At 41.9% G+C, this 124,370-nt stretch overlaps 2 protein-coding genes across 3 annotated transcripts; both read left to right on the top strand.

Annotated features, from left to right (window-relative positions):
* Positions 1 to 15,436: 15,436 nt before the first annotated feature.
* Positions 15,437 to 21,373, top strand: lman2 (lectin, mannose-binding 2). 2 transcript variants are annotated; one of them, XM_020084957.2, is made up of 8 exons: positions 15,437 to 15,879; positions 17,704 to 17,822; positions 18,104 to 18,221; positions 18,688 to 18,770; positions 19,984 to 20,145; positions 20,307 to 20,421; positions 20,512 to 20,631; positions 20,724 to 21,373. In XM_020084957.2, exons 1-8 carry the CDS (start codon positions 15,744 to 15,746, stop codon positions 20,882 to 20,884), a joined length of 1,014 nt encoding a protein of 337 aa, XP_019940516.1. In that variant the 5' UTR covers positions 15,437 to 15,743; the 3' UTR covers positions 20,885 to 21,373. The 2 variants fall into 2 exon arrangements, with proteins under 2 accessions (XP_019940516.1, XP_069387394.1); XM_069531293.1 differs by lacking the exon at positions 18,688 to 18,770 and adding an exon at positions 18,823 to 18,902 and having other exon boundaries at positions 15,639 to 15,879.
* A 23,548-nt stretch (positions 21,374 to 44,921) lies between these two features.
* On the top strand, positions 44,922 to 118,803 carry fat2 (FAT atypical cadherin 2). The gene is made up of 29 exons (XM_069532058.1): positions 44,922 to 45,163; positions 56,619 to 59,875; positions 60,889 to 61,200; positions 65,974 to 66,032; positions 66,330 to 66,641; positions 67,901 to 68,108; positions 74,789 to 74,928; positions 75,564 to 75,631; positions 76,499 to 76,706; positions 76,793 to 77,003; positions 77,560 to 81,227; positions 81,314 to 81,710; positions 83,204 to 83,403; positions 84,215 to 84,368; positions 84,903 to 85,136; positions 87,304 to 87,693; positions 93,512 to 93,723; positions 94,665 to 94,802; positions 94,950 to 95,093; positions 98,265 to 98,462; positions 99,559 to 100,156; positions 100,286 to 100,486; positions 102,854 to 103,011; positions 107,832 to 108,285; positions 110,024 to 110,174; positions 111,896 to 112,001; positions 112,100 to 112,248; positions 112,352 to 112,632; positions 115,698 to 118,803. Exons 2-29 carry the CDS (start codon positions 56,647 to 56,649, stop codon positions 116,192 to 116,194), a joined length of 13,077 nt encoding a protein of 4,358 aa, XP_069388159.1. The 5' UTR covers positions 44,922 to 45,163; positions 56,619 to 56,646; the 3' UTR covers positions 116,195 to 118,803.
* Positions 118,804 to 124,370: the final 5,567 nt, after the last annotated feature.

Genomic DNA, 124,370 nt, shown 5'->3' with positions numbered 1-124,370 from the left:
TTGGTCTTTACATCAAGTGAAATATATTTGGCCTCAGGGAATAAGTAGAACTCTTGAAGTGTTGCTGTTAGAGAGGAAAAGAACAAGTTTAGTGAACAAAAAGAAAATGAAATAATACCAGTAGATCTACCCTCTGGGTAAAATAAATGTAAAAACAGTTTGTTGTTCAAAATCAAACCTTTTACCTTGTTCAGACAGATCTAGACACATTTTAACTACCACTGTATATTATGCAAACAAACTATTTATATTGTGCACTGGAGATATTTATCAAGTTATTATCTCGTGGGCACAAGATTTTACAAAAAGATATCCCCCTGTGAGGACTTCAGGTTATTTTCATGTCCATGCCCTATCTACTAACATGGAGGAGGCAGGGTTTTTTACCTATACTCCTGCCAGCCAACACGAGATTGTGATGATTAGGCTTCACTTTTGTGGAGCCATCATGTTGTACATCTTTAAATACAGGTGATAGGTTATCTGGTTGTCTCTCACCTCAGCATGCTTGGACAGAAACGGATGGAATTTGTAGCTGCGAAGGCAAAAAGCAAGTGTTGAGTGATGTGTGTCATAGCCCTGCGGCAGAAAAGGGAGATTGATGCGTCCACCCCAGTGTCATGGTTCCATCTATGTAACCACTGCAGAGACCCTTGACCCAGAAATCAATGCCGATCAGATAGTGGATATTAGTGGGGGGGGGTTTTCGTCGACTGTTAAAGGCTGAATAGAACTGTGGAGACCGAGAGCAGAGCGTCGCTGGGCTTGTTTGTAACTTCTTTACCTTGCAGACATATCCGTCGAACTTCCTGTCAGAGCACAGAGGGAGTTTGAGGGGTCAGATGTCAATCACTCTGCTCTCATCCGTTAAATGTCAGTTTGGTGCACGTCCTATAAATTAATATTGACTACTGAACTCGCTCTGAATGGGTCACACACAGATGATATTATGGCTGTTGTCAAGTAAAAACCTTGCACGTCCTAAATGTCAACCTTTCAGGAGGAGCGGCCTGGTTCCACCGGGGATGCTCAGGCATTTCTGACATTTCGCCCGCAGGATTTATGAGGTTTGATGAACCTGAGAGGTTGATGGCATCAAGCCGCAGAAGTAAGAGGAGGACGTGAGGAGTGGAAGGGAAGGGAGAGACAGGATGACAGATGCAGAATACAGTGAAATGATAAATGAGACGGAAAGAGACAGATGGCAGCATGAAAAGACTGAGGAGAAAGGAAGGAGAGAGGAAGGACAATGATGAGGAATATGAAGGAGGATGGAGATTCTGAAAAAGAGATTTGAAGAAGTAGCTGCACAAAAAAAGAAAAAGAAAAGGCCCATGAATAATCGTGGACAGAACCAAGTGTGACAGCCGTGAAAGTAAAAACTAAACCATTGCTCCTGTAACCACAGCCAGCAGTGATGTCACAACGTACCAACACGGCGCACTGCAGCGAGATGAGGAATCAAACCATCAGCCAAACTTTACTCTGCGTATCTAACCTTGGTGTACATTATTCTTTATTTAGTTGCTTACTAAAGTCACACCAAAGTCTGACACGTCTGTCTCTTCTTCCCTAAATTCAGCACATTTCTCCTTCTATATAAAGGGAAAAATATATGACGCACAATTACAGCAACTCCCACCGTCTGCGATTGATTTCAGTTTGAAACTTTAGCTTCTCCACTCCACAGAATTTACTGTATGTAGCAAAGTTACTGTGAGTTTCGTTTGGGTAAGACCCATCCATCAGCTCTGCGTTATCCCCACCTCTGTCAGACTCTTTAGCCCTGCTCAGCATTCATTAATAATGCTGTCAACCTCAATTCCCCTTCCAGACACAGCTCAACTAAGCCAAGTGCATTTCCACAGAATAATAACTGAGCTGTGCACTTACACTTTCCACATGGTTATGAAAGAGCACTGTGGAATTTAGTGGTGATTTGGTTCATTTCTGTCCAATGTACAAGCAAAGAAAAACTAATGATCAGAAGGTGTATCTGATATATTTAAGGTGTTCATACATGAATCAGTATTTTCAGGGCAGGGAAACATTAGCGAACATTATCATGAACATATTTTTTATGCCTCTCACGTCCCCCTTCCGAACTTTCTCTCCTGGCATGGAGAGGGAACATCTCCGCTGCTTGCAAATGCCACGATGCTTGTGTTGTAGCGATTGCACATTTGGTGTCATTGAGATAAGCAGCTCTCATTAATCAGGGGTTTGACACCAGCTCAGGAAACACAGACTCGTTTGTCCGTGTGGCAAAGGCAATTAAGAAGTAAGAACGTTTTCTATTCAGGATCCAAAGCGTAAAGCTCATCACTCGTAACTCAGCATCATCACTGATTTTATATAAACGTCAGTCTGAGGTGCCAATCATCAAACATTTCACCCAGTTTTTACATCCTTAAATAATGAGTTAAAACCAAATTTATCAGAAACGTGAACACGAACAAACAACTGACAATAACCATCTTAGAGAAACATTTAGTTGACGTGTACTTTGACTTTTTTGTTTTTCCATGTCCCATTCACTAACATTGAGGAGGCAGGATTTATGACCCGTTCAGCAGGCAGCCAGCAGGGGGCAATCTAGAGGTTTTGGCTTCGCTTTTGGGAGATAAAGTATTTACGGTCTTTGCCAGGGGCTTTGTGACGGTTATTTTATCTTAATTTATCTTAATCGATCTGAAATAAATCCTCATGAATCACCTCATTCTTCAGATTCAATTAGACTGAATTCAATTTTTGTCTCCTTGTCTTCTTAAGCCGACGGGCAGCAGTGATGTGTAGTGACCAGAGAAACCTGAGAGGTGAGATTTAAGTCGTCCTGACACCAAACATCTGCTGTACGCCAGGGTTGTTGGACAAAAGCCGAAATCCCTGGCAGGTCCAGAGTCGCTGTTCTACCAGCCGCCGCAAAACATTATTCAACTGACAGCAGGTTGAATAAAGTTCATGCACCTTCAATACATCACTTAACACTGTAGTTGTAAAGTAGCACCGGCCGTCTGCAGACGTCTGTTCATCCATCCTGCTTGTGTAGCACTGCAGCACAGGAGCCGCCCATTGAATCTTTTAACGGAGAGAGACCTCTGTTTACTTACATCTGCATGGATTTATTCAATTTTCTGCCAGCTCAGAGTCTGAGCCAGGTCAGACCTGCTTATGCTGGCTCATTACATCTTTTGCAGTTAATGAAGCGTGTCTGGTGCAGCTCAGATGCACAAAAGGCCACATACTGCATTACGTCAGTGTATTCCAGTAAGTGCTGTCGCTCCGTAACGTAAACGTCTGCTGCAGTTTAAGTCCAGCTCGGCGTTTTGATCGTCTTTACGGGCACAGGCCAGAGTCTGTGCTAGTGCAGCTGTTCTAGCCGTGTGATGTCTGAACATGTGCCACATGTCACTTTCATCCACCAGTTGTTGAGTTTTCTTCGTTATTAGTCCAACTCTGGAATATTTAGAGAGAAAACTCAGGTGTCTTTGACTTCATGATGTGAGACGTCTCTGTGGCAGCGGAGCTTTAAGACTCTGAACCTCAGACTGTTTGTTTGTGTCCTTTGTCCAGCTCTGTGGACCGTGGACATTACAAACTGGGCGGCTGCAGCTTTCATCCCTAACTGGAAGTGTTGCACAACGTACTGTCTTTCGACTTCACTGAGTCAAACACATGAAGTTCAGAGTCAGAGAGAGTGGTTGAAAATAACAGATCAACAGTTTCAGGAATAATCAAAGCGCTCGACTGACACCGCCAACAATCATAACATCAGGAACAGTCAGTAGAATTACTACTACTACTACACACATTGATAGAACTCATCATCATTCATCCTTTATTTTGTTCTATTTAATCATATAATGACAATAATTATACAGGAACGTCTCCAACATCCAAACATTAACAAACCTCTGTTTTTCCCTGTGGCCTCAACTCGACATGGAAGTGAAGTCAAACAGCAGCAGCACGATTCAGTGAGAATGTTGTTAAAAAGTTATATAATAAATTTTTTTTTAAAAACTTGAACAAACGCTTCATCAGTTCCTCCACTGCCAGAGGAATGTGGGGAGAAAGATAAGAGTCATTGCTCTTTCCATTTATCCCAAACACCACATTTTCACTGCTCACATGAATGTGGCGGGGAGAGGAAATGTGGACGGTAATGTTTCTTTTTGGACAATCTTTCTTTATTGAGGCAGCCGGAGAGATGAGGAGAATACAGAGGAGCCGTTCACACCGAGGGCACCGAGGAAAACCATCAGATTTAACACGAAACTGTCACAGCTGCAATCCTGAAATTCAACAATCAGGAGTCCCACAGATGAGTCACGTCTGTAAAGTGTTTGTGTTGTGGTCATGGCTCAGAATCAGTGATCGGTATCAGCTCGAGTCACACAAAGTTCAGCAGACTGACAGCTAGAACACCGTGTACAGGTTTGTGACGAGAAAACACCTTAGACGATAGATTAAGGATTAAAAACTGCTTAATTTGACTTTACATCAACAATTAAAAACTCTTGCTATCTGACGAGACTTTCAGTGGATGAGAAAAGTATAAAATTCATGAGGTCGGGACAAGGTGATCAGTCTCGAGAAAGAAGATTCAGTCGAGTCTGATGACCTCAACAAGATAAGATGGAAGAGATAATCATGAGATGATGAAAAAATAAATGAATCCTTTATTATTCTAGGAACTTTGCTGAGGGGAAAGTAAAATTATGAAAAAGCAATGAGTAAGTAATCATGAAATATAAACAAACATATAAATATCATCATAAGGGAAGTGTAGAAATAACAATAATATATATATATATATATATATATATATATATATATATATATATAAAACGTAAAGTGGATTGTAGATAAAAAGATATCATGTGTGTATATCATGTGCTATTTATATAGCATGTAAATATATTATACAAAATAACTATACTAACTAATTTGTCTCATTCATCTTGTGTCATATACACAATTTGTGATATGAATATGTGAATCTAATATGTTATTATACATCTATGATTTAAATTAATCTGTGTATCAGTGTCAACACTAAATGTCTTTATTTCTCTTTTTTTAATCCCTAATTTCTTTCATATTTAATTTAGTTTTTAGTTCTTGCCTTTTTGTTAAATCAGGGTTTATGGTCACTTTAATCCTGTTTCACTGGTTTTAAATGAATTGATTTAGGATCTCAAAGAATATTTTTAATCAACAACGATAATCTTTGGAGAAACACAGTGGCAGCTTTTATTTTTAGCCCTGATACATACATGCAGTCACCCATCAACCCCTTCTCTCAGTCACCCTGATGATGTTGTTTCCTTTAGTTCCTGACGATGTCACCTCCCCTCTGGGCTGAGCTGCCTCACGTAGCAGCGTGACCCACGAGGAGAAGAGAACACTGGGCCTGATCTCACAGCACGGAGCAGGAACGAGCCGCATGACAAAACGACGAGGCACAAACAAGACTGACCTCAGAGATGGAAGTGGAAATATGTCGGCTGCTTGGAGCTGCGCGGTGAACAGGTGAATTCAGGACGGAGGCACGGCTCCTTCATTATCTCAGGAGACTTCGGAAACATTTGACGCCTTGTGTGTTTTTCTTTTTGTTCTCCGAGTGATATAAGGAGATTACTCCTGCGGGACTCGTAATTTATGTGTGAATGGATCAAACTGTGGCTTTTACACCTAAAGGACTACTTCTGTGTCACTTCCACAAAACCTGTCAGCTCGAGGTGCAAGAACGTTCCTTTTCCTGAGCTGGAAAAAAAACGCAGCCAGTGAAGATTTCCATTTTAAAACAGCTCCTTAAATTTGAAATGATCTCTATTCATCTGGTTAGTATATGAGTGTATATAGGAAACAGATTCTCTGCTCTACAGTTGGTTGCTTAGTTGCAGATCATTCTTTAAGTGTTGATGTTCACGAAATCTTTATTATTTAGAAAACTGGGTTCCTAATTTAAAAGCTCGTCATAATCCGGCAAAACAATAGTGGGAGGAAGTGGAGACGTGTCGGCCATCTTTACATACAGTCTATAAAGCTGCAAAAATATGGAATCCCCTGGTGGTCCACTGCAGTATAGGTCATAAAACCTGCCTCCACAATGTTAACAGATGGGACATATGCAAAAGTTAAAATACCGTGACTCTATTCCATGAGCACTCTGCAAGATGGCGGCACCCTTATCTTAGATATTTTGGCTTCATTTTTGTGCGTCAGGAGGAAGTTTACGCTCGTCGTCCATCTTTATTTACAGTCAACAGATATGACCTGACCCCCCCCCCCCTTTGACGTGCAGACAGTTTGTATTGTGACACAGCAGCAGCATCAGTGAACTTCACTGATTAGTTCCCCTCCCTGTTTGATTCACTTTAAATACAGACTCCCGACTGCGAAAAACACTTCACATCAGACTCCTAGTGGTTGTCATAAGTAGGGCAACTGACATTTCTTTTTCATTGCAGACTCCCACTTGAGCTTGATAATTGCAGAAGGACGTTAAACTCAAAAAGCAAAGAGACGTCTTCAGTCTGCTGTGATTTAAAAAAAGAACAAAAAGACCTGTTTTATTTAGAGAAATGACATTTATCACATCTATAAAAAGCGAACAGCATCTTTGGTTGGTGAAGAGAACATGCCAGCTCACATAAAGGCTTTAGAGGAATTGTTATTCTACATGTTTCCAACTAATACACTTCCAAATTAGTTTATTCAAAGTGTTGTCCACGGCTTGAACTTGTGATCTGCTTTATTAAAGACGGGGAGACATTCTTCCTCTGGCCACACTTCTTTTCATTTAGTTCTCTCATTAAAACTGCACATTTCCTCTACCCATGCTGCACCTCTCCTCCGAGAACAAGAGGCAGAGAAAAGACCAGGGAAGATTGATTTTCAGATCAGATCTGATTCCACCTGAGCGCGGGGGGGGTTGCGCTCGGTGGCGGTTTGGAGAGCAGGTTGTGTTTTTGCAGCAGAATGAGCAGGAATGTCTTCTCTGGTAATTTCATACCTGGCAGTGTGAGGCTGAAGAAAGGGACGCACCGAGCACGGTGAAGTAAAATGATTTCGACGAAGTGAATGAAGAGAGAGAATAAAGAGAAAGAGGGGAGATAATCGACCTGATGGCCTCAATGTGTGCCTACATGAATAAGTGTGGAGAGGACACTGATGAGCGGATGTTAGAGGACACAGCAGAGACTAGCGGCTGCAAATCCCATCTTCTTCTTTTTCTCCCTGCTGCTTCACCCCTCACCCGAGTGTTGTTATGAACGTGTCCGAGTGGAAAATATCCTGCTGTGATGTTTATGTGTGAAAGGAAAACTCTGGAGAAAGTCTGGACCCAATTCTGCAAACAAACACATGAGTTCACGTCTGAAGATGTCTTATGACCGTCCAGTGTGCCAACCAGTCCCCCCCCCCACTACCCCCAATGCTTCACCAGTCCACATGGTGCTGCACCCTCAGTGGATCTGAGTCTAACTCCCTTGAAACAGCAGCTGGTTCTTCAAGGACACACTGGAGCTCACAGGTCGTCTGCAGTTATCAGCTGAATGCAGAAATTCAAAAAGCTCAACCTTTTTAAAGCCTCGTGTTATTGTTTCCTTTTCACTCGTCTTCTGAACATTTCATTTCAGGCAAACACACACAAAGGAATAATTAGTTCCCTTTTTAAATGCAGCACATCAGACATTTTTGAGAGAATAATGTTACCAAGGTGAGAGCCACCGTTAAACTGTTTGTATTCTTCACAGAGCAGCTTGAATAGAAGCTTTATGGTATTCTTACAGCAGCAGCAGCAGCAAATCCCTGGAGCAAGAGATTTATGGATTTACATGTTGGACAAATCAACACATGAGAAATTATTGTTTTATAAATGAGGTTGGTTTATGCAGCTGGCTCCAGCAGTGAAGTGCCTGGACACACACGAATGGGCTGAAAAATAAAAAGTAAAATCATAGCACAACTGAGACCTTGTGTCATTTCCCCACTCTGAGTTTAAAAGTGTAGTTTCTCTCCAAGGTCGCCCCTGGTGTCGTGTTACTGAGGCGTGTGGCGCTGCAGCGAGATGTATGGTTTAATCAGGACTTAATTAAGCACTATCTTCGTTTGGCGCACACATCCACGAGGATCGGTCGATGCGCGAGGCGAGAGGGAAAACAGATGCGAAGCGGTTACAGTCAATTAAGCAGCACTAAATGGCAATTCCACCTAAAGACATCGCCATTGGGGACCTGCCACTTTTCACTGCACGCCTCAACTGCTGCTGAAGTTTGGCTCCGACCACGAGAGGAGCCGCTCGCCAAAATCTGCACGTCGATGTGTTTTCAGTCACCGGGGGATACGAGAGGAGCTATGACCAAGCAGATGGGTGGGAAGTGATGGAATGCTTCCCTGGCTCCATCACTTTATTCAGATAACACTTGAAGCTATAGTACCTACTTATATTTTTCTCGAACTCAGGTTTATACATTGAAATTATGTTTAAGTTCTGCAAAACCTGCCCCAGATCAGCATTTACACTGATACATACAAACACACTTCCCACATGTACACACTCACACAAAAGTTATAATCCATCGCCCAGTGGCCGCCACTTTTTTTAGTGATCTCAACCCTTTCCCACGCTTAACAAGGTGGTTTTTGCTGTAGCCATGACAACAAGGCTCTCTCCCTCCGACCTTGAAAGTTAAGTTTTAAAGTAATCTCAAGATTTTACGACACCTGATTCAACCCCGATCATCACCTTCCCCAAAACCCCGTCTTGAGCCATCATATAATATAACTGATTCTTTTTAACAGTGATTTGAAAAAGTTTGATGAGAAAAGTCCTGATGAATTTTAATACCGAAAATTTAGAGAAAGTTCAGATTAATTCAGTTTTCATACATGAAGTGTGAAACTTGCTGCACAGAATCAAACAGAATAATTTTTTTTTAATTAAATAAATTAGACACGTATTATATTGAAAACAATCAAAGCCAGAATGTGGGATTTCTAAGAGTTGAACTAAAAGAGTAAAAGAGAAAAACAAACATTCAGTGACTAATAAAAACTCTCAGACAATTTTTTTTTTTTATCTCCACGACACTGAAGTGGCAATTACCTTTCATATCATTTCCTCGCTCTGCACAAATGCTTAATCCAGCGTCCCCTGTCAATCTGTATTCACACAGCTGAGAACAACAGACAGGCCACAGTATCAACTCTGACAGATGATTATTTCATATGAGCAGCGTTTTCACGCCCTGCCTCCAAACGCTGCCGCTCACAAATGACACGCATCACCGCATCATCGGAGACGTGCCGACAAAATGTGACAGAACGTGCTCTACTGCACTATGTCTCTATGTACACACAATAATATACCAAAGTTTATAGAATTATACTGGCTTTATAATACACAGTATATATATATATTTCCCTTGCAGTGATGTCAGTAAATGAGGTTTCTAACACGTGACGGATTTGAAACTGGAAGAACACAAAATATGTCGGGATGAAGAAGAGGAGTCATACACGTAGAAGACGAAGACAAGAACCCTATTATTCAAACCCCTAAACTTTGTTTTCAACTCTGTTCCATGTCCTCCGTGAAAACTTTAAGTAAACCAGTTTACTGAGTATTTCACAGTATTCGTCACAGTTGAAGAAAATGTTTTCATATTTAAAACATCTTATATTGACCAGAAGTTTCCAAATGAAGATTAAAAACTGATTGAACATCAATCTCACTCATTCCGACCCATAATTCACTCTGTCAGAGGAGATGCACCGACTGCTCTGCCAATGAACACGTCTGATTTCCAATCGACCGATCATTGTGACGGGTCAAAGACGTTAATCATTGGAGCTGCTTTCAGCAGAATTCTCTCCGAGGTCGTTCTCCCCCGTGATTCAATTAGGGTCAAAGTTGGATTTTTTTTTTTTATATGATTTTCCATCAAACCAATTGAATCTAATATCGCTGTGTTAGCTCGTCTGAAGGAGCCGAAGCTCATCTGTTGCAACATATTGTTATGAGACGACATCTCCTACTATTTATATACAGTATGTAAAACTCTTATAATGTGAAAACCAACAACATCATCATCGTTCCTTTGATTTAAAATCCTTGAATGGAAAAATAAATCTTCCTTTGACCGATAGATGGAGAAACTAATTGCCTGTTTGCGATTAATTAAGTGTTCTGAGTCATTTCTTTGAGTTGACATTGGATGATTTTGAATTTGTCAGCACTGACTTCTTATATGAATTAATTACTCATCACATTTACTGCCTCCTCCTAAATACTGTACACTCACCAGGTTCAGACCAAAGTTGATGGATTGACTGATGGATTTGATTGATTGTTTTATGCTGCCTGTAATCAGTGGATACATCTTTTTGATTTTGTAGTTTAACTGCTCTGGTCGTCAGTTTTAGATATTAGAAGAGTGCGGCATCACAGGAATTTACTTGGATTTATGTGAGGCCATCATGATGCATACGAGAAATTAAATATACCTCCAGCCTTGATGTCTGATGAGGTTCGAGTGAGCGAGGATGTTCATCTGCTGTTGGTTTAACTTCTTACTGGATTTGTCAAAGTTCTTCGATGCCTTCAAAAGCTTTTCAAACTTTCTCCCCGCTGAGGGCACGACCTCAGATTTCACTCAACACAAACAGAGAAGACATTATTTCCTGCAGAAGTTGACTAACTACTAACAGTTGATCAAGCGTCATCAGCAGAAGTCTCTCTCTCTCTCTCTCTAATCGCCTGTTATTTCTTTGTCGCTCGTCATCTGAAAACAAGGTTTCCCGCTGCTTCCTTGTTTCCCAGAATGAAGCCTGTTGCACCTCATCATGCCTCCTTCTCCCCGCTGAGGTTTGTCCTACTCAGACGAGGAGCAGAGGGTTAGAGAGCGGCGGTGCAGGGGGAGTCGTCTGAAATTTGAATATGTGATAGACACACCAAGCTGGAAACATGTTGTCGGGACGACTCCACATCAAGTCAGACTCTCACATGAGGTAAATATTTTGATGTTGTTCGTTTCATTGTGACCTTGTATGGAGAAAACATCTGAACTCAAACTACACTGTAGTTCTTCTTTACTCTTTCTCTACTCGTCTTCATTCTTCCTCTCCGTCATGTCTCCTCGATTGTTTGCAGTCATTGACGACACTGTTACACGTCCTTGTTTGTCCTTCTGCTTAAGGCCTCCCCATTCTCCGCACTCCTGACAGAGGGGTTTATGGGTATTTATTATGCCCAGCAGGATGCAGCAGCCCACCACAGAGCAATCTATCACTTCAACGCACGACTCTCTCCAAGTAGCACAACATTGTCTCCTCTCCGCAGAGCTTCCTCTTTATCACTGCACTCTCGTAGCTTTCCAGTCGTAGTGGAGATTAATAAAGTTCTCTTTGTTTCCGTGTGAGAGAGAAAACACCTGAGCAATATCCGAGATAAGAGGGGACGTTGTAACGTTTCCTCTCTTTGCTCTAAGTTTAATTTAAACATTCAAGACGAAGACACAGAGAAACACGTCACATGGTCGACATGACGGCTCCCAAACCTGCTCTCAGGAGAATCAACCCTCGTTTTAAAGATAAGACTCAGGAGCTTCAGCGTCCTTCCCACAGTGATCCCATGTATTTTATTAACAGAACAGAAACAGAATTAAATTGATATTTAAATGCAACAAAGACTCTCCTCCTAATTAATAAACTGAATACACTGGAGAAGTGTTTGGATTAATATCTTTTATGAAGCAGTAACGCACACACTCTGTTAAATAAAGCGCTTGTTAATGAGTCACAAGATAAAAACACTCACACAAAACCTTTGTGACGTCAGGAGGCTCCTTCTGAATAACTGACAGTTTGACCTTTTTATGGTGTAACACTGCAATTTACATGTGTGCTGCTGTTAGCCATCAATTGAGCACAATCTCACTGCAGCAGAGGCGTTATCGACGCTCTACGGAGGAACAGAGGCTACCGTCGACCACTGTCGAGGGAAACTGGAGAAAGGGGCATGAGGAGGAGGAGAACGTGGAAGGAGAAGGAAAAAGGATCAGTTTCCCTCAGGTAGATGTTCCAGAGTCTGTCACACGACTCAGTGAGGAAACATGTTGACCGGCCATGTAGCTCAATAACCTTTTCACTTTGTCTGCTTTTTAGGTTTCCTTTCATATTTTATGAGTTATATTCTTTTTAGTGTTTTAGAGCAGGTGAAAAATTCAATTACTATTAATTATTACTTACATGATATTTGTACCTTGTGCACTGTTGCTTTGTTTGTGTTTGTTGCACAGTGTCCCGATCTGCAGCTGCAAGACAAAAGTCACCATGGGGACAATAAATGATTTGATTTGATTTGAGGATCTGAGAGGAGAAATATCAGAGCTGCACATTGTGGAGTAAAAGTTGTGTGCAGTGCTGTCATTAGATGTGTTGGTTGTGTATTGTGCAAACTACAGACACAAAACTACAAAAGAAAACTGCTGGAGTCTGTGTCCATGTATATTTGATTTACTGTGATGAATTCAAATCCAGAGCAAGTGAATAGAGTGCGGCACATCCTGCAGTGACCTAGCTTAGCTCCAGTGTTGTGTTATCACCTTGTCCTCGGTCCTTTCATTCAGCAGCAGATTACAGCCACAGTGAGTTCAGGTCCCACTGAAGGTCAGAGTTTTTTGATGGATGCACTTGCCGATGTTGATGTTTGCTTTTATAATCAAATATGTGTTTACAGCGGAGCAGATACTGTGCTGATGGATTCTTTTTATACAGCATTGAGAAAGAATTTGCTTTCATGGGTAAATAATAAATGCAGACGATCAGAAGAAGATGTACGACTGAAGGTCACGGGTGAGGAGGTTTTGTTTGTGTTGCTGTATAAAACACACAAAGCTCCATGATTTCCAGTAAAAAGAAGAAAAAGCTTTAGACTAAAACAGATGTGAACTCCTTCTATATCCAACACACTCAACATGATGCAGACGCTGTTTCACACCTGAGAGTTGGTTCCTTTTAAACAATCAGAAAATATTAAATTGCAAAATGGATGTTGATAAAGAGGTAAGTTATACAGATGCATGTTTGTAGAACATAAATACATGTTGATTTTCTTTCTGTTATGTTCTGGATTATTTAGATGAGTCTCTATTCACAGACCAAATCCTGCATTTGAAGATTGATTGTCCCGTTTCAAAGGCTCCTTCAACCCCGTTCTTCTATTCCTGTGAGCAAGGACGAGCAGAGCAGTGAGTGTTAGCAACGCTTTTCATTCACCTCTGGTTGTCGAGTCATGACTGATAAGAACCAATCATGAAGAGAACATGGGCACCTGAAGTTTTCAAACCAAGGCTTCATCCCCATGAGTCCACAGTGTAGCTTTAAAACATATCACAGTTCCTACGTAACGCAAACATTTGGAAATGACATCGCCCACATGTGCTTCCTGATTGTGTCTGATTATAAGCATGTACATGCATGCCCAGTGTATGTAATAATAATAATAATAATAATAATAATAAATATTATTTATATAGCACTTTCTAAAAACAAAGTTTACAAAGTGTTTGACAGAAAAGCAAGAAAAGTAAATAAAAGAGAAATAACAATCAGCAGATGTGACCAGACAACCATGTTTAGGTGGTTAGTGTTGAAATCAAATGAATCAATATAGAATTAAAACACATCAGAGCAGCAATGTGACAATTAAAATAAATGAGCAAGTAAAATATAAAGTGAAGAGAAAACGATAAAAACAGTAAAAATAGCACAACATCACATGAGAGAAGTCAATAAAAATGGGTGATTGAATGAAGTGATTTAAAGGACGTCACTGACTGTGAGCCGGCGAGGAGCCTCTTCAGGTGGGTTAGATTGCAGAGGTATTATTTCTGATACCGAACTAATACGGTTGTGTGGAAAAAGATTGATTTAGTTTTAAAAAAATAACGTATGTAGCAAAAAATCCTTCAGCAGGGGTTTAAAAACTCTTTAAAATACAAATTACAGACCTCCATGTTCTCGTTCTCCCTCATCCATCCTCGATATACACACTCAACAACACAACCTCAACACAAACAGCAGTGAGTAGGTTTGTTATCTCACCCTCGCTGTAGTCTAAGTCTTTTTATAAACACACATGTGGGCTGTGTAATTATTGTCTGTGGTGTTTTATCAGCTGCACTGAACAGTGAATGCAGGTAACAGTAGGTGTTTGAATGAGATTTAAATCTGCAGCAATTATCAAACACCGGATTCACGTCACTCACAGAGAGATTTGCTCTGAAAGAAGAAATCCACTGCGACAAAAAGAGGTCATGTGCTCTTTCAGAATTAGTGATGGAATAAAACTAACAACAGGATGATGTAACAGGGAGGGTGGTGGGCAGGGCTGCAAACTAAAACTACTGAGTGTTGCATAAAGGAACGCGGCTCGGGTCAAAGAAGTGTGAGTGGACATGTGACGGTCAGTCTGTGGTTATTGACTGGATCTCAACGTGCATTGGATTAATGCACGATCGATGGATGTGTGCAGAATTATTATTATTACTCCACTCTCATATCCTCTGGGTCCAAATCAATAAGTATAATTGACAGGTCATCATAGTGACTGGGCCTGTTTCCATGTTCCATCGATGCCTTCAGGGCTCAGAGGACACACACTGACATGACCTCACTGGTGCGTCACCATGTGCGCTGTGACTGGAAGAACAACTGCAGGAATGTGGAGATAAAAATGAGCTGGATGATATTTCTTTGTTTGGTTCATCAGACTTTAGGTTTAACAATGAGCGACGCTATGCAGCATCTTAGCAGCTCACCCTGATGTCGCCCATTGGTTTGTGAGCAGGTCCAGATGCCTCCTGAAGAACACAAGTTGTACTTCTAGTACGTACAATATGTGATACGCACTAATACTGATGTATTACAGTTCCACTGTGAGGAAATGAACCAAAGCTTTTAAACCGTCCCCTCAGGTCTTCTTGATCAGTATCCCAAAAACAATCCATGTAAAGTTTGGGGAAGCAGCTTTGAGTTGCTATGCATCGAAGGTTTGGAACAAAGTCCCAACACACATCAGACAACTTCTGTTGATAGTTTTTTTTATACCTTTTGCTATATTTATGTTTTTTTTGCTATGGTGTTTTTATTCACCTCTTATTCCGTTGTATTAATGTTCATACAGCATCTTTCATACATGTATAAATGAAACACGAGCTGCAGAGGGTTTCTTCTTCTTCTCTGTTTAATCTAATTGAATAAACTGAGCAGCAGGGGGCGACACTTAAAGTCTGCTCCCTGTGATCTCCACTGTTTTTATTTTGTCTTGTGTCGACATCTAGTGGCCGATGCGTGAAAGACAAGTCGCCCCTGATTGGCTCAATTTGCGATGTGCTTCTGTCTGATTGGTTGGTAACAACTCGACCTTCTGCTAAAGTCTCCCGTGTGGAAACACGCTGCGTGTAAAACCCGTTCCCTGTTATGAACGTTGATAAAAAAAACGCGGATTGTTTTGTTTTTATTTGACCAATATTTTATTCGTTGAGCAGGTGGGACTTTAAAAACGCTCCGGGGAGACACACGTCCCTTCTGCTCCAGGAAAAAGTGTGATCAAACCCCGGAATGAAGTTGTTTTCCTCCGGAGGACAATAGAGGAGGGACGCGCTCGGCTGGATGGAGTTGGGAAGAAGCAGTTTGTTGTGAGAGTTTCTCTCCGCGGCGGTTCGAGCATCATGGGCAGTTTCAGGGGTTTTCTGAGCTCGGGTCTGGTTCTCCTGGTTCTGGAGCTGAGTCTGGTGAGCTGCGACATCACGGACGGGAACGCGGAGCATCTGAAGCGGGAGCACTCGCTGATGAAGCCGTACCAAGGTGAGCGGCTCCGGTTAACCCGTTAGCAACATGCTAACATGACGTTTGAGCAATCCGACGCCGCCTGTTAGGAGTTGACCAATACGTTATTTAACACGTTAGTGTAATTCACTAACGTATCATACGTCATTCTCACGTGATAATAACGTTTTAAATGTGACGTTAGCAAATAGGAAGAGTCATGTGACGTGAAAAGTTAGACTCCGTCATTTTAAATTTCCCTCGGAATCAATAAAGTACCCATCTATCTATCTATCTATCTATCTATCTATCTATCTATCCGTCCATCTAAGTATCTATCTGTCTGTCTGTCTGTCTGTCTGTCTATCTATCTATCTATCTATCTATCTATCTATCCGTCCATCTAAGTATCTATCTGTCTGTCTGTCTGTCTGTCTGTCTATCTATCTATCTATCTATCTATCTATATATCTATCAAGTACCTATCTATCTGTCTATCTATCTAAGTATCTATCTATCTGTCCATCTAAGTATCGATCTGTCTGTCTGTCTATCTATCTAAGTATCTATCTATCTATCTATCTATCTATCTGTCTGTCTGTCTGTCTAAGTATCTGTCTGACTGTCTGTCTGTCTCTCTATTTATATCTATGGATCTGTCTATCTATCTACAGTATATCTATATCTATCTGTTTAATATAACATCAGTAAGAGTCAGTTGTATTATGGTTCATAGGCATATTATCATTAAACCACAATCACCTTTGAAAAGTTTCTTATAATCATTGTTTTAAAAAAAAAAGATAAAATACATGAACATAAGTTAAACATGTCAGAGAAATTCAGCAGATATTTAAAAATATATTAAAACGAGGTAGACAAGAACAAACATGAAAGTACGACATAATTGAAAATAGACAATACAATAAAATACACGGAAAGTACAGATATATGTTCATAATCACACTTTTCCCTACGGACAGAATATTATGATCAACTAAGTGCAGAGACAGAGGTTCTGTGATTATTCAGTGTAAACTCTACACAAATCCGATCATGGCTGTAAGTTTAAAACAAGCTTTGAGGGTCTGCTGATAAGTTTTCATACCCTAACAAATGACAGGTGTCTAAAATAGTCTGAAATACAGTCATTGAAAATGCATTGATTGTGGGTCAATGTTTAGTTAAGGAGCTACTGATTGCAGTTTGTCACAGACTGTGGTAAAGTTTGTTGAAAGTTGCTCTGAAAGTGGTAGAATGTGAAAAGTTTCTCATTGTACTCCATCGCACTGCTGAAGTCTGGAGACGTCACCGCTCAGGTTGAGCCGTGCACCACACCCTGCGGCAGTTACGAGTGAAAACATGTGTCCTGACAAACTGTGCAAAGGGGCCTCAGCCCGTCCACAGGCCACGGACGTGTTTGTTTAAGGCGTCTGCGTAAAAGTAGAAAACAAACAGCCCTCAGCTTCACAGTTACTGATTAGAGAATAAGAAATTACAACATTAAATGTGACACAAAGTATTTAAATCAGCAGATTACTTGGAAAGTTATGAATCAGTGATTGTAATATATATTTATATATTTCTTCTATTTATCCATAGAAAGATTAACACCCATCATTCAGATTCAAACGCAAGACACAGAAATGTTTTACACTTTTATTTATCCATGAATGACTTTATATTTATTCCAAGTTGTTTCCTGTAATTTTAAAGAAAATAACGTGTAACTTCTTCATTCATGATTTTAAAGCCGTTAGACTGAAGTTAACATATTTTGGTATCATGACAACCAAGTGAAGGTGAACCTTGTGAGAACCACGAGAGTCTCGACTACAAGCATTTCACCTGTTTGTCTCACAGGTGTTGGCAGCAGCGCGAGCAGTCAGTGGGATTTCTGGGGAAGCACGTTGGTGACTGGCTCATATGTCCGACTCACCTCAGATGAGAGAAGCAAGCAGGGATCCATCTGGAACACTGTGGTGAGGATAAACTACAAACACAGACATTATCTCTCATCTACTGTCATAGATATTTTCTGGAATTATTATCGATCCCTTATCTATTATTGAATGAGGTGTCATTTATGTTGATCTGTGTGTGACATGTAAAAAAGATAATCTGAAGTAATTGTGTGGTGTGTAAATTGAATAATTACTAAACCTGTTTTAGAAATGACAGCTGTAAAGAAGAATTCTCGACAAATAATTTTGTTGCTATCTATTTACAAGCTCATTTCCTGTTTCCTGTTTCTTGTCCACAGCCCTGTTACCTGAAGGACTGGGAGATGCACGTGCAGTTTAAAGTTCATGGGTCAGGAAAAAAGAATCTCCATGGCGATGGCATCGCCATCTGGTACACGAAGGACAGACAGCATCCAGGTAGTGACGGCGTTTCATCCTCATGGTTGTTTTTGCTGAGTGTTTGCTGTTGGAAGAGTCACTCAGCTTGATCTCATTCATTATTTGTTAAAGCTTCATGCAAAAAAATGCTGATGTTTGGATTTACTCAAAATACATTTCTCATGTGTCGCTCCTCCTCTGACCAGTGAGAGTAACAGAAATAAAGCTCATCTGTATTGAACAGAGGGTGAAGAGCTCCAGCTCAGATTCAGAAATGTAAATCCAAAGATGTGTATTGGTCCAGTCCTGCTGTCATGTCCCTCTGAGAAATGCTCCGAGTGTTAAAGAACACTCGTCACTCTCGCTCCATCAGGAAGATTTTTTTTTTTCCATCATGTCTGGTCGGTCGTGTTTTATCATCTCAGCTTGCTGTTGTCAGTGCTGACCACAGAAAGTGTCTGAAGTTGTCTGCTCATGTCTCGCCTCATCTCTGCCTCCATCCTAGGCCCTGTGTTTGGAAACCAAGATCAGTTTCTTGGCCTGGCTCTTTTTTTGGATACCTTCCGCAATGACCTCCATGGAATGGATGTAAGTGTGCTGTGTGTGGCTCTAGGTGATTGACCTGCTTGTGTCTTCGCAGGGCCTGTGTTTTCCAACAATGCTCTCTTCCACGGGCTGGCCGTGTTTATAGATACTTACTCTAACGACGATGCGTCGGATGTGAGTGGTTGCTCAGGTGTTACTCATCTGTCTGTGCAGATTTTGTTTTCATCACTTTAAACAGGCATGTTCCACCTTAAAGCATGTTAACAGTGAAAACCCCACAGTATTGGTTTTGCTTTTTTTATTCTACAGCCAAATAAAAACAACACAGAACTTATGGAGCATGATCGTTATCTGGAAGAAACTGCATCGTCCTCACTTTAACTGTTGGAATTAGAGCCCGACTGGTTGGCCGATAGAATATCTGCACACATGAGCCTTTTACAGACATAAAGATATTTGATCTTATTTGTTTGTGTGAAAACATTTATTTTCCAGAATAAAAAGAAAAAATCAGAATTCAAGTTCCCTATAATTGTTTGCAGTTGTATTTTCTTTTTATTTAAAATGAAGTTTGTGGTTTCAACTATGAAATAACAGTGTTTGATAACAGCATCTTTTTAATATTTATATCAGCTGATGTATTGCCGGCATCAACCCCGTCAGTCGAGTTCTAGTCTTCATGTACATTTCTGTTTGCTCTGATAGAGCTTGTCTTGTCACAGAGCTGCTTTCACACTGTAACTGAACTTGTCATCGTGTTACTCTGTGTGAAGAGAATCTGGACGACATGATCATGTGACACCATCTTATTTAAGACTCAAGACTTAAGACTCACCAAATATGTACCTGGATTTGTTCTGTTTGTTTATTGAAACAAATACACTCAATCAAAATCTCATAGGTTTTAAACAAAGGTATAAAGTTTTTTTTTTAATTATCTCACCAGTGTGATATTTCTTTTAGTTTGCATTTTGTGTTGTTCTCAGTTGTTTCAGTAAAAAAATTACCTTTGATCCAAAACATCTGATACGTGCACTATTGAAGAATTCATCTTAAATGTTCCTGCAGTGTGAAGGCAGCTTTCTGTATATAAACCTATAAGCATGAGCAGATATGATATGAAACTTAATGTGGGTTTCCTACTTTATACACAATTTTATTTTCCATTTCACTTGTCCATCATCTTTATTTATGTATTATTCGTATGAAACAGTTTTTCAGATTTATCTGTTATTCTTTTTCTGTCTGTCTCCAGCGTTCCTTCCCGTTCATTTCAGCCATGGTGAACAATGGCTCGGTGAGTTACGACCACGGTAAAGATGGACGGTCGTCTGAGCTCGGGGGCTGCTCAGCTGAGATCAGGAACAGGGAGCACGACACGTACCTCGCCATCCGCTACTCGAATGGACGACTCACTGTACGTAAAGATGTAGCTTCTCTTTATCGAGTTCCTTTGGGTGAATTGAGCTGTGTATATATTCCTAACAGTTAATAATGATTATAAAACAATTTAGCTGAAAGCTTTCTTGTTTAAAACCTTGTCAGCGCGGTCGCTTACATCCAGTTTGTTTGCTGTAGGTGATGGTTGATGTCGATGACAAGAATGAGTGGAGGGAGTGCATTGACATCGGAGGAGTTCGTCTTCCCACTGGATATTACTTTGGTGCCTCAGCAGCCACAGGAGATCTGTCTGGTGGGTCGGACAGAAAACAGAAACGAAAAAGAGTCTTGATTTTCTTCTGTATAATTTGTTAAACAGTTAACTCTTGATGTTTTGTTCCAGATAACCATGACATCATCTCCATGAAGCTCTACCAGCTGATGGTGGAACACACACCCGAGGAGGAAAACCTGGACTGGACGAAGATCGAGCCCAGTGTGAGTCTGCTAAAGTCTCCTAAAGGTAATTAAATGACCTTCAGTTCCAATAAAAATCATTTTAAACAACTACCCACAAACCAGACGAGCAGTGAACACTTTCTTCTCCCTCTGCAGACAACATCGACGATCCTACCGGGAACTTCCGGGGCACGCCCCTCACGGGCTGGAAGGTCTTTCTGCTTCTGCTGTGCGCTCTGCTGGGGATCGTAGTGTGCGCCATGGTGGGAGCTGTGGTTTTCCAGAAGAGACAGGAGAGGAACAAGAGGTTTTACTGAGGAGGGAGGAGGGAGAGCCGCCTTGTCGCTGAGGTGTTTGTTGTGGAATGAACTGTTTCCAGATGACAGAGCACATTCAATGTGAATTCTTTTTCTAAAGATTGTACAAATGTTTATATCTTTCGAAGCACTGCGTTGAGAGTGAATTTCGCCAGCTTGTGATGTTGGTGAGACGGTGCAGAACAAGTGGCTCCTTCCATAAGTGACCCTGATCAATGCTGTTTTTTGTTTTCCATGTCTTTGTGTTTATTCATGGAAGCATCATAATAAGTTTACCGTCATTCACAACATTTGCACTCTTGAGTTTTTGCAGATTCTTTAATGATTGTGTTTTCACCTGCTCATTGATTCTTCAGCCATTCTCTGCAGTTCTCTGCTCCAAGTGTGATCCTACAAAAATTATGAAGTTTGGCATCAAGCCGTCATTTAGATTTTTATTTTGTTCTTTTTAAACATAGAGTGTAAATAAAGATGGACCACGTGTCTCCACTTCCTCCCACTTTTTAGAGACGACACCAAAACATCCCAGAAACAAACGCCGCCATCTTGCCCTCGCGTGACATTTGGAGCCAGAGTCTGCACAGTCCCAAGTCGGTCTCAGCTGTCGGTCCAAATAACTCGGTGATGCGCTGTGACGTGTTATTTTTCTGTCAGTCCAAAGGAAAAAGATTTGACTGAAGTATTGACTGATTTCCCTCTTTGTGTGGCTGTTGCTCTCATTTAGAAAATCAATTGTTGCTGATTCTGAATCGTTCGCATTTTGAAGTAAATTAGAGTTAATTGAAATGATGCACAGCACGTTCTCCAGGTGAGAAAAATTAGAAAGTAGCCGTTGAGGAAGATTGATTTTCTGTACGTACACAACTGTACTCAGTGCTTATTGATCATCATTTCTTTAATTTTGAAATGGCAGGAGAAATATAAAGAAGCAAGGCTCATCTGTCAGACCTGTAACGTCTTTGATAAAGTTTGGTTTTTCATTGGAGGCGCTCTTTGTTTTTTCCTGCTCAGTTTTTTCTCTCAGCTCCTGCTACATGCCCAGTTTTCGATGTTTTACTCCAAATTGATTAGAGCAGATGTTTGCCTCTGCCTGTTCAATCAGCTCACTGAATCGTTTGCAACCCAGGTTGACATATTTTTGAAGAAAAAATCTGTGAAACTTGAACAAGAGAATTGTTTGCTGAATGTTTTAACTATGAGTTCTTTGTAATTGCCAATTAATCCGTCAATTGATCGATAGATTGATTCCTTGTCGCGTCTCTTGAACCCTCAACGCTGCACTTTGGTTAGAAAAAGAAAAACTCCTGCCTTTCAGAAAGTTGAATCACTGCTTTAAACATAAGTCATTTAATCCATTGTCTCTGTAAAGAACAACAGTGTGACCACACGTTCTTGATAAAAACTATATTTTAACTTTGTGTTATAACATTAGATCTCTGGTTGTTATGAGTGAAGCTCTTACTGTCATTATTATTCCTTTATCTGGAATATGACGATCAGTTTGTTTTCAGTTAATCATTCTGAAATGTGATATAATTCACTTCCTCTGTGTAGTGAATAATTAGCAGCCGCTTAAAACAAACAATGTCCTGTTAGTCTCACAGAAGAAGAATCCATTAAAGTCCATGGATTGATTGTTGAAAAGCTCGTTTATCTTATCAATCTTTCATTTCTTTCTTTGGTTTTCTTCTGGCTTCCATCTGTTGTTCTCGTTTGGTTCCATCCCTACATTGTTAAATGAGGGATTTGACACTTGTTCCTTCAGAGATCATCTTTTTTTAAATCTTTTTTTATCTGGGTCAGTGTTTTGTCTCTCTGCTCTTGGAGCCTGTCTGTATTTGTCTCTGCCACATCGTGAGGTCGGTGATGAGACTTGAATCGGCTCCTCTCATCAGAAAAATGTATTAAAATGGGAAAAAGAACTGTTCGGCTGTTGAGTTGTGGTATTTTTACTGCTATACAATACTCCCAATGCATGTAAGCAGTACACAAAGGTGTGTTGAATGTTAACGACACATGTAGAAGTTTTAAACTGGATTATTTGAGGCTGAAATTAAAGAAAACTTCCCTCGACTAAACTCACCTTCCCGTATGGCGGGTAAAACATGTCGAAGCCACGCCCTCCAAAAATCACGTGGTTCACCTGCGAAACTAGCACCTGACGTGCGGTTAGCATTTCTGAAGCTAGAAGCTAACAGCATGTTAGCTCTGGAGCCTCGGGAGGATTCAGTAACTGCGGAGTTTCTCCTGCCGCCATGTTCCCGGAGGTGAGTACCATGCTAACAAGCTAACATGCTAACCACAGTTGTTTTTTCAGTTTGTTTTGTTTCCTCCTGTTTTTCCTGTTGATTTATTTTAAACTGGTTTAACTTGTGATTTCATCTCTTAACATTGTTTGAGCTCACGTTTGCTTGTTTTTAAGAGTTTCCACATTAACCTGATTTTCCACCAGATGCTTCTTCATACTTATACTTCATTACTGACGCAAACCTTCATTCATCTGAAACCTGCAGCTACTGGTTATTTTATTTATTTACATAAATCACATTAAAACAATGATTTATCATCATTCAGATGGAAAAATCACATATTTAATTTAATTTACAAGATAAATAACCCGTGAGCATTATTAAATATCTGGAATTAAAAAGTCATATTTCAGGATTCATAGATTCACCACCTGCATCTTTCTGCTCTTCAGTAAAATATGTACTTTTACTTGTGGTAACCACTAGATGGTGATATAGTTTTGATTTTCATCTTCTGCTAGAGCTGTGTGTGTGTGTGTGTGTGTCTCTGTGTGTGCGTGTGCGCTCTCATACAAGACTGATGTATTATTTCTGCTTCAAAAGCTCAAACTTGTTCTTCAGCTTTAGATCAGATTTGCGTAGGTCGGAGTTTTTCATGTATTACAACAGTCACATGGTATTTATCATCCACACTGATCCTGTCTGTACCTTAACACACACAGACACACACAGACACACACACACACACAGACACACAGAGACACTTGTGTCGCCCCTGAGCCAGTTAAAGTTTTTGTTTTTCTTAATGAGGTCACATCGGGCGTTGTATGTCAAAGGTCAGAGGTTGAAGAGATTGTTCACAGAAAAATGAAAATTGACTCATTATCTCAATGGAGGGGTGGATGAAGTGTTTGAGTCCAAAAACACTTTTGGAGTTTCAGGGGTAAACACCGCGTGCCTCCATACTGCTTCACATTCACATTCCCCCCCCCCCCCCCCCCCCCCATCACTTTCTGTATGACACTGAAAGAGTATTCAAGCACATCACTGAATTTTCATTACCCAGCATGGCTGCACAGTGTGGCAGCCCTCAGGCTCCGCAAGCTCAGACCATCAATCTGGCCAGACGTTCATTGGCTGAACAGGTATTCTAAAGAGTGTACGTGTGTGTGTGTGTGTGTGTGTGTGTGTGTGTGTGTGTGTGTGTGTGTGTGTGTGTGTGTGTGTGTGTGTGTGTGTGTGTGTGACAGAGAGAGAGGGGGGGTGGGCAGCAGTTTGAATAGTTCACAGTTTATTCTTCCACTTTCACACCTGGAAGCTGACTGACAGTGAGCTCTTCTTGCCTCTGGGTTATTGGCAAATGTCTAAGAAAGCCTCCCCACCTGGGACCGAATGACATCGTCGTCTCAGTCCAGAGGGAAGACGCTAAAATTAGAATCGTTTGCTTTACTGATAAATCGAATCCCTGTTTTTTAAGTTTTCGTAGAACAGTTGGTATTTTGTTTTTCAGATTTTCCACAGGTTATCAAATGTTCGAATTTGATGATCATCTGAATTTGAACCTACGTTTGCATATTTTGTTGACTCGTGTACTGGGACGACCCAAATGTTTGTTCACACACAGAGAAAGTGACGCTGATGCGAAAGTGCCTGAAACAACAGCTTCCACCGCTCCATCCTCTCATCTCTCCCCTTTAAGTGGTGACAGCAAATCTTCCTCTTACCGCTCCGTCATGCCGACAGCCCACTTCCTATTTTAAGGCAAGGCCATCACTGTTCGAACCCCACAGAATGCTGGGTAATTTCAATATCTACACGCTGTTATCAACCATGACAAACATGAATGGACCACTCTCTTATGTGTGTGTGCTTGTTTATCAAGTTACATCCTCAATTCTGGTTCTTGCTTCATATTTAACATGTTGAGCTGAGCATTACAACCACATTCAACTTTCTCTTAGTTTGTGTTGTGTGTACATATGGAAGAGTGAAATATTTCAAATAAAGATATATCGGCCAATACAAAAGAAAATTAAGCAACAATTCCTAAGATGTCGTTAAGAAAAAGAAATGTATTCGAGATTAGATCTTTTACAGTTACGCAAAAAACTTTTTGGGAGTCTGAATTTTTCCTCGTGTAACAAACACTGATGTGTAGCGGTCGACAATAATTTGTGTGAAAGTGTATGAGGAGGTGAATGTGAAGGAGGACGGCTCAGAGCTCCGCCAGGTTCTAAAAAGATTTAACATGACAAAGTAAAGCTTTGGAATTCATACAGATAATGTTGTTATAATTCTGTGATTAATGTGAGATCCTCCCTGCAGCTCCAGGTGATAAACTAACTGGAGTTATTAGAGTCGGTCGTGGTTCTGCATAAATCGCTTTGACAGTTTGGTCTAGGAGTGATGGCTCGGTCGTGATCTGCATCCAAACTGTCGACGTAGCTCAACATGTTTCGTTTTTTTAAACCACCGCTCGCCCAAACATCAACCAGAGGACCAGGAGGAGGAAGATAGTGTGTGTTTGTTGTGAGACCGCAGGACAATACAGACTAGTTTGTTTTCACATATTTATTCTTCCGCTCAAGTTTGTACAATTTATTTAAGTCAAGTAAGAAAACTGGTGCGAGGGAACATTTTGACCTGCCACCGTCTAGTTTCCAGAGGGAGAGAGAACCGTGTTCAACAGTTCAACATGCACTGATAGATTTAGATCAGGTTTTTTTTATAATGACTTTAATGCGGTTGCCTCATCGGACGGGTGGAGTGAGATTTTTAACTGGTTTTAAACTTTCTTCGATAATCCACTGTGGATATTCCACGTTGTTTTTGTTCCTGCAGAAATGCCGGCTGATATTTCTGATGCTTGATGGGATGTTGGGTCCTTCTCAGAACTGGCGCCTTGTGTTTCCCAGCAGTGATGCTGCTGTTGCACCGTCAGCAGACCGACCTCCAGACGCCACCTGTTGGACTGAGTCTCGCTCCGTCACCTCACGCCGTGGTTCGACTCACAAACAACTCAAACTCAGTAACATCCATTCTAAAGAAGATCTTATTAATGATTCACACAGGTTAATTTTTCGTTATTCTATTTTGAATATATATTACCACCTTCACCTAATGAGAAACTACTGATTTATCTGAAAGTTAACTTTTAATTTGTAACCAGATATCATCTCTTAAACACTTTAATTAGTCTTGATACAGCTCCTGAGCATCGTTGCCCTTTATTTCCTTCTCAACTACAAAGTCGCCTGTCACAGATCACAGACACGATAGAATTATGTTGTCTGTCACATTCACTGCTGCTCTTTGAAGTCTTTGACAAGTTTGATGAAAAGCTTTGCCAAGTTGGATCGGTTCTCTCTGCATGTCTCCAACAGCTTTGTTGTGTCCATGGGACAACAATTAAAAAATAAAAAACACGCACTGGGGAAGGAACTACACGCACACACACAAACACACACAAACACCTCCCTAATGTTAAAATACGGCTCTTATTAAGACACTGTGAAGTACTTAAGCTGGTAAAATGAGGTTTTGAGGAATTGTAAAACCTTTCTTTCATCTGTAAACCCTGCAACACTAGTATCTGCAGATTTCACTGACGTTTCTATTTGAAGAAGTACAGTATTATGTTCTTATTTCAAATTCTAAATCTTATTTTGTTTTTGTGTTTTCCTTTATTCATACTTCTGTGCAAAATATCAAGCCTCGGTTACATTTCTTTATCACATTGGTTTGATAATGAAATCATCGCAAACATTTTTAACATATATATTGGTATTACTACTAGTACTAAATGATGCTGCATGTGTCTTTAAAAAGACTTCACCTTCCTTTAGAAACACTGACACAAGTGGAGGAGTTTTCTTTGTGAGCTGAAGGTTTGAGAGCAGACGCAGTTATTTCTTAATGTTATTAGAGACGTTTTCAATTCCTCAGCAACAGCAGGTGCAGTGTTACCAGAGTGTCACGTCTGCCATCCTTGGAAAAGCTTCACAATGTGCCTCCTGAGCAGAGAGTCGAGTTGTTGGCATTCAAGCTATTGTGGGTGCCATCATGGACATTTGACGTTGTCTGAAAGGTTTTCACCTCCTGCAGAAAGCATCAGCAGCTGTTTCAGCATCAGTGCTTCGACCGTTGAGCTGAAGAAAACTTCAGAGATATAAGTGGACTGGATCGACCTTTTTTACGTGATGGCTTCCTTTGCTTATCTGAACTACACAACAAGAGGGTGTGGTGTGTGTTTTCTCTTTGGACTGGAGTAATACAGGTTATATAGTTTATATACTTAAATCCAGAACCTATTATTTCAACAGTGATTTTCTGGTGACAGATGCCTATTTCTTGGGTGGCATTAACAATAGTGTGAGGTTAAACATGTCGGTACCTGTAAGCAGCATCAAAGTCTCAATCCCTTCTTCAATTTAACTTGCTGAGTGATTGTTGATGACTTAGCATCAACTTCTGTCTTTTTTTATGACTATGATCTGACTGCTGTGTTTATTGGAAGGGTGGTAGCCTGCAGGTAGAGCTGGATATAAACCTGCATTCACATGTGGTTGAAGGCCACCTCACATAACTTCCCTCTATTTGAAACTATGGTTTTTTTGTACCCTCATGAACTTTACTCTATGCATGTGTGAGGGCAGTACAGCAGAAAGTTTTAAAGGAGAGTTAATAGTTCTAGTCCATGTCTCATTTACTAACATGGAGGAGGTGTTCACGATCAAAACCAGCTTAGAGTTTGAAACATACAAAAATAAATGGAAACAGAGCCGAAGACATTAAATGTGCACGTAAAATTTTGTAAAACAGGTCGTTAGCTATCGAAGCTGCGATATTTACAAAATAATGTGTGTGTGGCATGTACAAGTATATTTACATCACACAAATTGGATCTATATGCTGTTGCCCTCTAGAGGACAGTGCACCAACAACATTAACTCCCACACCTGCAGTAAGCAGAGTAACAGTAAATGTAGAGGTGCTCTGGACGCTAGAAACGATACGTTGGCTGAGCTCAGGAGCGCGGAGGTAGAGGTTTCATGTCCACAGTTCTGTGAAGTTAACTTCAAGTTATTCTGCGACTGTTTAACGTTGTGGAGATAAAATAGGTTTTCTCATAACGGTCTGAAATATGTCTTAAAAATAACTTGTTGGAACCCGCAGGAACCCTGAAGTGAAACTCGTCCCTAGATACATGATTCTGAAATAAGTTAGAAAGATTAATGAGTAGACAGAGGAATGTTTAGGTGGAGAGAGAGATACGTGTGTTGGACTCGCTCAGTCACGTTTAGACCCTGAAATTCAACCTGTTGCATTGTTTTTTCTCATTATAATGGAAACTTTAGAGTTTACATCAGGTTCTATACAACATGTAATCAAGTGTTAAGATTCACACCACCGTGATCCGGAGCCATGAACAGTGAATCATGGTTGTTTATATATCTCCCACAGGTTGGAATCACTTATGAGCTCATAAAACTTTTCCTGATGGAAGTCAGGCCGGTTAAAAGAAATATAAAATGTGATTTATTACATCCACAGAGGAGGTTTCCTTCTTTTTTAGTTTATCTCTCAGCTGGAAAAAGTAGTGAACCAGTTTGTGCTGAAGTTGGAGTGATGAGCTTCTTGATATTGACTTAACGATACTATCTCACCCATGTTGTTGAAGAATGGTGTCTTCCATTACAACGAGGCCCCTTCTTTGATCCAATCAGGCTTTTTTCTGTAATAGGAATAGATGCATTCACTTGTGGGTCCAATAACTCTGTAATTAATAGTTTTCTTTTCGTTTGTCAATTTTTCCCCTCGGTTTTAAAATCTTGAGATAGATTTTCTCACATTTTGAGACAAAACCTCTTATATTCGATCTTTCATGTCAGCATGTGTAAACCTGTTGTGTTGAGCTGGGTGATCTAACAGTCAACAAACTTCAAACAGTGTGATAACCATCAGAGGTTGTCCCTTTAATATCTCTGTTGTCGTAAAATTGTTTATCTTTTATTGTCGTCTGCATTATTAGAGTTTCATCAACTTGCGCTTCAAGGTAATGACATGTTTTGATTAATTAGATAGTTAATATGACAACCGTGTGGTGTTTATTTAACCTGAACAGATTCCCAGCTGATAGTCCGGAAAGAAATGAATAACTGATGCGTACAGTGATGTCAGTCTGCAATGATGAACATACAGTGATGGAGGATTTGATCTATTCTTTAACATGATGGGGCAATTATATCTCACTGCGTTGTTAAAGAAAGTGATGAACAAAATGAATGTGCACCAAAATGTGTTACCGCACAGCAACTAAAAAAAAACCCACCTCCCGTGTTTAAGTCCATTAAATCCAGATTTTATTTGGATTCACACCATATGAATATGAAATGCCAGATTTGTTTTTCATTAAGATCCATATATTATTACCCTCCCTGAAAATGTCATATCTCATAATGTCAATAACACAAATTCCCCAAAAAGTTATTCCACCAAGTGTTGTGGAAATCCATTCAGCAGTTTTTGTGTAATCTTGCTTAATAACAACCAGCGGGGGTGAAAACCACCTCTTCTGTGGAGGTAATAACACTCTTACAATGTACGATTTTCCCAAAAAATACTTTTTCCTAGTACTGCACCATGGTGAGAGGATATATCATCCCACTAGGGTTGTCTGATTTCACCATGTGGAGACCAAAGGTGTTAACTCAGGGAAAGTGAAAGGTGTGGTGATAGGAGGGGGTCCGCTAAACGACTGAGTGTGCATGTAATCCTCTCACTACATCCCAAAGTGGGTGTGTGTGTGTGCCTTCAAAGAGGGGAGTACAGAGGAGAGTGTAGAAAGAGGGTTTAAAGACAGATGAAAGTGCTGAATGAAAATGAAAGCTGTATGGTCCTGAGGCCTTTACAGTCTGTAGTTGCAATAATGATGTAATCATCATTCTGAACAAACGGGAGAAACAGTGGAAACGGTTGTGTAAATAAAGCAGATGTTCTCGTTCTCCTGTCTGAAGGCTGCGTACCTGTGATGTTTCTAAAGTCTGAGAAAGCTCGTGTCTGAACTGAACAAAGATGATCTGGCAGACTTTTTTACTCTGCTCCATTATGATTTATCATAAGATAGATAGATAGATAGATAACTTTATTCATCCCCAAAGGGAAATTAGGTAACACATCATTTTTGTTCCAAAGAGGGAACCGCTGAGTGTACGCATCATGGCTGCTTTGCATATCCTGGATTTGGTGCATTGGTTTTGCACATTCTCAGAAATATCACTATGTGCAGGAGAAGATCCTCTGCATCGTCACAACGTCATTGATTTAAAGTTCTCAGCAAACCTCTGCCGATGTCCAAACGGTCTGAGTTCGGAGGTTTGCCCGGTAGTGAAAGAATCTGTACATAGTATAAAAAACATTTTGTGCTCTTGGAAAAGCATTTTATACACCACACTGTTACTGCTAAGTAACGGGGGGATTAATCTGGATAAACATAAGAGCACTAGTAATATGTGCAGAGGAAAAATTAAGGGAAAATAAGAGCAGCTGCACAAACATGAATACGTTTACCTGTAAACATCAGCTCCAAGTATCAGATATGGGAGCTAAAGTCAAAAAATGCATTAGCATCCACTTTGTGTGGATTCTACTTCCAGCTATACTGACAGTGTACAAACTGTCATTGCTGTCTGTTGGCATCGTAACAGTAAAGTTGCACAAGTTTGTTCTCGTCTAGCAAACTGAGAGCTGGATATCATCTTATCATAAATTGTGCAATGTCTGTAATAGCCGAACCACATTGTCTCAAATAAAGGGATTTTCCCAGTCTCCTAGTTTTGATATAAATCAACATTTGTGTTGTGGCTTATCCAGAGGAACAGGGGTTCTGTCTCTGGAGGGACATTATATGTTTTTAATGCTGTGAGCAATAAACACTGAATTCACTTGTTTCAAGCAGAAATAAATAATATGAATTGAGCCAAAGTAGGAAAGTGGAAATGTGATATCGTGAACCAGCGCTTTTAACGTGGGGGGTGAAGAAGTGACAGGTGGGAGAGGGGAGACAGGTTAGAAAGAGTCATCCAAAGAAAACAGAACGGGAGAGATTTGTATGGACACAGATAGAAACCTGAGCTAGTGGAGTGGGAGAAGATCCCGAGAGCATGTGCTAAATCACTGACTTTCATCATGTCAAACAGACACCTTCCACGACTTAACAGGTTTCAACAAAACCGTCACGCCTGCAAAAAGCTGCGCTGCCAAAATACTTTCTGTCTATATTGTCCCTGAGCTGTGGGGGATCAGAACCAACTTGTCCACATCTAAGCTTTTCTCCACAGGGCATTAACAAAGAACAGCGACGCTCATTTCACTCAGAAAAGCCGTTTGTTATTGTTTGGGGAAGGTGGTAATTAGGGATTGCTGGTTGCAATGCAGATGTGTCTCTCTCTCTAAACTGTAGCTCCACCCGAAAGTGATATTTCAAGATTAAAGCTGGGAAAGTTACAAGAAAGTCAAACATCCAACCCTCCTATTTTCTAATTGGTCAAAAAAAAACACACTAACATCTGGCTTTTGTCTGCAATGAGAAACAATACATTCAGCACTTACTCCTGAGTCAAATGACTCTGGATGAATGAGCTAATTTGGCAAGAGAATCAGTTTTCTGTGCGTTCATGACATCGAACCTGATGCACTGGCAATCACCTCTGGTTGCACCCATTTAAAAAGGATTACGCAGAAACTGCTAAATAGATTTCTACAAAATTTGGTGTGAGGATGGGACGTGGGCCAAGAAAGAAGCTATTACGTTTTGGCTTATAGATCCACACAAACAGGGCTTTAGCTTTAAAATGTGTTTTTGTGCGATAAATTAGTGGCCACAAATGTGTAACGGAGATAATATGGATTGAGTTGGGAACAAACTGTTTTTATGTACCTTCAATAGTTTTATTTTCAAACTAACATGACGGGTTTTGTTCAAATTTCAGAGTCACTGTTATTAGACAAAAAGTGCTCTGTCTGCTTTGTGTCTATTATTGCCATGCTAACTGTTAGCTAAACTAAGTACTTCATCTATTAGTGGTTCTGCTAATTAAATATGCTCCTCTGTAGTTGAGCATGTTTGTGTTTTGCATTCTCTTAACGTGTGATGGTTGAATAATTTTCCTCTCAGAGGTCAAAGGTCACATCGCCTCAATGCAGAACAAACTTTTCTTGACTCTCGGATGAGTGATTGACAAGTGAGGCGGTGGAATGCTGCCGTGAGTAAAGTTTAAAAAAAAAAAAGGAATCTTTTACAATCCTTTACTTTCCACACAAAACCTTTTTTATTTGGGAGGAGGGATTTTTTGGAAATTGATTTCTCAGACTGTATCAGCTCTGACAGTATTCGGTCTTAAGTCTTATTGTATCACTACAGTACTCACAAACAAAGTACTGAAAACGTGAAGTTTCGTGACGGGGTGTAGTTAGTTCCTATAGAGACACAGTTCTTTTTTCTTCTGGTTTGATTTACTCTTTCACACAACATCATCATCAAATCAGTGTGGTGAGGAGTGATATATTCACTGAGCCCCTGGTGATTTAAGTCATTGTTCAGGGTGCTATTATAACCACATGAAAAAAAGATCTGCCGGAGACACTGAAGATGCTTTTACATCTACCATTGTGTGGTCCGGACCTATCCACCAAAGTTTAATCTGAATCGGTTTGGATCAAACTGAATCATGGTTCGGTTCGTTTGCAGAGTAAAAACACTTTTTTGATAGTTCAGACTTTCAGACCAGTTTGAAGAAGGGGAAGTGACCCAGAATCCCTGATCCTCTCTGGCAGGTTATTTCAGAGTTTAAGGCCCTGACAGCAAGGACCCTGTCTAGTTTTCATTTAAGTTGAAAACGTGTTGAAAATCGGACCTTGGTTAAAAACCTCGACCTCGGAATGACCAGACAGGAGGATCTCAGAGTGCAGCCTTGCTCATAGGGGAGGTAAAAGTTCAGAAGTGAGGAACCGGTCTGTGCTCGATCTTAAAAGTAATTAAAAACCTATTTATCATTCAGTGCTACTTGCACTCTCCAAGGTTATAATTATCTCTGATGTTCATGGAGAAAAATGTCCATAAATCCACTGATAAATCATAGAAACAGAACGTCGTCAGGACTTTTCTACACAATCGAGGCCTTCATGAGTTCATTGCAAACACAAACTGTAAGTATATAATTCAGCATATTTGCTGATTGTATATGCTGCAATCTGTGATAGAACTCATTTGATGTCTTGCTCCTCCTGATGACTTTATGTCACACTCGTCCTCAAACAGCTCTTTCTATGGAAAAAGATGTTGCTCATAGGATTTAAACTGCAAGAGGAGCACTGCAGCTGGAACTCTTACTGTGGGGGGGGAGGGGCCATGAACTCTGGAAAATGTGCAGAACATTTGGTCGGAGGTGTTTAGGTGACAGGAAATTGCTGTAGAAACTTGTTTTTGTTTACAGCACAACACAACAGCCCTTATTACCTCATCCTTATCTCTCGCATCCCTCCTCTCCCTCAACCATCCCCTCATCCTGACTCTCTCCACTCGTTCCAGATCTTCACCAACTGACCCATCATCCTTCCACCAAGTTTCATGGAAAATCCGTCCAATAGTTTTCATGTAACGCTGCAAACTATGGCTGTGTTCAGAAAAAACTGATACAGGTCGGATGCATGTGACTTTGATCGGTTACTCTAGAGCAACATTGGTCACAACACTGTGCAGACGGGAGTCACTATACAGTATATTAAAGCTAAGTATGGAAATAGAAGCATCGAGACACAGAATATATTTCAGGTTTACGTGAGTTTAAATCACATTAGGATTAGTTTGTATGAAATATGTGATATAAGATTTGATCTTTGTGTGTGCGTGCATGAAAGAGAGAAGGAATTTAAAAAGTGAGCATTGGAGGTAACATAAGACGATGATGATGATGATGATAAAGAGCAGATGAGGGAAATGTGATTTTCTATTAGAGCATGAAGCAAATCTGAAGCAGAAACTTGAAGTTCTGCCAAATCAGAATCCAAACAAACAAACGTTCTCTCCTGTCAGCGATGTGGGCAGCTCCTCAGTTAAGAACCAAAGACATTAATCACTGTTTCAATCAGACAAGCTGTTTCAGAGACACTACACACTGTTGTAGTCAACAGTCAAGTGAACTCTGATCTTCTTCTTTTGCTTTAAAATATGAAAACACTTTTAAATCCTCCCAGAAAAAAACAGAACAGAAATATCTTGTATTAAGGACTTGTTGGTATGCATCATATAAGGAGGCAGATGGTGCTGAAGCAGGAGGTACAAGACTGTGTGTGTGTGTGTGTGTGTGTGTGTGTGTGTGTGTGTGTGTGTGTGTGTGTGTGTGTGTGTGTGTGTGTGTGTGTGTGTGTGTGTGTGTGTGTGTGTGTGTGTGTGTGTGTGGAAAGGAAGAGAGCATACGCATGATATTTGGCTCTTGTGTGTATACGCACGCAAGTGTACACGTAATGGTTTGCGTGTGTGCATACACATTATGAGCATATGCTTGATATTGGGTGCGCGCGTGCGTGCGAGCATGAGCTGTATATTTCTGTGTGAGTGAGTGAACACAGCGTGTCTCAGGAAACAGGAGCAGATTCTCAGCAGATCTATTGGTTCACACACAGAGATGTTTCACAAATACACACAACACACCGTCTCTGTTCAGTCGTCCATGTGTCTCCCATGTGTCTCCCTCCTGTCCTGTTTTCCTGTCAGCTGAACACTGTCCCTCTTCTGTCCCTGGTGATGACGATTAGAATGATGATGATGATGATGATTTGATGACCCAGTACTGTTGGACGGTGGTTTTAGTGAATTTCGAAACTTTTATCAGGCCTGATAGTAAGTGCAAGGTGAAAAGTCAAAGTGGCTGAAATCACCATTCAACAGACCAATCTTTTAAATGCTGATTACATTCTGTTGCCCAGGGAGGCCCCGCTGATCTTCAAGTCATTCATTGTGCGGCACAGTGTGGTCCTCAGCTGCTTCTCTGCTCAAACACAATCTTTCTTTAAATGATTCAAACCAGACAATAGAAACGTTTTAAATCGTGCTCTCCCAGGCCCACCAGCAGTTCCTCTGTCTTTTTCCTCAAAGGCACATTTCGTGACGGTGCATTTCAAATCCACTTTCTGAGGACAGGTTCCTCCACAGAGTACATTCAAAATCATTACATTTAAAGACAATCAGAAAAAGTGTATTTTGCCGTAGTAGATGGATTTAAAATTTAAAAAAATAGATCAATTCACAGCACCCAGAGTTCAACAGAACATTTTATTAGATTATCCAGAGTTTGGTGCATGTGTGAAAAGAGCTCGCAAGTTTAACCCTAACCCTGCTCTGCTGGTCCTGCTGGTTTTAGTTAGTTCCCATTGATTTGATGATAAATTGTTTTGTGACTCACTGCTGCAGTTTTCACCCTCACAGTCTGCAAAGAGCACACTCCACTGTGTGTGTGTGTGTGTCTGTGTGTGCGTTTGTGTTTTTATGTGTGAGTGCGCACACATTTTATTGAGGGAGACGGGTAAGAGAAAAAAAAAAGAGGTTTTTGCTCAGAGTCGTAAAAATTGAATGAACTTAAAGAAAAGGAGTTAAGACGATCCAAAGTTTTTTGTTTGGGGTTTTTAGGCTCAGATGTAGCTGCAGTGTTCCTGAGTGGTGAAGCTGCTGAAAGGATTTTAACGTGTACATAAATCTGCAGAATGTTTTCACACACTGAGGGAAATTAGCTGCTTTGCTAAAAAAAAAAAAAAAAAAAAAAAAAAAAGAATTATGGTCATGTTTGTGTTTGAACCATTGAAACTGTGAGATTGGTTTATTTTATCAGCAGCAAGTCTGGATTTTAAGGTTAGAGAGGAGCGGAGAGGAGATCAGAAAACACTGGGCATGTTTTATTGTTTAATTCTGCTCTGTTGAGTTTTTATCACATGGGGAAACGTGGAATGCTTCGCTATCTCGTGCCACAGTGGATGTGTTGCTCTGGAGCAACAATGCATTTGTTCATATCACAAACTGTCAGAGTTTGGCCATCGCTTAAAAGCTTTGAGGCTGTTCTGCAGAGCTTCACTCCAATAGACTCAGCCCTCTCTGTCAACAGATGCAAAATCAGATGCAAACAAACATCTGTATGACTGTGCAGCCAAACCAGGCACCAAAACACACGCTGACAACTTTTATCATGCAAGATTAAATTCAAGATTTGGGTCTGAGCAGCCGCCTTCTGTCCTTCTAAATTACGATTATGGTTCAGACGTCTCTTGCCATATCATTGTCTAAACCCTGCTTCTAATTACAATTGTCTTGAAATTGTCACAATATAAGAGAATTAGCAACAGAACTCTGTATACCCAAGAATCGACAGAAGAACATTTTGTATTTCCAGGTGTGTGAAGTGTGTGTGTGATAAGAAAGAGAAGAGAAGCAGGGAAAAGGAAAATAACATTTCTTGACTTGTGTAGGAGCACAAGGCTGCAACAAGGACATGATAACACCTGAAAGAGCGTCTTTGTCTGAAACTGGAACAAACAGCACGAGGGAAACTGATGAACCTGCAGAGACACAAGACTGATGCCACTCGACAAGGCCTCGGCAGCCTTGAGCTAAAGAACAGACACTGGTACAGCACAGAGACACACACACACACACACACACACACACTATTATATTATTATATATACACTGTTAGTTCAGTTGGTTGTTAGTTTGCTGGTAATTTTAAAGGACACTCTCTTGTTGTGGTTCATACTTTCTAAACTGTAGGAATGATTTTTATCTTAGCGAAAACAAACTTGGTCCAACATCCATTTAAGATTCAAGATGTTTATTTTCACACTTTTTCCGAGTGCAAGTATGTGGAAAATGCTGTTAAAATGTAAGCCATTAAATAAAGTGGATATTATCTACGATAATAAGATAAAATATACTGTAATTGAATAGAATCTGTATTTCCAAACTCCAGACTCTGTGCCCCCCCCCCCCGATGGCTGAATAATGTGGAATAGAAAAGGTCTTTTGTGTAAAAGCATTGTATGAAGAACAGCTCTGTATAAATACAGTCCATTTACCAATTGTGGTGGCGAACAATGAAAGAATGACTCTTCGCGATTGTCCCAGTCCTCACCCGTACATACTGTCTCCACGAAAAAAAATCACACACCGACAAAGGCTCTCGACTTCTCCAACCTTCTCAGCTTTTATAATTTTCACCACACAAACTGCCAGAGATCAAAATGTCAGAATGTGTGGCGGCTTCAACCAGTGCAGGAGGTGACTGCCTGCAGTGTTTCCTGTACATTTCTTTATTTGTGGATATATTTGAGGATAAGATATATTTCTTATTTCCGCCACACAACCACAGCAGCAGAAGGTCTGTGGACGTACAGAGCAGCTACCTGTGAGAATATGTGTTTGAATGTTAAGTACGATACCTTCTGGAAAAAAAAAAAACCCTTTAAAAAAAAAAAAACAATCATGTCATGAATTCCCTGTGCGATCTCTGGCAAACCCAAACCCTGCAGATGACATGTAGATATTGATGATTGCTTCTCTGGCTGACAGTGTTTGTTATTCAGGCATCATCCATCCAGTGTGCAGATGATTACAGCTGTTTGTCACCCTGACATGTTGCAGCCTCAGAGACTCTGAAACGTAGCTGTCCTCCATACATACAGAGGAAGGTCGCACTCATCAAACACACACAGATAAAGTACAGTGCAATTCTAACACCGCTCCAAATCAACTTCTGATAAAAAAGACAATGCATACATATGTATGGAAATATTAGTTAAAAGGAAATCCATCTTTCTTGACGTGTCCATATATGTGAACATATATAAATGTATCTGCACAGTTGAATGAATGAATTCTTGTCTCCTCAGAAGAGTGACAGTGGCCCTTCCCCCAACCCACTCCCCTTCCATTTGCAAGGAATAATCCACATTAAGTGTATTTCATCTAAATGGGAGTGGGTTATAAACCCTTTTAATACAGAAGAGCCTGTCACACCATGTCCACAGCAGCACCAAGCAGGACATCATCATTATTATTATTATTATTATTATTATTACGTCTATTTAAATTGGCTCCTTTCAAAATTCCGTTACAAGGTGCTTGGCTAAGCTTGAAGATCACACATACAGAAATATAAGAGTAAAGACGTTACAGAGGAGAGAAGAGTCATATAAGTGAAGTCAAAGATTTTAAAATAAAATACTAAGTTTATCTGAAGGATCTCCTCAGAGAGGCTGTTCCAAAGAGCTGGGGCCCAAACAAAAAGGGACCCTTTGCCCTCAGCTGGCACTGGGACGGGTAGTAAGTCCTTCACTGAGGACCTCAGGTAAAATGTTCACAGTCCAGAACTGTCCTTAAAAGTCAATAATAAAATATCAAAATTAATTATAGCATTAACCTAAAGCCCGGAAAGACAAGTTCAGATCAGCGGTGGAACCTGGGTAGAGCACGAAGAAGGCAAGGCGTGTAAATACCTCTGTGTTTCTGTGTTTCTACCCTTACCGCTAAAGTGTTTCTGGAAATTGCAACCGAACATTTAAGTTGTCACAACTTAAAAACTTAGATCTGGTGTCTTTGCTAGTTTAAGACCAATACAGTTGCCATTTTCCTGTCCTGCATCCACATCGTTTAAATACCTAATTATTTTACAGATCCAGTTTGACAAAATTATCAAAGTATGACTGAAAATTGTTTTCTTATTGTCCAACCACAAAAAATCCAGATGGGAGAAGCTCGGAGTTGATGAAAATGTAAAAAAAAGCATCGGTTTTATTGTCTATATATATATATATATATCACCAATTAACAGCGCTGAGTGATTTATTTGAAGGATCTCAGCACATAGAGAAAGTGTATTTAAGGCGTGTCCAAATACGCTTTCAAGTAAAAAGAGTTGTACGTAGTTTCATAAATAATCACTGGTATGTTTTGGGTGGAAATGGCAATAAACCAGTCAGAGCGTCTTCTCTCATTACCATCAAATGCCAGCGGCGGCTCAGGCTCTGCTGTTCAGAGCTTTGCTCGTGGTGTTGGGAGAACAAGAGCTTCTCAGCCTGCTGCTGCCTGTATGATCCTTATCAGCGAGCCAGCACAGGCGCTAAGTGTGTTGGGGGCAAACACTGTAAATCAAAGCTATACCCCAATAGGGGATATTACTTCACAGCCTTCAGGGGGTAGTGGGGGAGGTTAGGGAAAATGTGAGAGGCAAACATTGCAGAGACAATTCACTCACTGCTGATTTCCTCAAACTGACCTCCACCAATTCATTGCTGTATTTTTGTCTATTATGAGGAATTGTTTGAGGTTTGCCCACTCGAATGATCCAGTTCCATGTCCCCCTCTGTTCAGTGTTTATCTTAGTTTATTCGTGCAGTGTTCAAATCTAGAAGCGGCATCATAAGACAACGAAGCTCACGGATCATGAATATCATGATTCGCTGTTGTTAGGAGGAATTCAGGCAGACGTCCTTGTGTGTCTTTATCAAGATGCATGTCGTGGGAGTTTACACTTGAATTGTTGCAGAAACTTAAATATACAGTGCAGGAATGTGTGCACCACTCGCCACCGAGAGTCGGAAATCCAGCCAAGAAAGAACCTATTAACATTTGGAGCTGATTTGATCAAACACCTGGATAACTCTGGATTTTGTGAAACAGAATAGGTCTTTATAGGGGTTGACACTTATTCAGTTACTGTACGTTAACAAATAATCCTTTCAACAATTTCACATCAAATATTTTTGAAAAATATATATAACATATGGCATACAGTAACATATAACATACAACATGCAGTAACATAACATACAACATACAGTAACATATAACATACATAAAACATACAGTAACATACAACATACAGTAACATATAACATACAACTTACAGTAACATATAACATACAACATACAGTAACATATAACATACAACTTACAGTAACATATACACCATTTTAGTCAACGCTTGGATCCGTGTGATGCAGTGAGGCATGTCAGAGAACCACGGTCTTATTTTCTTCCCTCGCCCTCTCCGTTCACCCGACCCCTAAATTCCTCGTCACCTCTGCAGGAGAGAGAATGAGGAAGTGAACGTGTTGATAGATACATTGACGCATTGAGGAGGGGGTCAGCTGAGGACTATTCAAGGCCCCGCAGCCTCAGTCCATTACTTCACCTGCAAACAGGTCTGGCTGACACCTGGCGACAGTTTTCCTCTCGCTGTCCATCGATCTGGAGTCGACAGGCTGGAACATGAACAGTAACGTAGCTGAACCGATGAACTGGGAGCTGACCCTGCATTCACACCCAGAACAGCTCTGCTCTGAAAGGGGCTCCGGTAGCATGTCCTCCATTGGCTCATTCCTAAGACTCTCTCCGTTAGGTCGTCTTTAATTACATTGCAAATGAAGAAATTCCAACCATATCATCGAGTACCAATTAAAAAACACAAACACAAATGAGACCTGCTCAAATCAAAGCAGACATGATTAATATGTGAGTGTGGATCAGGCCGGCTTCGGTTATTTCATGATACAACAGGATCAAGATTGACTGCTGAAACTGACTCGTGATTGGTCAACTGGGTTTGTCAGGTGGATCTTGATTCCGCGACTCCATCCCCCGATTCCATCTGCAGAGACATTGGCTCGAAATGATGTCATCAGCAAAAGACGGCGGTGTTTGTATTCAGCCTTATATCTGGATGGTTGAAAACAAAGTGGAGATGTGTTGTCTTTATTGTGGTTCATAGTAAAAATGAGAATCGGTTTTAAGCCCACAGGAAGTGGCTAAGCTAGCGGCCACAGCCACATGATCTGTGAATGCACCTCGAAGGAAGATGCTGTAAATGACCTTGTTTCGACGTACTCTAACATTTCCTTTATGTTTTTTGTGTTGAGGTTGTGTAAAATACACTAAACTAAACCTACAGGCTTTAGTCTACTCTCCTGTGGACGTAGAAATCTGCGTTTCATTCTTCGCTGACACGTTTATCCTTGACTGTTGAATATTGAAACCTGCGATTCGAGTCAAATTGTGAGGACAATCTGACATTTACTGGTGGATAGTTGAAATTGCTGAGACATTTAGTTCCAGGACAGATCAGCTGAGTGACCCCACGCTGTAAATGTAAATGTTGAGCGGGATGGATTGAACAGCATGAGACAGCAGTGGGTTACATAAGGTGGATTTGAGCTTTCATTTCCTCCAGGCTCTCCTGCTCTTTACTCAGGTTCACCTGCTGCCGGTGGCTTCGTGCCCACCTTCTGTTGGTGTGTATTTCTGGAACAGACCTCCACCCTCCTTTTTCTGCCTCTCTCTGTTCATCCATCTCCCTCTCATCACCCCTTCTCCACCTCTTTGCATCGTATAAAGTCCTTTTTGATCCGTTTTATACTCATGGAGTTTCTTTCTTTCTTAGAGAACGGGGACTTTCATTTCAAGCATTATTTTGTCATTCCACGTTTGTAATACTTGACGGTAAATTTACTTGCTTCTCAAAACTGTTTTTTCTTCACTGATTGTTGACGCACCACAGTTTTGAGTCCTTCTCCTCTTTCTCCAGCTCCGTTTGTGGGCTTGTTGAATCTGACAGATTTAAAATGGTAGAAAACAAAAGTAACTTCTGTGGTATTTTGAAAAAAAAAAACCCCCCACAGCTGGTGAGATTGGAGCTAAGACTCTTAGATACGTCTCCGAGGATTTCTCACAGGATTCATTTAATCCATGGTGGTAACACGGTGCCTCTGCCTGAAGGTCACTTGTGCAACAGATTCAGAGTGACAGCTACACAGACTACAAAGGGAAAGATAAGTTTGTGCACGAGAGAGAGAGACTGTGACTGTCTGCATGGACGGTAACAACTTAGGAAACTGATGAGAAGTTGAGTCATTGTCTCACAGACTGATATGGAACCTGACTTCTTTTAAAACCAGTGGTTATTGGAGATAATGCAGGTTTCAGGCACTTTGGCTCTGGCTTTGCTTTCCAGACCTGCAGTCTACGTCCATTTTCATGCACAGTCTATGAGAGTAACAGTTTGTGCAGATAACCGGGAATTATTATAAAATTTTACTGTGAAATTAAGAAATGGTCTCAAAATGAAGAACCACACACTTGAATAACAACAAGCTGCTTTCTTTTTACATCTCCTCCTCCTCTCCTCTCCTCCTCTGCTCCTCTCACTCCTGTGTCTTTCTTCGTTCACCTCCTCCTCCTCATTTCGGTTTGTTTTTCTTTCCTTTATAAAACCTTTCAGTAATTTCTTATAGTCACTCTTCACTTGTTTACCTCCTTCACTTTTGTTTTTCTTATTTCTCTTTTCATCACTTCCCTCCCTCTGAAATGTTTTGCCTCTTCAGCTCTTCATCTACTTACGCTTCTCTTTTTTCTCATTTATCTTCATCTTCTTCCCTCGCTTCTCTCTCCATTACTCCATTTTTCCTGCCCCCCACCCCCCACCCCCTCTCTCCCTCTCTGCAGGTCCATGTGTTGTCTCTCTCTCTCTTCTGTGTATCATAAGGCCTCTCTACCTTGGCCTGGAAACACTGGACATGGAGCCTCAGGGAAGCTTCTGCCCACCTTCTGTTTCGCCTTTAAAGGGACATTACAATGTTTTATATCACAGCACTGTTTTATATATTACATTTAAAAAATGTAATGTGTAAAATCTGATTTTAGTTTTGAAAACACCTGGAGCACCTGCGGATGGTTGCTCGAGTGAAAGTGAAGTAATTAAATACAAAGTACACATGACCACAGGTTACTGTGCTCAGACTGAACGCTGTCCTGCTGCTGCACCGTGCTCTCGTGGTTTTTATAACGTTATTACATGACTCAGTTTCTCCTCTCAGAAGGCTTTTGGCTTGTGGAGTTTTGCACCTTTAAACTCATTTTTATCAAGCTGCTGCTTTGAGGTAAAAAAGGTGAATAGTGTTGCTTTTAGAAATCAGAAGATTTTCTGGCAACGCTGAACAAATGAATTGAATACACAGCATAAGTGTGCGTGTGGACTTCAGTCGAGCCCCCATGTGAGTCTCCCTCCGCTCTGTGATAGAAGACACTACAGTTGCTTTTTATTCTCAGGTGCAGTAGGAAAAAGACAAAGCTTCATTATTCATCCTGCATTTATCATGATGATGAATTACGTCTTTTACCTTTTAGCCCGATCCCTCCTGTGATCTGTTATTAGCTGTTTGTCACTGTGAGCCGCACCTCAGGTTTTGTCTGCAGTTTTGGAATTCTTTCAAACTTTAATGAGACAGAAATGGCTCAATGCCTCTTCTTTTATTCAGTCACGTACTAAAGATTAGATGCCACCATCATCACCCACCCACATTATTCTCCCTCTTGTTTCTAACCACATTCATGGCCCGGAGCCAGGAGTTAGAGAGCTGTATGCGCTGGATTTATTCGCAGTGTTTACACAACAGCAAGACAAAGCCTGTTGAGTTTCTGCTGCAAAAACAGACCATCGATGATAATTACCCCGAGATGATGGGGTAATTAGGCTGAGATGGTTCGAGGTAGCCCACTGCTACTGTTGAGTCACGTGGTTACATCCAGACTGGTCAGTGCAAAAGCTTATTGTCACTTAAATTTGCATTTTGTTGATGAGTTCATTAAAATTCAAAAGATATTTTGTCAAAATATACTGATCATATAGAAACGCAAGTTTGTCTGAGCACAAATGATAAGTTAATGATTACTTTTTTTTTATTATCAGAATTTTTTTTTTATTTCAGTAAATTTCAATCAATTTGTAAAAAATGTTGGTTACAGCTTCATAAAATTTCAAAGTCACTCACTGCTGATAGGAAATAGTTATGTCACTCAGTAGAGCACAAACCTTAACCTAGACCCAACATTCCTCTTAAATTCAACCAAGCTGAATCAAATTACGCAGTCATAGATATCAGATTTCTAATATGTCTCAGAAATACATTGAAAATATCAAATGTTAAAGAAATTGCGAAAAAAAATTCTTGGATCTGCCCTTTTTAAAAAAAAAAATGAAATTCCATTCTGTAGTTTTGTGTAATCCTGCTGACAAACAAACAAAAATAACTTCCATGTCGTAATAAAATAATCTATGGTGTGAAATTCGTGCATTAGCTGTGGTAGTAAAGTATTTGCAACAAGACCGACCAAAGTCTCAGGACACAATGTCTGGAGCCATGTGTGTCTCGGGCCACGATTCTCTGTCCGAACCCTCCCAAGCCAGAGTGGAATATAACTGGCAAACTTTTCTCGACTATAGTAACGTAATGGAGTAGATACCTCAGCGCATAGTGACCAAACCCAAACATCACTATCACAAACGCTGAGCGGTCGGGTCGGACATTGACTCTCTCATCCTCATAGTAGAAATCAGACAAACGCTTGTGGTAGATTGTATTTGTTTGGTTCCATATAAACATTTTGCTTTTCTTAATTTGAATTGAATAATACCACACACTAATACACTAACACACACACACTCTCATACACGCTGTCTACTCAAACACACACCCGAGGAGAACAGTCCTGGCCAAGGCCCAAAGGCTTGAGCCCACAGGCAAGAGGGGGAGCACAGCCCACAATCTGGGCACAGGGAGGTGTGTGTGTGTGTGTGTGTGTGTGTTTGTGATTGTGTGTGTGTGTGTCACAGAATTAGAGGAGGGACAGTGTGAGAAGTGGGTGGAGATGGGATCCTGAGGGAGTGTTGAAGTGTCTCAGGAGCATTTTGGTTCAGAGCCTTTGAAGGCGCTGAAGTAGTTGAAGTTAGCGCCGGCCGACACACACGCCTGTAACTCATGTGTGTTTGAGTGTTTTTACCATTTCTTGTCTGTTTTCGTGGACTTCACACCGGGCCGCTATGGGAGTACACTGGCTGTCAGCGTCCTGTCAAAGGATTTTCAAAGTTCCTGAAGCGTGACGGGAGAAAAACGGGCAGAAAATTCCTGGAAGAGTCACCTAACTCGACCTCAGGTATGTTTTCACCGTCGCTCACCGTGCACGCTGCTCCACTCCACCTCACTCTGCTGTTTATTGTGCACAATGACACCAGTATTTAGTGTTACACTATTATTAAACATTGCTCAGAGTATATATAAACAGAGGGGAAGCTCCTCAAAAGCAAGAAGTGAAGTTATTTTGCAAAACATTAGTCAGACAAAGTTTTTTGCACATTAAACTTCTGTTTTATTCAAATATAAATGCACTTACAGACTGTAAATCAAGTTCCCACGATACTTTATAATGCGATTTAAGGCTGTTGACAAAAAGGTCAACTGATCCAGCAAATGAACTTTTTCTCAGAGAGAGGGAAGTGTGTGTTTTTTCAAATGTGCATGTTTTTGGGGGTTTCGTTTGGAAGCTTTAAGTTTTTATTTCTGACAGTTTGTGCTCAAAGTGTTTGCATGGGAGGAGAACTAAAGAGCAGCACATGTCAACGCATGCAGCACAGCTTGAACGCTCAGGCCAAAGAGTCCCTCCCTTCTCTCTATTCTTTCCTCTCGAGCAGATTTATCCTGCGTTGGAATGAAATTGCTCAATCACGTTTCACCTGTACGCAAATCCTCAACCCTGGAACCACAGGAAGAGAAAACAAGCCAACTTTTGAAAATGACTCATGTCAGGAGCTGATTTTTGAAACTGTTGAGTCCCATCATGCAAGTTTGGCTGACGTGGCGCTAACTATGAAATGGATGATGGCATTTGTGACGGATGGATGCTAAGATAACCTAAAGGACTCCCCACTTCACCTTTTAACGGTGACTTTCCATGATGGAAAGCAACACGAGTAGTGAAAGACGACTCGTTTTCCTGAACCTTGTTTGACCTGAGAGTTTGTTGAGGCCTCTCTGTGTTTAGATGTAACTTTCAGTCGATGGTTTAATTTTAGTCGATAATTGGTTTTCATGACTCTGGAGAAATACAGCATCTCTGATAAGGCAGCGTAATTTCTTAAAGAAGGATTAAGTCCGAAAAGTTTTTAGAAGTGTGGAGTTTATGCAGAGATGTAACCGAGCAGCACTTGCAGCTTTTTAAATAATCTGATGGGTGATTGGACAAAAGTCGAGCCTCATTAACGAGAGATAACAGCTGTTTGGAGACTCTTAAGTCTGGTCCGAGCTGCAGGGATGAATGGAACCATAAAAGAGAGATGGAGGCTCCTCCACTGACTCTTACTGCCTGAATTACTCAGTGCTGAATCACCACGAAAGGAAATGAAAGTAGTAATCATGAAAACTAGAAAACATCTGAAATGTTCTGGAGGAGCTGTATGTGCCGAAGCAAACGTCCGAGTCAGTTGCTTTATGGTTTTATGGAACCTTTCCTGACAGCCCCCCCCCCCCAGTAAAACGTCTGAGTGAGTCCATGTGAGAATACAGCAGGAAAATTCAGAGCAGTGGACGCGTTGATGGAGTTTCTGACACGTGATGGACATGAAACTAGAACAATACAAATATCTCAGGATGAAAAAGAGGAGCCGTACACGTAGAGGACGAAGATGTCACCTCGGAAAGACGACGTGATTCGAGAGGGTTTGGATGAAAAGGGCCGATGTTCTGTAAAGTAACTCAGCAGCAAAATGTGTGCGTCACGTCCTGCCTGCTGCTGCCAGTCTGACAATTTCTCTTCTTGAAAGACTCCAGCAACTATCCGGACCCCGTTTTTTAAGTGCAATGCATGTTAAGAATTCAATGACACGCTGTAATTCAGCCCCCACCCACCCACCCACTATTCATCCCACACAGGTTTTAATGAACTGTTGAGTGAATGACAGGTCGAGTTAACAGGGAGCGTTACTCAGGTATTTGTGACCCTCCCTGTGATTAGAGTATTTGCTGTGAGGTCCGAGTGACCCTCTGGGTGTGTGTGTGTGTGTGTGTGTATTTTAACATGAAAGAACACCCCCGACCCGCTTCACTCAACCTTCCACCCTTCACATGACACGACCGTACCCTGTCAACCGCAGAGAGGCTCAGGCTGCACATGGTTTAATATGTTTAACATGCTGCTGTTTAGAAAGTTCATTTATCTTCATACTCAACTTTTACAGCCCAGAATTAACATGAAAGAGTTAAACCAACACCGCCAAAGCCAGAGGCACTTTTTAGTGTCACAGTCACTTTTAAATCTCTTCCCCACAACACTTCCATGACTTCATCCACAAGTTTTATAACCATCTTCAGCGCTGCAACACTACACAACAACTATACCTCCACTGTAGCTCTCTCGTAAAATGTACTGCTTCTCTCGTGTAAGAGCTTAAAACTATTATTCTGTCTGTCTTGTAAAATCTAAAATTGAAATTGTGGACAGCGGGTGTGTGATGTGGTGTTTTTAGAAGGAGCTCGTTTAATGAGACAAGATGGTACAGCTGATACCAGTCAGTCCACTTTATTCTATTATCGGTGACCCCTGATATTTAAAGTTTTTCACCCGGGTGGGGGGGGGGCGTTACACCACAGTTGGTTAAGGACCCACACAAGAAAAAAAAGCAAAGTGAAAGTAAAAATCTACTGCACAGGGATAAATGTCTTTTATTATTATTACAGTTTACACAGTGTACGTAAAACACGATGCAGTATCTTAGATTTGCTATATTGGATTATATATCTACAATATTATTGAACTAGATCTGGTCAGAAATTTGATACACATAAATTCACTAGATCCGGATTTTATTTGGATCAGCACCAAATTGCACACGCTCGTAAAAATAAATTAACATTCCTTTAAGCTACGAATTCCTCTCTGAGAAGGAAATATTGAACACACCTTATCTCACATTGACTGATTATCCCTCCAGGTGTTTCTGGGTAATATTTATCATATGTAGCAGCATAAATGTAGAAACTCTATGGGTCCTGCATGGGTTTGGTTATATGAGATTATTTTCTGCACTTATTATGTAATGGTATTGTGTCTTTAGTTCTCAGAGACCATGGTGACAAACAAACTATGTTAACACAACATCATGTTACTATAGAACAATTTGATGGAGGACCTTGTATTTAATTGGCTCCATTAAGCGAGAGAGATTATTTGTCTGGTTCTTTTATACATACAAATATATAACTACAATGCTTTCCCTTCAGATTCCCTGCTTTCATTCAGATTCATGAATAATTCTGTGTCTCACAATATTAAAGAAAGAAAAATAAATAATTCCTGGATCCGACCCTGCACCACAAACAAGATGTGCACCATCATTTTGTCAAACAGACAAAAAAAAAAAAAAAAACAACACAACATTACCTTCTTGATGGAGGTAATTACATATGTCATGATGGAGGATTTTTATGGATGTCATTCATTCAACCCTGCACTTTACCGTGCTACGACTTAATGTGTAGCTGAGTTTTATCACCACAGATTTGAGAAGAGCACGATACAAAACCTTGCTGACGTGCAGAAATAAGTTTATACGGTCAAACCTCCGACATTAAAACCAAACGTGATGACGCTCACACATTGTGTCCTTGTTGCTTGGGTCGAGATTTGGGTTAATTTGAGAGATTAACACAATGTTCTCAGGCGTTCTGAGTTTCACCCGAACGCTCTGTCGCTATCATGACAGTGTTAATTACCTCCGGACCAGGGCAGCACGGAGCTGTTGACTCATCCCAATATAACCACAGAGCTCCAGTTAAAGCCCTCAGAGTCCTGGCCTCACACTGCGGCTGTGAGAGAGGTCGGTTCAGAGGCCGCGCCCTTCCTAACCCTTGAACCCTTCCAGACTGAGGGTTAGCATCGTAACCCCACCCTAACATAATCCTGTTGGTCTGATCTGAAATTACACTCCTGCGGTGAGAGTTTCAACAGATGACATTTAGAGCGAATTAACGGTTTAGTTTTGAGTGATTTAAGCAACGATTTAATACTGTGGATAGTTGAAAAGCAAGATTTAATTCCCTACATTAAATTGGATTACAAAGAAGATTGTATTGCTTTTAAGGGCTGTGGGGAAAGTGGACTCTTTCAGACTTTCCTTCTGTAACGAGTGTGAAATGAATGTTGTATAAACTCTAGAAATAAAGCCCTATTATGAATAATGTAGTCCAGCTCTCGGGCACAGGTGAGAGTGGAATGATTTTCACTGCCGTCTGGTGCCGGTCAGGTCAGAGTCATCGAGCACTAACAGCAGTCGTGCAGGAAAAAGGTAATAAAATGAGAGCAGAGTGCTCGGAGGCAGTTTCCGTAAATGAGAGCCAGTCCGATTGAGGAGCAGAGAATGATTGGAGTCTTGTCCAGGTTTATCAAGTTCCACCTCTACCCCCCCTCCACTGACCCTTCCACCACCTGATTTTAATTGGTACCTGGAAGCAGCTTCGAATATGAGGGAGAAGTGAGACTTTGGCTTCTTGTTTGAATATGTTCTTCCAGCTCAAGTCCCAGGTTTTTAAAAGGCCCCCTCACACACTCCCAGCACAGAATGTTAATTCTCTGGTGGTGGTCTGTGGAAGCTGCTGCAGGCTGACGTTTTTAGTAGGATGAACAAAAGGATGACTGACAGCTCGCTCCCTCTTGTAGATATTAACTCTCCTGCAGTGTTTCATAGAGGAGGCCGCTTGTCCTGCCTCACTTCAAGAGAAACCCAAAGAACGTTAGAAGTAATTATTCTATTTGTTTCCTCCAGACATCCTTTTTTTCCTCATATTTTGTTCAACACATTGTTTTGTTTGTGAGCACTTGTCCTCGGCTACGATAACCCACCTGACAGGTGAGCACATCAACATGCTGAAGAGGGAGCAAGCAGCCGGGATCCTAATGAGCAGAAATGTCTGCAAGAGCAGAAGAATGTCCGTCGTCCACGTGTCATCGTTCCTCTCTCCTCTTATTGAAGTGTCTGCTGCAGTGTTAGTGCAGAGTTAAGCCCTTGTTTTCCAAAATGCTGTACACACACAAATGAAACTGAGGATTTCCTTCTCTCTGACTACGATTGGCTAGACGTTTTGTAAAGTGCTGCAGCGTTGACGCAATGTGTCTTGGTGATGGGGTAACAAGACGTCCGCATTATATTTCACCCTCTTCTTGCATAGTGAATAATTGCAGCTGAAAGTACGGCTGCTGACAGTGCATGGGGCGAAAACCAAAACTGTGAGGTTGCAAATCAGAAAACCAGAGAGTTGCCAAAGCTTTCAGTCGAGCTGTGAGAAACTGCAGAGCTGGTGGAGAGCTGTGTCATCTTAAAAATGGCATTTTTCATGTTACACAAAGACAGTTTTAATATTGTTATTTAGAAGATATAAACAAGTGAGGCTTTAATTTTTCCCCCAAACTGTCAAAAAAAATCAATTTATGGGTAAAGTCGAGTTTGGAAAAGGCCACGTGGCTGAAAAAGGTGCAGGATTTAATATCTGCAGAATCAATTGATGCTCCCAGTCACATCATCGTGTGTACAGCCTCTTAAAAGATGGACGATATGACAGCTCCTCAAAAACGACCCCTGGCTGCAGTATGGGTCTTATACCCAGATGTTACATGGGCCAACTACAAACTCAAATAAGTTCTTCTCAAAGATGGTTTCTGTCATTTTAGATAATTCTTGTCAAACTGTGTGAAGTTTGGTTTTAATCAGTTATTTGATTTGAGATACTACGACTCAACCCCCTGATCAATATACTGCGCAGACACTGGTTCCAAATGACGTTTTGGTGCAAGATGGCAGAGTTAGCATCTGAAATATTCCAGTTTCATTTCTGGACAGAGGGTGGAAGTAGAGACGCTCGTCCACCTTTTTTCTTTTTTCAGTGAAAGGGAATAATCAGTGGACGTTTTCCAAACGTGATTCTTTTCAGTTCTTTATCCCTCAAAAATCCTCCACCGAAAATACTTGAACGTTCACAATGTAAATTGTTGCGGTGCCATTATTATTTATCGCTGTGAATCCCACACATGCAGGGAGGAAATGACACCAGGATATTAAGACCTCACATTGTGCTGATGATAACACAATATGTTCGACACACTGCAGGTGATTTAAATAACTGCTGACAATCTACAGGGTCCTTGCAGTTACATACTGGAGGGATTAAAGAGGATTAGAGTGAAACATGAGGTCCTCTCATACAAAAACTGTACATCAAACAGATTCAAGCTGGACGTCAGCTGGGTTTTTAGCTGACAGAAGGTGGTTTTAATTATTGATTCCTGATTATAGTGATAGCTGATTGATTAGAGATATAAGGTAACATTTATTCTAAAACTTTCCTTTTTTATTTGTTAGTTGTACCTCCTGATTGATTTAAAGACCCACAGAAACAACCTTTTACCTGAATGAGAGGCGCCTCTGTTGCTCCTCATTGCCGCACTTAATTGTCAGATTTGACATTTCCGGGATATTTCATGGGTAAATGTTAATGGAGGAGCGAACATCACTGGTGCTTTGTTGTCAACGATTCTGGGTGTTTTCTTCACCACAAACACAAGAGTGAGCAGGTCATAGACTGACAGTGGATGAAGCCTCCACACCCGTCACTAATGCTGCAGCACAGACTCATTACGGTGTCAGATTGTACCAAAGGACCAACTATGGTTGTTGATGTTTCTTTTTATGGGTGAGGAAAGTGAGCTCTGCAATTATGTAAATGAGAAATCTTTGTTTGAAGAGTTTAAAGGAACAGTTTGCTTTATTTGAATATTTAACCTTCACAACATACTGCACAACAAACATAACACACTTAAAGGTTTTTTTCTCTCAGCTGCATCACAACATCAGCTTGGTGTGGAGTGAATGAAGTATTTATAGAGATATTTTTCATTGGCAATATAATAATACGTAACTAATTTATATTTTAAATACATTTAGGTCATATTCGATTTTTATTTGACACTTTCACTAATTTGCCAGAGAATAATTCCTGAGTATCTGTGGGATATTTACACCTCGGCTCACTGCAGCGATGACAGGCTCTGGCTCCCGATGACAAATGATGCACGATGACAACACCCGTATCCAGGATGTTTTGGCTTCATTTTTGTACAATAGGAGGAAGTGGAGACACGTCATCCATCATCATCTAAACTTAAATTATGCAAACATAACCTGACACTTAATACCTATTCTATACTAAATCTGAGCAATAAGATAAAGTGTTATCAGTCTGTAGGTGTGGAGAGGTGAACAAGATACAACTAATGTCCCTCATGTTACTGCAAACTGCAAAAACACTGACTCATAATTAAAGCTGCCTTCTTCCGTAACAGAAATGTTCTTCAGGCTTTCTGGATTTTAGCGATTCCTTTGAAACTCCCACATTCATACCAATACCTTGATGTGATTACTCAGATATTGAATTTCACCTGAATCGCAGCAGCGCTCCCCTCTCTCCTTTCTTCTGGAAGATGTGGGTGTAATCGCTTCACAAAAACCAGGAAAGGGGGATTGAGGGAATGAATGCAGTCGGAGACGGGGCCGGAGCGGGAATAATGTTGGATAGATTACAGCGAGGAAAAGTAAATCGAGAAATCCTTTAATCCCCTCACAAGACCACTTTCCACTGTTCGTACTCCACCACAATTCAGCAGTGAAGAACTTTTGTGCAAACACATGGAGATAATTACCGGGATGCCACTGGGCCTGGCAGGACCTGCTTTGAGCTGTTGGCTCTTTAAGATCAAACCGACATTCCCGCCCTCCCATTATAAAACACCCCTGGGTGTCAGATTGGCAGCTGTATGGACCCATGATCCAACTTGTCTGTGTTGAAATAGTCATCAGATGAAATGAACCTTTACAGACGCTGTGTGTGGTTAAGGCACTTTTTAAAGAAGGACTGCGGAGTGAGTGGTCACTAAAGAAAGACCAACACGACAATAATATTCTTGGTGAATCCAGGTTTATCTTATGATTCATCTCATCCTCATTGAGGAAACATCTGCCCCAACGATTACAAAGATATTTAAGTTACGTGTATGAGAAGGAAAATGAGCAGACAAAACATTAATGTATATATTTACAGAAATATTTGCAGTACGTGGAATGTATGATAGTGATACATCATAAAGATATTGTAACATGCACCTGATTTTCTTGAGCAAATACAAATGAATTCCTCATTTATTTTCATGTATTCATTCTCATTCATATCATTGAGTCATCATCAAGGTACTTAATGTTCTGGATAAACCTCTAACGTCTGCTAATATCAGAAGAGGCTCCGTGAGAGAGCTCGTTCTCTGTGGCTCTCCCACGTCCTCAGCCCATAGCAGAGAGCCGGCAAACAGAAAAACAGAACACCTTGTGAGTCTGCAGGAGATTTCAGCTCCGTTGATCTTCCGGCCGAGAGTGACGACCCGAGTGGCTTCACACTGAGAGCGGAGCTGATGAGGAGTGAAAAAGAAGCTGCTGCTGTTGTGTGTCTGTACGGAGAGCCGTGAGGGTGGCTGCTGAAATATGACCTGGGAAGCTGGAGCTTAACATGTGGCTGCAGGTTTCTGTGTGTGTGATTGTGTGTGTGTGTGCATGCGTGTGGGGTGAGTGTGTTAGGCTTCAGGTGTGAGAGTTGACCTGAGGTTTCTTCCCTGCAGCTCTGGATAGTTTGGATGAAACATTACAGTTTCCTTTCAGTGTCAATTTCAAGTTCAGTCGAGTTTAGCGTCTTCAGAGAAAGTGACGAGTCTGTTCGCAGTAAAAATCCACAGCATGTACAAACAACTACATTTAGATAAGTCTGGTGTGCACTCTGCACAGGAGTTTCAGGGTCACTACTGCATTTTCAGGCGTGTTCATAAGGACGGGCGTTAACACTGATACAGAGCCAAAACACTTGTGTGTACAGAGATGATTTTAGTTTTAAAATGACATCATAAAGGAAAATGTAGGGCTGTAGCCTCAGTCTCATACTTTAGATCATTTTAGATCCAACACAAACCTGCTCTTCCTCTATATCTACTCGTTGTTTGCAGTTTATGATTATGAACGAGTGTGATGCAGAGAAAACTGCGGCTGATTTGTGGGATTCATTTCGTGTCTGGCTCAGCGTTCATTGGGTTCAAATTGAACTCATTATTTTTGTGTGTTTTCGATCAGACAGTAATTTGTCCTCATGTCCCACTTATATCACCCTCCTCTGCTCACTCACTAAAGGCTTTAGTTTCATTACAATAATATATTATTCACCCGAAGTGTTTCCCCTTTGAGTTACGATGGGGTCAAATATCGTTCAATGTTTTTGCAAATTGCAGAAATGAAAGTTTGGGGCGACTGGTACTTCTGAGAAATATAAATTATTATTATCATCTACCCATAATGTATTACCATGCATCTGTAATCATTTGTGGTGGATTTTGTTCCTGAAGCTTTGCTAAGCAGGAAGTGAAGTGGTGCCTTTTGGTATTTGGGGTTTCATGAAGTTTTTTTTTCCTTTTTTTTTTTACTTCAGTCAAAGGTGGTTTTGTTATAAGACCCTTAGGTAACTGTGATGGCACCACATAGATGAAGTTTTGTGATTGTTGCTAAAATATTTTACCATATTACACAACACAGATGAATCATAGATTGCATTTAAAGATGGCCGATGCGTATCCACTTCTTGCTACTATCCAGGATGCGAACACTGCCATCTTGAAAAACATGAATTTGGCTCAACTGACCCTTAAAGAAAAAACAGATTGCGTTGATAATTCTCGGATGAGACATTAGTATTTAGATAGATTTGTCGTGTCCACAGAGATAAGCATGTAATTACCTCACTGAGGATAACGTTTTATACCTCATTATGCCAATCCTGTAGAAGCAAATATCACTGTGAAGTTTATGGAATGTCCTCGGTTTAAAATTGGACCTAACCCCTCGACTAAATTACCCTTAAACCTGGCAGACGTAAAAGAAAAAAATGACACTGCAGAAAGATGTGGGAAAATAAGAGATGCCTGAAATCTCTTCCCAAACCCAAACAGTGAGCTTGACGGTTGTAATCTGATGATCTGTCACCGAGAGGGTCGAGATAAAAACCCCACATACCTGTCACCCTCCGCTGAAACCTCCAGCGCCAGTCGACCTACAGACATGCATGTGTTTTCGTGAGCCCACATAAACTGAGACTAAATCAAGATGCTGGTGTTCACAACTTTCTGGCCCAATATGAAGACGTCTTTTGCCTTGTCTTTGTGCGCTCACATTTATGCAGACACGAGGACTCTTATTGGCCTAACAATGGGTTCAAATGGTTTAGATTTTCTTCCAGAAAACCGTCTGCAGATGTGCGGAAAAAAAACTGTGACAGATCTTTTCATCTCTGATCTCAGGGACCGGCATTTCTGCCCTGGAGATTGTTCTGTGTGGATTGCTTTTAGCTGAGGATGAGCTGTCAGAGAGGCAGTGAAGGGCAAAGTGTTCTGCCCTCCAGCTCTCTCTGCTGTCAGTCGTGGGTTTTATGAAATTTGAGCTGGTATTGTGTGGCCGTGCATCAGCTGGGCTCAACTCATTTTTTTGTTACACTTTGTTGTTTTAAATTTAAAAGCGAGAAATACCCAAGGAAGTGATCTTCCTTCAATCATATGTCAAATCTGAGGCTAAGGCTCAGTGATGCTCAATTAGTATCGTGCCCGTGGCACCTAATTGTTCTTCTCACTGGGGGCTGCTGTGGCTTCGGAGATAGAGAGGGTTGTCCACTAACAAGAAAGTTGATGGCTTGATCCCGAACACCCCCAGTCTGCATTCTGGAGTTGTTGTAAATGATTGAATCTTGAATCCTGAATCTTAGATGACAGAAAAATCTAAATAGATGAATTGATGTCAGATCATCCAGGTTTAGTTCATTCATTCAGCTCAGTGTAAAGAAAAGCTGCCATTTCACACGGTATATAAGTGCAGTATTCAAGATATGTTATATGCAAATGTTTTAACTAATCCGTGCTGTGGTGGCTCCAACTTTAGCCAGAGATCTAGATTCATCTCAGTCTTAATCTATTTTTAACAACTCAAGCTGCGGTTATGGTCGCCTCTTGTAAAAGAGAGATTACAATTCCAGCTGTGTGGGATTCTGATTCTTGGTCGATGGCGAAAACAGCAATTTGATGGCTAATGCCTCCAGGGACGTGTAACACATATACAGCAATCTGAGCTCAGAGCGACCGTACACATGCAGACGTTTACACTTGGATTAGCACTGAACCTCCTACCATCTTCTTCATGATGCAGAGTCATCAAACTACAAATCCCCCCTCAGTGTTGCAGACTGACAAAAGGCTTAAAAGTAATAATTTAGTACATGTTGCTGGTGTTTTCCCACAAAATAATAATTATGGGGAAGGGGCTGCCTCCTGTCTGTTAAAGCAAATTTATGATCCTGAAACAATGAGTTATTCATGCCGTCTTTTGTTGGGTCAGGCATGTTGGGACAAGAGTTAGATACCTTGCTACAGACTCTCCTGTTGTCTCCTGTTTGTTTTATGTGTGTTATTATCTCTCTTTTTTCACTTTTCATAGGTCTGAGGTCCTTGTGGGTGTATTAAAGATGGCATCTTCAGGAACAACCCTCCTCACTTTAGCAGCAGTGCTCCTGCACGTGGCAAGATGTCAGGGGAGTATGGAAAAAGGAAAGGACAGCTCGCCGCTGAGGTTCACGCACCATCTCTACAACGTCACCATCAATGAGAACTCTGCACCGCGGACATACGTTGACACACCTGTGAAGATGGGCATTGAAGTGACTGATCTGTTCTGGGAAATTGCGTATGATGTCGTCTCAGGTGATGACGATGGCCTTTTCCAAGCGGAGGCCGTCAAAGTTGGCGATTTCTACTTCCTCAGGATCAAAACTCGCAGTAGCAACTCGGCAACCCTCAATCGGGAAGTCAGAGACACTTACACTCTCACTGTTGAGGCAACCGAAAACACTTTTGACTTGATGGCGAAGACAAAGGTGTTTGTCCAGGTGCTTGACACCAATGACTTAAAGCCTCTTTTCTATCCTGCTTCTTACAACGTGGCCATTAATGAGGACACACCACTTAAGTCAAGTGTGGTCAGGGTTAGTGCCACAGACGCTGACGTTGGGAGCAATGCTGAGTTTTATTACTCCTTCACCAGCAGAGCTCATCCCTTTGCTGTCGACCCTTTTACAGGCACAGTCAGCGTTATCAAGAAGCTCGATCGCACCAAGTCGGAGAGATACGACCTCACAGTTTTAGCTGAGGACAGGACAAAGAAAATATCTGGCATTCAAAAATTTGGTAATGTCGCCAGAGTCACAGTAAACGTAGATAAGATGTCGAAGCATGCCCTGATTATCACATGTCCCCAAAAGCCCACAGTGTCTGCAGACGGCAAAATAAGTATCGATGTCCACGTGGAAGGAGGAATCAAGTTTGTGAAATCCCTTAATATTGTTGGAGGAGATCCACACAAGTCTTTTGAGATAATCCCCTTAGGTGTGCAGGGCAGTGACTTCCAAGTGATCTCTACTAAGAGGATTATCTTGTCTCAAACTCCTTCTGGGCTGAATCTTTCCCTACAAGCTAAAGACAGGAGCTACCCGACTTCACTCTCTCCAATTACACAAATCCACATTCCGACCTATCATTACAGCCCATTGGCATTTTTGGAAGACACATACATTGCCAGTCTGAGTGAGTTTTCTCCTCCCAAAACTCACGTACTGAAGGTTTCTGTCAACAAGGCATCTGATAACGTTACCTTTAGTATCAAAAATAATCCAGACAGCTCCAAATTTAAGATAAATCCCAAAACGGGGATTATCATAACAACGGAGAAATTTGATCACGAGAGTAAGGATCGATATGAGTTTGATGTAGTGGCCAGTCACGGTGAAGTGGAGACTCACATAGTGGTTGAGATAACAGATGAAAATGACAACAGCCCAGAGTTCACCCAGACCTCCTATGAGGCCACGCTGGATGAAAACAGCCCTGTTGGCAGCAGTGTTTTAAAAGTAGCAGCCACGGACAAAGATAGAGGCAAGAATGGCTTTGTGACTTACTCTATTGCCAACTCAGGCCCCTTACCTTTTAAAATAGACCCCTTTACAGGAGTCATCTCAACCTCCAAAGACTTGGACTACGAGCTCATGAAACGGAGGTACCACCTGAGGGTTTGGGCCTCGGACAGCGGCAGCCCCTTCAGTCAGGTCAGCGAATGTCCCGTGACGATAACTCTGAACAATGTCAACGATAACATCCCTCTGTTTGAGAGGGTGGGCTGCAATGCCACTGTACCTCAAGATGTAACTGCGGGACACACGATATGTGAGCTGTCAGCTATCGATGTAGATGAGCTGCAGCAGCTGACATACGTCATCGAGTCAGGAAATGAGCCCCAAGTGTTTAAAATGGACTCTGTGTCAGGAACCATCACCCTTAAGCAACCGATTCCCCTGGGATCAGGTTCGTTCACTTTGAAGGTCGTAGCCACAGATGGAAAACATCGCTCCGAAGCGTCAGTTGTCAGGGTAACTGTCACAAACAGAGGTGATGAGCCAACCCTCCACTGCCAGGAAACAGGCATCTTAAAACAGTTAACCGATAAACTGATCGAGTCCATTGAACCCATTTTAACCAGTCAAGAGGAAGACTCATTCTCCGATATTCACATCACCAACCGATATTCTCCCAAGTTTGACCTCAGCATTCCCAGCTCCATTGACCTCATTGAGGATCATCCGCTGAATTCCAGCATTGTTCAGTTCAAGGCCACAGACAGTGACACCGGGTTTAACAGCAAGCTGGTTTATTCCATATCCAGCGGGAACGAAGACGGCTGTTTCTCCATTGACACTTTCTCAGGTGACCTTGGGTTAGTTTGCCCACTCGACAGAGAGAGTAAAGAGTTCTACATTTTGAACATCACCGTTTATGACTTGGGAACGCCACAAACGTCTGCATGGAAATTTATCGCGGTGAATGTCATGGACATCAATGACAACCCTCCCGTGTTTGATCAGCACAGATATGTCATACGTGTGCCTGAAAACATAGAAGTTGACTCTGTTATTTTTACAGCACACGCCGTTGATCTGGACGCAGAGACAAATGGTAACGTCCAGTATTCCCTGCTGACGTCCACCGACATGTTTAGGATTGATGAACTGACTGGTGAGGTCACTGTGAGGCAGCAGCTGGATCGAGAAACCTCACCAAGGCACGATCTGAGGATTGAAGCCAGAGACCAGGCCAAACTCAGCCCGCAGTTGTTCTCCATGCTTGACCTTGTGGTTGTACTGCAAGACATTAATGACAACCCACCCAAATTTGTACCCAAGGTTTACAAAATAAAAGTTCCTGAAGACGTTCCTGTGGGCACCCTTCTTGTCTGGGTGGAGAGCGTCGACTTAGATCTGGGCAATGGCGGCCTCGTCACCTACAACCTCAAGAGCGAGATCTTTCACCTTAACTCCTCCACTGGTGCCCTGACCCTTGAGAGGGAGCTGGACTTTGAGAAGAGGTCATCTTACAACCTCACCGTCTGGGCCGTCGACCACGGCCTCCCTCGCTCCCTCTCATCGTCCTGCTTCGTGGAAATCCAGGTTCTGGACGTCAACGAGAACCTCCACAGGCCAGTGTTCTCAGAGTTTGTGTATGAATCGGGCGTGATGGAGGACGCCGCGGTGGGGACGTCTGTGGTAACACTTACAGCTTCAGACAGGGATCTGGGCAGAGATGGAGTCGTTAGGTTCCACATCCACGAAGGATCTGGTGTCGGAGTTTTCACCATCGATGAGGAAACAGGTAATGAACACTTTGGTTTAGCTTTATTGTTATATTAATGTTTGTATTGTTAGAAATGGAATGAAAATTGTCTCTTACTGTCTTGTGATAATACAGTAGATTCAACATAACCTCCACATATGTAGGCCACTATATTGCAGTATTAAAGGATATAAATACTTTTACAGTGTCCATAAAAAGGAATGACATTATTTAATAATACTGTATACTGCAAATATACTAAGTGACAAATAAACATAAGCCGAGCCATTGCCTTCAGCTGTGTAGAAATAAACAGAAAACATTTTCTCTTCTTTTTTCAGTATATATAGATACGATTTTACACATCTGAAAAGTGCAGGTTGTGTAGTGAATGTATGGGAAATGCTGAGTTTCCCTTCAACACTTGCAGGTTGTACAACATGTTATTTCCTCTGTCCTCTTGTTTGTACATATCCTTTACAGAGGATACCCTACAACCCCTCAGCCTTTCATGGTACATTCCACTATCACGCTGCTGCACTTAAAGCTCAGATAACATCAGGGCAAGTGGAGTTCTCTGTCGTAGCAGAGCAATGCTGGAATATATCTCTCTTTCAGTGTAGCTGGTTTTTCAGCTCCCCCTCAGGGGGTCCAGGTTTTTGCAGAAAAGTCAGCTTCCCTTGTTTCTAGAGTCCGGATGTCCCATAACTACCTTGTGGTATTCAGCCTCTTGTAAGAACTTGAGCACGTTTTGACAACAGAAACATGTCACCTATGTTGCTTTGCAAAGAATGCTAAAAATGTCTCAACCCACCCTTGGGCACGAATATAGACTTTTTAAAATGCAAACATCCTTAAGCTTGATGAAAACCACAGTGATTTATTTTTCCACTTGGGTGGTTATGGAGTTTTATTAAGAAATTGATTATACTGATAAGTGATTCATTTCTGAGGCACAGCCGCAGGTTTGAAAATGTAAATACAGAAGTGTTAAGGGAAAAATGGTTGTTTTATCCAGACAATTAATCCTGTGTCTCTACCTTATATCTCAGGTTTGATTCGTACAACTGAGACATTGGACCGCGAGACGATTCCTCACTACTGGCTGTCAGTCTATGCCACCGACCTGGGGACCGAGCCTCTGATCTCCTGGACTCACGTCTTCCTCGAGGTCCTGGACGTTAATGATAACGCTCCAGAACTTTCCCAGCCGGTGTATTTTGCATCTGTCCAGGAGAAAGTGGACAGGGTGAAATCTGTCGTTCAGGTCTCAGCCACAGATGTCGACACTTCGTCTGAGGGGAAGCTTTCCTTCAAGATGCCAGAATCTTACCGGACGAATTTTGACATCGACCCCAAAACAGGTAATTAAGAGTGAATGAGGATTAAAGCCATCAACTACAAATGAATTTCATTAACACATTAAAAATATGGCCAGATATTAACCATTAACTGTTTTATTCAGCAGTGCAATATTATATTCTATTAGAAAATATGTTACAGCTCATTACGAAATCAGACTCCATATTAAACCCTCAGCTTTAGAATGCTTGACAAATAAATAAACTTACACTACAAACTATATATAAATATATATATATGAAACACATTGCGAGATGTTTATCTTTATTCAATTTAATAATAAAAATGTAGACGGTCGCACTCTAATTTAATTCCATCCTCTATATTCAGCTTCACCCTCCAGTGACTCTAAGTACAGGCATGAATGTGCAGTGTGGCCATGAAACATGTCATTGAAGCTTGAACTGAGCCAACATATGTGCAGGGACATATAAAATAACTCTGGGGTGATTTAATCGTTGCCATTTTCCTGTTTCATGAGCAGTTTGCTCTGAATTATATGCAACTCCTCACCCCCCGATGGATTTATGCATAAACTCAAACTCCGTTTGTGAATGTAGGACATCTGGAGCACCTTTTGTCTTTCAGATTTAATTTCCACATATGTGTTGCCGTGTCTGCAGGGCTGATTTACAGTTTGATTTGGGAATATCACTGCAGCTGGAGGTGGAGAAGAGGTGATATGGTAGATGTGTCTAATGTACTGGAGCAAGTCTGGGCAGAACAAGCGATGCAGACCCCGGGTGTGTCACAGAGAGAGCAGAGGTGAATTTAACATACATCTCTCTGGAAATCGCTCACAAACTCATTCATCCGTTTTCTGAATGGATGTGACAGTAGAGAGAAGTTACAGTTGAAAAACTGAGTAACCACTCACAGACTTTGATGTTCGAGCAAAGCAGCCCAACAAGCTGCTACATGCCCGTCGTCCTCTCATTATCTCCAGGTAGCTCTGGTGTTGGTCCACACCCAAAGGCCAGTGTGCGGAGGGATTACTGTGAAGCAGGCCGAGCTGTGTTAACAGAGAGTTGTGTGTTGAAATAGGCGGAGAGAAACACATTCAAACAAGCATTTGTATGTGCAGCAGCAGCTGTATTTGATATTCACTCAAACATACAGAAGAAAACTGTGTCTGCGTTTACTTTTGACTTTCTCAGGATTCTCTGCTGGAGAATCTCAGCTGTGGAATCAGGTTGTTTAAAGAGAAAAAGACCCAAATTCATGGAGAGAGAAAAAGATGGCTGAACTTGAGTCTTTATCCTTCACTTAAGATCGGTTTACAAAAATGTATCTTAGATGCATAAGAAAAAGTAAACATTGATTTTAAGCAACGCAATAAAACAAGAAAAGACAGAACTAACCACTAATCATTGAACTCAAATTATGAATGAAAATACAAATAATTAAATGAAATTATCAAAAATAACAAGTTAATAACTATAACATGATCATAATGTAATTTGCAGAGAAGTCCAGTGAAACATTAAGAGGATCTGATGACAAAACTTCTACACTGAATATCATGAGACACCAGAGATACATGGCAGATCTGATATCAGCTTTCATTGCTCTAGTTAATCCACGTGAACGAGGGAGATTGTTTTACTTTGAAAGACTCAAACACATGTCTGAAAACAGATCCTTCGAACATGATCCACCCCGTCTTATTTTCACGAATGTACCTGTGATTACTTACCTGGAGGATGACGCGCGTAGAAACCTCTCATGCCTCGACAGGATAAAAATGACTCAGAGGTTTCTGTGTAAGCTTTTATTTTCCTGACGCATATGAAGACTTTACGAACGACTTGAACACGTTTCAGGGGGGAAGGATGTGAGCTGAGGGAGTTGTTTCTGTCCAACTCTTGACAACAGGTTTGTGCAGAGAACAAGGGCGTGACAAATTACCAAAATGTCCAGAAATCGCTGCCAGTTTTATTGTGTGTTTCACATAAAATGTTGGACATTGACAAGGCCGGGCTCGTCAGGAATTCCTGAAGTTACTAACAGACTTTAACCTGTGATTGATGAAACAAACAGTTGTTCTTTCTTTGCATCCCTTTCGCTTTCAGTACATATTCGAGTTCTGTATTAATAAGTTGTTTATAAGATGTACAGCATCTGTACAGACGAGTCAGAGTCGTCAAAAAGATTTGATAACTTACTGATTTCATATTGGTTTGTTGAGATCTGTTTGTTTCACTCGGTTGCGTCTTACCACGGATTTCTGAAATGTTCGAAATTCTTGAAAATGCCACGTTTTGCATCTGAATGCACCTTGAGACGGTTTGTCTGTCCAGAGATCAGATATCATTGTGATTGAGTCTGACGAGCGAAAACAAAGCACTGATCAGATCAGGTCGTCATGTGAAAATGAGGTTCTGCTTTAGATCCTGTGGTGGCAGCTTGGATTAGTTTGAAACAGCTTTCTGCAGCAATTAGTGAATAATTGGGCTGTTAGCTGCTCTTTACAGGCGCTTGTTTATCCACTCAACTTCATTTGCAGTCATTTGTTACTGGAGACGTAAATCTGTGATTCTAGTTAGAGAACGAAATTCCCTTCAGACTCAAACCCAAGTGTCCTCCCTCATTGATATTCTTGAAATGTGGCCTGGCAACATGTAATTAAAGATACCTCCCTTTAAAAATGGGATTTCTGACGGAGTTCACAGAGTGAAAAAAAGGTTAAGTAGCAGCTGTGCAGTTGCAAACCAGAGAGAAACAAACAAACTCCCCCCAACACCCCAGACAACTCTGTTTATCTTCTCGTGGTTTTGACGGCCGTCGAGCACGGCTGACTGAAAACAGGCGACCAGGGAGAGATGAGGCTTTACCCATGATTCTCGTGTCTGCGCTAATGAGAGAAACACACTTTCTAACATGTCCCACCTGTTCTAATGATGGCCTCCCAGCAGGGCTTGTTTGCACTGTTGTAAAATAGGTTTCCAACGACCCCCATCAGGGTCTTTCACGCCATCGACAACTAATGGCTTTGTCAACAAAAAACAGCTCCCAAAAAAAAAAACCATGTGTCTGCCTCCTGCACTGCGTCCTAACACCTCAACATTACAGCCAACAATATAGAGGCTTTGCATGCTTCTTAAAATGTAATACAGGTTAGTATAAATTGAAATATTGGGATAAATTGGGATTAAAGAAAATATCATTTTCTTCTTGGCCAGGACATAAAAAGTAAAAACTGAATTAAACATGTAAATACACAGATTTTATGAAATGTTTAATCAAACTTGGAAGATGAACTTTTATTTTTAAAGTCTGACGTTGCACACACACACACCCCTATTATCCAAACATTACCCCCCCCCCCCCCCCCTGCCTGCCTGTCTGTCTCATGTCTCTGTCAGAGCTAATAGCAGCTCTAAATCACTTGACTTAAAATATGTAGTTTAGATGAGATAAGATCAGAAGATGCTCGAATCAGCACAATGATTAAAACACGCACGCTGCTGCATCAGTGTTTGACTCGACTAATGAAGAGGTCAAGTGAAATGAAAACAGTTTCCAGTCTCCGATATCTTCATTAAGTTTATGGTCTGGTGTGTTTAATATGCAGAATGTGGTTAATGGCTGATCCACTCCGTAAAAATTAATGCAAGACCACAGACAATATTTTAAGATGGACGACATGACTGCTCCCAAAAGTGAAGCCAAAGCATCTTGATTGCCCCCTGGTGGGTGCAGTATGTAGGTGAAAAACCCTGCCTCCTCCATGTTAGTGGACAGGACATAGACCATAAATGTCAAAATACACGACAAATAAATTAAGTATCAGTATTTGGTGATATGATATATAACAGGTTCATGTATCGGCCGGACGTCAACACTGCTGCTCCACTCCCTGATTGCTACCGTGCAGACTCTGGTTTCCAATAACATCTTTGGTGCAAGATGGCAGTGTTTGTATCATCTGTATTTACAGTACATGTGCCACAGATGTTATCTCACTGTCTCACTTATCTCACTTGTAGTTAATTAGTAACTCGTTCTTCTTTTAAAAACAACATCAAGAATTCAAACAACCAAACCAGTTGTCAGCTAATCTACAGGGAATCCCTCATTTTATACCAGACAGTGTCTAAAACCAGATAAGAGCACAGAGCCTCTGATTTTTCTGTGAGTAAACTGCGCTGCAGGTTCAAGGAGGGAACGTTTTTTTCCCAATTTCCCGACAAACATCTGCACAGCAGCCAAATGTGTGCCAGTAACCTGCTGAGCCACATATTTTATATCTGATACCAGACACAAACAGCCTCTGAGACACAGACACAAAGGCTGATTCAACAAACAGTCCACTAATGAGCGTAGTTTTGTTGGGTAGTTATTTAATATGATACATTTTATTTATTCTTTTGCTGTAAAATACATTTTGATGGAGAGGAAAGTTTTGCAGTGAAAACTTTTTACTCTTGAACAGTCTCATGGCAAAGGGGATGCACATACACAAGCAAGTACTTTTATAAGGTGGATACACACAAACACACAGTAACAGCAGAAACAACATCCACACACCAAAATGTGTTTGCTTAGGTGTGATCACCCCACACACACACACACACACACACACACACACACACACACACACACACACACGCACACACACACACATACACACACACACCTATAATAACAGAAGCACTAACCCCTTCTGTCAGTGTTTATTTGTTTAAGTGTAATTACACTCTCACTTAAGAGACTAACACACACAAACTAACAACATTGACTCTGTGTGTGTGTGTGTGTGTGTGTGTGTACAGGTGTTATCAGCACACTCTCAGCCTTGGATCGGGAGGATAAACCGGAGCACTGTATCGAGGTGAGACTCTAATAAATAACGTTTTCTCTTCCCCTTGGACTGAAGCTGAGATGAAATCCTGCTGCTCTGTAAAGAAGCGGAGGTTCAGAGAATCAATAAATCCTTAATAACACATGTTCTCCAGGCTTTCAAAGACAAACTCACATCTGTTCTACACGCTGCACTTCTATTCTCCACTAATGTTACTGTTATCTGTGTGAGTTAAAACATGTCACTTATGGTAAAACACAAATTGAGACTTTCTTTACTGAGCCAAATGTTGCAAAATAAAATAAAACCGTTCTTCTGAATTCTCAGGTCATCGTGTCAGACAACGGATCTCCCTCTTTGCGCTCCACCGCCACCGTTGTGATCCGAGTTCTGGACACCAACGACAACCAACCAAAGTTCACCGACAAACGTTTCCAAGTCAAGCTGCTTGAACAGCGCCACCAGGAGGGTAAAAAGGAGGTCTTCAGGATGGTCGCCTACGATGATGATGAGGGTTCTAACGCTGTGGTAACCTACATGCTCCAAGACAACAAGGACGAGCGCTTTGAGATCGACACAGTGACGGGCGAGGTGACATCGCACGGGGATTTCTATCCGGGGAACTACAGCATTCTCACGGTTGGTGCTCATTAGTATTGTCACTCAATATTTTCATACCTTTAACTCTGATGTTTTGCTGACGGTTGCCAGATCTGAAAAACTCACATGCAGTTGCGTGGCTCTGAAACGAAAAAGGGGCCTCACGTCTTTCAACAAGTGAGATCTTTAGTTTGCACTTCAACAGATTGGAGGTAAATACTGTCTCAAGAGTTGTCCTTCATTTATGTGTCTCTGAAGAAGGTGTGGAGACTTTAAAGCCTCGACGGAGCCCACCAGCTCTGCTAAAGAGGCTAAATTACCCGTGCTAAATCCCCTCAAAGACACTTGAGTAACACCTGCTCTGAGTGTTCTCAGTCCTTGTCGTCACTTTTTGTCGTTAAAGCCAGCAGGTTAATCAGCAAAAGAAAATCTCTGCAGGATTCAGAAACTCCCTCCACTGATGCACAGAGCAGCTGTTACGGACAATTAAACGATAAAGCCGGAAATACTCTATGTTTTTCTCTTCCTGTGAAAAGAGCAAACCAATAATGTGTTAGTTCCTCTGTCAGAATGTCTGTGTTTTGTGACCGAAGACATAAATCGGGAGGAAATACAAGGTGTGGTCAAAAAACATACCTTTAAACACTCTGCTGTTCTGTGAGCCTGTCGACCATCATCTGTAAATCTCACTGGACCCTCTCCTCAGTGTCAAAATGGCGACTTCATCTAGAGTCGCAGGCAGCCAAATCTGTGGGTAGGTCTGGTGGGGAGCCACGATTTTGTTGTTGTGGCCAAAAACCTTTTGGAAATTTTTCCTGTCTCCACGCGGTCGATCCCTGGAACTCATCCAGAGCGACTGTCACGTTTCTAACCAAGGCTTCTTCTCCCCTGATGCTCAGTTTGGCCACATTTCCTGTTTATTTGACATTTTGATAGTGGTGAGCTCATGATCAAGAGAAACTGGATTAATCTCAACTACATTTTGGTCATAGAAAGGGGTTTGATAACTTATGTCACTTTGTGATATTTTCATTTTCAATATATTTGTAAAAGAAAAATTCTATTTCTGTACAGTCCGATCGTCAGCCCCGCCCTAACCACTCATACTGTTCTTGTAAAATGTTCGTCGGTCCCCGAGGAAAGCTAAGAGCAGTGGACACAAAATAAGAAAGAGGGTTGTGCACTTTACATTTACTCTGATTGATGCCACATTGAGGCTCTAGTCAGAAACTGTCGGTCATTCTTTTATTAATAAACTCTCATTTCCATTATAAATCAGTGTTTATTTGAATCTCTAGATTGAAGCCACAGATGAAGGAAGCCCCTCACAATGGTCCACATCTCGACTCTTCATCGAGTGGATCGCCCACCCGCCCCCGTCTGCTGAGCCAATCACATTCGATGAGCCCCACTTCACCTTTGCCGTCATGGAAACGGACATCGTCACGCACATGGTGGGCATCATCATGACGGAGACGCTTCAACTGAGGTGGTTTGATATCGTAGGTGAGTGGAAACAAACATGCACGCACTGAGCTGATCATTGATCGGAAGCTGTTTGCTGGGCAGGTGAGACGAGGAAAACAGAAAAGAGTTCAAGCTCTAATGAAAAACGAGCATCACACTTAATGATCTCTGACAGAAGACAAACCTCGGATAAGAGAAGAAGTTTTGATATTTCCACAACGCACTCAAATTGAAATGAAAGCGTAGAAAATAAAACCTCCAACTCCTGCAGCCGAGGCAAAAAGAAAAACATATTGGTAAACCACATCTGACATTCACCATATTGCCATTTACACTAAAGTGCTGACTTGTAGAGAGCTGCTTCGCACCGGAGAATACACACAGGTTAGGGACGTCAAACATCCTGATGAGTCTCCGTATAAAGAGACGAGGAGTTTCCCAAAGGTCGGCAATGAATGATATTAGAGTCTGAGCAGGGCGGAGACGAACCAGAGTGTGAGTTAAAGTGTGGATTGTGGAGTTTTCAGTAACCGCTGAAATGTATTTATCTGATCAAACCCACTTCTTCTCAATCAGCCTCTTAACTCAGTTGTATTGTTTTCCAGAATAGTTTTTTATCAATTTATAAAAAGTTGCTCTCATCAGATTTATTGTATGGAGGATGTAATTTCTCTTTTGCTACTGGAGGTATAGAAGTTGTGTCCCCATGTTCTGTATCAGGTTGTCTATGTACTCCTATGTTGAGTTTATAGATAAGTGGGATACTTATTAAACAGTTCATTCTTTGGGTATGTGCACATCCAGCTATTCTATCCTGCTATTAGCAGATTCTTTTTGTTTTATAAGTTATACACATAGATACAAATAGATGAAACAATCTTACCATAGCAAAATGTTCCTGGAGTGATGGATGATTGGAGGGAAGAGAAGAGAGGAGGAGGAGGAGGAGGAGAGGAAACAGGGTCCTGGTGTCAGTGGCTTCAGCAGGAGGTTTTCTCTCCATGAGGATAAATCAGCAGCGTTCCTCCTCTCATCGCCTGCCAGATCACCACAGGAGAGACAAGTAGCCATCCCTCATCTCCTCTTCCTCCTCCTCCCTCTCATCCCTCTCTCAACCCGGACCATTGTCAGAAGGACCGTCACTGTCAGAGGGCTTTCTGGGAAGTAACAGGCGTGAAGACATCTTTTTTAGCTGAAGTGGAAATCGGCCCTCTCGACGGTGCTCTCAGAGGTGCCCGTTTGTTTCATTTCATTCTGAGCCTTGCAGGAAACCACATCAGCGTTTTGCCAGGTGGTTTCCGAGGTTCCTCCTGTTCGGTTCACTGCGCCAAGCTCGACTCGGTGCCAGAACTCGACGGAACACAACAGACTCTCTCTGCATCCCTGAGGGGATGACTCCAAGCTGCTGCCACCGGAGGTCTGACATTCATTATGTCAGGAAGAGTCCTGATCATCAGGAGACTTGCTGGTTGTTTCTGTGACATCCTAAACTCAGGCCCCAGCATAAAAACATGAAAAGGAAATATAAAATATGAAAAAGACCTTCAGGTTCACATTTTTCATCACTGCACCGACAGTGGGAGCTCTTTACAGTGGAATGTTTGAACCCCCACACCCCAAAAGAAACCTTGTGCAGAAATCGTAGCCTGCATTCAAAATCGGGACTGACGGGACGGGTGAAATAAACCAAAAATCACCTAAGTCCCTCCAGTTGTTCCAACGGCTGTGTGACAGTAGAACCCATCCAATCCAAATAATCATCAGAACAAAGTCCAACAGCTGCCTCAGGGTGATTGTAGTTCACTTGTTCACTCGGCAGCTTTGACAGCTCAGCGTTGAATCGCAGCTCCAGTGTGTTTTAATCGTGCAGCGTTTCTCTCCCGGTGTGGTCCGTGAACATAACTCAGTAATTATCACTCTGATGACCTGTCAACCGTCAGCTCCACCCGTCCTCTCCTCCTCTTGTCTGATGGTGTTTGTTGCCATGAGAAACATGATGCTCCAAACTGTGTTTAATTAAAATCTGTTCAGAGCATCCACAGCAAGTTTTTTTATTTTATTTCAGTTGATTTCCTTCGACGGTCTTTTCCCAGGCCGTCATTTGTCCAGAGATCCCACTGTATCCTGGTTTTCCTTGAAATGAAGTAAATGGCGTTCTGCTCAGTCGTTTTTTTTCATAATTCTTTTGACAAACAAACAAACGAGGATGAAAAAAAACCTCCTCGACAGAAATAAACATAGCTGTCATATTTGCCCCTTAGTGTGTGACATCAGATAGGATGCTGGCGTTCTGGAATCAGGGGCGTGACGGGTAACGCTGTGTTTGCGTGCCCCCCCCCCCCCCCTTCTAGTTCACAGTCAGATCAACTCTCCTCACACCCCCATTCTGTGTTTATACCTTTACACATGTAGAGAAAGACTAAAGGTGCGACATTCCTTCCCCGAACAGTTTGTGTAAAAGGTGCCACTGACCCACATCACAGCCTGGGCAGATGAGGGGTGTTGTGTCACAGGACTGCTCTCCCATACCGATACCATCAGGAATTTATCGTCCCGCTTTACTTTCCCCTCTCCAGCAACAGAGACCAGATGCCTATCGAGGCTATTTGTCAAAATACCTCCCGTGAATGTGCATGCTGCATTCAGAACCATGAGGAAACAGAATATCAGTGACAGGATATCAAGTAGCATGAGAGGGCTGCATGTCTGCTGTTTGTGGATGGATGCAGCATCCTGCTGGCTTCACTGTGATCCCTGATCTGTGCGCTGGAGGGCTCCCAGCTGGGTGCCATGTGGACGAGATGAGGGTCGGCACCTGCCGGTCTGAGGCTGCCGCTCTCTGCTAGAGGACGAGGTTCGTCCCCCTGCAGGGGGGGGGGGGTTGAGCATTCGCTGAGAAGATGAGTTCAGACTGTGGGTCTGATTCCAGCAGGGGGTTGCAATAGTTTGTGATAGAAACACAATGAGAATGAAAACGATTTCACATACACACTCTCTAGTATAAGAAACCTTTCCCCAGGGAGTGAAGGGTGAGATTGAAGTGTTAAGTCTAGTTAGGGCCTGACAATATGTTCTTGAAGTATCATTAAGTAATCAGTGTCCCCTGTGTCTCTTCTCTTGGTTACTATAGTCACTGGATGATAGTGAATCGATGTTTTGTGTTTTTCATTACAAAAATAAACATTATTCATGTAAAATCTAAACATAAATACACCAATTTTCTTACTTATTTTGTTAAAATAAAATTCAATATTGATATCAGTATGATAATAATAAAAGTATTTATATATAAAATATCATTTAAAATCAAATACTGCAAATTATATGGTACAAAATCTAAAATCAAAGCCGGATGATACATATTTCAAATTCATTTAAAAGTAATGACAAAAGAAGCATAAACAACCAAGTAAAATCCTCTCAGTACGCTTTGAGAGGTGAAAGTCACGTTACTGTTTATTTGAAGTATGAAGATGGATATTTGCTCCTGAGTTAAAGTTGAGTTTTTACATTTACATTTAAAACTTAAAATCTAAGATGAATTAGTAATGTGTTAAACCTCCTTACTCTGCGTACACAATGCATAGATTGATCCACTTTTGTTATATTGTTAGTAATGAAAATTATATTGTAATTATTAAAATAAATGTGTAGAGCTCTTGTCCTCTCAGCCTCATTGTTCCTCTTTTGAAACCTTTTTCCACAAGAGAGCAATCAGCTGTGTCTTTTGCTTTTAATGCATTGAAGTGATTTTACAGGATTTACACCTGCTGATAGTTTAATATGACTTTCCATGAAAGATGAATCTTGACCTTGGAAACATTTGAACCGTTTCTCATGTTCTTCAGCAGCAGAGAAAACTTAATTCTCTGATGAGTAATTTGACAGATTGAGAATAAGTGGATTTTGATTGATGATGTATTTGTAAAAATGTCTCCCTACTTTCCAAAACCCTGGAGGTCCTAACCCCTGGAGCGGCAGCAATACGAATCACAGAGGTCAGAAGATGTTTGAAAAGATACCAACAACAAAGTCATTGTTCTTTTTCTTCTTTCTTCACTCACTTTAGAAGAAAGTTATCAAACTGTATCACGCAGCAGGAATGAAACTAATCAAAGGTCAGAGTCAATCGATCTTCATTTCTGACCCTCACCTGTCGTCCCAGCTTCTGAGCAGTAACTCAAATAATACGAGTTCAGATCAAATCAGAGAAAACGATTCTCTCAGCAGGAACGTTGACCCGATTCTCAGTGTGCAGGGTGAGGACAGCGTGTGTCCCCCCGAGCTGAGCTTCTCCTTCAGGTCGGTTACCCGGAGGAGACCCCGCGGCAGACACATGCAGGACAGGTTGAGGAATGAAACCTCCTTTTATTGTGCCTGCGAGCAGATTCTTGAGGAAGGAGGACATCTATTTTGTGGTCATTTCGGGTTCGCCTCCTCGACTCGCCCTGAAGCGGAGCATCTGCTTCCATCTCTGCTGATCAGTTACTCTGATAACCTAGATACACTGCCTGAGTCGGACTCTGTGAGGGTGAAGCAAAGAGGATCCATTGTTTGGATCAGTTCTTGCACAAGTCCAGTCCTTTAGATTTAGTATATTTGGTCAGAATATTCCTTGATGGTGAGCCTGAAGGGAAATGTCCTTAGATAGTTAGAACGGCACTCAGTGGGACTATAGGCTGTAGATAAAGATGGACGACATGACGACTTCCTAAGAGGCCAAAGTTCACCACCAGGCTGGCGACATTATATGTCATAAATCCGCCTTCTCCAATGGACACACACCAAACTAAAAAGTCAAAGTACACGTTAATTACATTTGTCGCCAGATGGTTTCTGTCGTTTTAGTTCATGGTAGTATTCATGTTTCTGATCAGTTTGGTTCTAATTAGTTATTTGAGGATATAAAAATGGTTGGGTCTTCAGTTCCCTTAAACCCAAATAAACCAGCCCAAGTTGCAAATACTCAGATTTCAGTTATTTTAAATATGCAAGATTTTTTTTAAAGTAAGAACCGTGAATTAGTGCCCGGAAATTGTATCTTTCCACAATGTTTTGTGCAAATCCATCCTCTGTACTTTGCATAATCCTGCCGACAACAAACAGACGGGTGAAAACATAATTTCCGTGGCGGAGCTCATCACATGACCAGTGTTTCTGTCCCCTTCCCTCGTCTTTTCCTCTTATTGCTGAGACGAGAGCCGGTAATGTGTGATGTTAAATTTGTTTTGCTCTATTTTTATCTTCTTCCTGGTGCTGATGTGTTTCCTACAAAAATCTAAATCACTTAAACAGACTTATCAACATGTTCGGTTGTTCCGCAGTGGTTCAGCTCGGTCATTCAGTGACAGACAGAGACCTCCCGACGTCCTGATTATCTGCTTGTGTGTGTGTGTGTGGGTAATAAAAGAAAAGGAGGAGGTGAAAAAATAACAAGCGGCGTCTTTGTTTACATGCACAACTGAAAATGTGCAGCCTCAAAAGTGTGTGTGTGTTTGGCCCTTGTGGCAAAGTGGATGTCTTAATAAACACCATCTGGTTGAGCAGGCATGAGGTTTACCTTTCTCATGTACCAACACGCAACCTGCTGAGAGAGAGACGGGCAGAGAGAGAGACAGAGAAGAGGCGAAGCAAAAGGAATGAAGACTAGGCAGAAGGAAGGAGGGAACAAAGAAAAAGGAAGGGAAAGAGGATGAAGCAAATGTGAGACGAAAGAGAAGCCAGATGGACGTGGAGTGAGTCTGTGATGCTGCAGATTTAAAATGAGATGATTCGTAATAATCAGATAAATCAGGTGAAATAAAAGATCAGTGATGCATATAAACAACAGGTCTGTCGGTGATGTGAGTTTTCATTTCAAGGTTTAGAGTCGAGGAAAGTTTTTAATGGGAGTTTTTCTTACCAGAATGCATTGTGTGTTCCCTTAAAATCATTATTTGAAGATATCGCCTTGGACCAGTTGTCAAAAAAAAAAATAAAAAGCTGCAATCTCCAGATTTTTAAAATCCTATATTACAAAGAATTGTGCAGCTTTAATGTAGAACAGGTTTTGGTCTGAATGTCTGTGAAGTAAAGAAGAAAGCTTGTAACTGAACCCACTGATTTGACTTCTCACCCAAATAGATTATATTAATGGATTAACATGAATTCATTTCCTCACTTGTATCCCTTCATTATCCACCATCATTTGTGGCCAGAGGACAGGTTGAAGGTAGAAGTTCAAACTCAGACCGTCAGCTGACCAGTGCTGCTGCTGACGTTATGGTTGCTGCTGTTGCTTCGTGTGTCTCAGTTAGTTTCTCTGCTCGGTCTGTAAATAAGAGGCCATCAAAATGTGATGGATGGATTCATGTGAAGCAAATAGAATCTATTTTACTCCCTTTGTTTATTACATTCAAACCAGGATGAGATGTTTTATTCATCAGGTCAACAACTTGTTTTATTGAGAGCTAAAGACATGGAAGTTTATTATAGCGCCCCCCACAGGAAACTCACAATGATTCTTCACCTTCTGAAGGACGATGCCACAATGCATCACTGCCACAACCAGTCAAACTCAGAGCTGCAGACTCTGACACATGATCTGAGATATCACATGTGACGACTGGGCCCGACCTCATTCGCAACACCACACACTGTGACGTCAGCTGATGATGATGGAATAAACCTCTTTGTTTCTTTATTCATCCGTTTCTCTCTCTCGTCTGTCTCCCTCTCAGGCGGTGATGAAGAAAAGGACTTTTACATCCATAGAAATAGTGGAACCATCTTGATCGCCCGCCGCCTCGATGCAGCTCGCCGCTCCAACTACAACCTGACGGTGCGGGTCACTGACGGCCACCACAGCGCCACCACACAGGTGAATATAGACCCCCTGAATTCCTTCTTTTTAGATTAAAACTAACATATGGCAAAGAGAGGGTAAATACAACAAATACAAACAAATCATATTGATGCTATAAACTGTAAGAAATAACACAACATTGTATTTGGCTTGAGACAGAGATTATTAAAACTCAGGCTACATCTTTATTGCCATGTTTTAGTTTTAGATACTTGTGAGGACGGAGATCGTTCTAGTTTTAAAACAGAAACATTTTGGAGATGGTGTAGCGTTAGATTAACTACTTTTCATAGAAACACATAGTTGTGTAACATAGGTCTAAATTAATACAAGACAACAAAACACCATTTTGTTATTTTCGATAAAATAAAACCTGAACAAGTGAAAACACCTAAAACTCATAGAACTAATATTGTATTAGCTCTCCCACTGAGCTGAACCAACTGCATTAAACAACAATATCCGACAAATGTATTTATTTTCTTGCATTTTAAAATCTTGGGTTTAGAATCTAATCGTAAATCCTGCGGGCGGCAGCAGATCAGGTGCTGCATGTGAAGCAGCTCTGAAGCGCCGGCGTCCATATTTAATGTCACTCACACTGAGCATCTGTTGTCTGAAACCCTGTGTGTTCCGTCTTTAAACTGCAGGCCTACATCCGTGTGCTCGACATGAACGAACACCGGCCGGTCTTCCTGAAGCCGCTGTACGAGGTGAGGTCCAGTGGATGATGTGTTATGTTTGAATAAATAAATCAGTGTAGCAGAGCTTACAGGTGAGTTATTACAGAAACAGTTACGTGTGATTATATGTGTGTCAGAGATGCAGCCTGGTGTGAAAATCTCTCTGTAATCACAAGAACAAAAAGTCTTAAATCAAGATTGTTTATTTCAGGGATTTCTCCAGTAAAGCCAGTTAAACAAACCAACTTCTCATCAAAGACTTCTAGGATAACTTGTTCCTGCCGTGTCCCACAGTGGAGGCTGAAAAGTGATAATACAAACAGACAATGAATATTAAGAGTAATCCTGAAAGCAACATAAGATTTGTCATATTTCCAATGTGACTTTCATGTTGGATTGTCAATAGTTTCTTCTTTTCTTTTCTTTTCTTTTTGGGATAATCCTGCTATTACTTATGAAGTTATAGCTTTGAGGTATTTGAGGGGATGTTTTCACCCCTGTTTGTCTGTTTGTTGGTTTGTAAGAAAGATTGCACAAAAGCTACTGAACAGATTTTCAGGAAACTTGGTTGAGTTAAAAAAAACAAACATATATTTGAATCCCTGTCAGCGTTCTTTGCTGTGACAGTACCAGGCTGCTTCACTGTTGTTTTTATTAATCACAGTAATCATCGCCCTCTCTGATCCTGCCGCTTCTTTAACACAATATTTTCTTGTCCTCAAAAAGTTTTCCGTTCTCAGTCCGACCATAATTATTCATGAAAATAGTTATTCAAACTGAAACGTCAAAGTTCAAGAATTCAGTTTCAATTTCTCAAACTCTTGTTGTTTTTTATTATTATTATTTTCTTGGAAACCTTCGTCACCCTCGTCCTCTTCTGATTCTGTGTGTCTTAAGGTGAGGGTTCCTGAGGACACCTCCCCGTGGAAGGACATCCTGCAGATCAGTGCTCAGGACGCCGACGCCAACAGTAAGCTGGTGTTCTCCATCCACAGCAGCCTCCACCCTGACAGCACCAAGTTCTTTCACCTGGACCCAAAGAGCGGCGTCCTGGTGATGACGGAGGAGCTGGACTATGAGATGATCTCTGTTCATACTCTCATTGTCATGGTAATGACACAGTTTCCATCCGTACAATCATCAATTTAATTGAAATTCTGGTAAAACCAAAGACACATTTCCTTGCTCCCCCTCAGGTGCGTGATCAGGAGATCCCTGTAAAGAGGAACTTTGTGAAGGTGGTGGTCCACGTGGAGGACTGTAACGACCACTCACCAGCATTCCTCAGTCCTCGGTACGAGGCCACCATCTCAAACCTGGCCCCTACTGGCTCCGAGGTTATCCGCGTCAAGGCGCTGGACAAGGACATGGGCAGCAACGCTGACGTCAGCTACTCTCTGCACTCAGGTACTCTCCTCAGATCTTATTACACACCTTAAACATCTTGACCTGAGAACGCCTGGGCCAGAAGATGTAGAGAACGTAGTGTGGGATTAATCCCTGGGGAAATATTATTGATCAAAGTGACAAGATTAGTTTTATTTTACCGAAAGAATAGTCTAAAAGAAGATCAGCTCCATTATTGTATCTCTCTGTTAATGTGAATATTAAATATATATATCTGGCTCTAACCTTAGGAAACTGAATCCACTTCTACTTCCCTGATTTACTTAATAACCATTTTAACCATAAAAGATCACAAAGCAGTGAAAAAGTCGCTCACAAGTACAAGATAAAGCCTTATCATGTCTGACAAATGAAACCTGAAATTACAGTTTTTGCTTGATAAATTACTGGAACCCTTAATTACCATAATACAGATAAATAATCTGGTCGAATCTGTCATGTTGTTTTATAATAACTCTGTCTGTCATACTTGGATTCTTGTCTTTGATTCCTGCAGAACTTCACGTCTTCAAGTATGACAACATGTTTGAGTATTTCATTATTTTCTCTCCTGCAGGAAACATCGACCACGTCTTCTCCATAGATCCTAAGCAGGGCTCCATCACTGTCTCCAAACCTTTGGATCTTCAGCCTCAGGACCTGTTCCACTTGACGGTGAAGGCCACCGATCAGGGTTTCCCTCAGCGCAGCGACCTCTGCTCCATCCACGTCCAGATCCTCATCTCCAACCATTCCCCACCCACCTTCCTTTTGGACGAATACCTAACAGAGATCAGTGAGTTAAGCGCCTTCGGAACGCCAGTCGTCACCGTCTCAGCTTCTAGCCCAGCTGCAGTGCATTATGGGATAGAAAGTGGAGATCCAAATGGGATATTTCACATCAACCCCTACACTGGGTTGATTTCAACCCAACAGCACCTTGATTTTGAGAACTGTGCTTCCTACAAACTCAAAGTCACAGCTTCCACGACAGCTGGAGCCTCGTCCAAGACTCTTGTCCACATCTACGTGATTGACGAGAATGACAACGCTCCTGTTTTTCAGCGGAGGGAGTACTGGGGGCAAATCAGTGAGTTGGCCAACATGAACAGCATGGTGATGGGAGAAGGAAACACTCCTCTGGTCATCCAGGCGTCAGATGCAGACAGAGATGCAAATTCTCTTCTGGTGTATCAGATCCTTGAGCCCGACATCCTGAGCATTTTTAAGATGGACTCGAGTATGGGCACCGTCTCTTTAATTTCACCAGTTGACTTTGAAACCAGGGCCGAGTATCACTTCACCGTGCAGGTGAAGGACTCGGGGGAGCCATCGCTGTTTGCAGCCGAGTCCGCCAAGGTCACTGTTCGAATCCTGGACCTGAATGACTGCCCCCCACAATTCACCGCACCAGTGTACGAGCCATCCATCATGTTCCCAGCTGTCAGAGATACAGATGTTGTGCGCGTCACGGCCCATGACGCAGACTCGTCAGTCTCATACAGCATCACTGAGGGGAATCTTCACAATGCTTTTTCAGTTCACCCTGATACTGGCGTCATCACCGTGAGCAATGTTTCTGAATTCAGGCCATTTTATCAACTAGTTATCAAAGCCTCCGATGGCCTCTACAAAGACTCGGCCACTGTCATGATAAATGTAACAAACCTCACAGCCAGCGATCTCAGGTTTGAGCAGAATGTTTATACAGCAAGAGTCATAGAAAACCTTAAGACGGTCAAAACGTTAGCCGCACTAAAAGCAACGGGCTGCTATTTAAACGAGCCTCTTTTATATTCTGTGGTAAACCCAATGGGGAGGTTTGCAGTTTCCCAGACATCAGGCGTTCTTGAAACAACGGGCGTCCCTTTTGACAGAGAGGAGCAAGACGTGTACAATGTCGTGGTGAAGGTACAAGACACGAGGACCCCATCCAGGACGGCCACAACTCAGGTCAAGGTTTTTATAGATGATGTCAATGACAATTCTCCCCAGTTTCTAAATTTACCTTTTTCAATGATGATATCTGAGGACACGGAACCAGGGGATGTTTTATATCAAGTCACTGCCGTCGATAAAGATTTGGAGGAAAATGGATCCATCGTTTACTCACTAGAGGAAGATTACAACCTTTTCAGAATAGATCCTGATGTAGGTGACGTGTCACTTCAGAGGCCTGTGGACTTTGAGGCCCTCAACAAGTATGTGTTGAGGGTCTTGGCTATAGACGAGGCTGACCCCCCTCACAGCACAGCGGCGCAGCTTGCTATTCAAGTGAGGAATCGAACCAACCCAGTTTTCCAGACTCTTCTTTATCCGCTGAAGGTCCCTGAAAATGTCCCACCCTTCACCACCATCCTGCACGTCCAGGCCAGAAATCCAGAGGGCTATCGGCTCATTTACAATCTTGAAGAGGAAAACGCCTCAAAACACTTTCACATCGATTTTAAAACAGGCGCATTGACTGTCACCAACCCGCTCGACTACGAGAGTGAGACGATGCACGTGTTAACAGTCAGAGCGACTGATTCTGTGACCGGAGCTTTCTCTGAGGCCTCAATAGAAATAGAAGTGGAGGACGTGAACGATAACGCACCAGCGTTCTCGAAGCTAAAGTACAGTGTGAACATTTCTGAAGCGCTTCCTGTTGGTTCTTCAGTGTTACAAGTTTCTGCCTCCGACAGGGACTCAGGACGGAATAAAGATTTGTCCTTCGAGATGGTGAAAACAGAGGGAAACGAGACAGATTTCTTTGACATCGACCCCAGCAGCGGACTGATTGTCACAAAACAAGCGCTGGATCATGAAAATATAAAGCACTTTACTCTGAGAATCAAAGCCACTGACCACAGTGCTGCTCCTCTTAGCGGTGAAGCCAGCGTCTTTGTCAATGTCACAGACGTCAATGACAACCCTCCGGACTTTGTCAGCTCCCAGTACAAAGCCACACTGGATGAAATGGCAAAGTGCGGCCACATCGTCATCAAAATCCAAGCTTCAGACCCCGACACCGGTGACCTGAATAACCTCAAGTACAAAATCCTCTCAGGGAACCAAGGTCATTACTTCAACATCAACGAATCCTCAGGAATCATATCCTTTTCTAACGTGTGCAAGAGGAATCTGGATCCTTACTACAACCTCACAGTGGCCGTGTCTGATGGAGTGTTTCAGAAAACCGCTCCGGTCAATATTGACATGATTAACAGCAACAGACACAGTCCGTACTTCAAGCAGAGCGTCTACGAGGCAGAGCTGGCTGAGAACGCCGAAGCGGGAACTCGTGTGATCCGATTGGCTGCCATTGACCCTGACGATGGGCCGTACGGCAGCGTCGACTACACCATCATCAACAAACTGGCCGATGAGAAATTTGCCATCGACGTTGACGGACAGGTCATCACCACACAGCCTCTGGACAGAGAAAACCCAGCCCAGAGAGTGATAGCTATTAAAGTGATGGCGAAAGACGGTGGCGGAAAAGTGGCTTTTTGCACTGTGAAGATTATTCTCACCGATGAGAATGACAACGTGCCTCAGTTCAAAGCGTCAGAATACCAGGTGTCAATTCAGTCGACGGTGAACAAAGGCTCCCCTGTCATTCAAATCATGGCGTACGATGCAGACGACGGCAAAAACGCAGATGTCACATACACTGTAGATGAAGCCGAAGAGGTGACCGAAGACATCATTGAGATCAACCCTTTCACCGGAGTCGTGAGCGTGAAAGAGAGTCTCATCGGCAAAGAGAACAAGATCTTCAACTTCAAGGTGAAGGCTCGAGACGGAAGCCTTCCCTTCTACAACTCCACCGTCCCCGTTCAGGTCAAAGTGGTTCCTCCCGAGGTTCCTCTCCCAAAGTTCTCAGAGCCTCTCTACACCTTCTCAGCTGCCGAGGATGTCCCCATCGGGACGGAGATCGGCTCTGTGAGGGCCAACTCCAACACGCCCCTCATCTACAGCCTGGTGAACGGGAACACGGTGGAAAGCAACAGGGACAAAGTTTTCAGCCTGGACAAAGAAAGCGGGACTTTGCTGTTGCAGAAGACCATCGACCACGAGAGGACAAAGTGGTACCAGATAGATGTGATCGCTCAGGGGAACCACAACGGGACTGACGTGGCCTCACTGGTGTCTGTCAGTATCCAGGTCCAGGATGTGAACGATAACCAGCCGGTGTTCGATGCCAGCCCGTACAGAGCCTTCCTGGCTGAGAACATGCCGGCTGGAACCACTGTAATACAGGTGAGGGACTAGTATTATGTCTGGACACTTTCTCAAATCTCATTTAGTTTGAAAACTAAAGTTCTACTGCTCATATTGACCCACAGGTGACCGCCAACGACCCAGACACCGACAACAACGGTATTGTGACCTACACCTTGGAGTCACTCCCTCTTGACACCGCTGTTGACGTCACAGAGGTGTTTACCATTGACGGCGAGAGCGGCTGGATCACGACCGCGCGGGAGACGGACTGTGAGACGACCAGAGTCTACAGGTTCAACGTGGTCGCGACAGATCACGGCGGCGACGTCAAGCTGTCGTCCAGCGTCCTGGTGGAGGTGACGGTGATGGACGAAAATGACAACCCGCCGAAGTTCTCTGATGACGTTTACCTCGGCTCGGTGGTGGAGGACAGCAGCCCGGGGGAAGTCATCGTCTCCATGACAACCACAGATGCAGACGTGTCCCTGGAGAACCGGCTTGTGACGTGTTACATCACAGGTGTGTTTTTTATGGATGTGTATGTACGAGTGTCCCTGAAAGCCCGTGAAGGAGTGGATGTTGAGTGGTGTTTGTTCGATACCGACCAGTGATTGTGTTTTACTTCTGTATTTACCTGTGATCGTTAAGTTTTCTCTGAGAGCGAGTTTGTGTTTGTTCACATCCTGCTGCTTCAGTGTGGGATTCATCAAGACGTTATTGAGGTGAAATTAAATTTCTGTGCACCGTGATGTTCCTCAGCTGCAGATTAATCACAAAGAGGAACGGGTTGACAAGCCGACAAGTCAGAATTACCAACTGGAAACCCTGCGGCTATCAACAAAAACAAAGCCTTGTATTAATGCAAATCTACCACTTCCCTCCAGACAGTCAACCCTGGACAGATCGAAAGGGGCTCGCTGTCACAGCATCGCTTTCGGAAAGTGTAACAGGGGGAATATTTTCATTGGAATTATTTATAAATGGTCGTGTTAGTCCGATGCCGACACGTCTCATCAAAAACAAACAGAAGAAAATATATCGGGGAAATTAAAGTTGCCCAGCACCAGAATGATTCATGTGATGAATGTACCTACTGAGGAGAGTGTGTCTAACACAGAACGGCTTCATTCAACAAAATTCAAAATTCATACACTGACTTTCGGGAGTTTATCTTCAAGGCCTGAAACAGAATTTTAAAACTCCACCATGAGAGAACGTTTTGATAAAGCACCAACATTTAATCATCCCTGTGATTTACCTGCAGAGCAAATTTAAATGTTCATGGTTTATGGTGTCATAAATAACAAGTGTCAACTGCTATAAAAAAGAGTTTAGTGATATACCTGTTCGTCACGGTATAATACGAGTTCAACTATTCCTTACGTCGCTGCAGGCTGTTGTTGGACCGTAGCACCTGATTAGAGTTACTGCCAAAGAAAACCCACATAACACTCAACACGTCAGTCACAAGATCTGAGGATTCAAAGATTTCTGAGGTTAAAGTGGTTTCATTCAACAAGCAGCTGTAACATCCGACAAGTTGATCTTATTTAAAAAACATCTATCGGAAAACATTTACCTTAAAGTAACTCTAACAAGTAGTCGCAAGTCGTTTTACTTCATATCCTCTTGTTAGTATCACTTATAACTGGGATGTGTTTACTAGCTTTTGTCAAGTTCTTCCAACTTAAGTTCAGTTCAGTAAGTGCGTTCAGGTAAAACTTGTCCAACTTGATTCAAGTTTCAAACCTTCATTGTCCAATCATCCAGGCATTAATTTATCTGTTTGTCACAAACATGTTGTGTTTGGTTTTTAATTTTTAAAGAGTTAAAGTTAACTGTGTCAATTAAAAACTAAATATTGAATTGTAAATATAATGTTATATATTTTACAACAGCAACTATACCTTCAATGAAAAGATCTGAAATACTGTTACACAAGCAATTGTTTAGTCGATTATGAAGAAGATTAGCTCATGAACTAATGAGTCAGTTCTCTCTCGCTCCTGCAGACGGGGACCCGTTGGGCCAGTTCGCCATCATCCAGCAGGACGAGGGCGAGTGGGGTTTGATCGTGAAGGAGCGTCTGGACCGAGAGACCAAAGACAGATACACGCTCCGAGTCATTGCCACCGACGGGAAGTCTGAGGCTCCGGTTACCGTGGACGTCCACGTGCTGGACATCAATGACAACAGTCCACTGTGTGAACAGGTGAGTCGTCCAACAACAGCTCATCAGACACATTCCAGTGGGAGATGCTCGGTTCAACAGTCCTCTTTGTCACCAGAAACCGTTAAAGGAAATTTTATTTTATTTTATGTTATCTGCACATACTCTTAATTGTACCAATATAATCTGAGTATATTGAGTCTGAGAGTCGCTCTGTCTGCCACCGACTCATCAAACCTTCACTGATAAAGAATCTCATCAGTCCAGATGCACTGAAGAAAAAGTTGAGGACACTAAATACTTAAACGACCTCCTGCCACCGTCGTAAAAAAATACAGTCTCAATGAAATGATTTGTTATTGGATGTAAGCAGAAGATAATTCCTTTTAAACTCTAAAACATTTGTTTCATATTATATATTCCCTTGTGGTCTGCAGGACCAGCTACTTCTCCTGTTAAAGTTTTATTCTGAATCATTCCGACACACAGCGAAAACTTTTCAAATCAATACTGAGAGGAAGTTATGATAGATTCAGTACAACTGTCATTTTGTCAACTACACACAGTTTGATTTTGAGTTATGAGACAGATAAGTATTGTGGTGTATGGTTCTGGTTTATGCTGTATACAATTTAAAAATTACCATAAAAAGGAAATGAATAAAAGATCATTTTTGGTAAATTTCCAGTTAAATTGTAAATGTGTCTTGAAGAAAACAGTTATTTAGCAAACAGCTTTTTCCTTCAAAGACTTAAAAAGATAAACTCTGCTATAAATCTTGTTATCGCTCCAGCACTCAGTAGCTTCACAGAGAAAAAGTGGGATTATTATTATTATTATCCTCCTGTTCCAGCTCGTGTACACGGAGGTGGTGATGGAGAACTCGCCCTCCAGCATGTTTGTGCTGAAGGTTTCCGCCTCAGATCCAGATATGGGAGCTAATGGCCAGATCTCCTACACCCTCCACGGTCCTGACGCAGACAAGTTCCATCTCGAACACAGAACAGGTATGATGGTGTGTGTTTGGGGTCCAAGCACGAGTGCTCCCTCTAAGTGTTTGAGTTGGCGATACCATCGGCTCTCTGCAGCTGCTCAGAGAGGCTCCGCGCTGACGAGAGCCCAAAACCATTTCCATTGTTGTGTCTTTTTATCCCAGAGGCCGCTCACTCACGTCCGTCACTCTTCTTTTCTCTCATAACATCTGCATCTCATGTCGTAGACGGCAGCCGATTGAACTGGAAGATATGGGACAGGTTTCAGCCAAACTAACAGCGGGGTTGTGGAGAGGCTACATCCACATTATTACATTTTAGTTTCAAGGTGCAGCACCGTCGTTATGTTCACGATACTGTCCACAACACCAAGCTTTCTTGTTTTCCGAGCTACTTAAACCGGGATATTTTCGGAAACGTTCAAGCCCGGTTTTAGTGTGCAAGAACAATTTCATGAATTGATTTATGAATTACAATAGAAATAGAAATGTTTCTTTTTTGGAATTGAAAAAACTGAAATAACTTTTAAAAACTGATTTTGTATTTCAGGCGAGGTGTTCACTCTGGCTGTGTTGGACCGTGAGAAGGAGGTTGAATATAACCTGGTAGCGAAGGCGACGGACGGCGGGGGGCGGTCCTGCCAGGCGGACATCCTGCTGATGATCCAGGACATGAACGACAATCCGCCACGCTTCTCCTCCAGCCACTACGAGGTCACCGTGTTCGACAACACCACCGTGCGAACGCCCATCGCCGTCATATACGCCCAAGACCCAGACACCGGTAGGCCCCCGCCCCCCGCATTGAGTTTTTCTATTGTCTTTTAGGGATCTCTGAAAATGCAAATACTAATAACAGAGAGAACATTATATACATGTAGTTTCACTCAGGTCAGAACATGTTGGGCCAACACCTTCGTCCTGGTATCACTGATTCTAACACTATTACAGCCCTAATGCTCAGGCTTGTCTGTCTGTGTCTGTGTGTGTGTGTGTGTGTGTGTGTCTGTGTGTGTCTGTGTGTGTTTGTGTCTGTGTGTGTGTGTGTGTGTGTGTGTGTAATATTACTGATCCTCAACACAATGAAAGACTCAACCATTCCCATTCCTGAAACACCCACATGATGATACCTTTTCTGTTTCTTTCCAGCTCTGTCATGATGGTTCACTGCACGGGGGTTTTAGCTCTTAACCGTGGCGACAAAACTTTTGTCTTGTCCTGTCCAGTTGTTTGTTATGACGATCGGGGCTGAGAGTGTAAAATTTATCCCAGAGTGTTTGTCTTGGGACCGAAAATGTTTGTATTCCTCGGATCTCATCCAAATATTTTATATGATAAATTAAACTTGATGTGTTGACTGAAAATATATTACAGTGTTTGTTGGTCGGTGCTGAAGCAGAACAGATGGGGGGACCGTTTTTGCTTCCTCCTTTAACACTTGCAAACTACATTCTTTTTAGATTAGTTTTAAAACCTGCTTGTTTTTCTTATGCCTCCCTGCTTTTTACTGGCTCATTTATTTTCAACCGCAAAACCCAGGAAAGTGTCATTTATTATCCGGCTTAGGGCCTCGACGACATGTCGGCTCCCAAAAGTGAACATACTTGTTCTTTTAGAGTTTAGTATTAAAAAGAAAGAGACCTATGTTTAGAATCACTATTATTTCTTTACAGTAACTTCAAGTGTTCACATAAAGACAAACCTCAGTCCTCTTCTCACGTCAACGTCTTCTCAAACCTCCGTGCTTGTTTCTTTCTTCCGTCCTTGTTTATTATCCTTTCCCTTGTTTCCCTCACATTACTCCCTGATGATTTCCTTTTGCTTATTTTTCTTCGAAAACAATTTGATCACACAGTTTTTTTTTTTGTTTTGTTCTGAACAAATACCAAACCAATTTCAACCAATCTCTCCTGACTTAAATGAGCTGGCAACGTTTGGGGCAAATTTCCGCAGCAGTGTTTTAGAATGTTTTATTAATTCGCTGCCTCCGATGGTTGGTTGGTTTTTAAGGTGTTGGAACAGTAAAATCACACACAAGTGTTTTCAGTGATTGGAGGTGTGTGTGACGTGTGTGTGTTGTGATGTGACATTCAAATTACTTTTTAATTCTTAAATTTACTTGTTTACGTACACTCAAACACACACACACACACACACACACACACACACACACACACAAGGAAACAGCAGCAGCAGACAGAGCAGGTCAGCCACTCCCTCAGATGTGCAGCAGCTTGTCCTGTTTCTCACAGAGCGACGGTGACGAGAGACAAACCTCTTGGGAGTTTATTTCTCAGAGAAATGTATCGGAAAAACCCTTTGGCTCATTCAGCAGGAACAAAATATATGGTTTAAAAAAACGCGTGGAAACAACTGTAACAAGAGTTGAAACATTTTTTAAGTTTTGCAGATTTAGATGTTTTTGTCTGTCGAGCGCCAGAAACTGGAGAAAAGAGAGAAACGAGCAACAACACGAAGCAGCTGAACTGCAGCTCAGTGTTTATTGAAGCTTCCAGTTAAATGTTGACCTTTGATCGTGGCACTCCCCTCAGCCTGCAGGTCCTGAACGTGTCCCTGCAGGGGTGTGAGCAGAGAGTTTTTAAGGAGGGATCAGATGAAGGCAGTTGGTTTGTCCTGGTTTTCCTCACCAACCAGTTTGATTGAATTAAAAAAAGATCCTGTAGAGATAGAAGTATGTGAGGAATAAAAAACAAATTAAGAGAAGGAGTGTAGCGATACACCAATCTCACGGATCCGTACATACCTTTGTACATCAAGATATTTTATCCATTAAAGCGCAGCCTCAAGAAAATAAAAAAGTAGTATTGGTTTAACAGCTTTCAGCTTCACCTTGGGACTGTGATCATAAATACTTTTGTTGCTTCTGATAAATATCTAGTATTTGTACATGTTATTTATCAGTCATGTCTCTGTGTGCTCACTCTCTGCAGGAATAAACTCCGAGGTGAAGTACTCCCTCCTGGCTGGAGACGACGGTTACTTCTCCCTGGACGAGTTTTCGGGGGTTGTGCGTCTGGAGCGACCTCTGACCACAGACACGCCGCCCTCCTTCGAGCTGAAGTTAAAAGCCACCGACCGAGGTCTGCCCCGTCACCTCTACTCCATCGCCACCATGACGGTGGACGTGGTTTCCCTGGACAACTACCAGCCCGTCTTCCTGAGCTCAGAGTACACCGCCCAGCTCCCAGAGTCTGTAGCGGTGGGGTCAGAGGTGCTGAGCGTCTCCGCCCTCACCACAGACGGAGGAGGGCCGGATCCTGTCGTGTATCGCATCATGTCTGGTAACGAGGACGGACGTTTCCTGTTGGACTCAAGAACAGGTTAGTTTTCATCTTTCTCATCGTATTTCCAGATTTACACGACCGGTGAAGCACAGTTGAAATTCCTCCTCAGATACATTCGGTTTATACTCGTGGTCATGTTGGACCTCAACAGGTTGCACAGCAGAACCCTCCTCTTTTTTTAGTCCAGAGTTTCTGTGCTATAAATCCAGCTGGATTACTTCATGACATTAAACAGGGATCGGACATAAAAGCAATAAGGATTAAATCTAAATTCCTTGTGATGCTCTTAATAACTCACACATATTTGTGGTTAATTAGTGTCTTTAAATTGAATTGAATATTTTGTGGATATTAATATGCAACACTTAACTTCCCAGACGATTGCCGGCAGTGTGAAACGATGTAGGCACAGTTATAAATGAGAAAATCAGCCTCATCATTGAAAACTTGATGGATAATTAGACGGCTAAATGGCGAGAAGCTCTTTTCCCAAACACTGGAAGGTTTTACACCCTCCTCTGTTTTTCTCAGTTACTTTATTGTAGTTCAGAGTTGTGATTGTTGCCCCAATGTTTCAGACACTATGACCCCTTCATCCAGCCCCCGTTCTATTTCTTAACAACAAAAGTTTCTTTATTTTGATGAAAGTGAAGTTTGAGGTAGAGTTCTGGTCTCCAGAGTTTCCTCGTGCTCTGTCCCCGGCTGGATTCGAAAACTCGTGAACTGGATTCAGTTTCTTTGGGCCGTTGTTGCCGATAAATCATTAAAAGCCAGAAGACCGATGTTCATCGATCACTGCATTTCATTGTTAGAGTTTAAAAGTCCGGACAGGAGGAGGAAGAGGAGGAGAGCTCCTGCTGTTCAGTTGCTTCTGTTTTTCTCTCACTGTGAATGTTTGTAGCTTCCTCTAATCAATAAATCCCCAGATCATCCTCCAACACGATCCTCCTCCTCTTTGTTTACTCACTAACACAGGAAACTGAACTCGGCTGCTCAGGAATTCAAACCTCTGTTCTTCTGAGTTTTTGTTTCTGGTTGTGCTGTGTTGTGTTCCCATTTAAACTCTCTGGACTTTAGATGGGCTTTGTCTCCATTAAGACACCATCGATATACAGAATATGATAAATGTGAGTAGTGAGTGAAATATCAGCTGCAGATATAATTCAAAACAAACATCAGTGTGACAAGAACGACCTAAACGACAGAAACCATCTTTGAGGAACATTTGTTTAATGTGACTTTTTTAGTTTGGTCGATGTCCCCTCTGCTAACATGGAGAGAGTCATCATGTCGTCCATCTTTATACACAGTTTAAATCTGATCTGCTGGGATACAGTTCAGGCCGTGTCTCATACTTCCGCCAAATTTGATGGAAATCTGTTCAGTAGTTTTTTGTGTAATCAGCTGACAAACGAACAAAAGTACAGGATTGAAAACAGGAAGTAAAATCTGAAAATAAAGTGTTTTTTTGGTTTCTTATAGATCACATCCCCATTACTCATGAACATGTAGGGAGTTTATATTAAAGAATAATTCATTTCCTATTCAGCTCATCATGAAAGTGATTCTTCTTTGATTCTTGCAAGAAAGCCAATGACAATATTTCCGGAAATAAGTTAAACTCCGTCCTTAAGAAAGTTGACTCATGCAGGGACTGTTATATCCCAAATTCAATTTGTGTTTACCCTCAACAACCTTCACATCTGCTTTTAAAAGGTGTACAAACTCTAAGGCTTCAGGATTCAGATGAGTTGAAGTCTAGACATAGTTTGATATAAATTAAATTGGAGGACTTTTTTATGGAACTAACTCTGAAAATGAAATATCTATTTAAACTTTAAAGTACCTTTTAAATTCTCGGAGGAGCCTCGTGATGCAGCCGCTGTAAGAAGCGTTTTGAGGACATTAGAAACTTGTTGTTGTTGACTCACTGTGCCTGTCCCATCTGTCAGGCTGAGATGGATGTGATAGGCAGAACAAAGTTTTAATTTGCTTTTGTTGAAGTTTCTTCTTCAGCCGCTGTGTAATCAAAAGAGAATGAATCACTGTCTGGATGAGTCCACTGCCGATAATTTATGAGTTTTGATTTTTCACGTGCGCTGAATGATTCAATCTTATTTTAAAAAGCAAAGATGCTTAAAGTCCGAGGCTTCAGTTGTAGTCTCGCTGAGCAGAAGGTGTTTTTCAGACTCTGCAGTTTGTCATATGTTACTGCAGGTGCCAGGTTTGCTGAGGTTTCACCAACGTGCCGGCGTTAATGTGTCGGTGAGTCACTGGTGGGTTTGTGGTGTGATGGTGCAGCCACGGAAACACTGTGAAATCTACCCAGAACAGAGGAACGTGTGACAATGTGACATACAAGATGCAAAACGTATCAGTGAAATTCTTATTGTCGCTGTGCACGACGCAACTTGGGTGTGAGTTTGTTGTGCATATATGAATATTAATTTTTATAAGTGATATTCACCACAGTGACCATTTGTGTTTCTTTTGCACATGAGAACTTGAGAAGAACAGTTCTGGGAAGTTAAGCTACATTAGTGTTTGTGTTGAGTTACGACAGATACACACGTACTGTGCATATCTCGGGTTACGCTGTGCTTTAATAAAACATCAAGCCCTATGGCAGCTGCTTGTGTTTTCCTCCTACAAGTGCACGATGCTGGTGGAAATAATGTTAAATCGTTAAACCTCACTAAACTGGCTTTTTAATGTCATGTCCAGCATTGATTTAGTTTAAGGAAACATTTGTATTTCAGCTGTGTTGTACTTTATTCTGCTTCTTTTATGTTTATTGTTGTGTCGGTTGGTCACGAACTTAGGTTAATTGAAAACCAAGATTGTGTTCGTATCGGCTGTGAATCCTGCAAAACTTCAAAATGTCTGTAAACGCTGAAGCAGCCAAACGAGTCTTTGCCTCTTGGGCAAAGAGGTGAAAGTCTTGTTTTCTTCCCTGAATAAAAATCTTGGCACTGATTTCCCATCAGCCTTTAACTCCCTCTAACACCTGCCACTGCTGCGCTCAACAAGCTGCTTCTGTTCTATAGAAACAAAAACCATAGTGGAAATAATTCCCATTCAAACAATCCAGCACATTTCCTTCCACATTCACACCACGTGAGCTGCAGATCCCACCAGAGGCTGACGTCCGTCCGCGTAAATCCTGATTGTGCAGGCAATTATGCTAATGTGTCAGAATCATTGTGACAGCGACGTCTACCTGTTAAAATCCGGCATTTTGACAGATATATGGTTTGTGTGCTGCAGCTCCTGCGCGGCTGCTCGTGCTCCCCGCTGCCAGGTTTCTGTCAGTAGGGGTTCGTGTCTGTTTTGTGTTTTGCTGAAAGAAGCCTGAGCTCATTCTGCACAGTGTGAAGCAACTTTTCACGAAGAAGAAACTGGGTGAAGGTGATTTGTCACCGTCGACTCTCTGATTCCCACGTCTTAGTGACACACACACACACACACACACACACACACACACAGAGACACCATCCAGTGCAGGTTTAAGAATTCAAACTGAGTCTGTAGAAGAGGAACAGTGATTCTTACGGACATCAAAAACTAAATAAAGAGCTTCTCTCAGACTTCTTGGAAGTTTTGTTGGGCTGCAATTTTCTGTCCGAACCCAACGGAGCCTGAGAGACATTCTGTTTTTGTGACTGAACCTGACCCAACCAGGGTCCAGACATTTTCTAGTGTGCATCTTTCTATGTGTAGCACAGGACAGAGGCGCGTTGGTCCTCACTTGTTCAGACTGGTTTGATGTCCAAACTTTATTTTAGGGAGAAAGCATCTGTCAGCGCTGACTTCCTCTCCCTCTCTCCCTTACTGAGCACTCAGGCTCAGTAATTTCCTAAAGCAGCTGGACGCACTTTTAATTAGATTCAGACTGGAGTAAATAGTGCATCTGATTGGGATAATTTTCCGCTGTGCTCCTGTGAGTATTTCACTCATCAGGACCGAGCCGGACGGCCGCGTCGTTCTCTGTGTGGTCCCGGATGGTTCTCAGAGCAAAGCTCAGGAAAGCAGCTTTAATGAGGGAGGGAATGACAACCAGACGCTAGTTGGTTCTCCAAACTATTTTTAGTCGTCAGTCCCGCGAGTCCCTTCTCTTTAAAACACTCGAGATGAAACTCATCTCTACTCATTCAGCTCAAGTTTTATCCACCTTACAGAAACACTGGGTGGGTGGGTGGGTTAGCTATGTAGGTCACAATAGTTTATAGTAAACATTTGTCAGACAAGGAAGAGATACTGCATTTGTTGGGACATGTAACTGTCGAGATGATACAGGTTAGTTTGAATCAGAGCCTCAGAACTATGAGTCAGATTTGACTCAAATGTGAAAGTAATTATTCCTCTTTTTCTGATAGAGCCGGTAAGTGAACAACTCAAACTTTATTTAGCGCCTTATAAAGATGGAGTAGAGCTGCTCTGTGACATCAGATTTACTGGTAAAGAAAATAATCAGAAGACGTGCAGTGGATCCAGGTGTTTCCTGGCAGAGGAAGGTAAAAAAAATTAAATTGAATAAACACATGAATGAATAACACAGCGTGGATCATTTAACTCAGGCTGTCACATCTATATTGAAATATCAATAGAGTGAGGTGTGTACGAGGAGAAAATAATTTACTTGTTGAAACCTGGAGATGTTTTATTCTGAGGGGAATGGTGGATTGATGTTATTGTTGGATCCCACTTTGGCTGTTCTTAATTAAGTGAGGAAGACGCTGGCTGGCGTCCCAGGAAAACAAGCTGTGTGCGTCTCCCCCACACTCCGCGGGAGACGATGAGCCTGTGGACAGATATACGCTCGGGCTGTGTGTGGTACACTGAGGCTGGTTCAGAATTTTTGGGAATAGTATTTATAAAAACTGATGGTAGCTTGAAATTTTAATAAAATCAATCGCTCATTTCATTTGTCGAATAATATTTTCATCCCCAGCCACTGATAAATGGATCCGTTCTTTTTCCCGCTCAGTAATAATAATAATAACCTTTTATTTTCTTCTTCATCATTAACAACCAATAAAAATCCCACTCCATTCAAAGCTGTGATGATGAAATGATCAGAGCAGAGAGAGCAGGAGGTGAAGAGATCCATCTGTCAGGCTTCAGGTAGACGACGACTTCAAAACCTGACGGACTGAACGGGGCGAAAAAAAGGACATGACACATTATGTCCCTTTAGAGACAAACCTCAATTTATAGGAGCGATAAAAGAGGCATCAGACTTCACATGACAGAGAACACACGAGCCCGGCGGCTGTGGAGAGGTTTATAGTTCCTGAGAGGTTAAACTTCACTGAGCTGACCAAAGTCCCCCCCCCCCCCCCCCCCCCCCCCCCCCACACACACACACACACACACACACACACACACACACACACACACACACACACACACACACACACGCTTGGTGGATATTATTCAGAAGCTTGCTTGTGCCATAAGAACGTTTGTTTTAAACCGTATATTATGCCTGTCACTACATAATTAACATTCTGGATTCCATTATGAAGATCACTGAAGCAGAGCAGCGTTAACAGCATTTTGCTTGGGGGGGTTAGCGGTGGGGGGGCGGGAGTCGTGGAAAATCTGGAGGTGAAGAGGTCGTAGAACTACACAGAACAAAATCAAAACCAAAAAACAGTTTCTGTTCTTAAGCTGCTCCGAGCTGCTAGGTTTTGTTAAAAATCAAAAGATTTCATCACAACATTAAATCTGAACACAACACACTCTACATGTTTTACACCAAGACAAACAACATGTTGTATTTTTACTACAAACATCGATGTTCTCAGACTTTTCAGTGAGAATAATTTAGTATTTACTCTTTGGTCCGCAGGCCTCCTGACCCTCATCGCACCGCTGGATTTTGAAGTTTTGCGGGAGTACTACTTGTCTGTGGAGGGAAGTCGTGGAAAGTCGTCCCTCAGCGACATCACCACCGTTATCATCAACGTGACGGACGTGAACGACAACCCGCCGGTTTTTGGAAGGGGCGACTACAGCACCGACATATCGGAGGACATGACGCCTGGAAGCCTGGTGATGAAGGTAGAGATCAAGGCAGCGACACACGTGGTTTCACAGAATCTTGAACTTTGTAGATACACCTACAAAAATATTGTTTACTGGGAATAAAATTAAATTCAAGTTTGAGACAAAAACACTGAAAGAAAAAACTCATATGTGAAATATGACACATTAATAATTCCACGCTCGCAATAACATCATGGCTGCATGAGATGATCTGGCAATCTATCGATGACGCACACGTGTTAAAAACACACGCATACACATACACAGAGACACACACACACACGGTTATCTGACAACATGTCAGCCGTCATCTGTCAGCCCAGCACGAGAGATAACGCAGCAATAACACAGCTCAGTTGCTCGCTGATGGTCGGACCACGCTTGGATGATGAGTCTGTAATCACATGGTTTCATATTTGACATTTTTCTCCCCTCCCCCACCCGTCCCCTGCTTCCATTTTTCTGTTTTCACCATTAACTGCATCGTTTGAAACTGTTTCCACATAATTGCAGAGGGTCCTCGGTCAGCGGAGAATATGACAGGATTTATTGTTACACTGAGCTCAAGTCATGGAAGTAAAGAGGCACGGGATCCGTTTTATTCAATGAAATCTCAATTTTAATGAGTCATCGGCGTCTTTCGTTGAGCACAAAAGTTTTTCTTTGACAAATGAATCAATCTGCTATTGAAGATTATAATTAATGCTTTGTTACACTCATTATGTGTTATTAGGAACAGGAAATGGACGTCAGGATGTTGAAGACAAGTCTGAGCACTCCAGCAAATATTTTATAGAGAAAAACAAATTGATTATGATTATTAGTAAAATAAAGTTTGATTGTCTGTAGGTTATAATCCATTGAAGCTCAAAGTTTTGTTTGTCAGACAGAAAGAAGTAAGCAGGACAAAAGATCATTTCTGATATTAAAATGAAGTCTTCCTTTGTCTCCTTCAGGTTGTAGCCACTGATCAGGACGGTCCGATCAACAATCTGCTGCGTTACTCCATCGTGAGCGGAGACCCTCTGCAGCAGTTCTCCATCCACCATCGCAGCGGAGAAATCACGGTGCGGACGGCGGTGGACAGAGAGGAGGTCAGTGTCTGTCTGTGTGTCCCACAAATACAAATGAATAAGACACAGTTAAAGGGTAATCATTTCTCAAGCATGGGGGAGTTGATTACATTTGGTAGAGAAAGACAGTAAAACAAATAAAAACACAGATTTTCATCTCTTCTCCAGATCCCTCATTACTCTCTGACGGTGCAGGCAGCGGACGAAGGAAATCCTTCTCTGTCGTCTGCGGTTCACATCACAATCTCCGTCACTGACGTCAACGACAACCCCCCGGTCTTCTCACAGGTCAACCACAGTCTGCTGCTGCAGGTACGTCAACCTCCAGCATGTTACAGACCCACATAAAAGATTTACATCATTACAGCAGATATTATCAGGGAATCTCGCATTTTGAGCAGATTTGGAAAATTTGAAATTGACTGGACCGGAGGGAAACTTCCCAAAAGTGGAGCTAAGATGTTGTGACTGCCTTTTGGTGGCCGGCTGCAGTTAAGGTCACAAACCCCAGTTTGATAGCAGATAGGACATGTTTGTATGTTTTTATATTGCCTGTGTGAAAACGTGATTGTCCACAGTCTAACAAAACATTTGCTTCCTGGAAAAAAGAAAATCCGCAGCACGACTCTCAACTTTGGTGAATGCTTGTGTGTTTGGCCCCACGTGTCTGTCAATGGCTGCAGTTTTAACAGGGAGACTCTGATATTAGCTGTATCGAACCAGACGGTGGACACGGTGGGAATTACACCACAAATGGACAACCTCCAACGGCCCAGAGGCCAAAACTACGGATTTCTGTGTGCGTCACGTCCTGCACTGCCCATGATGCACTGAGACCTTCATTGTATTTATCAGATGGATGAAGTTTATGACTCAGGACGTTGTAGCTGCACAAAAAAATAATTTCATCCCATTTTCCCTCATAAGATCCATCAAATGTGCACCTCCTGGTGATTAAAAGTAAGCTTTCTGCCTTTAACCCTGTTTTATTAATTAGTTTGACCCCTGTGGGACACAGTAGACGAGTCTGGCAGATTCCTTCCGGCGTGTTGTGGTTGAGAAAAACAGCTTCAGAAACCGACCACGTTCACAGCCTGGAGCGGTTAGATTAAAAATAAATGTTGGCACCATGCTGCCCTGCAGTAGAAGGAAACACTGACCGCACGCAACTGTTCACGAACAAAACGTCAACAAGTGATATGTAAAATAAACATCCAGCCACAAAAAGAATTGTCTGTTCCTCAGCTCAAATAACCCACGGTGTCCCGGGAGGGGGGGGACGGCAGCAGTCGCATTCATGTGTGAAATTTGACAACTCAGTGAGAAAATACGAAGAGGGGGACTCGCTCTGTGTGTTTTGTTAATATGAGCAGAACATGCTGCTCCTCAGAAGAAAAAAAAAGCCAATTTAGTTTTTTTTCTGCCAATCTGAGAAAGAAAAGAGGGTTTGAAAATAAAAAAAATTAATAAAATTAAACTCAAGTCAGGCTGCGAACCTCCACCTGCTCTGCTCCTGACGGTGTAATGAGCTGCTAATGAAGACTGATGAACTAACTACTCCAGATAATTAAAGAGAAATTCTGTGTCGGTCTCTCGATCTCTCTGTACCTTTATAACTCTCATTCTCCATCTGAAAAAATGACGGAGTGTAAGTGCTGCTTCATCGCAACTGTGATGCCCAGAGCTCATTAAAACTGTGAGAGTTCAAGACTGAAACTCTTCAGAGAGTCGAACCAGAGGTTACTGAACTTCAAAGAGGCAGAGAGATCAGCTGTCATGATTTCTAGATGTGTGTGTGTTTGTGCGTGAGTGTGTGAGTGAGTGATTACGTCAGTGGCATCTTTTTACTGAAACCATCTAATTACAGGACCCGTTGAAAAATACAGATTTCAAGCGGTGAATCTCCTCCCTGTTGTACTTGAAAAGTACTTGAGTACTTCACTTTCAACACAAGTATCTGTACTCCTGCTTGAGTAAAGGATGTGTGTACTTTCACCACCTCTGGATGAGGTGGCTCCCACACCCAGCGCACATCGCGGCGCTGTTTCAGCCACGCTGGCTGTCGCTCATCGACAATTAAAGTTGTCTCAGGCCATTCGCTCTGTCAGGATAGAAAGTTCAGGAGCCACAGCGTCAGCTCTGTGTGGAGCTGAATCCAAGCTCTGTGTTACTGTCCCATCTGCCGATGTCTCCCCGCCAGCTCGGCCCCGAAGAAGAAAGCAGCGATTGCATTAAGCAGATGGATGTTTGCTGAAACAGGGGGAATGAGTTGTCACTTTTTTTTTTGCAGGTGTTGCACGTCGGTGACAGCGTCCTCTCTCCTGTTGCCATTAGATTCTTTTGTTTGTCTACTGCCGTCGACTTTTATGACGAGCACATCTGTTCCAGTGAAGCGTTTGCTCCGTCTGAGGCTGCAGTCGTATTTCACTGAAAGCAGCAGATGGACAGCTACTTCGTTATGTTAGTCAAAGTCCTCAGAGGCAGGAGCGCTGTGATAAATCCCACACATCTGTGTTGATACCTGTACCTCTGGAAAACGCTGACTGGAGTTTGTCTCCTCTCTTGCAGGCCAAACACGAACACATGGACTGATCCGACGTGTTTCACTCCAGAGTTTAATAAGACTTAACTCCACATAAGTGACGTGTTTGGCTTCGTGCTGTCTGCATCTGTCAGATGTTTCTGTTGAGGAAGGCAAAACTAATATTGTTTGACAGAGCTGGACCGGAGGGTGTGAAGCAGCAGCTCTGTACCTTTATCCTGATGGTAATGCGTCAGATTCACTGTACTGAGCTTTTGCCGGTGTGGCGGTGTGGATGTGCATTTTATGGAATTTTGAAAACAGCTATAAAGAGAAAAGCAAACATTCAGGTAATGTGTTTGAACAGTTAGTGGACTCAGACACAGGGAGAACATGTAAACTTCACACAGGCTCAGGCTGCAGGAGATGAGACTTGAACTCTGAACAATCTCGCTGCAACAGTGCTACTAACGACTGCACCACTGTGCCGCACTGAGGAAGATTGAATGACGGAGAATAGCCAAGCACTAAAACAGAAAGTTAGACACAGTTCGACTCCCCTTGTTGCTCGTAATTTCCCCCGAGCACCCACTTTAGCCCCACATGAGAAAAACCCTTGAAGGTGAATCCCCTTCATTGTTGATGCCTTGCTCAAACCACTGACCTGTACAAGGAATCAAACCTCTAACCCTGACACAAGTGTTTTCTTCCCACTGGAGAAGAATCTGTTTTATCTCCAAAACAGAGTTGTGTTGTGTGAAAGCTAATTGAAGTTCAAAAAACCAACATTACGTACCTCCAAACTGTTTCTACTCTTTCTCCTGAACCCGGCTGTAAGACTTTGGTCTTGCGGTACCGACGCCATGAACGCAAACATGGTGGTTCATTCAGATCACAGAGAAAGTAATAACAGAGAACTTGAAGAAAAGGTTTAATTGTCCTTCGATCCTCGTCTTCTCCAGGAGGGCGAGTCGGTCGGCAGCAGCATCCTTCAGCTCGTGGTGACGGACAAGGACACGCCCAGGAACGGCCCACCTTTCTCTTTCCACATCGTGAGCGGGAACGAAGATCGCCGTTTCCACGTCGACCAGGGCGGCCTGCTGTCGCTGTCTGCACCACTCAGGAAGAAGGTCAAACCCCAACATCAGCTCAAGATACAGGTGAGGACTCTGAAAGCTCCTGAGTCACCGACTGTTTCCTGTTTTCCACTTCACATTTAATCTTTTGTCTCTATTTTCATTTGGAGGAATAAAAAGTCTGTCGTCTCACATCTCAATATTTCACAGCAGAGTTTCTTTGTGTCTTTATCTTATGACTATAAAATGAAGATCTCATAAGTTGGCTCACTATGAAAAAAGGGTTTGTTAGTTATTTTAAATCCTGGTGCAGCAGTAAAACACTGATGCTCTGCGGCTCGTCCCTCGTGGCCTCGGCTGCTGACTGAGCTGTGAGCCGAGCTGGAGATCTCACTGACCGAGCATCACAGGAAGCGTTCACGTCATTTTTATATAAGTTGTTCAACAATGTACTGGAGAGTCGCCAGTAATTTATTATTCTTCATCGTTGACTGGATGTGGAGTCAAACCTGCTCCTTGTTAGATCCCACTTAAGTGGACAGTGTTGTCCTTCAGGGCTCATGAAAACCAACTTGTACAATGAAGACAGGAACGTGCGGCGCTGTGAATACAGATCTCAACTGTTAATATTGTAAGAAAGAGTTCATCCAGAGTCCTTCAGTCGAGTCGTGAAGTTTATCGTCGTGTCTCTCAAGTAAAAATACCAAGAAAAGGTCATTACGAGGTCGCAGTGTTCGAGGCTTTTGAAGAACTGAAGGCATTTCTGAGTACAGCTGCAAATTCATGTTTGTGGATGTCATGCCGTGGATTTCTGTTGGCCTGTCTAAATGTTATTTGGGGTTTAACACAGCTGATTGATGCTGTTTTGGAAAATAGCTGCATGTTTTCACCTTATCAATGTTTTGAAAATGTGTTTTTCTGCCCGACCTCCCCTCCGGTGAGTGTTTAACTCCACAACACTGAGAGACTCACGGCGCACAGACGGTTCAGCAGGCGAGAGAAAGTGTAATCAACATCCTCAGTGCTGCAGTGAAACTAATCAAACTGCATTATATCAGTAATGTCTAATAAAAGATAATTATCTATAATATTTACTCTTTTTTTTCAGCTGTTACTTTGTAGTCTCGTCATCTGGTTCCTTTTTCAGATGCCTGAAAATGTCCATCTCTCCTCCCTTCAGGTGACAGACAGCGGCCACCCTCCTCTCTCCTCCATCTGTGTGGTCAACATCAACGTCACGGAGCAGAGCAAGTATCCTCCCTCTGTGGTTCCTTTAGAGGTCTTCATCACCACCTCTGGAGGCCTGTTTGCCAACCGGGTCATCGGCAGACTCCACGCCTCAGACCAGGACGTGCAGGACGTCCTCAGCTACAAGCTGGTGTCAGAGAGCCCACCTGGAGGAGTGTTCTCAGTCGACCTCGCTGATGGTAAAATCTGGGCAGATGAAAATCTTGAGGAGGGCTCCTATTCGCTCAACGTCAGCGTGACCGACGGGAAGTTCAGCGTCTGGACCGGGGTCAAAGTTCACGTGTGGGCGGCTGATCAGAGGGCGCTGGACTCTGGCCTGATGCTGCAACTGGTCGGGATGTCTCCAGAGGAGTTTCTGGGAGATCACTGGAGAGGCCTCCAGCGCAGCCTGAGTCAAGCTCTTGGTTTACCCAGACAGGAGCTTCACCTGGCCAGCCTGCAGCAGCAGGACGCCCAGGTCCTGGAGCTCCTTCTGATCTGGAGGCAGAAGAGCGGACTGGTCCAGACTCTGCCGACCAGCAGACTCGCAGGTGATCTCTCACACTGTTCTTTAAAGTAACTGATTCCAATGTAAAACTGGGCTTCATGCGTTATCACTGGCAGTGAGACGAAGCCTCTGTTTGAACGTGCGGCCGCCTGAAACCTTCTCCTTCGTGTAGGTATCATATCAGACATGGAGGACTCTCTGGGCCTGAGCATCCTCAGGGTGAGCCACAACGGCTGTGTGGGCGTCAGCTGTCCGCCACGAGGCTGCAGGAACGCTGTCCGGCTGACAGGAGAGAGGCTCGGCCACTTCACCACCGCCAGAGCTGGTTACATCACCCCCCAGCACACCTGGGAGAGCGTCTGCCCCTGTAACGGTACGTGTGTCACATCACACAGGTTACAGTGACCTTCATAAAATACAGATCCCATTTACTTTAATTACAGCTCTGGTATCTGGATTTCAGTTTGAGGACGAGATAATGTCTTCAAACTGAATCTTCAATCTTTAACACATCATCTCTTTCTAATCTTAAACTAAGTTAAGCTGCGTCTCTAGTTTTATCTTATCTCCTGATTTGTTCTTTGCTTTTAACTGTACTCAGATTACTAACTCAGATTAAGACTTACCTGCTGCAGTAAATCCCTCAGATTTGATATGGGAGGGAACACGTCTGGTGTGAATGTGGGTCCATCGTTAGCTTCAGTTACAGCAGACAGAGCATGCGGCGGCGCCCACTTGTTGGATAGTCCTCCGTGATTTGTGTTGGCATTCCTGTGAGGGTTAGAGCAGAATAAAAGTCGGCGAGGTGCTGTCTCGGTATCAGCTTGTCTGGATTCCGCTGGAACGTTGATATCTTGACGTCTCTTGACTCGACCAGAATAATGATGTTCTGAGGTTTTGAAGATGAGGTGGCGTGAGAGATTCTCAGATTATAACATTAAACACAATCTGTTTAATACTTGATTTGAACAAATATATTTTTCAGTGAGATGTTACTCAAACATGTTCACTGAACTTTCTGTAGTAGAAGGATGAAACCAGTCATCAAACAGCCGACGCTGATGAAGGATAAATGGAACTTTGAGTTTTTATCGCTGAATAAATTTCACCCAAAACAATCGATAGACTTACGATTTCACTTACGAGTTGAAGACGCTTTTTGAAAGTAGGATTTAAAAGTAGTAGTTTTTTTAAAATGACTAATTATGTTTATTTTAATTCATTTGAAACACCCCCTGATGACTGGCTGCATAAACCCCTCCTCCTCCATGTTAGCAGAGGGAACATGAGCAAAATGAAAAACAAAAGTCACGTTAAACAAATGTTTCTCTAAGATGGTTTCTGTAATTTTATGTATCACACTGATATATGTAAATCAATCATCAGTCAAATTTTTAATAGCCCATATTCACAAATCACAATTTGAGAGAGAGAATAAATGAGCAAACTGTGAGTTAAAGAATCTGTGAACTTTTCATTAACAAAAAGTTTGACTATAAAGTTGTATTTTACGCTTTAGACGTTCAAATCCAGCCGGGGGTTTAAACTGACTGATTTTTAACTCATTTGTGTGTTTTTAAATCTTTCTTTGGAGAACCGTTGTGGAGGACGAGGTCAAAATGAAAGTTAGTGAATTCAAATCCCGCTCAAGGAACAGTTGTTTTTCACTGACAGAGTCTGGGAACATGCTGTTACTGAACCTTCCCACAGGCGTCATTAAAGTTTCATCTTAGAACCAGTAAAAAAAAAAAAAGAAAAAGAAACAGAGTTGGAAAAGTTTTGTCTGAACATTAATCCGCTCCCTTCTGCTGCTGGACTCATCATTGATCTGTCCAGTCATGAATTCACTCATCTTCATTCAGTCCCTCTTCCCCTCGTTTCTGCTGTTGATGTTTAAACTTTTATCAAAATTTTCTCTGATTTTTTTTTTGCCTTTGGACATTTTTGTTTTTCAGCTCTTGGCGATTTTTTTCACTTAAAAAAATACACGTTTTTCTTTCTTTCTTTTCTTTTCTGTTCTGTCAGAGGTGGAATCACATTATGTTGAGTTTACAGCGTGTTTCATCTGCACACTCGGCTGTCACATCTGGCCTGAGGTGAAGGTGGAAAAACAACAGACAGATTAGACAAAGGTTTTCTTTTTTTTAAGTTTTGTGGCCTTGAGTGTGAATTTGTTGCCTTCAGAAGTTCAGGTAACAAGGATGTGTGATTGATTAAAGTCAGTTTTATAGAGAGTTTTTTAAAGAGAGTTTTATATTTTACCTGGAAATCTTTTATAACATGAAGTCTTTAAAAGCTACTATAATTTGTTTTCAATACCAAAAAAAATTGCCAAGTTGCTTTTACTTTTAAAGACTGAAAATATGCATCAGGCCAAACTTTACTTTCTGCTTGTGCTGTCAAAATGCAGCATGAATTAAATTTGATCTGAAATACACGATGTGAGCAGAGCAGAACGTTTTGAAGATGGAAAAAAAAAAAAAACTCATTAAAGATCCCAAAAGATATTTTTCAGCATTTCTACACTGCAACGTCTTGTTTTTAATTTGTCGACATATTCTGTGAATACACTTGTTACAAATGTTGGATAAGTTAGTTTTTTCTGCTGTGGAAAAAAAACTTTCTTGTTTTGTTTAAACATCAGGGTGTATAATTTCAGATTATATAAAAACAGAGTTTGAGTGTTTTGTCTGAACATTGTAAAGTAAATAACTGTAATTTCTTTGTTTCTGTGCTTCAGAGACGGCAGTGAGGTTCGATGGTAAATCCTACCTGAAGTACCTTCACGGGATGGATGAGGACAACCATGAATTTAAACTGTCCCTGAAGTTTAAGACTTTTCAGGATCAAGGCCTCATCGTGTCCGCCAACAGCTCCAGTGACTGGGGGGTCCTGCAGGTATTTATCTCTGAGGCTGCAGTTCAGAATATCAAGAGATGATGGTCTGGGTTTAAATGGACACTTTCACAACAGGAAACAAAAAAACTTTCTGCAAGAAACTTCTCTAATGTGACTCGCTTAGGATGCACAGGAGTTTAAAACTGGTTTAAAACCTCATTTATTACCCACAACTTGTGTGTTTTTAGAATAAGTCAATCTCACAAGGCGTCTAATAGTTATTTTTCTTAATGTCAAAATACGTCCCTGCTACACAGAATGTGTAGAGGTGAGCTGAGGCTAGGTGGGTGCACATATCAGCTGCTTTTATTCTAATATGGTCAAAGGATGAACCAGTAAAGAAAACACTCCTTCATCGTCCGTTAATTGAAAAATGTCACAACGGCTCAGAAGATAAACAAAAGGAAATTGCATGACTGTGTGTGTCCTCTCCGCAGCGCTGCCACTTCCATTCAGAAACCAGCTCGTTCTGTCTCACGTGAGACAAAAACCTTCGTGGAAATGTCACAACAGCTCTGGAGAATGAACACAGAGTGCAAAACCTAGTGGGAAGAAATGTAATTATAACTGAAGGAAATGAGGGAAATCATTATTTTCATTCACACACAGGAAGAGTAAATATTCATTGTGTTCTCCTCTGAGCCGGCAGTTGATTTATTTTGCTCTTTGAGTATCGCTGCTGTGGAGAGATTAAATCTCCCCCTAATTTTTGAACAGTGTTAGTGTAATGTTGTTCTTTGACATTAATTTACCGTCGCAACGATAAAATCAGAAAGCTGCTGATTTAATCTTCGTGAGTTCTCGCCAGGGAGCAGCAACGACGTCGAGTGAAGCTTTTCATCATGTTTCCAGCTCAGGTTCATAAATACAGCTGGCTCCACTGCTGCTAACTGATAGCATCTCAAATGTCAATATAATATTTGCTACTTTGAGCCGGCTGTCATGTTATCAGTGCTGGTGTCACGTTCTGTGAAATATTTGATATCTGGCCGACCGATGGTTTTACACTTCATCTAATCTTCGTTTGTCCTTTTCAGTGTTTACTCCCCCCAAAAAAAATCTGGGTCGATGCTGTGAGCGTCACACCTGTTGACTCCGCCTTTGTCCTTTTAGAAAAAACCAACATAGGCTGTTTTCAGATATGACCTCCAGGAAATATCTGGAAAAGTGGGTCAGAACCTTTTTGTCTTTCACGTTTAAATAAAACAGCAGATTATCTGTTCACAACAACTAGAAGATTTCCAGAAAAAATTCAGGTGAGGGACGACGTTTAACTTCCTCTGTGGAGCCTCCTCTTTTTCATTCTGTTTTTAAAACATTTAAAATTCTCCTCTTTTTACGTCCTAAGGTCTTTACTAGTGTGATGATAAGTTGCGTTAACAGCTGTGCGCCTTCACATCGTCGGGTGTTTCTGCCTTTTAATCAGAGACACGTGCTAAGACAAGCCCGCTGCAGGCTGATCAGTGGTGGGCGGATGTCCCCAACATCTCCGGGCACAGTTTCCGGACACTTTACCACATTGAGCGAATCGGACAAGCTTCTCTTTTACCTTTGTGCGGCAGGTATTTGGGGATTTAGGTCCGCACACACTTCAACTTCCACATTTGATCATGTGGCCAGCATCCCTGTCTTGGTTTTTTTAATCCCTGCTTCTCCAGAATAATCAGCTCATCAATGCTCTTTTCATTTGAGAAGTAACTCGTAGCTCGAACTCTCGAGATCATTTGACATGTTTTTTCTGGAATCGTCGAGGGAAGGAGAGATTCATCTTGCTGCCATGATGCAAGGTTTTCTGTTCCCTGTTAAAGGGACACACTGAAAGAGAATGAGGAATCGTTGTATTCCTTGTGAGACATGAATAATTCTCCAAACATATAATAAAAAAAAAAATATCCCGCTTTCCCCATGCGGGCTCCTCTCATTTGCGCGACATCCATGTGTACTCGGACGGAATATTCAATCTTCTTGATTCACGGAAAACTTCAGAAGTAGTGTTCAGTTTCCCGAGGTTCTCCCTCCTGGGTTTTGGATCTCTGCTCGCACATGCAAGAACAGATCCTGTCTGATTCATTGTGAGCAGGAAACGCTTCAAAAAGAATTTTAAATCGTGGTCAACCTAGAAGTCCCTCGTCTTGTATTTTGTGATGACTTCAGAGAAGCTGCCTACAAGACTCTATTTGTGCACTTGGTTTCCCTGAGGCCATGAGCTGCCATTCGTCTTTGTAGCTTCTCGTCAAATGGCCAAACCTGATCAGTATTCTAAAAGTGACAAGCCAAGTCTTTGAAAAAGAAAATTACAAATTGAAGTTCAGACCTATTTTGCTGCAGCTAATTCGCGGCTGATGAAAAGTAAAGGTGACGTGTCAGTGGGAGGAAAACGCAGGAGCTCAGCAGAGACAGTGAATCAGTTTACACAGTCAGGCAGGAGCTCGATGTCTCGCTCCAGGACACCTTTTATTTCATATTTATATGAAGAGTCAAGAGTAAAAGGATCAAATGCACAACTCTCTCTGGATGTCGCTTGGTCTGAACTACAGACTGAATATAAAGATCGACGACAGAACGGCTCCTCAAAAGTGACCTCCTCCATGTTAGTGGATGCACCATGGAGGGAACTGAAGAGAAAACGTACATCACAAAAAGAAAAAAAAGATTGATTGTAGGTTTTTCTACATCGGGACCTCGACACCGAGGTTTTATCCCCCAACCGCTACCTTGCAGACTCCAAATGCCGTCATGTCGTCAGTCTTCATGTACAGAGACAGAACAGCAACACGTAGCCATCGATTTACAAAACATGAGCTTTCAGTGAGTTCAGATTTTAAAAACACTTTTTCAAATGGTTGTCGAGACCAATAAACTATAACTCTTTGATCTAAAGTTAAACATTAATTAAAGTTTTAGCAGAGACGTCCACATATTGAATTCTGTCAGATATATCTTTAAAGGCCGCTCCTTTACTTACACCGCCAGTCAATTTATCGTGTAAGATTATAAATTGTTGTGTTACTACGTCCATCATATACCCCCCCCCCCCCCACAGTACTGACTCTCCACTAACGAGCCAGAGCATGCACATACATATCCACTCAGCCTTGAACAAAGTGAGTAAGAGGTGCTGCACAGCCGCCCACACTCACTGTAACACCTCTGTTTGTGTGTTTGTGTGTGCAGTACATCTCATTCAGGATGAGTACACGACTGCAGCAGCTGTTGTTGAATGTTGAACTCGTTGACGCTCGGAGTCGTTGATTTATGGAATCGCGTAGCACTGAATCTGTGGAGCTTCAGTCCCTGCAGAGTTTGATTTGACACTGTGCTCGCGCTACATCGGCTGAGCTGATTCTATAAAACCCTCAGAGCGTCAGACTGAGATATCTCTCGTCAAATATCCACCACACAAAGCAGCGGAACACACGGTCATGTAAAATAGATGAAAAGACAAGCGACAGACGCCTCTGACGTCTCAAGGTTTTCACTTGTTCTTCTGCCAGAGCTTGAGCATCTTCCTGATAAGAGCCAGGGCTGCTGTCCCCCTCCCCCTCCCCCTGCCCCTGCTCCTGCTATCATTGATCCATGTGAAGAATTCTGCAGGTCCGAACCTCCAAAATGAATCATTCCTGTTTGTTTGTTGGTTTGTTTATTTCTTTCCCCCATCGGCCGAGCCACAGGAAATCAAACAGAAACCTCTGGCAGGGACAGAAAGTGAACCAGTGTGGGCCTGAACGGAGAACAATCTATTCACAAACAAAAAAAATAACTCAGCAGGAAGGAAAATAAAACAAAAGCTTCGGCTTCAAGAAGCTGCATCAATAATGTATCACGGCCTTCGGTTTCTAATGGGGTGATGCTTTGCAATTTGCAAAACACACACTCCACACACTTCCTGTATTTAACAGGGAAGATATGAGGACTCTTATGTTACATAAAGAAAACATGAATAGATAAAAAGCTGCCGGCTCGTTAGTTTGCGAGATCGCTGAGCGAGCAGAAACGTTAAGAGGCTTCCGCTGATGTTGATGAAATGCTCAGTGTGCGTGTGTGTGTGTGCGCGTGTGTGCGTGTGTGTGTGTTTGGCGTTGTACACGGGAAACATCGGCAACACAGGAAGCTGCCAGCGAGTAACACAAATGACTTGTCAACAAAGCAGTCGTGTTTACGTCTCCTCCCTCCACAGACGGAACATATCGTATGTGATGAATTACTGGAGACACTGATATTGTTGTTTTTCTCTTAATCCGATTTAAGTTTTAGAGTCTGTGATTTAAGTCAAAACATGGATCTAAAGATTAATTCAGCTGTATTTGAAAAACTGTATTTCAACATAAGGAAGGTCTGATGTTAAATGACCCTCATTGAAAGTTTAAATTGATGTTTAACCTTGTTTAATCAATAATTATCATGTCAAAGATTTATACATTTTAAGTACAATGGTTGAGGTTGATGCTTTGGCAACTTGTTTCCACTGTTTCTCTCAACACGACAACTGAGATCAGGACAAATTTACAATCAATTCACTGTGACTCTCCAGGCTCCATTATTCTCAAAGCTCTTTGTGTTTATAAACCAGAAAAAAGACTGAACCCTGCAGTTTACATGAGTCTGAGATTAATCTTCAGCTTCGACACAGCTGATAAGAGTTTACTAGATCTTATCAAACTTGACTTAAGGGTCCGACTCTTTCAAGGGTACGTTCTTTCATTAAACCCAACTTGTCGTTTCTTCTACTGAACAACAAACTTCTGCTTCTTATCTTGTTGTTTTAATGAATCTGTGAATCGTTAACCTTCTGCTGTCTGGTCCGCATTCTCCGTCCTCAGCTGACCAGTGGAGAGCTGCTCTTCAGGTTCAGCTGTGGAAGCACCGCTCCCGGTTCGCTGCTCGTCAGATCCGCTCCGGTATCAGACGGCCGGTGGCACAGCGTCCTGCTGGAGGTCAACTCCACCGCCCTGAGACTGACCCTGGACCAGCAACACCCGACCTCCACCGCCCTGACCGAGCCGTGCCGGATGATGCGCTCCCACGGTGCTCTGCTTTTCGCTTCGCCCGCTCAGGGCTCCCCACTGGAGGTCCAGGGGCACCTGCCTAATTTCAATGGGTGCCTGGAGGGCCTGGAGCTGAACGGTGAGCCAATCAGAGTGGGCGACGCGTCGGAGTGGACGGGGTCCGGACGCAGGAGGGTGTTCGGAGTGTACCAGTGCTGCAGCAGAGCAGGAGCCTGCGACAACAACCCGTGTCAGAACGGAGGAGTCTGCGAGGAGGACGCTACTGGAGGTGAATACTCCAATAACAAAACTTTTTAATTGAATTAACTTGACCTAAACGTGAATACTGACAGGAAGGTACAACCGGAAACACCTTCTACATACTGAAATCATAAATGTCAGATGTTGATAATAACTTACTGCAGCTCACATTGATAGTTATACATCATTTAATTCAAGTCACTATTTAACCCTATTTAATATATAGATTATTTTTAATCCCAAACAACATTTCAGATGAAAATGTGGATCCAGTGAAGCGAGCAGGTCGAACTGACCGCTCACCTTTTGTCCCAAACTGCTTTGACTCAATCCCACGAGCACACGCCCTCCACCAAATAATCCAGTTCGTCCTCTCGTTCAGACTCAAACCACAACTCTCAATATCTTGACCATCGATGGTCACATGCTCGTTTTAGGTTATCACTAATTGGTATTTACTTGATCAGTTATTGGCAAAATACAATAAAATATAATATTAGTATCAGGAAGATTTGCAACCTCCTTTTTTTGCATTATGTTCCAGAACAGAGGATTTCTGTCAGCTTGACTTATTATTTCCTCAGAATGGCCGCTGATAAGCTCACGCCTGCAATGTTACAGATAAAAGAGCAGAGGCTTTAAAATAATATTATTCTCATGAGCCTGTGTGAGTCGGGGGAAACGAGTGCAGCCAATATGTTCCTCGTGTTGGAAGGTGGATATGAAAACAAGCTGCAGATACAGATCTCTGTGATTTGTAAGAAGTGCAAACAAACGAAACCCAAAAGCTTTTATCAAAAAACCTGCCGCCTGTTGGTATTTCTTTACCTGTCAGGTCAGTGAACTGCATAATTTATTATTTTCCTTTAGTGCAACAAGAAAATGTCCCCGGTGTCTCTGTGGACACGAGACAGCAGGTTCCAGTCTGGCTTCACTTTCACTTTATTCACCATCCTGTCAAATCACATTTCAGTTATGCTACAGGCAGAAATTCTGGGTGCGAAGATAAATATCATTTCCCCACTGATCCTTCTGGGTAAATAAAATGTGAGCGGACAGGTGGCAGACACCATGAAGGCCCTGGTCGTTTCTTTTAGTTTTACTGCAGAATATTAAGTTGTTCCCAAACTGTGTTACTGAGGATTCAGAGAGAAAGATGAAACTGACCATGTTCTCTGCATCTTTTACTAGTTCAGACTTTGTTTAGGGAACCGAAGAAACGTCTTTTTAAAATGATATTAACACGAGAAACCATGTGTAACAAAATAATCTAACATCTTAAATCCACCACTCTCAAACTTTTGGATCAGAGCAATCTCCACCTGCACAGAATATATCACAGTATTATTTGACGTGTCATATGCAGCAAAGTTTATATCTTTAGTTTATAAATAATATCAAACACTAAATTTGATATCTAGGTTTCTCGTCCATCTGCTTTGCTTGGTTTCCTTTGTCCCTGACTGTTTTCACCTCGTGTGAGTGTTAAGAAAAAAACTCTTGAAACGTGATTTCGCTCTTTAAAGATCAGTGAAACTATTTCAGACTTGATATCACGTTTTGTTCAGTTTATCTGCTGGAAGGATAAAAACAACTGGTGACAACTGCCGATTTTTATCTTTAAATATCAAAAACACTCTCGTGCTCGGCGGCCGGAGCCAAATGACCTTTGCTTTGTTTATTTACTGCCCGTAGGGGAGACTCGCCGTAGCTTTGATCAGTCGCTCTTGTCTCAGACGTCTGGGTGTGATTTGTTTGCTCTGCAGAGCCACGCTGCAGGTGTGGGGGACTCTTCCACGGCGCCCGCTGCGAGCTGGACGACCCGTGCGCCTCTCAGCCATGTGCCCACGGCATGGTGTGTGTACCCAAGGCTGAAGGTTACATGTGCAACTGCTCTGTGGACAACGCTGAAGCACGGTAAACACACACACACACACACACACACACACACACACACACACACACACACACACAGAGTAATGTATTCTTTACTTAAACATTTTAGTTTAGTTGGGTTTTTTAAGGATTTAACGCCACTATTTACTTGTTTTTTCGACTGTTATAAAGAAAATGGATAATAACTAATAATAGAATTTAAAATATTTGTATTTTTATTTATTTTTCTACCAACTCAAGACCATAACCAACAGATTAATTGATGATGAACATTTTTATTTCTGCCCAACAAAAGACTTCGTGCACACAATTAAAATGAAACACAGAACAATATTATTAATAATTCCAAACACAACCCAAATTATCGGCAGCATCATGTGGAATACATGCTCACACCTTGAATTTGCATGTGTGTGATTGGACAAACACAAACACGCAACCAGCTACTTTTATTCCGCTCACATCACCAACATCTGCCAATTAGAAGAGTCACGTTCAAACGAGTTTACTGCAGCATTTGCATATTCCTCCTTTCATTAAGTCCCCCTGTGGAACTGCGTGGCTCCTCGTGGGTGTTAACAGCGCTCCGTGTTCCAGGTGAGGTTTATGAGAAATGACCACCGGTGAATCGTAGTTGCAGCACGAGGGTGTTTGCTTTGTTCCTTGTTAAACACACAGATGTGTTATCGCGCCGTGATGCGGACAGATCATTATCTTAACACGTGCGTCACTGTCTCCGCTGTGGACGGCAGCACATCGGAGGAGAATGTGATGTGTGCTGTGTCTTTTTTCAGTCATGCATCGAAAACACAAAGATACAGGACATCCCCTCCAACTTGATTTAAAAAAGCTTTTCACTCTTTCCACAGTAATGAGCCTCATAGTTAAAAAAGGGAAGATGCATTTTGGTCTTTTGCTGGAATGCGAAAGCCAAACAAGAAAGCTTTCTGTCAGCAGCGCAGCAGCTGCACTTAACAATCAGGGCTCCACCAGCAGGTCCTCGGGGTCACGTTTCGTGCCTGGATGTGGAAGATGGAGGGCCGCGGTGAAACTCTGCGTCCTCAGCCAAACCTTCACTGCGGGAACAAGCAGCCTCTGAGCTGCTCTTCACTCCAGCGCTCTCGTTCACAGACAGTCCGCAGCAGAGCGCTCACCGACGATAACCGAGAGAGAAAATGTTGGATTTTCTGCAAAACGTTCAACATTTCCATGAGTTACACGTCTGAGAGCGAGAGAGTGAAATCACACTGATGTAAAGAGTCAGTAAATCAACAGCAACTAGTTTAATAATCAGATCATTTGTCCATTTTTACTTTTTATTCTTTATTATATTCAGACGGTACATTGGAATATTCAAATTAATATATGATACTCAATTTATCATTTATTATTGTTATTCACTGTTAATGAAAAATGACTGAAAGGATTCATCAGTTAAAACTGCTGCTGATTAATTTCCTCTCAATTAACGAATCAATCAATCGACTTATCGCTGCGGCTCTGAATTAAATTGAACGGGGGTGTCGTAACGTCGTCACAGCGCATCTCAATTCTCACACTCGCTCTTTCGTCACTGACGTGTCTTGACGACATGAACGCCCTCAAGTTGAAAACATGGGAATCTTTTACACCCGACATGTTTTACAAACAACATAAGTACAAGACTCTGAAACGACAGTTTGTTAAAAATCCTTCCTGTCACATCTTAAACGTCCTCAATCAAGCGTCCTCTCCTCCTGCAGGTGCCACAACCACATAGACGTCTGTTCACCGAACCCATGTCCTGGAGGTTTTGGCTGCAAAGTCACCGGCAGCTTGATTCACTGCGAGCCACTTCCTAACCCTCAGGTCTGTAAGAAATACAAATACTGAATTCATATGAGGCTTTGTGTGTTTTATGGAACTAATTTAACTAAGTCTCTATTGTTCCTTTTTGAATAAAAAAGGTAAATCCAATGATTGGCTACGTGGAAATCATGGAGATCAGTGCCAGCGTGCTGGGATTACTGTTTCTGGTCGGCATCTTTGTTTGCATCAGGAAACGTTACGTTCAGCATAAGAAGAAAAAGCCGGCCTGTGTCCAGGACTCCAATGGGTACGAGATTCAGTCTTCAACGTGTTTTATGTTTAAGACGGAGATGTTGGAGACAATAACGTTCATTAACAAAAAAAATAAACTTCTCTTTTGACGCCCGCAGGTATTTCCAGCCCAATTTGGCGAAGAGCCTCAAAGCCAACAACCAGGAAGCTAACCCCATCGAGATGAGCCAGCTGGTCGGTCCCACCAACGACCTCGACCACACGCCGTTCAGGTCACTTCGTCCCTGCAGCCAGATCGGTTTGTGCGGAGGCAGGGTTTCTCCTTCAAAGACGCAGGGGCCAGTTGTGTGTAGTGTGGCCCCCAACCTCCCTGCCAGGCCCCCGTCCAGCTCTGACAACGACTCCATCAGGAAGAACCACTGGGACATGGACTATGAAGGTGAGCTTGTGTGATTTGAGGATGATAGACATGACAACATGTGCATGTTATTGTGGAGCAATAAGGTTTACTAAGGGAGTCCATTTAGATATAATGTTGTATATATTTCTAATTTTTTTCATTTTAGGGTTTTCAACAAAAACATTCAAACAGTTCACTCAAGTTTTTGTTTCATTCGTATTAAAGCTCGTTAATGGTCAACACATCATTTAGGCTGATATATCTGTTAAGATCATTTTTATCAATGTTGAGAAATACTATTACTACAGTAAAATGTTCAGTGTTGTTTTGCTCTCGATCAATTTAAATAATTTATTTGCATTGATAGCTCGCTACTTAAACAGTTTTCATTCAAGTGTTGGGTATTTTAATAATAGCGAAGGAAACCGTACACATGACCAATTTAAAGTTTGAAAAAATGTCAGTGAAATATTGTAAAATATTCTGGTTACCATCACTATTTGTGTTTTTTTTTAGATACCGCAACAATCACAACATTGAAATTATTTTCAGTTGGGTTGTGATTATTTGGGAAATCAAATATTATAAATCATGTGTCTGAAATGAGAATATTTTCCCAAACTGAGAAAAGCTAATGTCAAATATCTGTATTTTCATTGATTGTGTCTGTTTGCAGTTAGTCATTAGACCAGTTCATTTCAAATATGACAAATTGTTTAAAACAACATTAATTTAAAAAATCTCCTGAGGACATTCCTCTGCACTGAAGAGGAAACACAAACATCACATGTTGGAAACCGGCTGAACGATTCAGTCATTCAAGGTCAATGGAGACAAGTTTATTGTCATGCAGAGCAGTGCATCTTGGGAAACACCACACTGCCTGTCAACACGCGAACCTGATTACATTCAGGAAGATGAAACAATCGCAGACGAGGCCGATTAGATGCGATAGCATCAGGAAATAACAAAGCGATTTCTCCGTTTCATCTCCCTGCTTCTTTGTCCTCCACTTTCTCTCTCTGATTGTTTCGCTCTTTCATTTCCCTCACTCCTGTTTTTATCCTACATTTCTCTCATTCTATATTCATCATGGACTCATCTTTTCAACTTCCTGGTTTTTGTCCTTAGTATATCTTCACTCGCTGGCAGGAACATTTTCAGGATGATGTCCAGACTTACGTCTGAAAGCAGCTTAATTCTAGGTTTTAATTATAAATCCACTCAGAGGATTTTATGAACCTGAACTCGACCGCCTCAAAGTTCAAGTTGTGGAGGTTTTGACCTTTCGCTGCAGTTTTGTTGACGGACAGGAGGAGATAACATGACAGTACATTTCAGAAAAGAAGGCGACTGCTAACCAGCAAACAAGCAAAGATAAGAGAGATTAAAGATAAAGATCTAAAACTGGTTTTCTTCCTTCGTCCCTTGTTTCGATGTTTCTCACGTTCCTCTTCTCTGAACTCAGGTCATCCTTCCCCTCCTCCTCCTCCTCTACACTTTTTTTCCTCTGTTACACCTACTTAACCTTGTTTCCCACCTTTCTCCCTTCATTTATCCCTCGCTTCAATCCTCCGTGGTGTATTTGTCTCCTTTTGTCTTATTGTTCTCCTGTCATCCTCTGTCTCTCTCTCTCTCTCTCTTTGCGCGCAGCATCATTTTTCTTTCATGTAACGGATCAATATGACCGTGACACCCTGTGCTATGTTCTCAGGACAGATGACGAGAGGCAGATCAGGCGTCCGTCATGCCATCGTTCCCCTGACAACGCGTGCCTGGCAGGTCGTTCGTCTGCTTGACCTTATCTCAGAGAATAAAGGACACATTGCTGTAGCTCTTCACTTGTTATCCAGCTCGTTGTTAGAGGGGACAGCGATGGAATCCTCTACACTTTGCTCGCGCTTCACCCTGTGACCTCAGCACTGACTCTTCTATCATGGTCGCCCAGACCTCGTCCGTCACTTGAGCAGATCGGAACATTTTGCTGTCGGAGACGTCCACGATTGGGAACAATTCGCTTTTATTGAGTCGGAAAATGTCAGCCGCCATGAAAACGACGTCTCAGAAACATAAACATGAGAAAAAACATCAGGGTGATAAGAACTAATGACAGAAATTGTATTTGTACACTGAAGTCAGCCTTCCGCGGTGATCAAGATGCATTGGATTCACTTTCATGAAACATAATTGGAGGAATATAGACTTAGAAGTCAAAGCCAGTGGAAAACAAAAGATTACAGAAAGTAACTCTCAGACTTTTCTGCATCAGGAGATTTAAAAACAAAAATCCAAACTTGTGTTTTAAGATAAAGTGCCTCTGACGTCTGTAATCGATGTTGCAGCCTGCGGCAGCTCACTGCTTTGTTTTCTGCAGCATCAGAATCAGAGCTTTTGTTCTTAACAAGTTTTTGAACTGTGGAAATAACACGAGCAGAGATTCTCTCTTTCTTTTTTCTCTTAACCACCATTTCTTTCTACATGTCTCTTTTCCTGTGATCTTTATCATTTCAACAAACAAACGCAGACACCAATATTTCAATGAAAGGCTCGTGTCAGTTCTGTTCATCCAACCAGAGTGAAAGTGAAAAGATTCTTCTTCATCATTAGAACTGGTTCTGGGTCAATAAGTAAAACAACTTCAGAGATTTCTCTTCTTGAGACATTTCTCCTCCTTCTGTTCTTCTAATCAAACCCACAACTCTTCACATCTACAGTGAAGGATTTAATATGCAAATATTCAACGCTTTTCTTAAACCCTTCCTCTAATCCGTCCTGCCCCAGTGTTTATGAGTATTAATAATAATCTCCCTGCGACGAGGGTTTGAGTCGATTAGAGCTGTTTGTTCAGTTTGCGGCTGCTGCTCAGAGTTGATCTCTGCGATAAGTGTGGAACTGCAGAAACACTGACAGACTACAGCTCAGAGTTTTGGTGACAGATCCACTGCAGGTAGATTATGAGACTTCAGATGTCAGACAACATGATTGATTAGTCGCCTCAATAATCCAATATTCGCCAGCACTAATCCTAATTTAATCTCGTTATTACAGAATGTAATTATCTATAGAAAAATAACCAAAAGAATTTTTTTTCCCTCTCTCCTCAGTGTATCCGGCGGATCCCGACTACTACGGCCGCCCGTCGGTCCAGGAGTTCCCTCAGTTTGACATCGTAGAGGACACGTACTCCAACTCCACCATAGACTCGCGGAGGAACTCTAGATTCAACGGCTTCCCCTTCCCACTGGACCGCTGTGACCGCCGCGCCCCCCTCCCTCCGTGCTACAGCAACCAGAACCTGGACAACTTCCTGGGTCCTGACGGACATCCCCTCCCGGGGTCCCAGTGCCCCAACGAGTACACGGCCATCAGCTACTACCCCGCCCAAAACACCCGCAGCCTCGACAACGTCTCGGGAGGCTACAAGAGACTCAGCATGCGTCTGAGCGTGGCCATGCCGTCGTACGCAGAGCAAGCCAACCCGCCACCAGCGCCCAACCCGGCCCAGCCACAAACACGACCCGCCGGGCAGAACCCGAGGAGCTACGACAAGTCAAGCATGGTGGGGAGCGACTACGGGAGCTGCGAGGAGGTGATGTTCTAAGAACCAGCCTCAGATCCACTGTCCCACTGCTCTTTGGCAGCTCCGAGTCCTCAGATGAAACCACTGAACTGCAGCTCGTTCTTTTTTTTTTACAGCTCCGACAGATGAAAGCTTCACGTGAAACAAGGGTTCAAATGTCTTTCATGTGTTTGACGCCGTCTTTCTGTGCCAGACGAGCGGGGAGCAAATCAAGACTGCTCCGTTACCTCGGTGGAGAAAGTTCAGCAGAAGTTTTTTGTGCCACCGAGAGGACTCGTTAAGTAGGGTGGTGAAATGTGAACAGTATTACAGACTCGACTGTTTCAAAGTCAAAACAAGGCAAAACCTTTTCCCTTTTTAAGCCTCAACCAGGGAGAGAATCTGACTCGAAACACGTCCAAACAGCCGCGTAGAAAACCACGTCTCCTGCATTAGTCGAAACACAACATTTCACTCATGACTCACAATTGAACGCTACGAGAGCTCGGCACTGTATGATGTCATCAACCAAACAAGAAATGTTTTTGTGATGAAATCCTGAAAAGAGACTTTGTTGAGGGTGAAGAGTAAAAGCAGGTTTCTCATTTCTACATTCTGCTGTAGCAAGTGGTTGATCATGAAAGAAGAACATCAGAAAGAATTTAGGTTTAAAGTCGCGACGCATTAAACGTGACATTAAGCACATTTCATGCAGGATAAACATTTCACTCGACTCATTAATCAGCTTAGTGTCGCTGTTGTTGATCGTCTGTTACGATGATGGGGGCTGGATCCTCACCAAAAAAAAAAAAAAATTAAAAAAAAGCCATAAACACGAGTGACAGTGATGTTCGTCGTGAAGTTGATGTGTTTTAACTTTAAAATGTTTATTCCTGTAAATTCTGTAGATTTTGAATCTCTCTGGTGGAGATGTCGGTGTTTGTGATGAAACTCTGCTTCCTCCTGATAAAAGAAACACTTAATGTGGAGCAGTAGAGAAAACGTCTATGCAGCCATTTTAAATGTGCGAGCTTCAGAAAGAAGAGATTCTTGTTTTGGATCCGGAGCTCGTTGTGCAGAGTGAACGTGTTTTATCAAATATTAGAGTCGATGTTTTAGCCCGGACAGCGTTTTTCTTCAAAAGAAAGTTTGACGGTAAAAAGCCAAAACATTTCTTTTAAAAAGAATTTCAATGACAAACAAGTTTTAATTAATCTGCGTCTCGATTAATCACTTAAAGATTTTGGTTTATGAAACTTTAAAAACTAGTTGAATGACCTTCACTTATCAAATCTTGCTTTAAATCAATTCATTATATGAAATGGAGAAAAACGAACAAATCGTAGAATCTGAGCAGCGTTTATCTGAATGTTACTTCTACTGACTTATCAGTTTTATTATTGATCAATTCAGAAGTAAAAGTATTCTATTCTCAGTGGAGTTTCATAAAATAAACCTGCAGCCATGTTTGTTTACGCACAACATAAACTGAGCCACAGACATTTTTCAAACACTGAACTGAAACCGATCTTTCCAAGCTCTGCGTCTCTAAAACAACGAGTGTCAGCGAGTGATTGTGCTGTTCAAACAGCCGGGATCTGGTCGCTGGTGAATTCCAGTGCAGATAAACTCAGATCTGAAAAACAAATCCAGCTGTTTGGACAGTTTGTGTGCGTGTGCATATATATATGTGTGTGTGTGTGTGTTCACGGTGTTTACTGCTGCTGTGGGGATGCAAAGTATGCTGGGTAATCTCGGAGGTCGCGCAGAGACACATGAGGGAAATGTTCAAAGTAAATTAAAAGTATTTAATTTTAATTGTAACGCAAATACGTCCTCAGCGCTTAAGAGAAAAAGTGTTGTCGCATTTCTGAAAATGTTTCACTTGACCAGAGACGATAAGTTTGTACAATGAGAAGAAATCTTTAAAGACTCTGAGTTGCTCTCCTGCTGTAACAGCACTTTACAAATCACTGCCATGAAAAACCAACCACAACATAATAACATCATAACATCACGTCTCAGAAAAGCCTTGAAAATTAAAAACCTGGATGAATCATATGAACTTTACTCAAGGTTTCACTGCTACCACTGTATTTAATTAAGTTTTCTGAGGAACAACAGACTTTTAAAGATCAGAGGAACTAAAACTAAAATCCTTTCCTTTCTGTTTTACCCGTAAACCAACATTGTTATTGGCGTCACTTTGCTCCTGCTGTTTTCAAATGAACTGTATTTTACTCGGTCACAGTTCGTCTCAACTTTATTCAGATTTTGAATTTTCTTTTGGAAGATCTGAGAATGTGTCACTGATTCCTGCTCAAAGATGGAACACCGTCGCTGTTGTTTGCTGTGGGCTGACGTAGAATAATGTTTGTAACTGTACAAAAAAAAAGATAATCTGCAGGTTTTGTGTTGTGTTGTGTTAACAGTCTGTGCCTGTGTGTTGTTGTTTGTGCAGATTTAAATTCACTTGAATGTGCGTCGACGTTTGCCTTCATTCATTCATAAAGTTTATTTTTTTATCAATGTGGGCCTCCCTGTGTTTTGCTCTGTTCCTCTGTGATAGATTTTTATTAAGATGCCATCCTTCTGTTTTTTGTTTTCAATAATGTAAAGAGAATATGAATAAAGATATTGTCTTCTGTGAACCCGACGGTATCAGACTTCTTGTTTGCCTCGTGTCCTCAGACGAGGTTCAGAAAAGAGAAAAACATCTGTGGGCGTCGTCTTTGTCTGGAGCGAGAACTGAGAAAACGTTAAGCTCCAGACAGGATTAGTGTTATCACAGGAAATCAGGGAATCTGCACATCAGCGACGCGAGTCACAGAGACAGTGAGAGAAATCTGTGTTGGTCTCAAACACACGTAAGAGCAGACGGTTTAAAACCAGATCAATCAGCAGCTTCTCATGAGGGAAGTGGATCAGATAGAGTCGATATTGAGAAGCTCTTAACTTTGAATTAATCAATTATCTTGTAACATGAGCGTTTAAACAGTGAACGAACAGCAGCTGTTAAAAAAACTGGAGCAGCAACGAGCGCTCGTTCATTTCACTGTTTCATTTATAAAATTGTGGAAAATGACCTGTTTGAAAAAATAACTGGATTTGTTAAATGTCACATCAAACAAAAGCAGAAAGTTCTGCATCCATATCAATAATCAGTTAATTGAAGCTGACGCAAGGTTCAGCAGGAAAATAACGAGCAAGTGAATTAATCATCTTTTGTTGGCCTTCAACATCAGGTAGAGAATTAAACAGTTCAGCTCAACTTGTCACTTTCAGAGATAAAGACTTTTGTCTCAAAACATTGAAAGTACAATAAGGAAACTCAAAAAGAATCATTGTACAGGAAAAGAATCAGGATGAACGAACCACAAAACATGAAGCGAGCGGCCAGACGTGGATTTGAAGGAAGGGGCTTAAAAGTGTCTCCAGGAAAAAAAAACTAAGCTGAAAGCAGCAAAGCATTTTCTCAAGTGAGGTTAAAATGAGCTTGGATTTAAAAGCCAGAAGGTTAAAGGCTAATTCAACTGAAATGTTAAAGTAAAAAGTAATCTCGGATACAAGCACCGGAGTCTGTGCAGAAGTGATCGTGGAGCAGAGCCGTGAAACCGATGTCTCACTGATTCATGCACGTGACCAAATTCTTCGTTTATTACATTTTCGATGATAATTATTCGTTTATTTTTACATCATCCTCTGCTTCAAGTTAGCATTTCTGAGATGTGAGTGTGAAAGAAGCAAAGTGCTGTCTTTAGACCCCAGCTGTGGAGCTGCCTGTCCTCCTCAACCAGCAGTCGATCACTCTTTCCATTCCTGTCACACACACACACACACACACACACACACACACACACACACACACACACACACACACACACACACACACAGATAAGTTCACGGAGGCGAACAGAGAAACTCTTCTACACGTTCTTGTTGTTTGTGCAGAAAATGCTTGATTGTCATGAAGGACTAGAGACTCAGTGGATTTCAAATTGCTCACGTCGAGGATGGAAAAGAAACGACGTCCTCTGTGTCAGAGAAATATTTCAGCAGCTGCCTCCAGAAGCTCCATTAACACAACATGAAGATCGAGTCTGATTCGCAATGTCGCTTCTGTTCCATCTGTTCAACCCTCTGAATAAATCACGGCACATTCAGGTGTTTCTTTAATCCTCTAAAATGGATTAAACCCAGAAGTGTTGACAAGTTGACACGAGGATTAGAGAAGAGAAAAAGTGTCATCACACTGAGGTGCCTCCAGATTTCTTGTTTCCAGCTTCAACATATTCTATTTATACAAAAGGTTAAAAATGTCTTGTTCTGACCGGAGGATCTCAAAGGTCGTGATTAATGAAGCACGGTGGCCGAGAGAGTTCAAACTACTTCAAGTGAAGATAAGAGAAATAAGTATCGTTGGCTGTTTTCAGACATGAACTCTGGACTTTCTGTGGACGTGAAGAAGCAGCAGATTTCTTTTCTCACAGTTTGACACGTCCGTCATCAACACGTCCACTGGCTCACTGTGAATATTCCACACATTGTTGCTGCCTGACATGGACATGGACGTCAACTTAACAGTCTCTGGACATTTTAACCAACATAGAATAGAACACACTCGTGTCCTCAGCAGAGTCTGAAGCTGTGGACTATTGTCCCTGACCTGATTGTGTAAGAAGTGATGGAGGACGGCTGGCGACGCCCTGGAGGCAGCAGCGAACACCTGATACCCTCGTGAAGAGAAGTCTGCAGGCAAAATGTTTTCACCAAAAAACACTGAGGACGAATATTTTCAGATTCAGTTCAATGAGTGAAATCAAATCTGACAGTGTCTTTAACACAGTCTCTCCTGTTGCTATTATTTATGAGTTAGTGAGTCCTGTGATAGTTTATTTAAATAATAAAGTTAAGATAAGATACGACAAGATAATCATGTATTCATCCCACAACAGGGACAGCAGCAAGAGTCAAAAATAAACATCAGTAAGAAACACGTAAGGATAATAATACTCAGGCTTCTTTCCAGACGTCGCTCTGTCCTCAGTTTGTAAACTCTGTGAACAGAACTTTCCTTTCTCTCTCCAAGCTAAACAAACCTCACATTTCAAAGAATGAATCACAAATGTTTCCTCCTGAATCTCCACTCACTCAGATTAATGACAATTTCAGAGCTGCTCCTCTCCAGACAAACAACAGCTGAATGTGTAAATGCTGCAGCGTTGCGTTGAGATAAGTCAGTGGTGCAGTGAAACGTTGCAGGAGGAGGATGAAGCTCTCGTCCACATCTCTACACGCTGAGAGCTGAAATAATTATTGCCGTGACTCATTTCCTTTGTATGAATGCGCTGCGGTGAACATGAGCACTAACCACTGTTCCTCCCACTGTCTGCACAACGAGTTTGGACCCGGTTACTTTCAAGTGCACGTCAAACACAGAGTACACAGCAAACTATACGAGGCAGCTTCCATTTGTTCTGCAGCTTCAAACACATCCAGGACTCTGCACACAAAATGTATCGAAATGTTTAATTTGCAATTTTGCAAACCCCAATTTGACGAGAAGTCAAGGGCTCTGTAAATCACAGGGTGGTTATGGGTAAGTAACCATTGGCTTAAACCCTTCGCTCTGATCAGTGAATGTTTGTCGACTCATTTTCTACAAACGTTCACGTTGCATGTAACATATATAATAAATGTTTCATATAATAGATTTCATGTTTTACTCATTTGTTCGTCTTTGTTGGAACGTGTTGTAGCTACGGGTCAGTTTACGAGTTCTGCTCTCGTCTTTAAGTGCTTTTATCTGATGTGAGGGTGGAAACTTTCTTTATGATCAACTTAACTTTATCTACTTTATCTACTTTAAACAAACGTACACATCATTTTCTTCCCACTCCTGCCAGGCTCTATATGATGTCAGTCCACTGAGCAGCAAAGACGATCAAACATCTGACGAAGGTGTGTGTGTGTGTGTGTGTGTGTGTGTGTGTGTGTGTGTGTGTGTGTGTGTGTGTGTGTGTGTGTCTCTATGAATAATACTCAGTGAGACATCAAACAGCTTCAATTATTTCATCACCTCGAGTGTTATCCCTATTATCCACTTAGAACTACTAGTGTGTGAGTGTGTATGTGTGAGGAATTTACACAAAACTGATATATTTGTCATTTTTAGTCATTCATAAAATTCATAAAACCATTTTCAGGTGTTATTCAGTACTTTTCTTACTGTCGGAGAAAAGACAGAACACAAACACGTTAGTTTCATTTCTGTGAATTAAACTAAAACAGCAGTTTTAAATCAAACGTCACTAAAACAGACGGAAAAGCTGCATTTATTAAAACACTTAGTTTATGCAACACATAGAGTTCAAGCTCTTTGTTTACACCACAACATTGATTCCCTCTTATTTTGTTGTTTTCGGCCAGAGCCTGATATGAACCTCAGGAGGTGGAGGAGACCAAACTCAGAGATTCCAGAGAGGATGATAGACCGGGATTCATCAGGGGACACAAACACGATGCAGCTGATGACTCATCTTCTCATTAAACCGTCCACACACTCGTTGTGACCTCCACATTCTCAACTCCTTCATTTCCCCTTCATTTATAGGAGCATGCATGTGTCTGACGTGTAAAACTGAATGTGCGTCAATAACTTCTTATCGTGTGAGAGTGTGTGTGACTTGTTGAGAGTGTGTGTGTATCATAGATTCATGATTATAGACAAATAGATGGAGGAAATTCCTGGAAATCCACGATAATCAAACATCCACCGTGTGACCCAGCGGAGCACTGATGCCCACATGTCTCTGCAGAGGTATTTATGTGTGTGGATGTGTGTGTTACACTGTGGGAATGTGTGTGTGTCTGCTCTTCACATGAGGACACTTTAATAAATATGTTAGGTGGAAACGGCGCAGCAATTTACTCTCAATCCTGTTGTGACTGTGGGCAGCGCGGACTGGAGGACGGCGTGAAGGGTCAGAGGTAACAAAAAACCCATTTCACAACCCTACGCCACTCATGCTTTCTGATTTCTGAGAAAATGGTCCTGAAAACGCAGCTCATTGTTCTGCACATACTGCTCCGTTCAACAACAGTGGAAAACAACTGGTGGTTCACTGCAGCCCCGTGATCCCGAATCACATGAAACAGGTGGAATCAATAAGAGACGTGATGAAAAGTGTCACATTAGATATTTACGCCTGAGAAAACACATTGATTGTTGAAACCTGCAGAGTTAGAAAATCACAACATGTTTCGTGTTGTTCGTGCTCAACGTTAAAATCATGAAGTGATCTCACGTCAGTTCACACTTTCATTCACAGTCAGTGGTTCACACCTGATGTTAAGATGCGTCTTCATGTTACGCAGATCATTTCCTGTCTGATCATCAGCGGATAAAATGGTAAAAATGAGGTTCAGTCAACTTCCAGACGAGTATTGAACTGATATGATCAATCGCTGCGTGTGAACATATCAAAGATTCAAGAGGTTTAACGACACGTTGGCGTCTCTGACTAAACCTCTAGCTGTTAAATATCTCGACAAATCCACGACTACGGCCGATCAGAGCTCAGGACGTGAAGATCATGGTGAACGATCCTGTCGTGTGATATTTTAAATACCAAAGAAATCGTAAGAAACACAAATGCAACCAGGCAGATAAAACATTACTGTTTTAACATAAAGTACAAGCTCCATTAAAACCAAATGTGCATCTCTGATATTGACGGATTAACTTTTAAAATATCAAGAATCTTTAATATGAGTTTGATTTGTTTGTTAAAGCTAAATCACCTCAGGTTCCTTCAGGGTTGGGATTAACTGAGCTCAGGTCAAACTAAGAAAGGTTTGGAGAAAATTTCTATTTAGTATTTTTTACAGAAGAAAGTATCTGAACTCATATTTAATATGTTAATTGTGTTATAAATATAAATGTGCCCTGTTATTATCTATTTATAATGCGTCTGCTTCCAACACTGCAGGACACAAACAAATCACTTATTGATTCCACATTATTTCTTTATATTGATTGATTTTATGAAGCAAAAATACTTTTCTCTATTGCCACGATCGACAAAAATCCACAAGCAATAAAATCTGTGCTCACAATAATGTGAGTTCATCATTTCAGCGAGTAAATAAAGGTTTTGTTTCATCAAAGTAAATTCACATCCAGCACCGTGACGTTCACACCCTCACTTCCTGCCTC

This window comes from Paralichthys olivaceus, chromosome 9 (assembly GCF_024713975.1).
Source record: "Paralichthys olivaceus isolate ysfri-2021 chromosome 9, ASM2471397v2, whole genome shotgun sequence".
Taxonomy (NCBI): domain Eukaryota; kingdom Metazoa; phylum Chordata; class Actinopteri; order Pleuronectiformes; family Paralichthyidae; genus Paralichthys; species Paralichthys olivaceus.
Note: the sequence above shows the minus strand (reverse complement) of the source record. Positions and strands in the feature narration are given on the sequence as shown.

What these genes read in the sequence shown, in the direction of transcription:
- lman2 (XM_020084957.2), top strand. Translation starts at nt 15,744, where the DNA reads ATGGGCAGTTTCAGGGGTTTTCTGAGCTCGGGTCTGGTTCTCCTGGTT. An exon ending in ATGACCTCCATGGAATGGAT is followed by an intron (nt 18,771 to 19,983) that starts GTAAGTGTGCTG and finishes GTCTGTCTCCAG; the next exon opens with CGTTCCTTCCCGTTCATTTC. An exon ending in TCTGCTAAAGTCTCCTAAAG is followed by an intron (nt 20,632 to 20,723) that starts GTAATTAAATGA and finishes CTCCCTCTGCAG; the next exon opens with ACAACATCGACGATCCTACC.
- fat2 (XM_069532058.1), top strand. Translation starts at nt 56,647, where the DNA reads ATGGCATCTTCAGGAACAACCCTCCTCACTTTAGCAGCAGTGCTCCTG. An exon ending in CGCCCAAGACCCAGACACCG is followed by an intron (nt 85,137 to 87,303) that starts GTAGGCCCCCGC and finishes CACTCTCTGCAG; the next exon opens with GAATAAACTCCGAGGTGAAG. An exon ending in CGAGGAGGACGCTACTGGAG is followed by an intron (nt 108,286 to 110,023) that starts GTGAATACTCCA and finishes TTTGCTCTGCAG; the next exon opens with AGCCACGCTGCAGGTGTGGG.